The sequence below is a fragment of the Saccostrea echinata genome, unplaced genomic scaffold (assembly GCF_033153115.1).
Source record: "Saccostrea echinata isolate AGI-Se365-2 ecotype Australia unplaced genomic scaffold, CSIRO_AGI_Sech_v1 ptg000009l, whole genome shotgun sequence".
Classification (NCBI taxonomy): Eukaryota; Metazoa; Mollusca; class Bivalvia; order Ostreida; family Ostreidae; genus Saccostrea; species Saccostrea echinata.
Genome location: NW_026889758.1, coordinates 44,459,577 through 44,585,000, shown reverse-complemented (window position 1 = coordinate 44,585,000; position 125,424 = coordinate 44,459,577). Strand labels below are relative to the sequence as shown.

At 33.6% G+C, this 125,424-nt stretch overlaps 6 protein-coding genes across 14 annotated transcripts; 3 read left to right on the top strand and 3 right to left on the bottom strand.

Moving 5' to 3' along the window:
• Positions 1 to 4,388: 4,388 nt before the first annotated feature.
• LOC133182653 (serine palmitoyltransferase 2-like) lies at positions 4,389 to 27,781 on the bottom strand. Its single transcript, XM_061317501.1, has 13 exons — positions 27,603 to 27,781; positions 24,743 to 24,919; positions 24,208 to 24,362; positions 21,361 to 21,506; positions 20,585 to 20,709; positions 20,046 to 20,139; positions 19,530 to 19,635; positions 18,173 to 18,392; positions 16,993 to 17,119; positions 9,825 to 9,960; positions 9,042 to 9,171; positions 7,478 to 7,599; positions 4,389 to 7,277 (listed from the first exon to the last, which is right to left on the bottom strand). The coding sequence occupies exons 1-13, from the start codon at positions 27,726 to 27,728 to the stop codon at positions 7,271 to 7,273; spliced, it is 1,671 nt and encodes a 556-aa protein (XP_061173485.1). The 5' UTR covers positions 27,729 to 27,781; the 3' UTR covers positions 4,389 to 7,270.
• A 138-nt stretch (positions 27,782 to 27,919) lies between these two features.
• Positions 27,920 to 48,965, top strand: LOC133182654 (reticulon-1-A-like). Of its 8 annotated transcripts, none has more exons than XM_061317503.1 (10): positions 27,920 to 28,424; positions 30,262 to 30,285; positions 31,206 to 31,235; positions 36,063 to 36,149; positions 39,077 to 39,284; positions 39,539 to 39,677; positions 41,270 to 41,339; positions 41,440 to 41,486; positions 46,308 to 46,366; positions 46,575 to 48,965. In XM_061317503.1, exons 1-10 carry the CDS (start codon positions 28,010 to 28,012, stop codon positions 46,621 to 46,623), a joined length of 1,128 nt encoding a protein of 375 aa, XP_061173487.1. In that variant the 5' UTR covers positions 27,920 to 28,009; the 3' UTR covers positions 46,624 to 48,965. The 8 variants fall into 8 exon arrangements, with proteins under 8 accessions (XP_061173487.1, XP_061173486.1, XP_061173492.1 ...); XM_061317502.1 differs by having other exon boundaries at positions 30,259 to 30,285; XM_061317508.1 differs by lacking the exon at positions 30,262 to 30,285 and having other exon boundaries at positions 27,920 to 28,184.
• A 2,061-nt stretch (positions 48,966 to 51,026) lies between these two features.
• LOC133182651 (L-asparaginase-like) lies at positions 51,027 to 72,933 on the top strand. 2 transcript variants are annotated; one of them, XM_061317498.1, is made up of 15 exons: positions 51,027 to 51,193; positions 56,402 to 56,519; positions 57,465 to 57,503; positions 63,835 to 63,943; positions 67,525 to 67,650; positions 68,469 to 68,552; positions 69,343 to 69,469; positions 70,256 to 70,368; positions 70,501 to 70,686; positions 70,789 to 70,902; positions 71,081 to 71,197; positions 71,428 to 71,523; positions 71,713 to 71,960; positions 72,045 to 72,144; positions 72,316 to 72,933. In XM_061317498.1, exons 1-15 carry the CDS (start codon positions 51,037 to 51,039, stop codon positions 72,499 to 72,501), a joined length of 1,920 nt encoding a protein of 639 aa, XP_061173482.1. In that variant the 5' UTR covers positions 51,027 to 51,036; the 3' UTR covers positions 72,502 to 72,933. The 2 variants fall into 2 exon arrangements, with proteins under 2 accessions (XP_061173482.1, XP_061173483.1); XM_061317499.1 differs by lacking the exon at positions 57,465 to 57,503.
• A 3,810-nt stretch (positions 72,934 to 76,743) lies between these two features.
• On the bottom strand, positions 76,744 to 79,540 carry LOC133183786 (large ribosomal subunit protein mL49-like). Its single transcript, XM_061318693.1, has 4 exons — positions 79,432 to 79,540; positions 77,906 to 78,074; positions 77,138 to 77,259; positions 76,744 to 76,965 (listed from the first exon to the last, which is right to left on the bottom strand). Exons 1-4 carry the CDS (start codon positions 79,525 to 79,527, stop codon positions 76,816 to 76,818), a joined length of 537 nt encoding a protein of 178 aa, XP_061174677.1. The 5' UTR covers positions 79,528 to 79,540; the 3' UTR covers positions 76,744 to 76,815.
• A 178-nt stretch (positions 79,541 to 79,718) lies between these two features.
• On the top strand, positions 79,719 to 110,044 carry LOC133182643 (mitogen-activated protein kinase kinase kinase 11-like). Its single transcript, XM_061317489.1, has 8 exons — positions 79,719 to 80,747; positions 96,247 to 96,427; positions 98,465 to 98,613; positions 98,858 to 99,033; positions 103,725 to 103,971; positions 104,186 to 104,305; positions 105,409 to 105,582; positions 105,778 to 110,044. Exons 1-8 carry the CDS (start codon positions 80,030 to 80,032, stop codon positions 107,019 to 107,021), a joined length of 3,009 nt encoding a protein of 1,002 aa, XP_061173473.1. The 5' UTR covers positions 79,719 to 80,029; the 3' UTR covers positions 107,022 to 110,044.
• A 3,572-nt stretch (positions 110,045 to 113,616) lies between these two features.
• Positions 113,617 to 115,453, bottom strand: LOC133183785 (uncharacterized). Its single transcript, XM_061318691.1, has 5 exons — positions 115,358 to 115,453; positions 115,074 to 115,170; positions 114,828 to 114,959; positions 114,205 to 114,269; positions 113,617 to 114,082 (listed from the first exon to the last, which is right to left on the bottom strand). The coding sequence occupies exons 1-5, from the start codon at positions 115,451 to 115,453 to the stop codon at positions 113,882 to 113,884; spliced, it is 591 nt and encodes a 196-aa protein (XP_061174675.1). The 3' UTR covers positions 113,617 to 113,881.
• Positions 115,454 to 125,424: the final 9,971 nt, after the last annotated feature.

The window sequence follows — 125,424 nt, the reverse complement described above, 5'->3', positions numbered from 1 at the left end:
ATAGAGTATTAAAATGAAATGAAAGGTGAAGCTTTGTTGCCCAAAAGCATGAAAAATAGGGAGATCAGGATCAACAAAATAATTAGTCTACTATTCATTAACAGTTCATAAATTAGGTTCTAATCTGTTCCCCATTTATCACTATCACCATACAGTATATTAACAAACTATCAGTGCTTTTGTACTATTTTAATTCTTTGTTGACAGTTGCTATCTCTTACATTGGCCTCTCTTGGTCTTTGATGAACATTTAATAAGACAAGTTATTTTTGTCTCATTTTTATTTATCTATTACTTACAAGTCCACATGATCATTAAAACTATGAAAATACTTTTTGCATTATACAATAAAAATTCTTGCATAATTCTCTTATTCTATTAATTTTTCAAGTACATTATTTACAGTGATTAATTATCAAAAGTAAACAGCAAAGGGGAATAACTCCTCTCAGTAGAATGCAAATTAATTGAGCCCTGGCTAGGACCAGAACACTTGACCAAATGGTCCAGATGTTCAAAAATCTGGTAAAAATACCCTTCCTTATTACAACTTTTACACTTTTTGCCTCTGATATGCCCAAGTGCAGAGAAGATTTTTAAAGAAATAATGCATTTTCACTACAGATTCACTATATTATCAATAGACCCCTCCCCCCCCCCCCCTTCACCACCGAGAAACACCAGAGCCTCTCACCCTGGGACCAGAAGTTTCAAGTTTGCTCATCATAAGTAATCACTTTGTTTAACTGCTTAACATTAAGGAGCAGACAGGATTATTTAATAGAATTAATGCATTTTCACTACATTATCAACAGCCCCACCCTTATACCAGCACATCTGACCCAGGGGTCATGCAATTCACTACTCCGGAAGAAGCACACTTGCTCATCATAACTATATACTTAGCTTCTTTGCTTTTTAACAAGAAGCAGAAAAGAATATTTTCAAAGAAATTTTGATTTTTCACTATATAATCAATAGAGCCCCCCCCCCCCTTTTGACCAGAACCCTTGACCCTGGGGCCATGAAATTCACAATTTTAGAAGAGGCATCCTTGCATATCATAACAATGTACTTAGTTTGTTTCAATAGTACCCAGGGGCAGAGAAGAGAATTTTCAAAGAAATTATTCACCTTCACTGTAGGAGCTATATAGCCCCACCCTAGCACCAGAACCCCTGTCCCTGGGGCCATGAATTTCACAATTTTGGAAGAGGTGTCCTTGCTTATCATAACAATGTACTTAGTTTGTTTAAATAATACCCAGAAGCAGAGAAGAAGATTTTTAAAGCATTAATGCATTTTCACTATATAATCAATAGAGCCCTGCCCTAACATCAGAACCCCTGACCCAGGGGCCATGAAATTCACAATTTTGGTAGAGTCGCTCTTGCTTATCATAACTATGTATCTAATTTGTTTAAATAATAACCAGGAGTAGAGAAAAAGATTTTCAAAGAAATAATGTACTTTCACTATATGATCTATATAGCCCCACCCTAGCACCAGAACCCCTGACCCAGGGGCCATGAATTTCACAATTTTGGTAGAGTCACTCTTGCTTTTCATAACTATGTATTCAATTTGTTTCAATAATACCAAGGAGTAGAGAAGAAGATTTTTAAAGAAATAATGCACTTTCACTATATGATCTATATACCCCCCCCCCCCAGCACCAGAACCCCTGACCCTGGGGCCATGAATTTCACAATTTTGGTAGAGTCACCCTTGCTGATCATAACTCTGTATCTAATTTGTTTAAATAATACCCAGGAGTAGAGAAGAAGATTTTTAAAGAAATAATGCACTTTCACTATATGATCTATATACCCCCCCCCCCCCCCCCCAGCACCAGAACCCCTGACCCCGGGGCCATGAATTTCACAATTTTGGTAGAGTCACTCTTGCTTATCATAACTATGTATTCAATTTGTTTCAATAATACCAAGGAGTAGAGAAGAAGATTTTTAAAGAAATAATGCACTTTCACTATATGATCTATATACCCCCCCCCCCCCCCCTAGCACCAGAACCCCTGACCCCGGGGCCATGAATTTCACAATTTTGGTAGAATCACCCTTGCTGATCATAACTCTGTATCTAATTTGTTTAAATAATACCCAGGAGTAGAGAAGATTTTCAAAGAAATAATGCACTTTCATTATACGATCTATATAGCCCCACCCTAGCACCAGAACCCCTGACCCAGGGGCCATGAATTTCACAATTTTGGTAGAGTCACTCTTGCTTATCATAACTATGTATTCAATTTGTTTCAATAATACCAAGGAGTAGAGAAGAAGATTTTTAAAGAAATAATGCACTTTCACTATATGATCTATATACCCCCCCCCCCCCCCCAGCACCAGAACCCCTGACCCCGGGGCCATGAATTTCACAATTTTGGTAGAGTCACCATTGCTGATCATAACTCTGTATCTAATTTGTTTAAATAATACCCAGCAGTAGAGAAGAAGATTTTCAAAGAAATAATGCACTTTCACTATACGATCTATATAGCCCCACCCTAGCACCAGAACCCCTGACCCAGGGGCCATGAATTTCACAATTTTGGTAGAGTCACCCTTGCTTATCATAACTATGTATTCAATTTGTTTCAATAATACCCAGGAGTAGAGAAGAAGATTTTCAAAGAAATAATGCACTTTCACTATATGATCTATATAGCCCCGCCCTAGCACCAGAACCCCTGACCCTGGGGCCATGAATTTCACAATTTAGGTAGACGGCTCAATGCTTATTACAATCATTTCATCAGTTTGACTGCTTGATGTCCAGGAGTAAAGAAGAAGATTTTTAAAGATTGCATTAATTTTGATGGTTTTAGCCCCACCCCTCAGGCCCCAGGGGGGCAGGGACCATGAAATTCACAAATTTTGTTCCCCTTCACACATAGATGCCATATGCAAAAATTGGCTGAAATTGGTTCAGCGGTTTCAGAGAAGAAGCTGAAAATGTTCAAATGTTAACACACGACGCACGACGGACGACGACGGACGAAAACAGATAGCAATAGGTCACCTGAGTGACTCAGGTGACCTAAAAATCTAATTATTTTTATTTTAAAAATTCTATTTTGACATTTAAAAATTTAGAAAGGAAAAAAATCAAACTTTTCCTATACTTTGTATGGGAGAGGGTCAATTTATTTATTCATTCAACAGACATGTTTAGCACTCAACCATATTTATAAATCACTCATCAGGCCCGTAGGAAGGAATTTCAGTTGAATGTCTGGTGGTGATGGTGGGGTAGAAGGCGCAAAACCGAACATTTTCAGTGTGTGGGGGGGGGGGGGGGGGGGGGGGGGGGGGGTATACCAATCCTTGACGTTTTCTATAAGATAAAAGATTTATTGATACCAATTTGGGACCCCTCAGGGCATACATTATACACATAAGAAGAAATTCAAAATTGGTGGCAGCAACAAAGAAACTATTATAAGTAAAGAAGACGATGATGATTATAGCAGTTTTCTATAGTATACTATATATTAACACCCCCCCCCCTTTCCCGTTTCCTATGGCCATGCACATGATAAGAAGTATTAAACTTTTACATTGATAAAGTAGAACCACTTGAATAACTCAACAGATAAAATAAACTTAATAAAAAACTAGAGGTACTGTGAGCTCTGACCTCACAAAATGATACCCCCTCCCCCCCCAATAAAAGTATAGTGACAGAGTCCATTTTTTTTAATATGAAAAAAACCCCCCAAGTATCTGTCCATCAGAGCATTAAGTAGGAGCTGCTCAGTAGTACTATATATTAAAGATTCTGTGAAGGTCTCATAAAATTTTACTCAGTATTATAGGAGGAGTTGTGGATAAGAAATGGGTACCCCCAATGTTATAGAATGGTAGTGTCCAGGTTTTGTTATGGGAAACCTAAAATATCTGTATGCTCAAAATGTTAAACACGAGGTATACAATGGCACTATGTAATAAAGATTCTATGAAAGTCTTGTTAAATCTTATTCAGTAATATAAGAGTTGTTGAAAAGAGATGGGTACCTCCGAGTGTCAGAGACATACACCCTTATCACTGAATACCTATATATATATGTATATAAAAATTTTAAAAATTCAAATTTTAAACAGGTTTATGAAGCCCAATGCTCACAATGCATCTTGCACATAATGAAAATTACACTGCTTATAACCCAAACCTCAATGCTACAGACTGAAACAGTTACATTTTAAGAAATGAACAATCCGTAAATAATTTTGAATTACTTACATATAAATATGGGGAAAAGACAGTCCAATTGTTTTCAAGATAAACATATAATAATGATATCAATTTTATTTTTTATTTACAGATATAGAAGACTTAGACATGTCCAACTAAAACAAAGTCAAAAATAGTAAAAAAAAGATTTATTCTTCTTAACATAAAAACATGATATTTTGGATTTCAACATATTAATTTTACACACAATCACTGTTTCTTATCTTAAAATTTACATCTGTTCAACATATATTATTTTTCAAACCCGTCTCTTCTCAAATGACAATAAGAATCTTATTGCCCCATGGAGAGTCATAGACAAGCAAGTGGCCATTGCTTTGGCTCAGGTGAGCTGAATATAGATTTGGTGGTCACAATGGTTGCAAAAGGCTCATGGGACACACCTCTCACCCAAATTCCTTTTACACTTTGGGCCCCATTTGTGGTCTCAGACTAAAGATAATTATGTACTGGATAAGAAAAATATCCCATAAGGCTGTCTCTTCTGGCCCAAAAAACCCAATGATATTCAAATGCTCATCATATATTACTTCATTTTTAATGTTCCTTAATAGGGAAGAAAGGTCTGTTTTTTGAGCCAACCTGAATCCCATTTACAGATGGACACAGACATCAGACAATCTTCAAACAGTACATAAAAGTTCACTTAAATTAAGCCTTGAGATAAAAATACAAAAAGAAAAGCTATAATGTCACACACAAACAAAAATAATAATTGTAAAAAATAAACGTACAAAAGTATCACTGTTACAAATTAGCAAAAAGTGACTAAATAGCAGTTGATAAATACATATATATCAAAATGGCACATATGCTGGTAAACCATAAGTAAACTGTGAATAAAATCTGCACTCTTGGAGACTGAGAAAAAAATGCTAGTAAGTAAACTAAATAAAGACTGAATGTTGCAGGACATATCCTACAGACATGTACAATTGGAAATAAATCACTGGGTAACCTTTCATCAATTTTGAAGACATTCTAAGTTAAAGAAAAGTCAAATCCCCCCTTACTTCCCTCTTGTTAAATTGCATTACTGAACCCAACAATGGTCAAAAATTTCAGTACATGTATTTATAAACACTTATAAGTCTTAGAATCGTAAAAAAGTTTAATTAACTTTGCAGTAATTTGTCTCTCCTAACTTTCACAAAAAAAGGTGTTTTTTCACTTTTGAAAATTATTATGCATATATGATATTATACACAATAAATACTGTCTACAACGTAAAATTTGCTTACAGTAATTAATTTTCATGTTTTTCTATACCCCCCAAAAAAATCATTTTATTTATTTATTTTTTTCATTTGACTTGTCCGTTTTTCTATTGATTTACTGTGTATGTTAATGTCACTGGGTTAGTTTCATTTATCTTGAGGCAAAAACACTGAAAAACAAAACTGCAGCAAAAATACAAATTTGTACAGTGTGAGATGCATTTAACAGCACAAATAAAATTATTTGTCTTTAACAATCAAAACAAAAAACAAAAAAAAAAAAAAAACAGAAAACTGGGAGAGGTATAGTACTTGGTGAGCAAATGCAATTCTGCTTTGGTAGTTTATGCATTAGTATAAAAATATGTAAAAACCCACAAACTCCTATAACCTTAATGTTGTCAGTGGTCAAATAAACAAAGAGAAAAAAAATATGAACTTATAGAGGGATAGTTAGAACTACCTTAATAGCTGTGGACTTATGAACAATGAAAATAAATAAGGGTGAAATGTGATAAAGGTTTCTAACCATAGTATGAAATAAATATAAATAGCATGTATGTGTCCAAAAATAACCACTTAAATACTTAAAATGTAATGGCAGCAACATCCACTCATTTTTATTCATGTGGGCTTTGTAGATCTCCAATGAAACATACCTAGGTTTTGATTATAATAACTATGATATGTGTTAATCAAATAAAGTAACATCAAATATGAACAATGGAATGACTTGCATCTATGAGTCTATTGCTAAATGTTGTTCATGCATATAAAAGTAATAAACCATAGCACAACCATGAATATAGTAACATTGTGAAAGTACAAACCAACAAGTGTTATAGTTAAATTAATACATTCTTGTAGTGGATATCGCCCATTGAATAAAACAGACCTTACACACCAGGGTCATGCTTTACACCATGGGGTCATGCTTTATACCACAGGGTCAAGCTTTTTTCAACATATTATTTGTTCATGCACTGATAGCAATGTCATAGAAGAAATACACTTAAGATGGCATAAAATGAAAAAAAAAGTCATAAACTCATAAATAATGTCATTAAAATAATAGAAAAAAAAAGAAAATTATGTACAAGAAAAATAAAGCATTAATATATAGTGTGATTTTGTATTAGCATTGTCCAACTAATTTAATGTGAATATATTTGTGAGCCTTTCTTAATAAAATAAATAACAATTTATGTATTCAAAAATATGTTTTATAATTTGTGTGTAAGAATCATCTAGTATGCTAAGTTTAATTTCCAACAATTTTCAGCAACACATACATGTATCTCAACAGAATTCATTCAATATTCAATTATAACCTGCTTTACAATCTTTAAATCTAAATCTACAAAACCCTTGTACACAGTAAGAAATTATATATGATTTGTGATATAAACAGCATCAACTATGCAAAGCCTGCCATTTTAAATATACAGTATCAATAGAAAACTCTTAATAAAAATATACACATGAACAGCACTAATAACTCCAGCATGAAACAAACATTCAGCCAACTTTGACTTGAACGTGTTGGATAATGACAAAATGAATTCAGTTTATAAAGAAAATATAGATGTATGCCATGCATTGCCAGCATCTCTCTCTCTCTCTCTCTAGTCATGTGGCTTGTGAAGCCACTGGTGCATGCTGTCATTGGAAGGAACAGATGTCATAACACTATCATGTAAGACAACATTTGTTGAGGAATGGATGGACTTTGCGATCATGCTTTAAGGAATCCCACTGATCATCCATACACTTTACACCTACTCACTAGAAGAAAAGAAAAGTGTACAGGTATTAGGACTGTTATTATAAAACTTTCTTGAATTCTGCAAGGTAAAACAGTATTAAAACCAAGATGATGATGAGCAAAAAGAAAAAGCTGAATGGCAAAGTTAAGTCCTTGCAATATAAATTTTAAAAATAACTCAAAAATTGGAAATGATATAACACTGTATCAAGGATTATACCTGTGAGATCTGGTACCATTTTTGGGCTCTTTCTCTTCACTTTCTGTTACAGCTTTCTGTGGTTTTAATCTTGAATATTTCAACTTTAATAAATCTCCTACTTCATCCAGAATATTTAAAGCCTGAAAATATTAAGTGTGAAAAAGATAACGGTAAATTACAGTTTGGGAATAACACTTGAAATTACTTGCAGACTGTTTTATACTGACAACTCAGAATTTTTAATTGTATAGCATATTTAAGTATCAATAACTAGAAATATGTCTATAGGACATGAATGCACCTCCCAGGGTTTATTAGTAATGCAACATGGAAAAAAAATGTACCTTGCCTCTTTGTTTAAGATTTGGGTAAATGAGAAATAGAGAGGTCTAGGTCACAGGGAAGTTTGTTTCAGAAAATTTGACAAAGTTAAATAGCTCTCACAATTTGTTTTAATATATGAAGTTTGATGAAAATATCTTGAAGAGTTTCTTTGAAACTGACTTTTATACACAACAAATAGTAAGGTCAAAGGGAATGTCGAGGTAAAAAAAAATTTGGACACAATTGACAAGATCTCACCAATATATATCAGTATATGTGTTTAGATAAAAAAATCTTTTGAATAGTTCCAACACAAACTTAAGAAAAATAACATCAAAAACATACAGAAGGTCAAGTTAAAAAAAATTGATGCAATTCATAGCTCCAAACCAATATGTATCAGCATACAAAGTTTGATAAATATATCTGCCAGGAATACTAGTAGTTTCTTTGAAACTGAGCTATATGCAAATTTCAGAAAATTGAGGTCAAGGTCAAAGGAAAGGTCAAAATCAAAATATTGATGCAGTTGAATAAATCTCATCATTATGTATTAGCATATGAAGTTTGATAAAAATATCTTGAGTAGTTTCTTTGGAACTGAGCTAAACACAAATTTCAGAAAAGTGAGGTTAAGGTCAAAGGAAAGGCAAGGTCTAATTTGTTGATGTTGAATAACTCTCACCAATACGTATCAGCATATCTGAACAAGAACTAGGACAATAAAAATGCAAAGGTAACTTAACTCCCTTTGCCCACATATCTTATATTCAATTCATAACAAATTCTGGTACATAAGTTTTTTTTGGGAAGAAAAAAAAGCAAATACCAGGTAATCATAGCTCATTATTACATACAAAATCTTAAAGATAGAAGAATATTCTTTCTTTTATCCAGGGCAATATTATAGTAATTTGGCCATTACATTCTACATACACTGTACATGTATTATTTTTTAAAATTCTGTATCATTTCAGTAGAAACAATGAAAGAGTTACATGCAATGTTGCTGAAGAACAAATGAAAACAGAGGGCAGAAATATTACAGCATGACTTGACAAAGCTCATGTACTAAGCATTTTATGTCATCCCTAAGATTTCTGAGTAAAGGCCAGTTGGAAGAGTTGGAACTAATTCTATGTACCATACATCAATAAGTATACTATTAACTATATTTCTCTTTTCAAAAAAAAAAAATAAATAAATAAAAATTGAAGACCTTAATAAAATCATAAAAGTAATGATTAAGCAGGCATACCTTGTCTAACATTTCCTTTGTGTGGGCTGCAGACAGGCAGAATCTTGCCCTGGACTCAATAATGGGGGTTGCTGGAAACCCTACCACCACGATTCCCAATCCCCTCTGCAAACACTCTCTACTAAGGCAACTTAAATAAAATACATAAGTAAGAGAGTGAAAGAAGGATTATCTGTATATATACAAAATTAAAATTTTGAGGGTAAACATGGTATCTTAAATTAATTGAATAAATGTAAATATTTACATTTCCAATGTCTTTGTCCGAGATAAAATTACAAATTGTAAAAATACTTTATTTCTACATAAATCTACTGGTTCATCGATAGGCGCGGTTAAAAAAAAACTTGTGCGGGGCGGGACAAATAGAGACAGAAGCAGGGCTATTAGCACGGGAATTTGCAGAATCAGGAGCATGTAAATATAAGGAATAACTGTCAGATTTTTTGGATTCATGACGATGATCAATCGATTGGCTTGCGTGATAATTTTATGCATAAACGCCTTCGGTGTTTATGCAAATTATCACGCAAGCCACTCGATTGATCACATCATGAATCCAAAAAATTAGACAGTTATTCCTTAATTAAAATCAGTAAGCATTTACTCCTGCCCTGGTGTTAGAAATTAGCTCATCATTCAGAATCATCTTGTAAATTAATCTGATTCTCATGAGAAAAGTTTACATTGTTTGTTTTTTTTATTTTAATTTTAATTTTTTTTTTTTTTTGAACTGCTAGAGATAAGTTTAACATGTGCAAAAGAAAACAGTACAATGTTTACCTAATTTTCCCAGGCATAAATAACAGAGTTGGAACAACTGGTGAGTGATCATTTCCATACACAATAAATCCCATCTCTCTCATTCTTGTTCTGAAGTAGGTGGTGTTCCATGCCAAGGTGTCTATTCTTTTCTTCCCTGAAATAACAAGGTACTGATCTAAATAAAAAATATCATAAATATTCCAGGAAGTAATTGAAAGTTTCACTACAAGGCAGATTAATTTGCCCTTATACCAAATTAATCTCATTTAATTGACGGAAGCACATTACAATGTTGTTAAAACTAATAGTGGAACGAATTGGTTATAATCCAAAAGGCAAAAGACTCGTATTGGTACGAGTTGATTAATTGATGGCACTTCCTTTTCCCGCCATCCAGCAACAGGGTGAGGCAGGAGATCCACATCAAAATTATTACATCTCGGGTGAGTGTGACATTTTGCTCCCCACAGTAGATGCCTTAACACACCATACAAACAATAGTGAATTCGGTGGCCCCCCATTTAGCATTGCGGATTACCAACCTGCTCAAACCCCCAGTTCTTTAGATCCCATTAGCGCCCATGTTCCACTAAAAATTAAACAAAAAATTTGGGAGGGAAAATTTGTCGATCTATCCATACTTCTAAAATCGGCGCGGGAAATCTCAGATCACTTAGATACACAAGGCCAAATACAAATACGCAACGGCACAATGTGCCTTGTGAAGCATAAACCCCGCACCTTTTTGTCAATTGAAAAATGGACTTCAGCCTTCATCATCTTCACAAGTATTATGTTAGAAAAATATAGATCTAGAGCCCAAGAATTTTTGAAATATATGAGGGATGTAAGAATGGCAGCAGACAGATCGGGGAATGGTTGGTTCACATATGATGAACAATTTCGGCTTCGCAAAGTGTCAGACCCACACTCGTCCTGGGGAATCATAAACTCTGAACTCTGGTTGATCCATGTCACCAACAATTACACCATGCAGGCCCAAGAAAAGCCCATATCTCCCACACAAAATTTTTTCCCCCAACATAAACAGCCCAATATACCAGCAGCTAAGAAAAATGTAAATTCAGCACCCAATCGTTACTGTTATGATTTTAATTCAGGCAAGTGATGCAAATTCTACCCAAATTGCAGGTTTGTCCACTCGTGCAATTCATGTGGCGGATCACACCCCTCAATCAAATGCAGGAATAGAAATACATGATTCTAACGAGGATATCAACAGTTTAGGAAAAACTCCAATTGATGTCTCCAATTTGTCTACTTATCTACAAGGTTACAGTGCTAAATCTTTTCTCATAAACGGTTTCCTACATGGTTTTCAACTCCAGTACAATGGCCCAAGAATTTACAGGGAATCAAAAAATTTAAAAAGTGCTATAGTAAACCCCAGTATAGTGGAACACAAAATACATAAAGAACTCCTGCTCCAGAGGGTAGGGGGACCATTTGAATACCCACCATTCCCATCCCTTCAAATTTCACCATTAGGACTTGTCCCCAAAAAAGATGGAGATTTTAGACTCATCCATCACCTGTCCTTCCCAGAACATCAATCGATCAATTCCTTTATAGATCCAGCTGCATGTTCAGTACACTACGCATCAGTGGACGACGCAGCAGCCATCATCTCGACACTGGGGGCAGGTACTTTATTGGCTAAATCCGACATAAAATCTGCATTCCGGCTCATTCCTGTGGCCAAAAATGATTTTGATCTATTGGGGTTTAAATTCCAGGGTAAATACTTTTTTGACAAAATGATGCCATTCGGTGCATCCATTAGCTGCGCAATCTGGGAGAAGTTCGCAACTGCATTACATTGGATCATTCAATCTAGCTCACGTAACCCCCATATTCTACACTATTTAGATGATTTTCTCTTCGCGGGACCACCAAATTCTAATCAGTGCCAATCTACCCTCGACCTTTTCAAAAATATCTGTAGCCATATCGGAATACCAATAGCTCTTGACAAAACCACCGAGCCTAGCACAACAATAATTTTTCTAGGAATTGAATTTGACACAATCCACATGGTAATGCTACTTCCGCAAGACAAGTTAGTTTCTCTCCGACAAAGCATTCAAACAGTCATGATAAGTAAAAAGGTCTCCTTAAAGGCCTTACAATCACTGATTGGCTTCCTCAATTTTGCCTGCAAAACAGTAGCACCTGGCAGAGCCTTTTGCAGGCGACTAGTTGATGCCACTATTGGCATCAAAAAATCATATCACATGATAAGAGTTAATCAAGGTATGAAAGCAGACCTTGCAGTATGGCAGCAATTTTTGAAACACTTTAATGGGGTCACAGTCATATGCTCCGGTATTTGGTCATCAGATAACAGTCTACAGCTATTCACAGATAGCGCAGGGGGGTTTAATGGGGGGTTTGGAATCTTTTTTGCTGGCCGCTGGGCTCACTCAAAATGGCCTACCCACTGGGTGTTTTCTGACGTTATTCGTGACATGACATTCTTAGAACTATTTCCAGTATATGTTTCACTCCTGTTATGGCACCCATGGTTATCAAACAAACGCATACTTTTCCACATTGACAACATGGCAGTTGTACAAGTCATTAACACATTGACATCTAAGTCAACAAGGGTAATGAACACTGTCAGAAAACTTGTTCTCCTCACTTTGCAACATAACATTACAATTAAAGCCCAACACATCCCAACAAAAATGAACAAAATAGCTGACAGTATTTCTCGTTCACAGTGGGGAAAGTTTCGCAACCTGGCTCCAGAGGCAGAGATGTGGCCCACACAGCTCCCCAAGCAGATATGGGAAATCTAATTGCTGAGTCCAAACGCCTTATTCATAGCTCCTTGTCACAAAACACCTACAAAGCTTACCGGGCTGCACTGAATAAATTCCAATCATTTTTAAACATTTATGGCTTACAGCAAACCTGGCCCCTGCACAGCAACATATTACTATATTTTATAGCCTACCTATCCATCCAAAAAATGTCAGCCAATTCAGTGTCCCTTTACATTAGTGCATTGTCATACTTCCACAAAATAAACCATCTTCCTGACCCTACCAAGTCCTTCCAAATTAACAAAGCACTTCAAGGCTTAAAGCGCAACAACAGAGTTGTTCCAGACAGCCGCCTCCCAATAACCCTACCAATTTTGGAAAAGCTTGTTATATCACTACAGTCAGTGTGTTGCTCCACTTACGAGGTCAAACTGTTCACATGTGCTTTTTCATTAGCATACTTTGCATTACTTCGCGTAGGGGAATTCACTTTAGTCAACTCAAACACACCGAATTCATCCCATTGCATACAACTCAAACACATTCAAGCACATCCACACAAGCCCTATTTAAGGTTAACCATACCACACTCCAAAACTGACCAGGTGGGTAAGAATACCACCTTTATTATCCATAGCCAGCCACTTGCTACCCTGTGCCCAGTTAAAGCTACCTTGGATTTTATCAAGTGTAGGCCCCATACCCCTGTTAACCACAGTTTTCTAATTCATCTTAATACAAAACCATTGACGAGATATCAATTCAACGCAGTCCTTCAAAAGGCTATTGAAAACATAATACCAACACCAGGCCATTTTGGCACACACAGCTTTCGAATTGGGAGGGCAACAGACCTTGCATTACAGGGCACATCCGATTCTGAAATTCAGAAGTTTGGTAGATGGAAATCAGTAGCTTTTCTTAAATACATAAGGATCATGTAACTTGGTTCACAACAACATTCCCATGCCTACTAGGACTACAGACATCTACCCATCGATGCCGGGGGGGGGGGGGGATATTTGGACATGTGTGTAGTCAATTTAAAATCCAAAACTAACCAACCCAAAGCATTGCAGGTCTAAAAGTATGGATCATAGGATCATCCATTCCTTTTTGGGCAGGGGAAGCAGCCAAACACTGCCCAGGGGGACAAAGCCTGAACCTCCCTGCCACACTGCTATGGAGATCACGCAGGGGGATGCACTGGCAGGAATTAGACCCACAAATCCTACAGCTCATCAAGCATGAAGTACCCCCAAATTACTTAGTAATTCATCTAGGATCCAACGATTTGGTAACTCCAAACTTAACTAGCAAAAAATTCATACAAGAGATTCAATGCAGCTTCCTGCGATATAATGCTCTTCTCCCAAATACTAAACTGGTGTGGTCACACATTCTACCACGCCGTTATTGGCATGGAGCTCCATTGAACAGTGGAAAAAAGATAGACAAGAAACGTAAAAGAATTAACAAAAATATCTCAAAATTTGTCGCAGAAATGGGTGGGGGTGTAATTTCACATGCAAACATATCCGTTGCTAATCCGGAATTGTTTAGATTTGATGGTACACACCTCTCTGAGCTTGGCAACAGAACTTTCTTAAATAACATAAAAAGTGGATTGTGGTCCCTCATTCAAGGGAAGGGAAAAGTATCCCTTAATGTAAAGTAATGGAGGAACATCATATCGATGTCTGTGGCGGGTCCGGAGGGATGAGTGGGAGGGTTGCGAACACATCTGGCTCGTTGTTTCCCTGCCCAGCCATCAGACAAGTTGGTGGGCACATTGTTGGGTAGACAGGTTGTCTACAAAGTATCCAACCTATGGCAATGTGTAATAAAAGTCAAGTAAAAAGTCAAGTAAAAAGTTTTCGATTGGGGTCGTAGCCAAGTCTGCAGGCCTGGGGCCCCCTCCACCTCTTGTAACAGGAGGGGAGGCTTAGTGCTGGAGTACTTGGGTGTAAAAGTACTGCTGACCAGAAGCAATCTCCGGAAGCAGGGTATACAGATGTGCTCGCAAATCTCTCGGTCCCTAATGTCTAGTACCTAAATTTGGGATCTCGGGCATCTGTGACTAACACAGGGCCACTGGTTTTGCCCGGTACTTATTAGTCGGTATGCCAGCTATCCCTCCTGGACCCTATTTTTTGATTGTACATTTATGCAATGCGGCCATTTAATGCCAATTCCCTTATGTCCATCACAGTTATGAGTAATGCAAGATTGTATATGTTTTTGTTCAAGTCTTTAATAAATGTAATGAAAATTATGCAGCTGTTGTCTATTGTAAAGCTGGCAACAAGGAAAGGTCATGATGACCGTATGTGTGAAAAGAATCAAGTAACAAGGCATGTCAGGTCCTGCGGGGCAGTGATTACCTGACTGTTCAATTAAGGCAGATTAATTTGCCCTTATACCAAATTAATCTCATTTAATTGACGGAAGCACATTACAATGTTGTTAAAACTAATAGTGGAACGAATTGGTTATAATCCAAAAGGCAAAAGACTCGTATTGGTACGAGTTGATTAATTGATGGCACTTCCTTTTCCCGCCATCCAGCAACAGGGTGAGGCAGGAGATCCACATCAAAATTATTACCCACCCACCCGTCCCCTTTTTTATATACATGTAATTTCATACTATTTGATTCGTACATTCCTTTATGCCATCTCATATATTCCCTAAAACTTTAAGAAAATTCTACCAAAATATCCAAACCTATCATCAATATGAAAGAGTTATCCGTCATTAGCCAATGCAATCATTGGCTAATGAAAATGTCACCAAATTGCAGTAATCTGCTGTCAGATCTTTTGCTTTTTTCAGATATTCAACAACAAACAGGTACCAGCAGGAAATCCAGCTCATAGGGATTGATGCGGAGAAAGGACAGCCAATCCAATATTGTGCACAAAAACTAGTCCGGAACAGTGATTCAAGACTTGTGATTAAACTAACTTATAGTGACAGTGGTTAACACGTCTGTCTATAGTCTATTTACAATATTATAAGACTTTTTCAAAACACTTGTCGCATTGTATTTAAGGGGGGCGGGTCCGGAGGGATGAGTGGGAGGGTTGCGAACACATCTGGCTCGTTGTTTCCCTGCCCAGCCATCAGACAAGTTGGTGGGCACATTGTTGGGTAGACAGGTTGTCTACAAAGTATCCAACCTATGGCAATGTGTAATAAAAGTCAAGTAAAAAGTCAAGTAAAAAGTTTTCGATTGGGGTCGTAGCCAAGTCTGCAGGCCTGGGGCCCCCTCCACCTCTTGTAACAGGAGGGGAGGCTTAGTGCTGGAGTACTTGGGTGTAAAAGTACTGCTGACCAGAAGCAATCTCCGGAAGCAGGGTATACAGATGTGCTCGCAAATCTCTCGGTCCCTAATGTCTAGTACCTAAATTTGGGATCTCGGGCATCTGTGACTAACACAGGGCCACTGGTTTTGCCCGGTACTTATTAGTCGGTATGCCAGCTATCCCTCCTGGACCCTATTTTTTGATTGTACATTTATGCAATGCGGCCATTTAATGCCAATTCCCTTATGTCCATCACAGTTATGAGTAATGCAAGATTGTATATGTTTTTGTTCAAGTCTTTAATAAATGTAATGAAAATTATGCAGCTGTTGTCTATTGTAAAGCTGGCAACAAGGAAAGGTCATGATGACCGTATGTGTGAAAAGAATCAAGTAACAAGGCATGTCAGGTCCTGCGGGGCAGTGATTACCTGACTGTTCAATTAAAAACAATTGATTTTGTAAAACACAATATCTAGTTCTATGACATAATATGACTTTGATTTTCACATTCAGGAACCAGCTTCTTGAAATATGAGGTCATTATCTTTTATACTTCAAAAGTAATGATCAATGTTAAACTCATGGACAAACAGACAAATGAAAAGCAATACAGATCTCACCTTGAACCCCATTGGCATTGACATTAAAAAACAAACCTTATATATCAAATTCAATACCTTTACCTAAATGACACTAACTTCTCAATTTGCATTCTACAGATACCAGGGCAATTTATACTTTCAACGAGTGTTCAAAGAATGTGCACTGATCTTGGCCATGGGAGTGTAGCTTTAAGATGCCAATAAATATTTTGGACTCCACAAAGATTCTAGTATAACATGATAAAATAAAAATGTGACCTTTTTTTGTACAATTGTGGTTCTTCCTCTGACAGACAGAAAGACAGAGGTGCAGATACTATACAAAATGATCTCCATGTACATGTACCCATCAAACAAGTGACACAAAGGGCAGAATTCACTTTTAATTATCTGTGAATTCCCTTTATTTTGTTTTTTTTTTCCTTTTTCACAGAGGAAGTATATTAGACAAATTTCATCTACCAGGCATGTACATACTGTACCTTCATCTGTGCCGTCTTTGCCAAGCATTATTTTCATAGATGACAGGACCTGCTGAACCACACACACTGGCATAGAACTGGAATAAATTGCTGAGTGAGAGGACACTCTCAGGTGGTTGATCAAATTCTACAACAAGAATGCATTACAATTACCAGATAATCATTGATTTTTCCTCCCTCAAAAGAAAATGTTTCCCTTTTCAATTGTAAAAGTTATCTCCCATGACTATTATATTCTTGATATTCCTGATATTAAGCTGTATTATTTATTCATGAGGCACTGATATTCTGATTAAATCTTTTTATGATGGATATCTATAAATGATATAGGAAATAGCTGAAGTACCACAAACGCAGCAGATTTTTAATGATATTGCAGCATGAGTGTGTTAATTTCAAAGTAATCCATCAAGATTTTTCTTTTAACAAAATCTCTGATGTGTTGTTATATATGACGCAATTTTCAACTTGTTTTGCTACTTCAATGAAGCATTTGTACAATATCCCATCAAAGTGTAAAATATTATGCATAACCTTGTTTATGTACTTGACAGGAAACAAAACTTGTTATTAATACTTGAGATAAATTTCTTTAAAGAAAAAAAAACCTTTCAAGTTAATTTAATACAGTACAAAGGAGGCTTACAGTGTCCCTGTATTCAAGTTTCTATATATACACTGTATAGCCAAAGCAAAAAAAAAAAAATCATTTCTGAATAGGTTGATGTATTGCAAAATCTTGGGAAGATCTTAAATTGCACAGTGTAAAAATTTCTACACATAAGACAAACTTCTACCATAAAACCTAAAATTGAAAATTTACCTTTGAACCCACTTAGAAACTTAACTATGAACTGTAATTAGATATTTACTGCTAAACCTAATGGGACATTTTAATACCTTTCAATTTTACAAGTCACTGATCTTGTAACCTTACTAGACATTGCCCTTTGAAATAAATTACAGTACAACAAGCTTATAATGAACATGTTTATAACGAATTCACACTTACAGCGAAGTGCTCTTCATTCCCTGAGGTTTTAAAATGTATCTTGAAATTTGCAGATATAATGAATTACATTTATAATGAAGCAAAACTGTTCATCCCTGGCACTTTGCTATAAGCATTTTTAACGAGACATTTGACCTGTTATTAAACTTTGACCTTAACTTAATTTACCTTTGTACCTCCCAGGTAACCGCCAGCAGCACCAAAACTTTTTGTAAATGTCCCCATCATGATGTCAATGTCTTTTGGATTAACACCAAAGTAATTGACCACTCCCTTCCCATGAGGCCCCAGGGCTCCAATGCTGTGTGCCTCATCCAGATAGACATATGCTTTGTATTTCTTTTTTAACCGGATTATATCTGGAAGTCTGACTATTGAACCCTCCATACTGTAATAAATAAATTTACTGATTGCTGCAAAACATGCCTTTCCAAATATCTATTCATTTTTTTTTTATTCCTGTAAGTATTTCAGCTAATAATGTAGTTTGTGTCCTTCTAAATTATCTCCCTTACAAAGTTTTCCATGAAACTATTTAAATAACAAAAAATAAAATAAAAACTTATTGCAGATACGATCACATGAAAGTTTTGTATCATGGAAGAAATGAAATGCAAGTTTCTGAAACTAAATGAAATGGTGACACCAGGAAATCATTCTTATTGTGCAAGGAATTATATATTCTTCAGGTTCCATTACAACAACTTCCTTTTGCTGAATTAATTAACAATCCAATTAGTTTTTTTTCCCCGTCTTTTCTCATTTACTCATGCACAGTACAGTGCAAACTTCCCCCTTTTTTCCTCCCCAACAGTTCTGAGGAAATGGATTTGTGTAATAATAAATGAAAAGCAAAAATAATGAAGCAATCATTTTATCATCTGTGTATATATTTATATATATATACCCAGGTACAATTATATACAGTCAAAACTTGTTTTCTTGAACTCAATGGGACCGAGAAAAAACTTCCGAGATATCCGATGATTCGAGGGTAAATTATTAAAGAATAAGGGGATTTTGGACTTCCAAATCACTTTGACATATCCATTGTATTTGAGATATGGAATATCAAAGTTCAAATGTATATATAGATCACAGGGATTTTCCACTCCTTATTGGGAATGGGGCCCAGGCCCTTGGAATTGGGAATTCAACAACTTTTTATCACTTTTTGGGAAATTTCATTGCATGATGTTTTTCAAGAAATAAACACTTATGATGAGTAAAATTGATCTTTTACTCAATTATTCAGAACTATTATTCAGAGAATAGATCAATTATAATAATGATTTATCCAAGTTTCCTAAAATTTCCAAACCTTATCATGTTTCTTTTTCATGAATTTTGATCAAGTTGACTTTGTGGAGTTTTTTTGTGCGTTCAAAAATTGAACAGTGCAGTTCATTTTTGGGAAAAGGGAGGGGTTTTCCAATTGGGAATGGGGCCCATATTTGGCCCTACATGGGGCAGTGGAAAATCCCTGGATCATTCTTTATTCATCATGCTCTTTTGTAAGACTTACCTGTATATACCTTCTACAACAATGAGTATCTTTTTCCATGGTCTGTGTGTCCTTGGCATCCCTTCTGTCACAGCGTAACGTAATTTACTCTCTAAATCTTCCATATCTTAAATGCCAAAGACAATTATCAGTGCACAATATGCTGGAAAAGAGTTAAGTTTTTAATCATTTATCTTCTTGTAAAAATAGAAGGGTTGGAAGTATCATGAATATGCATTTCGATGATCAATCAAATTTCACAAATGAAAAAAAGATACATTTCTGAACTATTGTTAAAACTTTTCCACACCCAATGCTCATAAAAAATATCTACATCACCTTTGTTTAACATGAATATATAGTAAGTAAACAACTTCACATTCTAAACGTAACCCATATATCCCAAATAGGATTGATCAACTAAGGAGACTTTAATAGGTGTTATCTGAGTCTATAAAATATTGCATACAGCAATATTCAGGTGTTATATTTTTGTTCTATTTTATTATATGTACCACATACACCTTTGTAACTCACCATTATGTTTGAATGTTCTAATGGAAGCTCCCGACAAGCGGGAACCCAAAATCAGTGATGCATGATTTAACTCATCACTCAAAATTAGACAACCCTGAAAATACAAAAGAGAAAGATTATGAGGAAAACAATTTTTAAAAACATGCTAACACAATTGTTTAAATGTAAATTGTAGAACATGCATATTTACAAAGTGTGACACATAGACATGTTTAACCTCATCCATTACTGAGAAATGCTCTGTAAATTTTTTCTTTGAAATATTTTTTTTTTTACTTTGCATTTTTTTAGTCTTGAAATTAAACAGATTAGAGAATCAATTGCTGAATTTAATATAAGGTAATGTGACTTCGAATATTTAAATATTAAAATATTTGAAATATTTTTAAAATTTGATTGCTCAATGAACATTGTTCATTTACATAAATGAGGATAGACCATTGATCCATATTATATACCAGTATGAAACCTAACCTTAATTAGGGATTTATAGGTTAGGGAAATAAGCTTCAAAACATACATAAGAATAGCTTTCATACCTTGCCTACTAGGAGAGGCATATTCATAGAATTTGTTGCAAATCCCATGGGGACAGTAATGACATCTTCGACTCCCAAGTACTCTGCCACCAGGGTGTCAAGTTCTCTGTGGAGGTCAAGATAACCTGCAGAAAATTTGAGTCTAGGTCAAGGTCATATCAAATTAAAATAAATTGGATAATATTCTACAAAGGTTTAACATTTCTTTACAAGTCTCAATAAAATTTTATATATATAGCAACTAATATGTACAAGATCTGTGACATTTAATTTTAATGTAAAAATGATTAAATCAAATTTAAAAATCTTTATAGTTTGCTACTTGGCATTCAAAACTATTTTAACATGATTAATTGTATAGTGCTTCTTTTTTTAAACCCCTATTAGCTATATGTTTAATTTTTAAAGTGTTTTTATGATGTCATTGAAAACAGCTCAAATCTAAAGTGATTTTTTTTTCTTTTCATTACATAAGAAAAGATATACATGTAGTAAATGTAATTCAAAACAGTTTTGCAGATTTGACTTCATTCAATTGAATCTTACTCGTGCGTACTAAAATATATTAGCAAAGTGTCCTGACTTTTTACCGACTTTAATTCATATCAATAGAGAAATGAAAATTTAAATGTGCCTATATAATTCCTTCTGACTATCTGGCACAAATTCAAGCATCATATTCATTAACAAATTAATGCATTGAAAAATTGCACTGAATTTTAGCTGACTTTATTATTGTCCATCAGAAGAAGAAGAAGTAAACAAATTAAATGTACCCAATTCCTGGCGACTAGCACACGTCCCAACACCATACTTCTGAACAATCTCTTCCACTGCTTCAGCACATGGTCCCTCGTTCTGTGAAAATCCCAGGTAATTATACGAACCAAGGTTCAATACTCTCTGTTTTTTCCCAGTCAATCTACAAAAAAACACACATGTTGTCAAGGGAATTGTTAGCCACTGCATTATCAATAATGTACATCATACCTTCCTTACTTCACATACACAGATGCAATTTTCCACTACATGTATTATATATCAGTGCATGTGTATACTAGTCTAAAGTATTCATTTCTTTGTTACTTCTATGTTAAATGCTAATTCATGACTTAGTGTCGAGCATTAATTAAATGGTACATACAATGCCACAGCATCAATGTGTGTCCAATCTAACAGAATGCAATATCTATCAATAAAACTTTTGACACAAATTGATCAGTATAATTAAGCTTTGATCTCAGATTAATCTCTGTGAGGTCATGTTTGGGTCACTTGGCTTCAGGATGTGCTATATTTGTTTATGAATAATGAAAAAGTGTTGATGTAGGACACCATACTACTACAGAAAATGTTTGTTCAGGGCAAATATTTTATGTCCAAAAAATGTAGATTTCATTGCATGGGTACACTTTAAGGGTAAAAGAAGTGGGTTAAGTTAAGTTGACTGGTGATAAATCCAGTATGTCAAGTCACAGATCAGTGGTAAATAATATTTATTCATGAAACTTGTAAATATTTGTTTGTGCATCTCACCACCATATGGAAAGAGTTGCAACTTGCAAGCTAAGCCTTTACAAATAAATTACACGCCAAGCATTCAGTCAACTGTTATAATTATCTAATATTCGTGCCACTAATTCCTTGACTAGTTATCCAAACACACATGTGCAGAACATGATCACATATAACCCTTCTGTTCCCCAATATTAGCTAGGATGTACCAGTAAATGTCATAAGAGTAGGAAATGTCTACAGCAGATCTGCATCATGTGTATCTTTGATGCAAAAATTGATGTGAAACCAATAAATAAACATTGGTAGAACACCCTTAAGGTCTCTTGCTTCCATAAACACAAAGGCCTGATTAACCAAAACTGTGTGAGAACACTTAATAATGCTTTATTGGTTTGTGTGTTCATCAAAATAAAATTATTCAAGAATCTCAAATACCTTGGGTCAATGCACTTTGTTCTATAATAACGTACCATATCACAACAGTTCTACCTCAGGCACTTCAGTTCTACTGATCTAATTACTGGGTTCAAGAAAAAGCAATGTTCTAAAATTCATGAATTAATAGTACAATGTAATTGCATGGAGTATTTAATGATTACAAAATTAAAGTACTACTAAGTGTTCCATCCTGTCGCTAGTTTTTAAGTATGTAATTTAATGAATTGTGGACAACAGGTAAAAACCAATAAATACCTCTCCATAAAGTTACAGAGGGCAAAGTAGAAAGAGTGACTCTTTAAATGAGGAAATTAAAAAATGATCGTTAATAACCTCCCCACTTATACCCTTTCAAAATTCAAAAGGGGATACACCAGTCACAGCTGTAATCTACTAGCAGAATCCATTAGTATCAAGAAATCCTACATGACATGAAAATAATTTAAATTATCGGTAAGAGTAAGTTGAGGCATTATGCTTATAAAATTTTATAATTTCATTATCAGTACATACTGTGGTGAAATATCAATTACAATAATTATATGTAGACTTACAACATTGCATTATTTATATCAAACTTTATCATCAATATGTTTAGTTTTTTCTTTTAAATAAAGTTTTAACAGAATAGTGAAGTATGAATATTTAAACATTCATTTCAGCTCCAGGGCTAATGTCCTTGTATAATTTGCATCATGAGATCTTGATAAGGATGTAGAATTACACTTAAATCGGGCATAACCTACAAAAGTGTTTACTAGTGAATCTTTGAAGAATCTCAAGTATGCTACTCTATTCATACTTTAAGAAACATGATGCTGTCACAGGCTATTTCCTGCCAACTGATATTGTTCCAGGCACACCTCTATCAAGTACCGGTATTCCTAACCTGCATCAAGATAGTCACCAAGAAACAGTGATTTTTTAAATATATTTTAAGGAAGTTTTTTCCCCCCCGGAAATTGACAAAATTAATGTATAATTTTGTTGAGTGTAGAAATTAAAGCTTACAATTTGTTAAAATAAGAAATAAAATTCTTGGGCATTAGGAGTGAAACGGTTCACCGCGGAATCGATGCACCGCGGTATTTTTTCTCGGTTTGATACACGGTGCAAAATCTCAAATTTTCGGTTCGGTTCATTTTTCGGTCGGGATCGTTATTCAGTCGGGTTTGGCATAAGGTATAACACGTTACTCAGTATAAATAAGTATAGAAAACGTAAATTTTTGATGACTGATAGCTTGTAAAATAATTTTTGACAGTCAAATAATTTTAATCAATTTCTTCTAGTCAATTTGCAAATAAAATTCGTAAAATATGTGACTAGATTTAGAAAAAGAAAGCATAAAACAACGTAGAATTTGTTTCCTTCTATCAAAATGTATCGTATCGAAAATAACCGAACCGAGACAAAATTATACAATACGTATCGAACCGTGAAGGAGGTGTATCGTTTCACCCCTATTGGGCATTTTAAATTGAACAAATGAACCATATACCATAAATTCCAAAAACAAAAAAAATAATAATAAGTTGTACTTATTCCATTTGCAGATAAAAATTTTATAAGATCATACTATCTGGGGAACTTTTCTTATCATGTAATTAGTATCAGTCTTTTTCTGTGTACATATATATAATCAAGCTTGAGAAAGCATCACTTACTCAAAATTCCATCCATGGTCATGGCTGACCCTTTCCAGAACGTCCATCTCTGCCCCAGCCACACTTCCTATTGGGCGATTCCAACAATCTCGGACTCTTCTGTATAAATTTCTTGTGTAGAAACTTTCCCAGCTTTGAAAAAGTGGTACAAACCCCTGTAGAAAGAAACATTATGAGCAATTATCACTTTTTTTTTTTTTTCAAATAATCAAAATTAAAGAAGAAATTCTTTTTTTTCCCCTTTCAACATCTCATATAAGCAAGTGCTTTTTTTGTCATTCTTACAAGATTTCAATTATCATGAAAATTGGTTATAATTCCATCATCTTAATATTAATAAACACTTTAAATCTCATATGAGTCTTAATTAATTACAAGTACTCTGAAGGGTGACTTCTATGGCTAGCAAAAGTATGTTACAATCAAAATAAAATACACAACAGTATCTCCTTACAGTTATATTCTGTCACCATTCATCACATGAACAGACATCGTTATGTAATTCATTCAGTAAAAGGTGAAAAAAAAATCTTACTGGTAATTTTGGCTCCGTGCATGATTTGATCTTCTCGATTCCAATACTGCGTAGGAAATCTCTAATTTGTCCAATCACAACTAAGATAGCATATCCTAAATATGTCCATATTGCAACACCAAGAGGTGTTTGTTCAAAATGTTCTTTAAATGAAGGAATACTTTTGGTAGACTGTACCTGAAAATTAAATTTCAATTTCATGACTAGTTTAATTTTCCTGTAAAGTATTGTTGTAGGGTAGAAGGTTTTCCCCTTTGTCATTTATTTTGCATAAACATGTTTTATTTACGCCAAGCAATCAATACATATATATTTATCTTAAGTGATGGGCAATATCATTCATTGGTTTCAAGTCAAAAACAACTTCCTAAACATTAACCTCTTACAAGTGTAATAATGGAGGGACAATTTTTAAAATTGCACTTGGGTCTTTCTGTCAATTGAAGACCTTCCCTCAGTTGAGCTGACAGACAATGCTATAAACAAGTCACATATATCAGCTAATAACAAATCAAACTACTTTCTATAGCCCTTAGCTATATTATTACACAATTCTTCACACTTTCATTTGTCAATTATGTTTAAAATGAAGTTATATTATCTATCCTAGGGTTCATCAAACATTCCATAACACCAATTTTTGATTCATTATTGCAATTCATATTTGTTGAATACATTGGTATTTCATACTATATCATTAACATTTTGTTTTAGCAAGAGGAAAGAAAGACATTGAAACATTCAATACATAAAAATGAAGTACATGCAGTAAAACATGCACAATCCAAATGATGTGCATTTTGGCACAATGTGCATTTGTGAAGAATACTTTGGTCCACAAATATTTCTCCGAGATTCTAAAACATTCTCATATCCGGGTATTATCGAACCCAGAAAAAATCTATTTTCATTTTTTTTTCTATAAATGATTCATATTACATTCAGTATAAAACATGACAACAAGCAAATGTGTGAACAATTTGTAAGAAACTGTATGCAAGAAAAGCTACTAGGTAGGTTATTTAATTATGTACAAGTATTAATATATAGCATACCTAAAATGTCAAGACAACCCAATATTTTAAGACATCACATGCAGAGCATTTCATTCTTTTATAATGAAGTTTTACTGTCTAGCAGTAAACAAATCTTAATGATAAAAATCAGATCTTCATAATTATAATGTTTATAATAGTCTTTTCACCTGCTCAATTACATTTCTAGAGACTTCTTATTGAATGAAACATGTTGCTAGCAGATATCCTTAATGATCGTATATTAGGAATTGATTTTATGGCAGCAAATATGTATGTGATAGAAATTGAAAATTGGGTTTCACATTTTGCGAACCATCCAAGAATTGTAAAAGAATCCATCTCTGATATTTTGTGTTTAATAGTCTAGCTACTTCTTTCATCATTTGAGGCAATATTAATAGAGGACTTTAATGTAAATCAGGGAATAAAGGGACTAACCAATGTTGGGATAAATGTTCTGTACCAAACAAAAATATGGTCAGGATGTGAAAACACTTTTTCTTAGACCCATGGGTAAAAATTTTAATGTTGTGTTTGCACTGTAACTGCCATTTAAAGCTTACATAATACTTTTTGAATTAATCAGACATTTTATTCACAAGGCCAATGCATGTTAGACTATGCAGTTCCCTTTAAAGAATTACATTTCAAAATCCTGCAATGACCCAGGTCAGTAAATGTAGAGCAATAAATCCAGAAAACAATGGCCAATTTTACAAGAAGAAAAAAAAAATCAGATAACTTCAGGTTTATACTGGTATTCTATTTTTGTTACAAACAGTACTGGTGATTATTTGTCAGGTCAATATTTTGTCTTTAAAAACAAAAACACTATTATTATACATTATGATGTATTGTCCTTGATAAATGACTGGCATGTTTGTACATACTTCTTCAGTTTATTCTTGGGTTTAAATTCTTGAACAATTCAATATTAAATTTTCTGCAGGTATAGAAAATAACTCATGTATTAATTAAAAAAATAATGGAACAAGTTTACATCTGGTTGACAATTTTATCCAAGAAAAACTTTTCAAACTATTATAAGTCAAAGCAGCGATTCACAAGAAAATCTTTATGCAACCATTTTAATGTATTTATACATACTGATTCTTAAGAATTAAATAGTGCTTAATATCATTCTGTATTTTACAGTTAATTTAAACTGCATGAATGACCTGTTTGTTTAGGCAAATCTACCCATTATTAAATTTCTTATCAAATACTGTCATACATAAAAATCAAAGAAAAGTTTTTGTTTTTTAAAAAAAAGGAGATGCAAACTTAAGTATAAACAAACTTTATTAAATTCATTCTGTCACATGTCAGATTCATTATTAATTCAAAGAGCTCCTTCAATTTATATCTACATACAAATATTTCATATAGTTCACAGTACAATTTAGTCTTCATTTCCTGAAATGGAAACTTGTGAATCTAAAGGTACCAAGTTTATAATTATTGCTTTTTTTTAAATGGGTAAAAAATCAATGCAAGTGTTCTTGATTAAGCAACCACATTTTGACCTGGCTTTGAAAACACATGGTTTTGTTTTGGCAACAGACTCACACTATAAAGGGGAATAACCCAAATAATCAGTTGATAGTGCATGGGTGTGTCTTTCAACATCGAATTAAGAGCACATCACTTAATATGCAATTTACTCAATAATTTAAGACATTCTATTATGTAGAAAATATACCCTAAAGACCTTTATGGAATCAAATTTGGTGCCACTTCACAAGAAACATTAGATACTTATAGTTTTATACTCGTTATTTTTATCTATTTGAATAATTTCATCTCGAAAATAATAGTCTTACTTTATTATAAGTTCCATTCACTTTATGTCCATTTGAATATGCTCTAATGCCATTAGTTTTTCCGTTTGAATGTTTGTAATTATTATTTATTCCGTTCACCGCCACCTCAAATCCATCCCTTGCCATTTTTCGCGTGTTTATACTATCATTCCAGACTTACACTCACGAACTGTTGAGTAACACAAGATCTGATTTGTAAATACTTCAGAAATCGACCAATGAACTGAATTCTCTTTTCATCGGGTGTTTTCAGGCAGTGTGATGAAAAATCCCGAGACAGGAAATTACGTTTCTTGCGCATGCCTGTGAAATTACGTCAAGTTCACTGGCTAACCGACCAGTGTTGAAACCAGAAATCCAGAAGAAATCAAGAATTGACAGTCTGACAAGCATCGTTGCTCAGAAGAATGGACCTTAATAGCGAGCACATGGAACATAAAGATGCGAGCCAAGAAGACTTCGAGAAAGTGGACAGAATCCCGGAGCAAGACGAGGAGGTGACCACCACGTCATTTTCGGGTGAGACGGTGGAGGCAGACCGTTATGAGCCTGGATATTCTTTACCAGCAAAAACAGTAGCTGGTAATGAAAACACTCAAAATCTGTTAGATCTTGATGATAACGAACCATTTGGTCAGAAATCCCAAACAGGTTTCGATTCTATTCCAAGTAATATTGAACCCTTGAAACCCTCTGCACCCCCTGCTTCAGGTTTTGACTTACTGGGTGAATCATTTGAAAACAATCCCATCACTTCATCCTCTGAAAAAGAAACACCAGTAAAAGCTCCAGAAAGAAAAGAAGCAGTTTCAACACCTTCAGGTAAAAGGACGACACTGTCATTCACAATAATGCATCTTGATCCCATGTAAAAATTTGCTTTTGGTTAACTCAAGCAGGACAGCTTATATAATTACTCATCTATTATTAATTAAAAATATAAGTGTCTCTTTAGATGAGGTATTGCAGCTTTTATCCAACAGAAACAGTAAGGAGATTTATTTCCTGAACTTACCAAGGTGCACTGGACTGTCACTTGAAAATGTGATGAATCAGGCCATTATTGATAATTAGTTATTTAAATTTGTGATTTTAAACTTATATATATCAGTAATTTCCTGATTTTTATCACATACTAAAAGATATTGCTCAAAAACAACTTTATTTAAAACAAAACACTGTATAAAATTATTCAACTTACAAGGTCTTTTAAAGAAAAAAAAGTCTGCTATTGTCTTTGTAGTTGTAATCCAAATTTAGACATAAAAAGGAGAGAAAAAATAAAAATATAATAGCCTTAAGAAATATTTTAAAAAGCATATTCAGTGCTTTCAAAAAGATTAGAAACAGGTGGTACTTTTACAAATATAGGAGGTACCTTGTGGAAGCAATGTTAGGCCCAAAAAAATAATAGTCTTGTTTCCTGCTACCAACCTGAAAAAAATAGGGTAGGTAGGTAGGAAAATTATTTTATTTTTTAATTTAATTTAATTTTTTTCCAACAGTATTTTTGGATATGAACTAATATAAAACCAAATTAAACATGTCATAGGTCAATATTATCTTTTAAAATTAAATCAACTAATGCCTTTTGATGCACAACTCTGGTATTTTATGAAAGTCCATATTAGAAACATACAACTTCATGAAATACCACTTGAATATATATTTTTTTCAGTTTAGGAACATGAAATTCCTAAATTTTTTGATTTTTTTTTTTTCAAAACTATTAAAAAAAACTTTAGGGTCGGGTGCAAAAAAATAGGGTCGGTCGGGTAGCAGGAAACAAGACTATTATTTTTTTTAGCTTATCAAATTTTTCTTCAACAAAAATATTCTGGCTGGTACAATCATGATTCCAGTCGGGTAAAAGTAACGGGCATTAGTAGATTTTAAAAGGCTTGCATAATTGAAGATAATTTTAAAACAAAGTCACTATATACTAAAAAGAACCAGTTTAATTGGAGAAAATGGATGTCAGGGAACATAACCCCTTCTTTGTTTACACTGGAAAATACCATTTGCAGCATTGCATGATGGTGCAAAAGACCATTTTGGAGTTCACTAAAATTGTCTGACTAGAATGATCAAGTACACATGATTTCAAATCAATTATCATTTATGCCATATATTCACTGGAAACAACAATTTTAGAGCCCCTCTCCTTTGGCATTGCATTATTAAAGGTTTTGGAGGCAGTTATATTTTGCTGGAATTGTTTTATAAAGAAAACAGGTTAAATTTTACTCATTGGAAAAGATAAAAATATATGCTGCATATTTTCAAACAATGTATGTAAAATATAAGATGCTTTACAATTTAATACCAGAATTGTAGAGCTGCTTACTTTTAATTAAAGCAGAAGTGTCTGCTAAAAATTCATACAAAATTCAAACAATTATCATATTGCAACATGATCCCCATATGCTATATTGCAATATTTAAGGTTTACTTTTCAGTTATTTTTAATTAACAATTTTTAACCAGAAAGTTGAAACATAAGAAAGCTGCATTACCCTTTGGAGAAACTTATCAACTTGATAGTTATGATAATCAACTTTGTCAATAGTATAAATAATGTATGTATTTTAAAACTAATTTTATTACATGATGGTGGCTAACATTTCATTTTGCTTTCAATGTCATATGCTTTTAGTGGAGAAGAAACTCCCTTCTGAGTTTGGTATGTACTCGGTGAACTGTAGTTGGTCCCTTTACATCATGCATGATACAATTATTATATCAGATAGTGGTACTTCTATCTGATATTTCTGGCACTATTTCTTTACATTATAATGAACTCATTCTTGCAAATTTGCATGTACAATTTTACAGAGGAAACGAGTCAGTAATAAATAACACATATGTTATAAATACCATATGGTAAGTAATCCATAACACATTTACATAATTTTGGAAGACTCATATTTGGACTTGGGAGGTCATAAATAACATAACCTCTCATAGAACTTCGTTACTATACCTGGAAAACTTGTTTAATCAAATACTCTTCACCTTGCTGTCCTTTTGGTCACCATTTACTAATTGTGCAGAGGGACTATTGATATGAAGTAATCAAGGACCTTCTCAAAAACTTTGAATCAAAATTGCCTTTCCCATACAAAGCAATGAAAGCATAGCTGTTCATTTATTTTTCTTCTTTATGTAAAAGAATCCAGAAACTGGTGATTTATAATTTTTAGATGCAAGATAAGACAGCAGCTTTTGAGTTATCTGTCCTGTATGTGTAAAGATGTTGTAAAATATTCCAAGATTAGCAGCATGCTTTCAGTATTTTTCAGGAAAGTAATCTCTAAGCATGCTTGCAAAAAATTGCATTAATTTCTTATTTTGTTTACACTTCAACTGACTTCTTGATTAAAGAGTAATTTTCAATGGCAATTTATGTGACACATGTTTCAGACAGACTTTCATTTATCATGTTTATAAGATATAAGCATCTTTAATAATAATATGAAGAATCAGGATCTAAGATTAAAAAGAATTAAAATTGACATGATTCATAAAGTTTTGATAATTAAGTAATCTGAATGTTTTTATTTATTTATTTATTTATTTATTTTTTTTTTTTACATTTTACAGATGCTTGGTTGAAAAATGTTGATCCAAGAGGTAAGTTCTCCACATTATTACTTATTGCATGTGTGTGTAGGGTTTTTAGGGTGATTGAAACTCATCTTAACACCTCTGCAGGTATTTAAATTTTAATATATGGTACTGTTCAGCTTCTTTCGTAAAATATCCTGTCAAGAACTAGTTCCACTGATAGACTGGTAGATTGTTAAAGACATTAGCTCTATAAATTACTATGTTAAAGAAAATTGGTTTAGCTAGCTACTTGAAATTTTGATCAACATGGTCATGTATGTTTGTCAAAGATCTTATTTAATCATCCTTGAATAGTTGGAAGAGAGACATTTTGAGCATGTGCAAATACTGCAGACTTGAAAAAAAAGGGTTTTAGATAAGTTGTTTATATTCCTACTGATAAGACAATAGTCATCAGATATTGAAAGTGAGGTCTGAAAGTGTGAAATTAATACAGTAAAACATACTACGTGTAATAACGAACTGCCAGGGATGGATGATTTTGCTTTGCTATTTAAGTGTAATTTCATTATATCTGTTACGTGTTCAATATATATTTAGGTCACCTGAGTCACTCAGGTGACCTATTGCTATCTGTTCTCGTCCGTCGTCGTGCGGTGTGCGTCGTGCGTCGTGTGTTAACATTTGAACATTTTTAGCTTCTTCTCTGAAACCGTTTAACCAATTTCAACCAAATTTGGCATATAGCATCTATGGGTGAAGGGGAACAATAATTGTGAATTTCATGGTCCCTGTCCCCCTGGGGCCTGAGGGGTGGGGCTAAAACCACTGAAAATAATGCAATCTTTAAAAATCTTCTTCTTTACTCCTGGACATCAAGCAGTCAAACTGTTGGCATCATAGTTATAAGCATTGAGCCCTCTACCAAAATTGTGAAATTCATGGCCCCAGGGTCAGGGGTTCTGGTGCTAGTGTGGGGCTATATAGATCATATAGTGAAAATGCATTATTTCTTTGAAAATCTTCTTCTCTGCTCCTGGGTATTAAATAAACTATTTAAGTACACAGTTATGCAGAGCAAGAGTGCTTCTTCCAAAATTGTGAATTTCATGGCCCCAGGGTCAGGGGTTCTGGTGTTAGGGCAGGGCTCTATTGATTATGTAGTGAAAATGCATTAATTCTTTGAAAATCTTTTTCTCTGCTCCTGGGTATTAAATAAAGTAACTAAGTGCATGGTTATGATAAGGCAGAATGCCTCTTCCAAAATTGTGAATTTCATGGCCCCAGGGTCAGGGGTTCTGGTGTTAGGGCGGGGCTCTATTGATTATATAGTGAAAAGGCATGAATTCTTTGAAAATCTTCTTCTCTGCTCCTGGGTATTAAATAAAGTAACTAAGTACATAGTTATGATGAGCAAGAGTGCCTCTTCCAAAATTGTGAATTTCATGGCCCCAGGGTCAGGGGTTCTGGTGTTAGGGAGGGGCTCTATTGATTATATAGTGAAAAGGCATGAATTCTTTGAAAATCTTTTTCTCTGCTCCTGGGTATTAAATAAAGTAACTTAGTACATAGTTATGATAAGGCAGAATGCCTCTTCCAAAATTGTGAATTTCATGGCCCCAGGGTCAGGGGTTCTGGTGTTAGGGCAGGGCTCTATTGATTATATAGTAGAATTGCAGTTTTTCTTTGAAAATCCTTTTCTCTGCTCCTGGGTATTAAATAAACTAACTTAGTACATAGTTATGAAGAGCAAGAGTGCCTCTTCCAAAATTGTGAAATTCATGGCCCCAGGGTCAGGAGTTCTGGTGTTGGGGGGGGGGGGGGGGCTCTATTAATTATATAGTGAAAATGCATTAATTCTTTGAAAATCTTCTTTTCTGCTCCTGGGTATTGAATAAAGTAACTAAGTACATAGTTATGATGAGCAAGAGTGCCTCTTCCAAAATTGTGAATTTCATGGCCCCAGGGTCAGGGGTTCTGGTGTTAGGGCGGGGCTCTATTGATTATATAGTGAAAAGGCATGAATTCTTTCAAAATCTTCTCTGCTCCTGGGTATATTTCAAACAAAGGAAGTGCATGGTTATGATAAGGCAAAATGCCTCTTCCAAAATTGTGAAATTCATGGCCCCTGGGTCAGGGGTTGTGGTGTGTGTGTGGGGGGGGGGAGCTCTATTGATTACATGTATATAGGGAAAATGCATAATTTCTTTCAAAATTTTTTATCTACTACTGGTTATAAACTAAAGAAACAAGTGTACAGTTATGATGAGAAAGGGTGCTTCTTCCAGAATTGAGACTTCGTGGCCAATGGGTCAGATGTTCTGGTGTAAGGATGGGGCTTTATTTATTTAATAATATGGTGAAAATACATTTCTTTGAAAATATTCTATGCTTCTCTGGATGTTCAAGGCAAACAGAGTAAAAGTTTTAATATGCAAGGGTATTTTTACCAGAATTTTGAACACCTGGACCATTTAGTCAAGTTTTCTGGTCCTGGCCAGGGCTGTATTAACTTGTATTTTACTGAGCAAAGTTATTCCCCTTTGCCATTCACCTTTGATAATTAATCAGTGTACATAATGTATTTGAAAGCTTAATAGAATAAGAGAATTATGCAAGAAAATTTATTTTATAATAAAAAAAGTACTTTCATAGTTTTAATGACTTGGAAATAATAGATGAATAAAAATGAGACAAAAATAACTTATCTTTTTAAATGTTCTTCAAAGGCCAAGGGAGGCCATTGTGAGAAGGAATAATATGGGGTTAAATAATAGACATTTTGTTAATAGTCTGCATGGGAACAGTGATAAATGGGGGAGGGGGGGGGGCAGATAGATACTTGACCAATTATTTTGTTGATGCTAATCATACTAGTTTTCTTGCTGTTGGGCGACAAAGCTTCATTTATCAGTTTATGGATCCTCTAAATTGTTGTATTGTACTCAGGTGACCGTTAAGGCCCTTGGGCCTCTTGTTTAATTAGCTCACCTGAGCTGAAGGCTCAAGTGAGCTTTTCTGATGAAAATTTGTAGTTGTCGTTAACTTTTCACAATTTCATCTTCGCCTCCAGAACCATTGGGCCAATTTTGACCAAACTTGCCACAAATCATCCTTGGGTGAGGGGGATTCAAGTTTGTTCAAATGAAAGGCTATGCCCTCTTTCAAGGGGTGATAATTAAATAGTGAAAATTTGGTGGCATGTTTTAAAAATCTTCTTCTCAAGAACCACTGGGCCAGGAAAGATGAAACTTTTATGGAAACAATTTTAGGTAGTGTAGATTCAAATTTGTTAAAATCATGACCCCAGGGAGTAGGGTGGGGCCATAATGGACGATCAAAGTTTTACATAGGAATACATAGGAAAAATCTTTAAAAATCTTCTTCTCAAGAACAGCAGAGCAATGATTAAACATATTTTATTTAATATGGAAGCATCCTCATGTATGCAGATTTAAGTTTGTTCAAATCATGACCCCCAGGGGTAGGGTGGGGTTACAATAGATGATCAAAGGTTTACATAGATATACATATTAGGAAAAATCTTTTAAAATCTTCTTCTCAAAAACAGCAAAGACATGATTGGTCATATTTATATGGAAGCATCCTTAGGTAGTGTAGATTCAAGTTTCTTCAAATCATGGCCCCCCAGGGGTAGGATGGGGCCAGATGTACATTGGATAATCTTGAAAAATCCCAAGAACAGCAAAGATTATGTCCCCTGGGGGGGTAGGGCATTGACACAATAGAAGATAAAACTTATGGGAAATTTTTTTTAAAAATCTTCTTAAGCCATGATTTGTCAAAGAAATATGGAAGCATCCTGAGTTGTGTAGATTCAAGTTTGTTCAAATCATGCCCCCTCCCCTTAGGGATAGGTAGATACCACTTATAAAATACTGAACTCCGAAATGCTCAGGTGAGCGGTGTGGCCCATTGGCATCTTGTTTAAAGTCAAGGGGAATGAAAATCACTCTCCTATAAGCGTCAGTTCATTATAGGCCTGTTTGCTATAAGTGTGTTTAACTGTACAAGCTTTATTACTTTATTATAAAGCGTAGTTTCATTTCACAGGGTATAATTTTGGGATTGTTTGTTTTCCTGATGTATCAAGTTGACTTTGTGGCCTAATAGAGTTATCATTATAAATACTAAATATGAAAAGATGGGCCCAAGAGAATTGCAAGCAATGCTATTAGCATTTAGATTGAATGACTGTCATGGATTCATTCACCCCATACCTACTATATAAATGTGCTGCTGTAAAATTTTGCTATATACAGGTTTGGTGCAGTGTCTGGTACTTTGTATTGTGATTCAGGTATTGAGTCATAGAGTATTGATTAATTTTTGCTTTTGAGAGCAGAATTAATGCTTGTTAATAAGTTCAAATCAATAAATGAGAAGGTTTTTATTGTTGTCATCTCTTGGTTAAGATATTTTCTTTTTGTCTTGAGAATGTAAGCCCTTAAAAGTGTTTGCTGTAAGAGAATGGCAACAAGTGACTGTTGCTGTATATGTAATGTCAGTAATAATCTGGAGCCGGTATGTGAAGCTTTTAGGACTATATCCAAATCCTGTTGTATCGATCCTGTTGACAAATACTCCAGAATATTACTGAATGTCACTATAGTATTTTGTAGTAGCAAAAGTCATCTATCTCAATCTGTCGTTAGGCTCCAGGGATAAAAATGATACTACTCAAGGGTCCAAACCTGTAGTTGAGAAATGTCATCATAAATGGTATTAACTTATAAAGGACATATAATCATTCAGTTAAGGTTCAGTTATTCATTGCATTGAAACAAGATCCCCCAAAGAAAGACATTTACAAATTTAAGCTCAATAACTAGAGTATTGCTCATCACGCTTTATGTATACCTCTACCAGTAGGACAAAAGAGTAAGTTGGAGGAAAAGGATGAGGGACAAGCAGAAAGTAAAAGTAGCACTGGGGTCACTCCAAATAAGGTTACATGTAAGTGAGGCATGAGAAGGAAAATAGAGACATTTATTCAGTGTACACAACTTGCTTAAAAGTAGGGCTTGAAATACTTAATGTTTGGGGACCATATCCACTGGAAACATTTGCACATCTATGATTTCTTGAAATTTATGAAGCATTTGGCAAAAATAGTTGGCTGCTGATATGTGTATTGTAAGAAATGGGTGTTATTATATATGATTATTACATTGCTTTTTAACAGGGCAGTCTTGTTACATGCATGTAAATATTTACTAATGAAAGTCTACCACAATTTAGAGTAATTGTATACATGTCCTTCAATTCTTCTGGAGTAGCTAGGTCAAGTGAAATGAAAAGAGAGTAAAAGGTACCGTGCATGTTTATTTAAACTGTAGTTGCCAAGTTATTAAAAGCTATCAAGATTATTTAAGTTGTTTAGAATGCAAAGATTGTTAATATACAGAAGTTGACCTGGTTTTGACAATAGAAGGGGGAAAAGTGGTGTGCAAAATCAAAATGAACCTTGACGTAAACATTAGATATATTTGAAGATGGTGCATTATGCAATATTTTGCATGTGTCATGTTATAGGACAAATTTGTATACTTGTGGAAGTCCTTACAAAAGGGAATGGGTCAATCTTTTATTTGAGCATGAGCATCTGTTATTAGTGGTACAGAGGCAGGTTCAAGGGGGTTTGTTTGATTTAGGGATGATCTATAATTCTGGAGTTTACATTATCTCATATCTGTGGTAAAATGTTTGAAGAAGCAGAAAAAAAAGATGAACATGAGTGTACTGACAGTTTAGAATTTCACCCATTTAGAAAACACTCTGCCAGGAAAACAAATGTTTATGCAGTGGTACAAGTATTCATTACTCTATGAATATTATTCACTAAATTACAAGACTAAGTGCTAAGTTCATGGCTTTGCAAAAACAAAAACAGAGACAAAACAATCAATGTTCAGTACCTTTATTCAATGAGAAATCTTTAAACAGAGTGTGCGTAATAAAAGCCTGCTCTGAAGTTTTATCATGAAGTAGGAATTCCAAAGTATTTTATGTGGAAGAAAGTCACTCAATTATCTGGACTAGAAGCCAATGTCAGTCCAGATGGATTTTTGTCAATCCAAAAGATATTCAGTAATCAAAATGAAATGGTCATTGAACATTTTATTAACACATTTTCTTATCAACTCCTACAAGTAAGAGCCCGGTTTAATGTCCCCATGTTTTATGTGTGAGGATTTAACTTTCTTTTTCATAATAAGAAATACTCTAATTCTGGCCAAAAAATATTTATTAATGTTCAAAGCATTGTATTAGTTGCACTCACAATGGCCTTGCTATTTAATCTTTTTGAAGCCTATTTTCAGGTATCATTGTACTAATAATGAATTTATACATTTAATGTCCATTGAATTTAATTTTAGCCCAAAATCTTTTGTTACAATTATATAAAATTAATTATATATAATTATTTATTAATTATATAAAATTAATATTGATTATTTATAACTTTATGTATCTATGAAATGTTTAAAAGAGCAGAATTGAAAATGACAAATCATTTACTATAAGAAAAACTGCCTTCCTTTAAGTTAGCATCACATCCAGTTAGTTTATTGTGTTACCTAAGCACAACAAATCAGATATTAATGAGTGGAGAAAAAAAATCATGTCATGATTATGAGTCAGAGGAAGTGATAATTTGGTGAATTCTGAAGATGAGGCTGTCAGGTAAATAAAACCCAGGTTCCCTTGCAATAAAATGCCATAGATCCCAATCTCAGTGGATAGGGAGATCAGATGGAGGTTGTCGGGATCCAGTGATAAATTCTTGCAATACTGATATTAGCATTGGGTTATCCAGCTGGCAATTCGTGATTGATTTCTTGTATTGTCTCAGTGTGGCTAGGCCATTGCAAAAGTCAACAGATCCCATGTGCACTAGTGAAGTGTGGAATTTCAATGGTGTATGCAAATATTTCATGATATTGTATGCTTCTATTAGCTTCAAACCATGTTGACACAGCCCAGAGCTGATGTGTGGTATGCACAGCTGTGCATTGTGGCATTATTGAATGAAATACTACAGTTCATTGACTAGGAAATGTTTAGTTATCGTAATTATTTTATTTTCCCAGATAAGGAGCATATCTGTACAGACCATAATAAATCATGTCTTGATGTGAAATACTTTTCACTATAAATCACATTATATTAATATTTTATGTCCAATAAAAGATGACATTATCCTTTAAAGATGCTAAATTGATATCTTGAATTTCCTCCCCCCCCCCCCCCCCCCCCCTTATCCTAGTTGTGGTAGAATGAACCGCAAAACCCACTCCATTCAGCTGCAATACAGATTATTAAGTGACATGACACTAGTTTTTTATTGACCCTCTTGTGGAAAAGGGTCCCTGTACCCTTTCAATTTGGAATTTCAAATTGAAAAAAAAGGTGTCAAAAGTTGGAAATTAATGTCATAACAGTAAGATTGTAGGCTTATCCTTTATTCACATCTTTATATACATGTAATCTAAAAATTCAAAACTGTGGAAAAATAGCACTGAAAAAATTCAGTGTACTTGTCTTTTGGAATTCTCACTTAAGGTTTAGGGGTTAATTTTCAGTGGGGTCATTTTACTACCTTATCTGCATGCAATGGATATTAAGCCCTGGATACGATTTATAAAAACAGTTGTAGAATTTGATCCACAATGCAAGTTTTTAATCAGAAACCAAATGAATTTGATTACTGAATGCATCCTTTATGATTTAATTATTAAAAATGGTTGCATTATATATGCTTGAAGATTGCTTTGGTGTTATATTAGGTTTTTGCATACTAGGGGTTATTAAATTGTGTATACAATTTATATAAGAGATAGTGTTTTTAGTTCATAATTTATGTTTTATGATTTTTGTAGTGTTGGAGCTGATTTATTGGTGTGATGTGAAGAAGACTGGTGTGGTGTTTGGATCCATGTTATTCATCCTTCTCTCACTTTCCTGTTTCTCTGTACTGAGTGTCCTGGCATATCTCTCTCTCGCTGTCCTTACTGTCACCCTTAGCTTCAGAATCTACAAAAATGTCCTGCAGGCCGTGCAGAAATCTGGAGAGGGTCATCCTTTCAAGTAAGAAAAAGGGGGAGGGACTCTCTAAATCTTTGGTATTAAGAGAACATTTTATAGATTTAGGAATCTGAGGTAAAATTTTGCTCAGAACACAATTGTTTCTGTAAAAAAGGAACTGGGTAACATTTTTTTGTTTGAAAATTTAAAAAGGGTTCCAAATTTACATAAATGTAAATTGAAATGTGGATTTAGACCAGTTGATCTGCAAAATAATTGGAGAAATGTCTGTTACAAGTCATATGGATATTTAACAGGCAACTTTTGGAGATGGACATTGAATTGCCTGAGGACAAAGCTCGAGATGCTGTGGTCAATATTCTGAAGCACCTGAACTGCACCATTAGAGAGCTCAGACGCCTATTTCTGGTGGAAGATTTAGTAGACTCTATTAAGGTACAAAATCTTACTAGAAAATCTCATATTTAAGAAATAAATAACTTTTGAATGAGAGAAGACTGGGCATTTATATCTGACATGTGCATTACAAGACCTTTCCAAATGTACTACTAAAAAAAGATTTTTAATCCCATTACCTTGATCTTTAGTTTGACCTAATTTTCAACAAAAATTTAATGTTGATAACTTTTGAATGAGAGAAAATTATCTTTTATGTTTGATATGAGCATTACCTGTTTCAAGATCTTTCCAAATGTACTCTGGTTTTTGACCTCATGACCTTAAATTCACAGTCTTTTGCCATTTTTTTTTCATTGGTTATAACTTTTGAATGAGAGAAAATTATCTTTTATGTTTGATATGAGCATTACATGTTTCAAGACCTTTCCAAATGTACTCTGGTTTTTTACCTCATGACCTTTAATTCACAGTCTTTTTCAATTTTTTCTTTACATTGGTTATAACTTTTGAATGAGAGAAAATAGGGCTTTCATATTTTACATGTAGTATGTTACCTATGACAACACCTATATGAAAGAACTATCATTTTTGACTTGACTTTGACCTGAAGTTTGATACCTATGAAACATTTTAACTTTCGCCATGACTTTTCTTTCAGAAAAGACAGGGCTTTCATATTTTTGTTCACGTGCATTACTTGTGACATAACCTTTCAGGTTGTACAGTGGCTCCTGTTTTATCCAGTAGTCAAGTTGTATTATGATATTTGGCCTCATGACCTTGATCTTGATGTTTGATGCAATTTTGAGAAGTTTTAATCTTTGTGGTATCTTTTTTGTGATTTTTATGTCTTTTTTGTATGATGGACGGACAAGACAAGACACACAGACCAGAAATTTACAATATGCCATAAATAATTGTACTCAACCACTAAGACACCAAAAGTGAGAGACCACAATTATTTGAATTTGCTTGCTAACATTGTTATTTATTGCTTATATTTACATTTGAGGAAAATTTTTACACCGACAACCCACTGTATTGTAGTCTGTATGTCCTTCAGGCTTTGACCTACATCATGTCATGACCTCTTGGTCCTTGGGAAAGGTCATACAGAAATGAACATTTTTGCTCTTCACTAATTTCATCCAAGAAACACAAAATCAAATCTAAAAGCTGTATAGTAGCAATAATTCCAATGTATAATATATTTCATGTATAAGCATTAGGTCTAAGGGATATTTATATGGTTATAAATCTGAAACACCTAACACCCATAATGACAGTGTGAGATTTTACTTAGTGTTTTTTGAAGCTCAGGTGAGTTTTTCCGGCTTTCTCTCTGAGGTAAACCTGATTATCTCAGTGCCCAAGTACATCAAGGTGCTGTAGGTCATGAGCTTTAATCCAGACTGGATCTATCATAATCTCGGTACCTAATAGACTTTTTTGTGCTTCAATGTAATACCAGAAATAAATGAATATCTTTAATTTTTGGGATACATATATATGTACTATGTTTTAAATGCAAGTGAATTAAATGCAATATATTTAATTTCTTTGAAAGAAGTTAATAAGGTAGCATTTGAGTACCTCTGTTTTATAATTTATATTTTCATGTTTTCTAGTTTGGACTTCTCCTCTGGGTTCTGACTTATGTTGGATCTTGGTTCAATGGCATGACTTTAATTATATTGGGTAGGTACCTGTGCTTTGAAACTTTCATGTTTGTCAAAATATACATGTATATGGTATAAAAGACATTTAGCATTGTGTAACTGGATTTTCTTTGTTTCAGCTGTAGTTGATATCTTCACCTTGCCTAAAGTATATGAAACTTACAAGGTAAATATTGATACAATTCTTACTTTCTAAATGTTTGACACTGTGTGTGTAAAAAAAAAAATTGTTCATCTGGTCAATTGGTCAGAAGAGCTTATGCAAGGTAAGAAAAGGTACCTATACCTTTTGTCCATTTGTCTGTATCACAGGCACTTGGGGTATGTACCCCCCCCCCCCCTTTCCATTTTTTTCTTTTTAAATCTGGGGTCGAATCACCTTTTTCCTATTTTTGTATTCTAATATGCACTGTATGTTATCAATAATGTAACTCTTTTGTCTCTATAAGCTGTTTTTAAATATATCGTTTTCGACTGATACATAAAAAGAGAGAAGGCTTGCAACTCTTTTCTCATCGTCTGCCTCACCTCGCTTAAACTTCGCCTGATTATTTATCGAAAGAATAAGAAAACATGGAATATGCATACATCAATAAATTCCTAATGCATTCTTCTTTCTTTTCATATTTCCATTTATTTTTTATGTGCCCCCAATTTGTAAATATTTCGATTAAATCACCTGCATCTAGGGTAAATTTTGTTGGTGTGCACCAGCTGGGACGGAAGTGCAATAACGGTAACTCTAACTTTATAAATGTTCTGCATTAAAAACATTCCAGGCTTTGTAATAACAATATTGTGAAATTTGGTTGTCTAGGTCGTCTATTAAAAGTATAATCTTCATCCATTAAAAATTGCTAGATAAAGTTATCTTGTTATTCACAGAACTTACCGTTACATGTTATATGAAGAGAAAATTCGGGATTTATTCCTTCTCGCATTTAATGTTCCGAATGACATTACACGTAATGATGATACCCGATAATACCGGGCACTTCCGTCCCAGCTGGTGCACATCAACAAAATTTACCCTAGATGCAGGTGATTTAATCGAAATATTTACAAATTGGGGGCACATAAAAAATAAATGGAAATATGAAAAGAAAGAAGAATGCATAAGGAATTTATTGATGTATGCATATTCCATGTTTTCTTATTCTTTCGATAAATAATCAGGCGAAGTTTAAGCGAGGTGAGGCAGACGATGAGAAAAGAGTTGCAAGCCTTCTCTCTTTTTATGTATCAGTCGAAAACGATATATTTAAAAACAGCTTATAGAGACAAAAGAGTTACATTATTGATAACATACAGTGCATATTAGAATACAAAAATAGGAAAAAGGTGATTCGACCCCAGATTTAAAAAGAAAAAAATGGAAAAGGAGGGGGGGGGGGGGGTCCATACCCCAAGTGCCTGTGGTCTGTATACAAACATTTTTCAAAAATCTACTGCTCATAGAGTTTTGGTCTGATTTAATTAAATTTTGCAAAGAAATGGCTTTAAATGTACACAGTGGTACAAAATTCTACATACTAATTTAAAATTCAATTGACAATATTGGTATGTTCCTAATATAAAATGGTATAATTTGTGCATTATGCTTCAAATCCTAAAATTTTGGCCTGATTTTAATAGAAAATTGTACACAAGTCTCGGATTTACTGCAAGATACTTAATATTTTTTTGTAAATTTCTAATAATTTTGATAAGCAGGGTTGTCATGGTTACTAAAGATAGAGGAATATAAAAATATTTTTAATGACACTCCACCAACAGATTTAGTTTGATTTCAGCAAAACTGGGTAAAATACATCCAGGAAAATATTTCCTTTCAATTTTAGTGAATGATGTTGCCATGGATACAAAGAGTAGAATGATTCTTTTATCATGTTAATAATGCTTTTCTTAGTAGTTTTCATTTGCTTTGAATGTACAGACGTAGACTACATCAATATGGAAGCAATATATATATAAATAATTCATGTGTTGATAATTTTCATTTCTCCTTATGTCAGACTTAAGAGGTATTTTTGTCAGTTCTCCAATAAAAATGTATAACTTTTAGTACTAAATGCAAGTTTCCATTTATGATAAACCAGTATAGCAACTTTCAATTGAGATTCTGACATTAGCTTACCTGAGCCAGAGGTTTATGATCTATAATTGTCCAGGGTAAATCTGTCTGATGAGTGATGAACATGTAGGTAATCTTCATGTATGTGTACTTTTCACATTTTCATCTTCCTCTACATAACCACTAGTACAATTACAACTAAATTGCCACAAAGTATCAGTGGTTGATAGGAATTAAGTTTGTTCAAATGAAGAGCCATGCCACTTGCCAAGGAGGATAATTTGAAAAATAGAGAAAATTTGGGTGGGGTAACTTAATTCTCAAAAATCATTAGGCCAGAAAACAAGTTATGTGAAAGTGTTTATATTGGGTGTAGATTCAAATTTGTTTAAATTATGGTTCTCGAATGTAGGGTAGGGTCATAAAAGGGTCAAAGTTTTACATGAGAATAAATAGGAAAAATCATAAAAAAAATCTTCTCAAGAACAGCATAACTGTAATCAGTCATATTGATATGCAAGGATCCTCAGGAAAAAAATCTTAGAAAACTATTCTTAATTGCTGGGCAAAATTACATTGTATTCATATTAATATATAAAGATCAGGTTTGTTCAAATCATGGCCCCTGGAGCCCTGGATACAACTGTTAAAAAAGAACAGCAGGGCCAATCAAAATAATTGCATGTTGCAATAGTGTTTTTTTTTTCTAAAGTCATGGCATGAGGGGAAAGGTTAGGACAAAAGTCAAGAAAAAAACCTTTTAAACAAAATCAGGCTCATGATTATAGTCAGATCATAGGTAAAGCATATTCATATGCAGAGCTGCCAACCCTTATGATTTAGGCATAAGACTTATGGTTTGAGCATCTAAAAAATACGTTACAATTTCTCTGTTTCTGCTTTTTATTTCCTTTTTTTTTTCCTTCAAAATTTTGAAATACTGGAATTTTCAAAGCTGTCAACCTTCAGTTTTCACTATGAAAATTTTTGAGAAAGTCACAGTCCTTTCCCATGCTTGTATTGTCTAGGGCTGTGTATTGAGCAAAAAATTTCGATACGATACAATATTTTACAAAGCGATATCCGATATTTTGGATTCTTTAACAAGTCTAACAAAAAGTCTCATAAATCATTTAATGCATGAATTTTATAAAAACTAATTGTTTTATAACTCATTTCAAAGTTCTTGTTTCACTGTCATTACAAATTACACTTGAAATTCAAACTTTAAATGACTGTGAAATCAACATATTAAAAATAAAGTTGCCTAGTATGTATTTTGTAATATTTATCTTAGATGTGCTATCTCTTTAATGATTATATCATTATTGATCAATTTTAATTCATAACAGTGAAAATATAACCTTTGGTGATTGAAATTCCTAAAATTTTCACAGAGTTATAAGAAAATCTGCCTGTCCGATACATATTGGAAGTTATTTTTTCGCTATGATACATTCTTAAATATCGATACATATCGATATATTGATACAGCCCTAGTATTGTCATTGTCCGTTTTTAAGCTAACTTGCAATCTAAATCGTTTTAAAGTAAACAAAATGGGAAAAATCAGCGTCCAGGAACCTAAGCAGTCCCTGGACCCCCTCTTACGAGCTCTGCATGTATATATGCATGTTTGTTCATGGCCTTGAAGTACATGTATTAAGTACATTCATCATTCTACATAGGAATATATAAGAAAAAATATTTGAAAATCTTCATCTCATGAGAACAAAGGACACATTTAGTCATATTTACATGAAGTTTCCTTGTGTGTTTGTTCAGAGAGTTAAAGACTAGGTTGAGGCCATAATTGGGGGGAAGTTATACACAGAAATATATAGATATCTACCAGACTGAGTATGTTACAAGTTGTAAAGTTGACATCAAGCTTAAAATAAAATATACTGCAATTTGTTGAAATCATGCACTTTGATTTGGAGATGATATTTATATTTGAATTTATTTGTCAGAATGGGAAGTTTGACTCAGGTGAACACTAAGCACTGTGGCCTTTGGACCTTTTGTATCTGAAAAAAGACAATCAAAAATGAAAATCAATTCTCTATAAGTGTGAATTCATTATAAGCATACTGTAAATGTTTTTTATTAAGCATGTTCAATATTTGGCAGAAATTAATATTTAGCAACTAATGCCCTGTTCACACGGAGAGTTTAATTCGCAGTACATTAATGCGAAGTAAAATGATGCGAATTGAATTGCCTTCACACGACAGCTAATGCGAAGTAAACTAATGCGAATTATAGTTTTATTTTTACAACAAGGCTATTCAGTGAGGCTATTATGACGTCATTTACAAATCATGTCATATTGTGCAGAGCAGTAAACATTTGACCACTGATTTGACATAATGTCATAGTGTCTGTAGACATTTTAGTGATTAACATAATTTTCCTTTGTTTACCACTCAAAAATAGCACAAGTACCTATATTTGACCATCAACATGTGGCCTGTGACTTAATTCTGCCCTTACACATGTGTCAAAATTTAATTCAAATTAGCTTCGCTTAGCGTTCACACTGTGCTAATGCAAAGTAGTTTAATGCGCAGTACACTAATTTGAATTAAAGTAATTCGAATTAAATTCTCCGAGTGAACGCAGATATCAAATTTAATTTGCAGTAACTTACGTTTAATTCAAATTAAACTCTCCGTGTGAACAGGGCATAAGTGTAGATATAATTTAGGGTATTTCCAAATGCATATCTTATTATCTGTATCTACAGTAAAGTGATGTACTTGATTAAGCTGAAGTTACTCTAAGCCAAAGGCGCTAAATAGATTACACAGCCAAATGTTATTTGTAGACTAAAATATAGAGCAAAGTATGCTTACTCTGACGATTTTCAGGTGAATACTTTTGAAAATAAGTATTTTTCTGTGATTTTAGGTCCAGATTGATCATTACATTGATCTTGCTCGCACACAAAAAGACAACCTCTGGAAACAGTAAGTGAATATAAACTTTTACATGTATTTATTTTTAAATGCATTAAACATGCAAAACATGTCTTTACATATTAAATTGAAGATATTTCAATTCCAATGGCACAATGCACAATTTTTGTATAGAAAAGCTTGATTTAAGATTGGTCTTGTTTTAAAAAACAATTGTATTATGCATATTGAATATCTGAATATTTTATTTTCTCAACAGAGTTCAGGACAAAGTTCCATTTTTGAAGAAAAAGGAGAAGAAGCAATAGATTGTCTTCTAAAACTGATTAGATATTTATAAATAAGGCTTTTTGTGGACTGTAGTTTAATATAGATGTGTGTTGTCAACAGAGACTTGTATACTATTTGTATTATACTGACTATATCAGGCTGGCCGCATACAGTTTTGTTATTAAAGCAAGTTATACATTTATAGTATTAGTTATTAGATTAAAGTGTGTTTAGGGGAAGTTTAAGTATACTTTGAAGTGTGAATGAGATTAGAAGTCCATAAACCCTCATTTTCCCCACCTAGATTTTGCTATTTCAATTGTATATATGAATTCCTTCATATGCCATTTAAAAGTTACTCAGAATTCAAATGTATAATGTTATTTGTTATACTTTTGTTGCCTGGTTGTAGGGGTAAAATTGTTTGATTTATGTCTATTATTTGTTTTCCTAAATGCAGATGTTTCTCTTGATGGCTTCCATTTCCAGAGAAGTGGGGTTATTTTTGTGTGTTGATATCATAAAGTATGGTTACACCATTGTAAGTCGTTGTTATGGATACACATATGTGCCATGATTTAAGCCTTATAACAAGTTTGATTCAAATTCATGTATTATACAGATGCCGAGTAAAATCGAAAACAAAGTGTCTCAAACCAAGCTTGTCCCATAACTCAAAATCCGATAGTGTTTACAATTATCTTTTTACTGCAGATATCATTTAAAAAGTTTTCTTCTTTTCATGTATGATCATTGAAAAGACAACCCTAAGTCCCAAAATAATCCTTAGTTTTGCATTATTAATAGGACTCCTGATCTCAAATAACCACACTTGATAACGAGTATACATATATATATGAAAACAAGGTATTAAGTTTTACACCAATGTACAGACCTGAAATAATTTCATCATTTGGAGCAGGCATGACAGACTGTGCATAATATTTTGATACCAAATTAAAAATGACCTGATTGGTTTTAAGAAGATCCCATGTTTATTTTTACACTTCAGTGCTATTCTTTGCAGCCTTTGCTTAGACATATATAAGAGTATTCCATATAATATGTAATGTCGTAGCTTTGTATTGACTGTGAGTCTTATAATGAAGCGTTATTTATTGTACGTAAGTAATACTGATTTTATTATTATACTATAGGTAGATCAGTTGTTGTGACCATTTTAAATTCAATATTAATTAAACCTTGCACTTGCTAGTCACTAGCAAGATACTGATGATAGGTACAGGGATTTGGAATAGTGCATAAACTGTGGTTATTATATGTATTGAAGTTTTCGTTTCATTTATTAATAAAAGATGAGAATTAAAAGGAAAAATTTTAAATTTTCCCTTTTGAAACTCTCTTAACTGAAATAAAACACTACTTTTGCAGAAAATCTTTCTGAACAATTTATAAACACTGACACTGTATGTATGTAAACAACTTGTACTGAATATATAGTAATGTGTATATTCTAGTCTTATTTCCTGGGTCATGTTTTTGATGATCCCAGAATGTTATGGTGGTGTATGTTATCTAGTAGACAATGAAAGGTCAATCTTGTTTGTCAAAGGATAATTTGACTTTAGTACAAACATGTTTTCTCCCCAGTTTTCCATTAGTAAGGGAAAAAAATAATACTTGAAAATATAATGTGTTTGGATCACTATATACATATTTTCAATGTTGTTAACTGTATGAAATAGAATTGATAAAGGTAAATTTAATTATTTTTTGTGGAGCAAAACCAAGAAATATTCATGTAAAACAGTTTTACAAGTGTATTAATAAGAACAAAAATAAGAAAACAATGTTCATTTTGTAAATACATGTATTGATAGACACAGAGATCTGTGAACTTGTAAAAAAAGAAAAATAAAAAGGAGATGTTAATTATTTGATATGTAAAATGTACTTAAAATAGCAAATGGGATGTGTAAGATATATTGATCTCGCTGTATATATATCATGATTGTGAAGTAGTTCTGTACAGGTATTATTCGCCCTTTCATTATATACCACTGATTTCTAAGAGTCAATGAAAGAGGATGTACATGAGAAGTTTCTACATTTCTTCAAAATGCAGTTCCTTTGTGGAAAGATCAGAAAATTTACCTATGTGAAAAAATAACACTTGTATTTTGATAAATGGTATATGAAGATATATTCTTGAAAACAACTTTATCACAACTCTTCATTAAGTCAACATTGGCCTTGGATACATTGTTTTCACTTGAAATGTGCTGTCTATGGAATACATCTGTACACCTTATGTAAATTGTTTTACCTTGTTAAAGCTTAATGTCTGTAAATTTGTCATCTCTCTGGCTTTTTTGTGACTCAAGATGTTCTTATAACAATAAACTGAATGTTCATTACATGTACTATTTTTGAACTTTTTAACTTCATGAATATCTCACACATTACACAGAGTAGAAGAAATTTGTAAAATTAAAGTGACACTGAATCACTGAAGTTTGGTTATCCACACTAAACAAACAATAGTTTAGCCAGACTAAATGATGTTGGATGAACAAGAATACTTGTCATGAAATTGTGTATCAAAATGATCTGATTAGTTAATGTCGATTTTTCTTCCTTCAAATTTAAATTTCTGCATTGGCGATAATGACGTTACAAATGACACCTCATGATATAAACATGGTTGCAACAATTTCTTCTTAGATCCATGTCGGATACACTTCTTATGCAGAGTGTATACTCCCGGGATGTAAGAAGTCTGATTTTAATTATATTTTGGTTGCAACAGCCGGAGCCATCTGTGTATCTGAGCAGGAAAAACATTAGGCAAGCCTATCGCCGGATTATTATCCAAACACTTCTTAGAGAAGTGATGTCTCACACACTAGGAAAGGAAAGCACAGAAGTTATAACTTGTAATGTGGGCATTTTTAGCTCTACTTGGTCAAACACCAGAAGAGCTTATGCAATAGTAAGGTGTCTGTCCACTGTATAGTACATAGTATAGTATAACAACTATAGTATACTACATAGTATACCATTCACTGCTGGATTTTATTATAGCCTATGATTGAATTATTCCAAGCTCACTGATTGGCTGAGATCCAACATTGTAGAAAAAATACATGTAATACAGTTGAACTTCGATATCTGGAACTCTCATATCTCGAATACCATGGATATGTCGAAGTGATCTGGAAGTCCCAACCACTTAATCTTGAAGTATTTTACCCCTAATATCTGGAATCCTTGGATATATCAAAGTTTTTTCTTGGTCCCATCGCTTTCCTGATAATGAGGTTTGACTGTATGTTGTGAATGTATGGCTGTCTAAATTTAGAATCAATTATGGATCAAATTTTACATGTGTATAGGAAAAATCTTTTCCATACCAGCCTCAGCAAGCATGTAAGTTGATCATACTGAGGCAATCTTTAAAAAATAGCTTGGTTGTCCTCTCCCGTCCAACTGGTTAAAAATTAACCGACTCAGAATTTTTTTAACACCCAGGAAGCAATTATTTTTTTTATGCATTCTGGAAAAAAGATTTTGAAAATTCAGCATTGAAATTGAAATTTTCTGGGGAAAAAAAAATTCTCACCTACCTTCTGACCGGTATTTTTTTCATCCTGACTCGGGAGAGGGCAAATAAACATTATTTTAAAGTTGGTCTGACATTCAGCATCTCTTTATAGTGTGAATTTAAGTTGAAAAAATAATTTAAAACCTTGGGCTTGGATGGGGCAACAACATAGAGTCAAGTTTTAATTTTTTTAAATTCTTTGGAAAATCTTAAGATTTGATGAAATCAAACCCAGGACCCCAGCATTACTAATGTGGTGCTCTAACCTCTGAGCTATCTAGGCCAATATCCATAGTCATTATAGTCTTAACCACTACACTCCTCCCTCCTTAAATTGTCTTCACCTTGAAGACACACATATAATAACCAGAATCTTTTGTTTCATAGAGGAGCTCTCACCTGCACCAAATGTAACAGGAAGAGAGAAAATTAAAAAATGACTGGACACTGGACAGGTAGTCAAACCTGGGAGTCCTTTATTTTTTTCATATTGTAATTGTCAAAATTCAGTCCGTTCCTCAATGTTCGCCAACAATGCTGTTTTGTCTTTTCGGTAACATGTTCACATTCTTATCTTCAAACTTCACACAAAACTAACTCAAGATAGTCAATAGTGATAGTGTTTGACCTTAACCTATAAGTTTAACCTCGACTTTAGTAAAAAAAAAAAAAACATGTTAAAGAGTAACATCTGTCAAAAGAAAACTACCAGTTCATTTTAACCAAGTTTAAGTATTTATTGCATGTTTCTAATACACTATTTATGCTCCAACCAAGAATTGGTATTGATTTGAAATTGCCGCGGCAACATTGCATCATTTTTATGAGCTCTTCCGTAAAAGAGGCGTGGAAGGTTGTTGATTCTATGCTAAACAGAAGATCCGTTATGGCAGACACTGACGGAGTCAACAAGAAACATGTTTCGCAAAAGCACCCGTTACTGGCAAAATCTCTGATAGATTCCTCTGAACCAGAACCAACTTCGAGGGTGTTAGTTATCTATACTGGTGGAACTATTGGGATGAAAACAAATGACAGCGGAGGTTTGCAAAATGAAATATTACTGTTGATGCATTGATCTGTAACGTGTAAGCAAATGTTATAAAAAGTTCATTTAAGTTGTGAGACATTTTGAATATCAAACTGTCTTTAAGAAGCGCGAATTAAAAAAATAATAATGTCTCGAACTCACGTGGTTTGCAACTTCCCTTAAATCACGCTGAGTTATGTAGGGGTGATTTTTGCTCAAATATATTTCGATGTATTTGGGTCTGTTCTAGCCACCAGACACAAATTTATTTGTGTGAATTTAAGTCTGATTGCATATTAGCTAAATTCACTGGTGGAATCGTCCATCCACAATATCCGATTAAAGTTCTCTTATGATTATACCCAGTCATCATGAATGTGCCCTTGCCTGGAAACATTAAAATTTAGATAATATGTTGATGGTGCGACCGTTGGGGCGAGCGCAGTTGTTCACTTAGTTTTAAGATCGGCCTCTTCAAACCGCACAAGACATTTGGAACGTTTGGAACGTCTAGACTGTGATGTCACATGACGTTGTATGTTAGCTGCATTAAACGAAGTTTGATTTATAGGCCTAGTGCAAAATTTAACAAAGAATGTTTAATCTACTATCTGTATACAATATCCATTAAATTAAGGTGATTTTTTTTTTTGGGGGGGTGAATTTTTAGATGTGAAATCGTTACCGGGAGAACAAAGTTAGCAGCGAGAAAAACAAGCATTGCATTGTGGGTCCAGAGTTACTGCAGAAAAAAATTCATTTGGATCAATGTGCAAAGTCTGAATTTTCTCTTTGCCCAGGTGTTGCTTTAAGAGCTCGCAGTGATGAGCGGGGCTTTGCGCTGCTTGCTGCTCTCTCTATTACTTGGCTTTGTAATAATAATAGACTGTTTCACAACAACTACGGTGTTGCTCTTTTGCAGGGCAAAATGATATATTTTAATGAAATGTGACGTAAAGCAATTGTTTAAAATACCTCATTTTAATTATTATCTGTCATCAGAAACTTTACCAAACGTTAATTATGAATTTGCCCTGCAAAAGAGTAGTACCACAGTTATTGTGAAAGGGCTAATTACTTACTTACTTAATTTAATGATAAAATTTTAACTGTGCACTAAACTAAGGAAGTTTTATATCAGGAAAGTATTATCATGCAGCGGTTGTACTTTCAGTTTCAGTTTTACTTATTTTTACTTCTGAAATCACCTCTGCCAATGAAGTAGAGATAAATGTAACTATATTTTAATAAGCTTTTGCTGTACCCCCAGCATCAGCTAAGCCTCACCACCCAAATTGGCTCTTAATGTATTAAGTAAGTCAATTCACAAATAAATATAAGCCCTGCCTGGACGAAACTTGCATGGATGAATGCTTCTCAGGATGTTGCTTCAGATTTTTAGCTCTTCTTAGCCAAAGGCTCAAAGAGCTAATGCTATGGCCATTTGTGGAGTGTGCGTAAACTTTTGAGAATATGGGCCATAACTTGAGAAACCCTTGGCCAATTATTGTCAAATTTTCACAGGGTATCCTTGGCCCAAGGGCTCCTGTTAATACTAAAACTAGGGTTGTGACCCTTAAACAAGGGGAGATAATTAGGTAAATAAAACCAAAAGTACTGGTTGCTAAAATATCTTCTCAAGAACCACTGGGCAGATTATCAACAAACTTACACAAAAGGATGAGGATGTGTTGTAGATTAAAAATTGTTCAAGGCATCATCTTGGGGCAAAGGGCGTGGTCTCAAGGTCACTTCAAAGTTGACCAAAAATTACATTTTATTAAAATGTTCATAATTTTCTTACTATAAGGACTAGGATCATCAAATCTTGTCAGTTGATGCATCTAAGGACCTCATATCTTGTTGACTCAAAAGTAGGTCACGGTGACCTACTTTTTAAATTTTGCGGCCATTCTTTTTCAAAATGATTTAGGGGCATATTTTGAACAATTTAAGGCCTATGATCATCAAACTTTGTCAGTTGATGTATCTTGGGTCCTCAAAGTATGTCAACTAAAAAGTAGGTCACCTTGACCTACTTTTTTAATTTTATGGCTAATCTTGTTCAAAACAATTAAGGTCATTAATTCTAATACTGAGAAGCTTAAAATCATTAAATCTTGTAAGATAATGCATCTTGGGGCCATAAAACATATTTATTAAAAAGTAGGTCACAGTGACCTTTTTGAACTGTGCAGGCATTCAATTGCAAAACATTTTAGAGGCATAATTTGGACATTTTAAGGCCTATGATCATAAAACTTAAAGTTGATGCATCTTGGGTCCTCAAAAAATGTCAACTAAAAGTTGGTCACCGTCACCTACTTTTGAAATTTTATGACTATATTTAATATTTTCGGGTTCTATTTGGCTAAGAATCGTGAAAATTTGTCAGTTGATGTATCATGGGTCCTCGGAGTAGGTCGACTGAAAAGTAGGTCACTGTGACCAACTTTTTCAATTTATATGACTATAATTAAATATTTCGAGTACTAATTGGCTTAGAATCATCAAACTTTGTCAGTTGATGCATCTTGGGTCCTCGGAGTAAGTTGACTGAAATGTAGGTCACCATGACCTACTTTTGAAATTTTATTGCTTTATTTAAATAATTTTAGGTACTAATTGGCTTAGAATCACCAAAATTTGTCACTTGATGCATCTTGGGTCTGCAGAGTTAGTCGACTGAAAAGGAAGTCACTATGACCTATTTTTGAAATTTTATGGCTATATTCAAATATATCAGGTACTAATTGGCTTAGAATCGTCAAACTTTGTCAGTTGATGCATATTAGGTCCTCAAAGTATGTCATCTGAAAAGTAGGTCACTGTGACCTACTTCTGAAATTTTATGGTTATAATTGAATATTTTAGGTATTAATTGGCTTAGAGTCGTCAAACTTACTTAGTTGAAGCATCTTGGGTCCTCAGAGAATGACATGTGATAAGTAGGTCACCATGACCTACTCTTAGATACTAATTGGCTTAGAATCATCTTGGGTTCTCGGAGTGTTTCGTCTAAAATGTAGGTCATGATGACATACATTTGGAATTTCAAGGCTTTATCTAAATATACAGGATACTTAAAGGCTTCAAATAGAAGTGATAGGTTGTACAGTTTATCAGAAGATCAATTCAAGGCCCTTGGACCTCTTGTTGATCTAGCTGAGTTTGACCTTTATGAATTATCAGGTTAACGTTTTTGAAGTAGTCCTATTCCCAAGTAACTTCAAACCTAGCTGTGGTGACCAAATTTGCATGGATGATGCATGTAGGGATGCACACTACCAGACTTGCTTCCAGTGTTCGAAATTCAGAATTATTTTCTATGGGTCCAAAGGACCCACAGATAAAGGGACTACACGAGCCCTTCCAGGGCAGCGTAGGCCCAAAAATAAGACATGTACCATCAAATATTTGGGAAAAATAAACTTTTACGTATTGATGATCTCGGTAAGTTTAACGGTTCATATGAAATACTAGTATGTCAATTAATAAAGGATCTACAACTTGCAAGTATTAACAATATGAAACGGTAAAACATTAATCATCACAAGTCTTACTTGGTCATATATATGTGTTTATATTACTGTAAAGGTACTTTTCCTCAGAATTACAATTTCTGTTTTTAAAATCAGCGGGTAGAAAATTACACAGGTTTCTTAGATTGCCATGCATACATATAGCATAAATTTATATCCATGCAGGAAAAAAATTAAATCTTCAGGATTTATTTAAAATGTACATGAAAAGAAGAATTTATATGATCTTGATAAAAATAACAAGTTTTATCCAACTTAAGTCCAATTTCTTTTAAAGATGCTCATCAGTTAATTTGTTTAATATATCCAATTAAAATGCAGGAAAGATATGAAAGTTAATGTAAATTCATAAACCTATATACGTTAACTTCAATCGCAACTTCTTAGCCTTTCCAACAAAAAAGAAAAACAACGATGTATTTTTCCAAGCTCGACAGAAAGGTCCGGGAAGATGTGATTGACGTTAACTTGTTTCCCGGCAAATCATCGTCTGCCCAAAATTATTTCAAGGACCCATTTAATCATACTATTCGTGAGTCCTTCCATTTGTACGTCGATGCAGGGCCGACGGGCTGATGCTAATTTCGAACACTGCTTGCTTCAGGATATACTTGTCTGATTTTTGGAGGAAGGTCATTCCCAAGTTCATCATAATATGAAGTACTGTAGTTCACCAAATTTTCATGACACTTTATTTTCGCGAGATGGCCATTTGATATTTATAAGTGAGACATAATTTTCACGAACTCTGGTTATTATTCTATTTATTCTCTTGTACTACAAATATACCTGAGAATTAAATTTCCGCGAGCAGGTAGTCTCGCGTATTTATGTGAACATCAAGTTCTTGAAAATAAAAAGTGATCTACAGTACTGTAACTTTAAGCCTTCTGGTGACCAAACTGGCATGGTTAATGCATTTAGGGATGCACACTCTTTAGACCTGCATTAGATGCTGCATCAGATCTACATTTTCCAGATGAATTAATAGTTCAAAATTTTCAAAGCGGGACTTTTCGCAAGTACCAAGACCTAACTTGCATGCATGTTGTTATGTATTTACAGATGCACATTACAAGTGAGCTTATACATGTATTTGATTAACTTTATGTTTTAAGCATATGGGTGTGTTATGACAGCTAGAGTATAATAAGTAAACTAGAAAATGAGTAGTCTAACAGTAAAAGTATTGTTATACTGTAATTTTTTTTTTACTCACATATATTGCTATTCCTTGTCTCCGGTAGGAAGTGCCTTGTAGGAAATGCAGTAACAAGATAAATCTGAGGGATTAAGTTTCATTTGGTACAATGATATTTCTTAAATGCATATTTTTTTCCTAATTTCAATATAATATTATTTAAAGTGCATTCAATATTTAATATGGAGAAATAAATTTTTCTTCTTCTTTTTTTTGATAACCTGTACGTAACACAGGTGGGGATTGGGGGTGGGGGCCATTGAAAATTATTAGGAGTTGGTGTATATACAACTTTATATAGGATCATTGGCACTCTCACAAAAAACAATTGGTTCTTTATTTTACTACTGAAAAAAGAAGAAAAAATAACATTACTTTCTGACTTTTATCAGGATTTTAAAATTCAAAAAAGTTGCATTTTGTCAAGCACAAAAGTAATTCTTGGACATCATGAAATAGATTTATTCATTTCTTCCAGTGTATGAACCAAAAGAAGACTTTCTTGTCAATAAGCTGAGGACACTCCCAATGTTCCATGACAATGCCTATGCTGATGAAAATTTAGGAGAAGATGAAGGAGATTTTCTCATCATGCCGTATGTATATGTATGCAATTCTGCAATATTTACAGTATTCAGAATTATGAAATATGGGACTTGTTTGAAAATTATTGTAATACATTAACTGCATGTTTCCTCTATTACATAAAAATAATAGACCTTATATCAGTGTATGAATTTCCTGCCCCTACATATGCCTGGGTCTAGTAATTACAGGGTATTAATTCAGAAAAGTCAGGCTTTGGGCAGGCACATTTTATAAGGCGTTTGGACACTACTTGTAAAATAATCATTAAAAACAGAAATAGTAAGAATTATTAATTACATATTTAATTGTTGTATAAACGTTTACTGAAACTCAAAAAAAAAATTATTGCAAATCTAACATTTGTAAGAAAATGCTAAGAAGAAGTTCTGACATCAGTCCATGTAAGCTGGTTGTTTTTTGTGTAAACATAATTATAAATTCATGGAAGTCAATAAGAAAAAGGAACTTTCCAGTAAGTGAGCTTATATTAGGCCTAACAAAATGTTAGTTTGAAGAATCTCAAGGCTATTTGAACGTGCTTATGTTGACATTGATTTCCAGTAAATTAAATATATTTAAAAAGTATATAAAAAATTCTTTTTGAAATGAACATGGAACATAGTTTTTAACAACATGTATTCAATCAATGATTTTTATCTCCTTCAGTGTTAATTTTTTTTCTTTAATAATTTGAATTTCTGCCTTTTATGCACAAAGGTTTATATATTTTCAGCAAATTTTTAGTGAAATTGGAGTCAACGAAATAATTTTACATAACTATCCGTAATTCATCTTTGTTAGGAAAACATTAGAAAAAATAATGTTAAACAGTTGTTAGAAAATTTTGCTAAACAGTAGTTAGAAAAAGTAACTCCAAAGCTCATCCAGTCAGTTTGAAGGGAACATTAAGTCCATGACTTATAAAACCCTTTTCACTTATATTTCTTCTGAAGTCATGGACTGATGTATGGAGAAATGGAGGACCTAAATAGGTGGGTATGTACATGTAAACCTTGTTTGTCACTCACAACTGTTTGGAATGGCTACTAGCAAGTTCTCAGTATTGCCCCTTTGTAACTTCAGTATATCTAATGGTAATTTTGGCTGTATTAATTCTCTCACTCATTATAGTATTGAACACACGGTTGTTGATATAAGATGTTTCAATAGGCTTGGCATTCTGCACGAAAATGGTAGGATGAAGACATTTGGCCGTGCTTGTTCTTCACAGAAGGATATATTTAAAGCATGCAATTATGCTTCAATAGATATGTTGTGAATTTATTTTAAAAGAGTGTCACTTTGTTCCCTGGGATAAATGTATATACATTGTTAAGTTTGGAAGAGGAAAAGTTTAGCATATATTTGATGTTGATATGGAGGCCAAAAGATTGAAGGTCAGGCTCTTGGAATCTTAAAGAAAATGCCATTTATTTGACTTCATAAAGGGCATTATTCTTGTACTAATTGATTCTATGAGCCAATAAGTACAGCATGTTTATATTACTGTGAACAAAAAATGTCAGTAGTAAAGTCTATATTCTCAGTTTAGTTTTTTTTCATAGTTATCCACGTACCGGTAATTTCAATAGAAAATGCAGAAAATTGCCTGGTATTTATACAGTGGTATTTTAAGCAAAAGAAATAGACGGAAATTTGAGAAAGCATATATATTTTAGGTTTTACTGGTCACAATTATCAGTGCAAAATGTTTTGGATACTGTATAAGAAGAAGTACTAGTAATAAGTATGTAGTTATTTTGTCTGTCTACTTACAGGGCTTCAAGAAAACAAGAGAAAAAAAAATGTTGATTTGGGGTTAGAAAGACGAAACATAATGATGAGATTAATAGTGTCTTGTTTTCAATGAAAGTATGAAATAGAATAAAGAAGCAGCCAGTTGACAACAGCTGTATAAAAAAAAAAAAAAAAAAAAAAAAAAAAAAAGGTTGCCATAAATGTAGATAGGGTAGTGAATGTTGTCTGAATGTAATCAAAAGAAAGAAAAAAGAAAATTGTTCATTCTTGCTATTACATTTGGAATTGGTGTTTTCCTTCATGGTGTCCTTGTTTATTTTTGAAAATTGTTATTGTAATGTTACCGGTAAATGACTTTTAATATTGAAGACTTTTAAATTGTGAAATTTTCATTTTGGTGATCTGTCCTTCCCTTTGTTTCTTCATATGTTTCATATTTCTCAATCTAATTAAAATTAGATGTTAGATCCGCTCGCATACTAGCTACACTAACATTAGTGTAGCGAGTATCTAACATCTAATTTTAATTAGATTGCATATTTCTAAGTATAGAATTTCCTAATTTTACTGACACTTTATAGTACGTATTTCATGTTGTATAAACCTAGAATACGATAAATATTAGCTTATTTTTCTGCACTCTTGTTAAGAACCCTTTATACACTAATGAAAAATGTTTTTTGGACATTAAGAAAATTATATAAAGGTGTAATTATTGAATCTATCTTTTTCATTTTCAATGTAGGGAACTTGCCACTTACCCTCAGGAAAAAAAAATTCAAAGACAACATGGTATTGTTTAACAGAAATCACTGTTGCTTATTAAAGGCTGATAAACATTATAAAGCTTGTCTTATAAGTCATGGAATTTAAGTTCTAGCCTTACCGTGTGTACACCCCTAATACACATTTTTCGAGCCTTACAAGTCTGAGCTATGAATAAAGCACTACCCTATTTCTTAATACAAGACTTAGCTGACATTTTCTTCTTAGCCAGTGAAAACTATTTGCCCAAGTGTCCATCTATTTTTAGCTCACCTGAGCTGAAAGCTCAAGTGAGCTTTTCTGATTACCCGTTGTCCATCGTCTGTCCATCCATCCGTCTGTCCTTCTGTAAACTTTTCACATTTTCAACTTCAACAAGATAATCAAGAAAAGACAAAAATAGGGTGGGGTCATTAAAAAATCTTCTTCTCAAGAACCACTTGGCTAGAAAAGCTGAAACTTATGTGGAAGCATCCTGGGGTAGTGTAGATTCTAAATTGTTCAAATCATGACCCCCGAGGGTAGGGCGGGGCCACAATAGGGAATCCAAATTTTACATTGAAATATATAAGAAAAATCTTTAAAAATCTTCTTCTCAAGAACCTGACTGGGCCAGAAAAGCTGAAACTTATCTGGAAGCATCCTTGGGTAGTGTAGATTCTAAATTGTTCAAATCATGACCCCTGGGGGTAGGGCGGGACCACAATAGGGAATCCAAGTTTTACATTGAAATATGTAAGGAAAATCTTTAAAATCTTCTTCTCAAGAACCACTGGGCCAAAAAAGCTGAAACTTAAGGCAAAGCATTCTCAGGTAGTGTAGATTTTAAATTGTTGAAATCAGGACCCCCGGGGATAGTGCGGGGCCACAATAGGGAATCCAAGAGCAACTGGATCAGAAAAGCTGAAACTTATGTGGAAGCATCCTGGGGTAGTGTAGATTCTAAATTGTTCAAATCATGACCCCTGGGGGTAGGGCAGGGCCACAATAGGTATTACAAGGGGTGAAATCTGGTATAGAACAGCATGTCCAAAGTTACTCAGGTGAGCGATGTGGCCCATGGGCCTCATGTTTTATCAAACCACACACGTGGGTAGATTGAAGTGAATACAAAGTTGTTTTTTCCAAATGAAATAATGAATGTATCCACAAATGTTTCTGTTCTGCTCTCCCTCTTTTTAAGAAGTGTGAATGCATTGGTCAGTAAAATAATTACAATGGCTTAGTAACATTGTCTTCTATTTTAATGATTGAATGCACTGTTTAGGGCTGAAAAATTTATGGAAATGTTTTTTTATTATCTTGTTAGTCTTTGCCTTAGCGTGTAGACATGTGTAATGGCTTGGGCCATGGATATGGGCCTGGGTAGCACAATTGGTAGAGCACCTAGTGATGCAGGGGTCCCGGGTTTGATTCCCAGTCCAGCCATACATTTTCTCCTTTCCTGTTACAGATTTAGTGTTGTTGACAACCCCTGGACTTCCAGGTGAAAGTTTTGCCAGGGGCAAATAAGAACTTAGGTTGTGTCTTTGAGGGCGAAGACAATTTAAGGAGGGAGGAATGTAATGGTTTGGGCCATGAAGCTCAATTGGTAGAGCACCTGATTAGTGATGCAGGGGTCCCAGGTTCCAACCATATATTTTCTCCTTTCCTGTTACACATGAGAGCATACAACCTGCAAAAATGTCAGGTTTTAGACTTGTAAGGCAAGTTTTATCATGTATACCAGACCTAAAACACATGCAAGTAAAGTGTTCAGTGGCCTAATAAGCTTGAAATAATAACAAATAGAGTAAAATGTTGTAGATTTCAAATATTTCATTTTATATTTAAGGGCAGATCAACTAACTGCAAAAAAATACAATGGAATTAGAAGTCTTGAGTGTGCAATGTATAAGGGGTCCTTAACTGAAAACTACATTACAGTATACTTAGAAATTCTTGATAAAATGACAGTTACTAAAAATAGAATTCATTTTATGTCATATTTTTATAACTTTTTAAATGAAATTCAAATTTGTATATAAATGCATTTTTTTGTGTCAGTTGCAGAGCAGCTGGCAGACATAGGGTTTCTTGTCTGCTATCTGTCTTCAAGTTATTTGTCAGTGTTTCTAACAGAGAGATGAGATCACATAAAGCTCATGATCACCTGCAGGCCAAACATGTGTTTCTTGAACTCTGAACTGAAGGTCATGATCAAACCTTTAAATCAATTTAGGGTCAAGGTCATGAGAAGGGAGCAATATCAGCTTGGAATTTGCCAACTCCCAAAGCATTGTGTTTTACAGATATTCCAGCTTCTAAGTGTGATTATAAATAGTTTTGCCCTAGTGATGTTGTGTTTTGTGTCAATGTGATGTCATGCTAGCATAAAGATACTGATAAATTAATTGCAGTAATTGTACTCTACAAACAGCAAGTCACAGGTACTTTATGTAGACTTTCAGGTTGGGTTAACACTTTTCAAGGAATTTTCATTTTCATTTGCCTGTACATATTAATAATTTTTTTTATTCTAATGACACTGAGAGCCAGAATTTAGAAAAGGTCATGTAAAACTTATATGACTGGGCAAATTTATGTTAGTGAAAATTTCACAGAATTGGTAATACTGTAGTAATCCTCGTGTACATTTATTCCTAACTTACTCAGCACAAATCTTCAATCTGGCCTGCTACAGTAAATATAACTGAAGTAGGTGTGATCGTTAAAACATGTAAATTAATATTATATATATTTTCAAATTATTTAACAATCTACTAAGACATTAATGGGTGTGAGTGTAAAATTTTTCATGCATATTATATAGTTCTGTAGATCTATATGAGATTCCTTCTAAATGAGTGTTGATTATAATAGATACAATAACTGCAGTAAAAGTGTAAGATTTCACTGAACATGCAAAAACTTTGTGGGGTTTAAATTTTTGTCTCTCTCTTTTTTTTTTTTTTTTTTTTTTTTTTTTTGGCCAGTGGGGATTTTGTTGGGGCATATAATTTTGTGTTTTTCAAAAAGTTAGAACAAGTAAACATGCATTTAAAAAATATTCATTTTGAAAAACTAAAATACAAATCGATTTATCAGATGAAATGATTACCGGTGAATTTCCTTAGTATTTATCTGGTATAAGGCTGTCATGGTTTCCCGAAATAATCAAAAACCGTGGTCCAAGTTGTTCGGTTCATTTTCGGTTCCAATTTTCCGAATTTCGGTTCAGCTCTTGTTTATATGTCAATTATTGTAATTGTGTTTGTGCCAATAAATATTTGTATTTGGCAATGTATTTGTATATTAGAATATGTTTTAAACAAAAAATGGCATTGAAATCAAAAGAAAGATGACGATAACAGTGATAAATAAACATGACACTAAAATCTGCTTAATTTCGTGACAAAACACTTGTCACAAAAGGATTAGTTAATTATTATCAATTAGCAAGAATGGTCAGGTTGTAGCTAATAGTCAGCCTAGAAGTGTTAAACACCAATATCAAAATGTTAACATGGTTAGGACTTGTTTTCAAGGTGAACTTAATGTAGCAAATAAAGATTTTTCATGTTAAATTCATGAAATTAAGGTTTAAAATAGATGAAAATAACCAAAACGAAAAACCCGAAACTGAACCGAAAATTTACAGAACTGACCCGACTCAAAAAATTTTGGAACCGTGACAGCCCTAATCTGGTATAATGATTTTTAATACTTTTCCTAAGAGATTGTCCAATTAGCCATTCACAATAACTTTATTTTACTAGACAGTAATTTTTAATAAGGGTACCCTTACTGTTGTGTCTATTGCACGGGTATTAAAGTTATAGATATATATGATTCTAGGTTTTCTTGTCTCCTGTAATTATAATATTAATAATGTTCAAATGTTCTACATATGTTGCACTAAAAATTAAACCCTGAAAAATATATTAAGTTTAATATTATTTAAACAGAACCAACATTAAGTTGAGATATCAGATAATAATGATTACTTTGTGTGTGTAAATGGTTTATTTGATGATGTTCATTGGAACTTCTTGTGTAACCATGATTAATTTGAATACAGACCCAAAGAATATATGGGTGTTAAATCAAGGTAAGTTTTAATTGTTATGTCTTTGCCAAAATTGAAATTGTTTATTTTGTGTTTTGAGTTTATTCCAATGAGAGAGTTCTAAAGGGTTTTGGAAGATCCCAAATTGTTTGCTTGCATGTTAATTTGTTTAAAGGTTCATGCTATAATGAGTATTTATTTATTTTATTTTTTTATAAAAGTAAGAGAATTTTGTCTTCTAACTATTTACTTGTGTTAAATTGCCAGGATGTGATATCATAACAGGTTGATAGAACATTCAGAAATGTTTTATCTTTATTTATCTGCCATTTGAGTACTTCACTGTTTTAAAGCTTTATATTTGCTGCAGTCAGGGAAGTAAGAATTGAACAATAGATCCACATAGTAAAAAATGATAGAAATTGTAAATTCAAAATAGAAAGAGAATTGATTTCTTAGGAAACCTGAAACCATGAATTAAAGCTGTATATAGAATCACATAATTTTTGTGCAATGAATTTGTTTATTAGTCTGGAGAGGGGCCATAAAAGTGTGATAGAGAAATATAGAAAAAAATGTTTTAAGTTTCACTTCATGAGATCAAATTATATAAAAATTATGTGCTTGTCCTATAGAATCGAGGGGAAAGGTCAAGCCTCAATTTAGATAACATTGCATTTCTTCATAAGAAAAATGAAAAGCCAGTGTGAGCTTCAGTATGTCCTACTGGTTTTGTTGTCTGTATTATGTAGTCACCAGAGAGGGAGAAGAGTGATGTACAGAATATTGGAATATAAACCACTACTGGACTCTAGCAACATGATGATGACCGACTGGGGGAAGATTGCCTCAGACATTCATGTGAGTCATACAAAGGCAGCATTACCTCAGACTTATCTGTGAGTCACACTTAGACAGCATTGCCTCATACATATCTGTGAGTCACACTTAGGCAGCATTGCCTCATACATATCTGTGAGTCACACTTAGACAGCATTGCCTCATACATATATGTGAGTCACACTTAGGCAGCATTGCCTCATACATATCTGTGAGTCACACTTAGACAGCATTGCCTCATACATATCTGTGAGTCACACTTAGACAGCATTGCCTCAGACATACATGTGAGTCACACTTAGGCAGCATTGCCTCATACATATCTGTGAGTCACACTTAGGCAGCATTGCCTCAGACATATCTGTGAGTCACACTTAGACAGCATTGCCTCAGACATACCTGTGAGTCACACTTAGACAGCATTGCCTCATACATATCTGTGAGTCACACTTAGGCAGCATTGCCTCAGACATATCTGTGAGTCACACTTAGGCAGCATTGCCTCAGACATATCTGTGAGTCACACTTAGACAGCATTGCCTCATACATATCTGTGAGTCACACTTAGGCAGCATTGCCTCAGACATATCTGTGAGTCACACTTAGACAGCATTGCCTCAGACATACATGTGAGTCACACTTAGGCAGCATTGCCTCAGACATATCTGTGAGTCACACTTAGGCAGCATTGCCTCAGACATATCTGTGAGTCACACTTAGACAGCATTGCCTCATACATATCTGTGAGTCACACTTAGGCAGCATTGCCTCAGACATATCTGTGAGTCACACTTAGACAGCATTGCCTCAGACATACATGTGAGTCACACTTAGGCAGCATTGCCTCATACATATCTGTGAGTCACACTTAGGCAGCATTGCCTCAGACATATCTGTGAGTCACACTTAGACAGCATTGCCTCAGACATATCTGTGAGTCACACTTAGACAGCATTGCCTCATACATATCTGTGAGTCACACTTAGGCAGCATTGCCTCAGACATATCTGTGAGTCACACTTAGGCAGCATTGCCTCAGACATATCTGTGAATCACACTTAGACAGCATTGCCTCAGACATATCTGTGAGTCACACTTAGGCAGCATTGCCTCAGACATATCTGTGAGTCACACTTAGGCAGCATTGCCTCAGACATATCTGTGAATCACACTTAGACAGCATTGCCTCATACATATCTGTGAGTCACACTTAGACAGCATTGCCTTAGACATACATGTGAGTCACACTTAGGCAGCATTACCTCAGACATACCTGTGAGTCACACTTAGACAGCATTGCCTCATACATATCTGTGAGTCACACTTAGGCAGCATTGCCTCACACATACCTGTGAGTCACACTTAGACAGCATTGCCTCATACATATATCTGTGAGTCACACTTAGGCAGCATTGCCTAACACATATCTATGAGTCACACTTAGGCAGCATTGCCTTAGACATATCTGTGAGTCACACTTAGACAGCATTGCCTCATACATATCTGTGAGTCACACATAGACAGCATTGCCGCATACATATCTGTGCATCACACTTAGACAGCATTGCCTCATACATATCTGTGAGTCACACTTAGACAGCATTGCCTCAGACATACCTGTGAGTCACACGTAGACAGCATTGCCTCAGACATACCTGTGAGTCACACTTAGATATCATTGCCTCAGACATACTGTAAATGTACATAAATTAACACACTCAAAATTAAGTACAATCCTTCTTTTACATTGATAGTGCAATCATAAATTAGATGGACAGTATTTGAATTTTGAAAATAAGTATTGTCCTGTAGTTTAAATCGCATATTAGCTACCATGTACATAAATTAGCAGATATGAAGCAGTGTAAAAGGTGCTAAAATATCATCACTGCTAAAATAAGTAATTTACAGTTAGCTGCAATAATATAGCCCTCTCCGATTTTTTTTTTTTTGGGGGGGGGGGGGGGGGAGAGGGCTACAACTCCTTAGGATCTCCGTAATGGTGCAAGTGCAGGAGTGATTCACTCCTGCACTGATTTTGGCTCAAATTTTCAGCAAGTGGCAATTTTATTAATGTATCTTTAGTTACCTGAACTTATAAAATGTAGTTATGCAAGACCTGAATTTATCCAAAAATATACAGAACAATCCATATATAGTTATTTTTCGTGTATGTCAACATCACAACTTGAATTTATCCGCCATGTTTACTGACCTTGATCCATTTTATTTTGGGACTACCAATGAGAATTTGGGATCTAGGGAGCGGATCTATTTAGGATTTTCCTTATTTTAAGCATAAATATCATTGTTCATGGAATGCTTTTATTTATCGATGGTTAGTGATACCATACAACACAAAAATTTATCAATACCGACATTTACTTTATTAAGTGATTCTAAATTTCAAGCGCAAGTCTCAGTTCATCACACAAGAACTGTCATGGCTGCTGAGGAGAATGATCAGTAAACACACAGATTTATTTTACATGGTTTTTGAGTATAAAGGGCTATGTTGTTGACAGTGAATGAAATTTCTGTCTTACTGGAAGTAAGTTGAATGTTAAAATAATTTATTTTGCCTGCAGTCGGCCGTATCTAAAAAATGTATTTGCACCATTACGGAGAAGCAGTGGAATTGTAGCCCTCTCCTGAAAATATCAGATTAAAAAAATCGGAGAGGGCTACATTATTGCAGCTAATTTACTATATATGTGAGAGACTGCAACACAAGCAGTGTTGCCTCCAGACATACATGTGAGTAATGCACACATATGAGTTGCACACTGAGCAATGCCTCAGTAATGTAGCAAGTCATACAGAAGGAGGATTGTCTTGGATTATATCAGTCACACTCAGGCAGCATTGACTCAGACATACATGTAAGACGCACACAGGCAGTATTGCCTCCATACAAAAATGTGCTTCAGACATAATGCACGTCATACACAGGAAGCATTGCCTCAGACATACAAAGTCGTAATTCATACTTAACCAGCATTGCCTCAGACATATACATGTATGTGAATCCCATATTGGAAGCATGTTTGTTAGTCACATACATCCAGCACTACCTGAGATATACATACAGCATTGGCCCATGGAAGTATTCATGTGAGTTATACATAGGAATCATTGCAAGTGCATGCAAGTCATACACAAAGAGCATTGCCTCAAATGTACTATTTGGAACCCACCGAAAACATTTTCTAAGACTTTCATGTGAGTTTCACATTTATAAGCAGCATAGCCATAAACATAACAGTTGATTTGCACAATATTTCCTCAGACATACCAGTACATTTGAGACAAAAGCATATACTTTTCAATCACAGTTTTGCCTCAGACATACTTGTGAGTATGTCACAAACAGTATTGTTTCAGACATATATGCAAGTCAGGCACTGGAAGCATTCTTGTCCAAAAAAAAAAGAACTGTAAAAAAAATTTATTTTTCAAAGCACATTGGACAGTAAATGTTAAGGATTAGAAATTTAGAAAACCTAATTTAATTTGACATGTATTGCTGTTTAACAAGATTCTCCCTGAATGTCTTCAACAATATGTTACATTTGTCAGTGAATGATCTTTCTGTTTTTCAGGAACATTATGACTGTTATGATGGATTTGTTGTGCTACATGGGACTGATACAATGGCATACACAGCCTCAGCTTTGTCTTTCATGTGTGAGAACCTTGGCAAGCCTATCATACTTACAGGATCTCAGGTATATCATCAGATGGTCATTTAGCAGTTTTGAACAAGTATTACCCAGCTGCCAAATAAGTTTCTTTGGGACCAAACAAACAGGTTGTCTGACCAAGGATCAGAAGATATTATGCTCAGTAAAATTGTCAGTAAAAATGCTATCTGAAAGATGTCTTACATCCAGTACAGAATGAATTGTTAGTGATTTTCAATTTTAGTGACCTCAACACACTTGCCAATACTGTACACAGGGTAATTATCACCTTTAGTTATTTTTACCCTATACCCGGTACACTGTACACACATGTCTCATATGACATCAAAAAGTTCGAGCTTTTTAATTAAAGAGATGGACATAAGTATAACAGTGCTTAATTGACCATTTTTGGACCCTGAACACTTTCAGTTGGGAATTTTATATTACAAAAAGTGGCAAAATTTGAAAGTATTGACATTTTATTATAAGTACTGTGGAATAATGACAAATTGTAGGCTTATCTTTATGTGATCTCGTAATTCAAGATTGATTATGAAAAGCACTGAAAAATTTTATCTGCTTGTCATTTGAAAATTTCTCCTAATTTGGGGGAAAAAAAAATCATTTTCAATCGGAACAGGGTTCTTTTACCAGACCTGCATGCGTAACATATTTAGCCCCTAGTTCACTTACCACTAATGAAGCCCTTTGAGACAACTCTAAAATAAATGAATTTCCTTTCATTTGTTTTACTGTAAATGTGTATGTAAATATTACATCTTACAGATTCCCATTTTTGAAGTATTCAAGCAACTTGTTTTACTGTAATCAAATATGTACACAAGTATTATATCTTACAGATTCCCATTTTTGAAGTCAGAAGTGATGGAAGGGACAACTTTTTATCTTCCCTTATATTTGCTGGATTGTACACTATACCAGAGGTAAATATTCAGTGTGCTGAAAATTTTGTACATGCTTATCTTTCTTACAGATTTACAGGATCTACATGTAGGAGCTTCAAATTCAGTGTTATGTGATTTTATATTAGCAGATTTATAACATGTATTTACAAAATGTAAGCTTAGTTTTCACATGAACAGAATTATAGTACATGTATTCTGATGTGGGTTAATCTGGAGGTTTCCCATCTGATATATGTTATGACTGTTTTTATGTACAGTTGTTAGGGATGCATAATTTTATTGGTGTACTGGTATATATATCATGATTTTTTATTGCACGATACTTATCGTGATATGGAGACTAAAATTCCAGTATTATGTATGCAATTATAAATTTGGGAAATATTTAATTTTTTGTGTAAACTTTTGAATTACAATTACCAGAATTGTTAAAAAAAAATGTTTTAAAAAGTTAAAAACAGCATCCTTGCATCCAAATATGCTTTATTGATATATAAATAAAAATGGAAAAGTTGAAGATATGTTATTACACCATATTTGTTCGAAAAATTAAGGGAATTCATGTAAATAAGTAGTAAAATTTGCATGTGAAAATACCATTATATTTTTGGGAAAATTGTGATATATCATGATACAAAAATTTTGGGGATACCCAACCCTCTAATACTTTGTATTGTAATTTAAGACAACATCTTATCAAACTTTCAAATGTTGTTTTTGGATGAGAGGTCGGATTGACATAAAAGGGGCACTGTATGTAATTCTTGATACACTTACTTGTAAAGATTTATTGGAGAATTTGTTTCAGGTTTTGGTGTGTTTTGACAACAAGATCCTGCGAGGAAATAGAACAATAAAAAATGATGCGGGAAGCTTTGCAGCATTTATATCTCCAAATCTGCCGCCTATAGCCACATTAGAGATTCATATTCAAGGTAAAATAGTACTGTAAACTACAGTCATAATTGGCTCTAGCATAAGCTCCTACATACATGACAAATAAGCTGTGCATATTTAGATTTGAATAAAATTTGAATGTGTTGTGTCAGATTTAAACACAATCAGTTCTTAAATAATTGATAAAAACTTAGGAATAAGTAATTGAAAGATCTTTTCCCCTCTTTTGAAGGGCATGTATTGGACTCCAAATCCATTCAAAAAATGTGAATTTTCCTATGCCAAATGATTGGTTTTACTAATTGAAAGTTGTCTAAACAATGGGTCTTTTGGATGGGAGCATAAAACCAAGCCCTTTCCTAATAAGGGTAGGCATTGACATGATAAAGAATCCTCACTATACATATCATAGGTCTGAATAAATCCCAGTTTGGCACTTTACCTTTAGCTGATGATCTCTAGATATGATGGAAAAGTTTTCAATGTATAAAACTACATGCTATCAATCAAACTTTCCTCAACATTGACGATGCCTTTTAAACTGGAGGAGACTTAGACTTCATATTTGATCAAAATAATGTCAAGGTCATGTTTTTATGTCTGGTCAAAGTCTTACTTAGAGGTTAAAAAAAATTCAAGATATTCCACCATAAGAATTTCCTCCCAACTTAGAGAATTTTTGATGACTTTCCTTTAAGCCTTTGTATATAAAAAAATAAGTTATCAATTTTACACAAGAACAAAATGATTTGCTCATACAAGAGAAAGAATTCACCAAGTAAAGATTTGACAGCTTTATAGACATGGGATTAATCTGTTGTTAGTGGATTGGTCTGCAGTGTTCAGAAGTACAGGGACAGAGAAGTTTCGAGTCCACACCAACATGTGTCAGAACGTCGGACTGCTGCGAATGTTTCCCGGCATTACAACTCAAACTGTATGTACTTAGCTGTATTACAAGAAAAGTAGAGTTAATTGCACATCATCTATCTTATTGTCTGTATATCTATTATTTGTTAAAGCATGAGAGGTAGCACTTTGATAGGTGTGTATTTATGCTTTCATTCAGGTCCGTGCATTCCTTCAGCCCCCAATGCAAGGAGTTGTCTTACAGACATATGGAGCAGGAAATGCCCCTGACAATAGACCTGACTTACTCTCAGTCCTAAAAGAGGCCTCCAACATAGGTGTAATAATCCTTAATATAACTCAGTGCACCAAGGGTTGTGTGATGACTTCATATGCTACAGGAAAGGTAAAATTATATGACATGTAATCTTCCTACATTAAGATGTCTGCTTTCTTTAGAACATATAGAAAGAATTATATACATTTTTTCACATTTAACTATATTTAGGCTTTAGAGGATGCTGGTGTTATTTGTGGGGGAGACATGACCCCCGAGGCTGCATTGACCAAACTGAGTTATGTCCTGAGTAAAGAGACATGGACACTAGATAAAAAACGTAAAGTGAGTTAACAGTCTGTTTCTGTTGCGAGACTATTATTTGAAAAGGTTGCCTGACCATGCTTCTTGGTAATTGAACCAAAAACAAAATGGATATTACATTTATCAACAACACATATTCTTAAGCTTGATGATGTAAATAGAAATTTGAGTACTTAGTAGCTTTGTTTCCTAATTTCAGTTTGTAAAGAGGAATCTCCGTGGGGAATTGACAGTTGTAGCCAAAGAGAACATCACTATTCTGGACTTTGAGTTAATTGAGAGTGTGGCCCGGGCACTAAGTGTCAGTAGTACTGAGGTAAAGTAATCTTGTTATCAATCATTTTATATATCATTTGGATTAAAGGAAAAAGAACCAAACAGGGACCACCAAAAACAAATATAAAGTTCTTGTGTTTTGAAGATCATTTATGCTCCTCTTTCAAAAGCACTGAAAGTTCATATCCACCATGATCATGCTTAATCCAATTCAAGAAAATATTTGCATTTAATGAACTACTGGGTAAAGATATATTTTTGTCATTATAGGAAGTGAAGAAATTGAGGGATGCATTATATCCCAGCTTGATGTGTGCAGCTGCCCAAACTGGTGATAATCAGGCTCTTGAAAAATTACGGGAGTTGGTGAGTTTGGAAGTTGTATTTGGCACAGATTCAAATTCTGGAAAAATTCTCATATTTTATCAGAGAAATGAATTTTTAAGTTGCTTATAATTTTCAACATGAATTTTAATGATATTTGTATATTTGATGATAGATTTAGATACTACTCACTGATACTTTTATTAGTATTTAATATTTTAATATGCTAAGGGAGGTAACTTGTCCTCGCACAATCAAGATGGTAGAACAGCCTTGCATGTAGCCAGTCGAGAAGGTCATGTGAGTACTGTTCAGTACTTGCTGCATCAGGGAGCCTCTGTACATCTAAAAGACTCCAATGGTTTCACTCCTCTTCATGACGCCATAATGAGAAAGCACATCAGTATTATTAGACTGCTGGTAAAAACAGGAGCCATATTGACTTTGAAGCCTATAGCTCTAGCCATGGAGCTTTGCTGGTATGATCAAGGATGTAGCATAAATATTAAAATAGATTACTAACCATTTTGCAATGGATGTCTAATCTGATACTATCGTTTTAGTGCTGCTGCATCAGAGGATATAGAAACACTGCAGGCTTATCGAACTGCGGGGGCAAACTTAAACGAATGTGACTATGACAAAAGGACCCCACTCCATGTTGTAAGTAATATATTCAACCAAACCTACAAGTAAAATTTTTTTGAAAAGTGGACCCATGATTATCATTCTGATTGGAAATGGATTCAACATATACAAATTTAATGTTCAGCCATACGGAAAGAAAGGAGAATTATTTGATTAATAAACTCTAAATTCTCACTTTCTTTGTAGGCTGTAGATACTGGATGCGAGCGTTCCGTGCACTTTCTGTTAGATAATGGAGCTAGCTGGAGTTTGGAGGACATATTTGGAAACACAGCTATTGACTGTGCCAAGAAAAGGAATTTTACAGAAATCATTGAACTTATTGAAGCAAAACAACGAGAACTCTCTGTTAATGAAAATGGGACACAATAACAACAGGAGACTGTTTCCTCATTGTTACTTCTTTCCTATTGACCAGTATAATGTTTTTACATGACTTTTAAGTGCTAATTCATACATGTATTAGAATATGCAGTGGTTGTGCATTGAAAATTCCCATCAAAAAGTCCATTTGAATGTGTGTCAGGGTATGTGTAATTATGTCAGTAATATATTGTATGCAAGGAATTGACATCGAATTGAAACTTTTATCTTTCATTAATTCATTATATTTATTTCCATTAACCGGTATATTTTGCAGTTTGTTTATATCTTCAAAAGATGTCCATTTTATTTGTGTTTTTATTTGATGAGTATAGTGCTTTTTGCAATTCTTTTTAAGAGACGGAGGCTTAATCTCATAGTAACCTGTGCCAATTAACCTTTTATTTAGTAGTTTGTATTTACATTTATTTCATTACTCAGTGAATATATATATATATATATATATATATATATATATATATATATATATATATATATATATATATATATATATATATATATATATATATATAGGGTATTACTTGTATCTCAAAGGAGATGTATGTTTATTACTACAAAAAAAAAAAATGTCTCGATCTAATTAAATTATACTGTAGTGTTGCCTGTTATGTTAATAAGATTTACTGTAGCATATTGCCTTATATTTAATCAATATATTGATTTATTTATTAAAATATTAATATATATGTAAATAATTTGAGATAAACATCTACTATTGATTTTGTATCACTAAATACATCTCTGTCTTGAATATGGGATACATGTATTCAGTAAGCTACTGGACTTAGCTTATTGAAAAATGAAAATAAGAATAAAGGGGATGCATTTGTGATATAGTTTTTACAATCCCTTCATATCCAGGGAGTTTAAGTAATGAAGAAAGTCATGTTTATCTACAAATATTTTTCCAGCAAATCAAACTTTAATTGCACTGTTATAAAAATGCTGTCTATCAACTATAACTTTTTTTTTTATCATTTGGAAATTACTTGGCTGCAATGGCATCATGCTTTTCACATTATGTTGGAATAAAGTTCATCTTAATTACATCTTAGTTTCCCAAAGTATTGTCACTGGTTGACGTGTGATGTACATGTAGCAAAGCTTTACGATACAGCTGATATTAACCTGACATAGGTGAAGTGGTCTGTTTGTTTGTATATTTGTCCCATCTCCTCTTCTTTTTCCACCTGTGCTTCAGGGTTTGAAGTGTTGTGACTGCTAATGTCTTTAATTAATAATATTAAACCAATATTTTGTGGTGAAATCAGGGATTTGGGGAAAAGAAATTGGTCTCAGGTTAATGTTCTCAAATTTCACCAAAACATTTGTTAATTTGCACATACAGGGCTGAAAATGATTTTGTCTACAAAGGGCTGCATAAGTTAGTAGTCCCTTGTCAGAATTTGGGATAAGTACAACTATTACAGTCAAAGAACTAAGATAAAGTACATATACACAGAGTTAAGATGAGTACTAGTATTAATAGGGAGAGATAGATAGGTCTGTAGAGAGTCTCCCTTCTCTACATAGTGAACAAATGCAGTGGTGTCTTAAGAGTGTTTTTATGCTGTTTACATTGAATCATTTTTTTTTTATGTGGAAAAGTTTCTAGAATATATCCTATCTTTATCCCAAGTATTTCTGAATTATGTTTGTTCAAGTATATAACTCGGTACTGCCCGGTATATATACTGGTACTTTATTGTTATTTTAAGTAGATATAAATTTTTTCTTCAATCTTTGGTTTGGATGGGGCCATAGCAGGTGTCCCAAGTTGTTGAATATTTAATGGAAACAATATATAGAAAATTTGCTTTGTCCTTTAAGTTTGTTATACTGTAAACAGGGTTATTTTCGCCCTTTCACACTTGCGAACAAATTTGCCCAGTTTTAATTTTGCCAAGTCTTAGTTTTGTTTAAGAAATTATTTTTTTTTTCTTTGAATTCGCCCCATCTTTAATTTTCCCACTCATGCCTAGGGTGAAGGGGCGAAAATAAAAAGGGGGTGAAAATTTCCCTGTATACAGTAGTGAAACATGTTTTTATGTGACACAAAAGTGGATAAAATAAAGAAATCAGAATGTGTCTGTAGATATTTAATTAAATATGTTGATTTTGGATAATTTTTTTTTTTAATAGTTTTTTTTTTCTTTTTTTGGTTTTAATTTTGTTTGAATATGTTTACTAATGCTTATATTCAAATAAATTTGTTAAATCTTGTTTTTTGGTACTTGTTTGTTATAGGCCTACTACATGAACATAGGAATTTATGTCGTTGAATTTTCTTACATGTAAGAGCTTGTTATCTCGAACTCAATGGGACCAAGAAAAAACTTTAGATATCCTAAGGTTTGAGATATTGAGGCTAAAATACAATAAGAAAATAGTGGTTGGGACTTTCAAATCACTTGAACATATCCATTGTAATCGACTGTACATGTTTTGTTTCCCACTCCAGCTAAAAATGCAGTACTTTTATACTTCAATCTTTTTGACAGTTTTAGTACACTTATTATAAGTTTAACTCCCTTTGAATTGAACTCGGATCTTGTTTCATCATAATTATCAGAATTTTATCTTTTGTATAATTTGTCATCAAACCTTGACTGTTGATGTGAAATTAGACAGATGTAACATTTTTCAAAAGTGAGTCACAGATATCAGTTTCTTAGATAACCTTATGGTGCACTTAAAACATTATTATTATATTATTATTTGCAACTTATGAAGTGTATGCCTAATAAGGTTTCATGCAAGATTGTTTTAAGTTGAAAAAACATAGTACTAGGACTGTTAAATTGTAGTAAACATTGCGTTAAATATAGATTTTAATCAAGTTGACTACATACATGTACTTATTAAAATGACATTGTTCTTTTTTTAGCTCACCTCAACAAAGTTGGGGAAGCTTATGTAATACCCTCGGCGTCCCAGGTTAAAGTTTTTGGAGCAGATTTCTTTTCAGGTACTTTTATGCCCTATATCAATCAGAGATGCATGAAGGATGCTTCTAGTGTTTCATTGTACCAATCAAGGTTTCAGATGCTGCAATTTCAGCTAAAGAATGACCAGGTTATTGTTTCTGGAGCAGGTTAAAGGTTTTGGAGCAGATTAAAGTCTCATTTCCAAGTAACTATAAGCCCTATGTTGACCAAACGTGCTTGGATGATACATCTAAGGATGCACACTACTGGACTTGCTTCGGATGCTGGATCTGACCTACATTTTCTGGATGAGTAACCTGATTAAAGTTCTGGGAGCAGGTCTCATTTCCAAGTAGATATAAGCCCTATATTCACCAAACTTGCTTGGATGATACACCTAAGAATGCACACTACCAGGCCTGCTTTGGATGCTAAATCTGACCTACATTTTCCAGATGAGTGACCTGGTTAAAGTTTGGAGCAGATCTTATTTCCAAGTTACTACAATCCCTATATTGACCAAACTTGCATAAATGTTGCATCTAGGGATGCACTCTACTAGATTATTTGTTTAGTGTGGGACTTTGCCTTACTTAAACATTTGTTGAGGTGAGCTCTGTAATCTCTGATTACCTGTTTTTTCTTATGGCAACATGCATTTTGTCATTCACAATTCATTAAAATTTCTTCCCAAATTGTTTTTGAACATTATACACTACATAATCTCTAATTTGTTCAATAAAGTGTGTGATACTCTTTCTTTTCTTTTTTTTTAAAAAGATCTTATATACATTATGCTCCGCTCTCTCTTTCTCTCTTTGGGTGAATTTTTATTGTTCGAAGTTGAGATTTCATAACTTTTACTGTGTTCACTAAAATTGAACACTTGAATATGAAATGTTCTACATTTAACCTGTTTCTATTGCATAGTTGAACAAAAGATTTTTTTGTTTTCAATGAATTAACTCATAGGAGACTGGTCTTTACGATGAGATTGTATAAACCAAGGCCCTAGCTGTTTTGCAGTAGATGTTGACATGAAAAATTTCCCTCATTGCTCAGTGGACATACATGCAGAGTACAGGCTGCGATTCTGGACTGTCCATGGCATATTTCTAAATTTGCAGCCTTCCATCAGCCATTGATGGCATCCATATTTATTTTGCAAAAATTGCTACTTCTGTGTTCTAAATTCATCAAAATCTGACACATTTCGATTTGAGCTGCTAATTTCATTACTTAAAAGAAGAAAATGAAATACAATGTAATGTATATTTATAGACATCTGAGTCACCAAAGACAAAAACATTCATGTTTTTTTTTTTTTCATTATTATATTTCACTGATAATATATACATATTTATGAACAGTCTATTTAAAATCCCTTCTCCTTTAGGAACTCCACAACTTCTCCTACATAATCTCCCCTGACAAGTACTTTGTTGTTGATTTCATTGATATGAAGATAATGTTTCTTGGATGGATGTTTCATTGACAGAAATTTCTTTAAATCTTCAGAAAATAGCTGAAAAAAAAAAGTTAAAATGTGCTTGAATTCTAATATTTCTTAAAAGATTTTAATGAATCAGTGCATCTAAAAACTAGCACAAACTACATGAAGTAAAATATACATGTAATTTCTTTGCAGAAAAGAATAGAAGTTTGTTTATAGAAGGTTTTGTAGAATGATATTTTACCTGTAAGTCTCCATCAACTTTTAAAATTTTTGTCCGTTCAAGTGGTCCTTTTTTTATAAGATAAACAGGCATATTGTGATGTGGAGTTCTGTGAACAAAGTATGGATGCTTTTTGGCTTCTTCTACAAAGAAGATTTATTCTTTAGTCTTTAGATTTATGAAAAAGAGCAATAAGATATCAAGTGATGTCAATTGATGAGACTCAAAATTTTAAAATATATTTTCCAAGCCTCAAAAATCACATAGGTGCATGTTCTTACTCGGTATAGTTAGTTTTATTTACTGTCAACCCTTGTAAATCCAGTGTCAATTGTCTGAATGAAGTGTCTGGATTTTTTGAAACACGTTTTTTAAAAAGGATAGATAAAGATCTAAATTCTGTTTCCCACAAAATTCTTCCAGAAGATGAAGTGACCATATTAATATTGGCATCTTGATTACAGAGGCTCAACTTTATATTTCATATTTTTCTATGATTTCAACAAATCTGAATATAAAGTTAAAAATTTCTCAGATTTGAAGATGATAAAGATCTTTCAATACCAAAACCACACACAAATATATTGGTAAGATGAAATTTGGTACAGAACTTACATGTACCACAAAAGAAAATACATGTACAGTACATGCAACAGTGACATTTAAATTTTTAGCAGTCCATGGATTAGGCTTCATTCCTTTCTATTTTGAGACAAAAAAATAAACTCTGATAACTGCAGGGTAGAGGGAGGAAAAATTTGATTAAATCAATGTAGAAAAATAACCAACCTGTCTGTGGGAACCATCCAGAGGGTGTGGGGTATGCTGCATGCTGGGGAGGCTCTGGTATCAATTTATTGTGTAGTAATTTTTCTACGTATTTAAACTCCTCTGTAGATTCTTCATACTCTACATTTTGTTGAGTTGAACTAGTGTTCTCTTGGGTGCAATATCTTGCCTGTAAAGAAATATTCTTTTAAAATTTGAATGCAGCATTGCACATTTCTATCTATGTCAGATTTTTTTAAATACCATACTAATTAAAACTGATATTTAGGGAATTTCCAAGACAATATACAGATACATCAGTCAAAGTCTAAAATGCTTGGATAAACAGTCACATACTAGAACCAGATATTAGTTAAGCCAAGTCAAATTACAGTTTTTCTGGTTTCCCAAACAACCCCCTTTATTTAACACGCACCTCCACACATCCCTTATTTCACTTTCCCCAAAAATAATTTATAACTTTCCTTCAACCAGGCCTTCAAATATTTCTAGAAAATTAACTTTTAGTTTAGTTTTTGAACACTGGCCCTACCCCAACCAAACTTGCATGGATGTTGCATCTATAGATTCATGCTACCAGATTTGCTTCAGATGCTGGGTCTGACCTATGTTTCCAAATGAGTGAACAGATTAAAGCTATGTAGCATGTGCTATCCCAAGTAACTATATGCCCTATCTAGATCAAACCTGCATGGGTGATGTATCTAAGGGTTCACATTACTCTACTTGCTTCAGATGCTGGATCTGACCTACATTTTCAAGTTGAATGAACAGGTTAAGGTTTTTGGAGTAGGTCTATTCCCAAGTAATGTTTAACTGTTTTAAACCACATGCTGACTTAACAAGCATGGAGGATATAACTTTGTACCACCAGACTTGCCTCGGATGCTGGATCTTGTCTAAATTTTTTAGATGATTCAACAGGATAAAGTTTTTAGAGAAGATCTTTTCCGAAGCAGCCTTCAAGCCATATTGTGATTAAACTTACAAGGATGATGCATCAAAGGATGCACATTACCAAACATGCTTTGGATCAGGGACCTATATACTAAGTATATACTTAGTATATAGGTCCCTGTTTTGGATGCTGGATCTTACCTGCATTTTCCTTTAGAGTGATCAGTTTGAGTTTTTTAAACATATCTATGTCAGCGTAACTAAAAGTCTTCCTTAAACTAACTTGTATAGAAGGACTCACACTACCAGACCTGCTTTGAATGCTGGATTTGACCTTGATTGATGATATGGTAGTGTTCATAGTAGCTAGGTACATACCCAAGTTACTGTAAGTCTTACCCAGACTTTGGTATAAAGTCTATACGGCTATAGCAAATGATGCAGAGCCGTGCCTTCTGTAGGCTTGATCATCCTAGGCTACGTATTTCTGTGGACAGTCAAGTAAATGATTTATTATACCTAAGACCATACTGCTTTAAAAGCTTTCACAAAAATATACATCAAATACGTTGATATAAGAATTTGTCCGTTTTGTTTAAGAATGATAAAAAGAATTAAAATTCATTTACATTCTGATTAAAAAATCTTTTTCGTATATTTTGTAGAAAAACTCTCTGTTTGATAAATGACAATCCTGGGACAATCTTTCTCATGGGCGCAGCCATTTTTATTGTTGAAGTCCCGTGCAATCTCGCAATTACGACATTTCGAAAAAAAAATTACATGGAACAAAAAGAAATGAGATTAATTTTATTAAAATAGTAGAAATGATATAACGTTAGAAGAATAAGTATTTTGCTAGTTTTTTTTACGGAGGTTAATCAAATTAAGAAATATACCGCACCCCTTTTTGGCCCCAAGGTCAAAGTATTATAAGATGGCGGCTTTTCTGGGTCTCGGAAAGACAATGGTGTGATAATGGTAAAGCTGCTACAAAACAGGCGATTGACGCCATGATTTAAGCATTTAGGGAGAAAATCGTATTTAAAATGTGTTTAATTCATTTGGAATTTTATTCTTAGCGTAAGTTGATGGCTAAATTTGGGGTAGTTTTGACTTTCTTATACCTAGCACTTGCTGGATTGGTCTACCCCAAACTTCGCAAAGCACCATCAGTCTTGATGTTTCTTTTCAATGGACATCGTTTAGAGTTAAGACCATGTGCTAATGCCTAGTGCATTTTTGTCACTTTCATCTTCGATGGCATCGAGAAGAACAAATGTATACAACACAAAAGGTAGCAATGAGAAATATTGGACAGCAATATTTGATTATGAAGCCAAAAGAGAGGATGAGTTGACGCTTAGGAAAGGTTGTCAGGTGGAGGTCCTGTCCTACGACTCTCACATCTCTGGAGATGAGGGGTGGTGGACTGGTCGTGTCGGCAACAGTGTCGGCATTTTCCCCAGTAACTTTGTCACCAACAACCTCAATTTTAGCTTTCCTGAGGAAAAAATTATCCCAGATCGACCATTTGAAATTGACTTTAATGAACTACAATTGGAAGAAGTGATTGGCATTGGAGGGTTTGGTAAAGTTTATAGAGGTTTATGGAAAAGAGAAGAGGTTGCTGTCAAAGCAGCCAGACACGACCCTGATGAACCCGTTAGTGCAACCATTGAAAGTGTTAGACAAGAAGCCAAAGTGTTTTGGTTGTTAAATCATGTTAATATTGCTTCTTTAAAAGGAGTGTGCTTGAAAGAACCCAATTTATGTCTTGTGATAGAATATGCTGCTGGTGGATCTTTAAATCGTGTTTTATGTGGTCGGAGAATTCCTCCAGAAATATTGGTGCAGTGGGCCATTCAGATAGCAAGGGGTATGCACTATCTCCACGAAGAATCTCCAATACCTTTGGTGCATCGCGATCTGAAGTCAAGCAATAGTAAGTTTAATTCAGTGCCAGAAATGCAAGTTCTCTATATATTATATTTAAACCATACAAGTTAATATGCTTTGTCAGTTGCAAAAGGTGTAACAGGTCATAACCATATAACATGTATAAGTCATGTGTACAAGATAAAACAGTTAAGTTATCTTTATGCAAAAACACATACTCCAAGACAGTTATCATTTCAGTGTTTATTAATATGAAAAAACAGATCAAGTGATAATTAAAATGTGAAACTACATGTTAATTGTTTATTGATACTATACATCACATCCAGTATACTGGATTTTGAATGGTAATTATTTAAGGACACCTACTGATAAAGTGTAATGATTTTAATGATTTAAAGACTAACTTGAAGCTGAGTTTAAGCTATGTCTTACAAAGTGCATTCAGTACACTTGCAATACACCAAATCTGGGCAAATCATAGACTTAAGTTTTCATTTGTCATATATATTCACTTGAAAAGAATACGTGCATTGAATTTTCTAGCCTACACTGAATGCTTCATGTGTAATACATGTGAATCATTTACCATGTTTACAGACTAGGAAGTAGCAGACCAAAGTTTAATGAATCAGTAGTGAAAGTTTTAATTTGTCATTCAGATATCTCTGTCATTTAATTTTTTTAAAAAATGGTCGGTCATACCTGAAGTCTTTTTTGCTACTGCTGAGGTTTTACCCATTTAAAACAATTATTGTAAGGCCAAAGATAAAATATGTTTGTTGATGTTTATCCAACTGACCCTAATTTTATGCACCGACCCAAATATTTTTTTGTTGTTGTAAAATTTGGAAATTGGATGTCTGTATGTTTTCCTTCAAACTTAATAGCTTATAGGTCAAATAGTCATTTTTTAGTTGCTGTTTTTAGAGCTGTTAGGTAGAGTGTGTAAAAAAATATTATGCCTACAAGAAGAGAGCTACAAATTGTCTTTAAAAATTTGTATTACAAAGTTATGCCTAACTGAAAAAAAGGAATAAAAAATAAAAGCAAAATCCTAATTACTGGCCCTATTTCTTTAGCATGTAAACAAACACACTTTTTTATTCTTAGGCCTAATTGATTGATTGATGAGATCTTTGTACATTTGTTTTATTTCTGGAAACTTCTGCAATGCATGACATGGTCAGAATGTAACAGAATGTAACAGATGCAGACTGTTGCACATCATGACATCAGCAACATACTCAAAATGAATGACAAGAGAGGCTAAAGATGTGCCAAGGTTAATAAATGAAAAAAAAAATAGATTTAATTTGTCATGAATACATGAACTCAGTAGTCAGTACGTATCTATCATATTCATGTACTTTGTAAAGCATTTAAAAAAGACCATGTAGATAAGGGAAAAAATAATATACAGCTTCTGAACATCAGTTATTAAATTTTTAGTACATTATTTCAAAGTTAACCAATTAATTTCAACACGAATTTCCTATTTCCCCCACTCTCTCTGCTTTCTGTTTTAAGGGGGGGAAAAATATGTACAAATAATTCATCATAAAGTTGCCTTTGAAATTTAAGTTGGATTTCTTGGGAATTTTTCCAATTTTTCTCCTGTTTTGTACAGAGCAGGTGTGCATGTTTAACTGAACTCTGATCATTTCAGAGTGGCAAACAACCATTTAACAAGCTAAGTTTAAGAATGTTATCACCCACCATGTAAAAACGAGGAGCTCTTTTCAATGGGATGTATTTGTGTTTTCTACATACAATAAGCTATCTCTACATTTAGATATAGCTATTTGCATTAGGGTGTCACAATCTTAGACTCGGAGATCCTTTTACATGTTAAGCATGTTCAGTTAATTTGCAAAACCTACCAGTAATTATGGGAGAGGCAGGAATAGTTGATTAAATGAAGAGTATTACCAAAGCTCTCCCCCAAATATTTATATGGTACATGTTTTTGTAAAATTATGCAGTTTGGCTATTACTTGTTGGGTATTCATTGGTTTCAAGTAGAGAACTATAGGCTCTAGTAGCAAATGGAAACAAAGAATTAATCATTGATTTAATTTAGACATTACTAAAGTCTATATAGTTTCCTTACCTTACCCCTTGTTATGGAAGATGGTTACATATCAAGTACCGGTAAATGCTAATTCTTTGACATATATATATATATTGACACATATTTTTGTGTAACACTGGTTTGATATAGCAACAACTAATTTGAACAATTACCAACCCAGAAAGTCTTGCTTCAGGACAATAAAGCACTCTCCTACCATCTTATGTTGAACTCTGTGGGTGTGTTTTTAATTTTGGTTCCATACAGAGGTGAAAACGTATAAATACCCCCAGGCTGTGGCATTACCCCTACAAAAGTTTTCTTGGTGAGAACAAATGACATGGTGTTATCAAGTCTGAAACTTCCTATAATTTTTTTGCATGGGAGCAAAGTGATTCTTCAGTGAAGTTCAACGTTTGATTGTGTGTTAAATATTTATAATGTAAACAACTAGAGTAAGACATTCAGTTTTTTGCTCATAAATTAATACAAGATACTGTACTAAGAAATATTTATGAATGACAAGAAATAGAGTCGTAAATACCACATCATGCAGGCAAGTGAATTTTTTAATAAATTGAAGAATGTTAGATTTTGCATGCAGGTACATGCATGTTTGTACACAAACATTGATAAATGCATACTCCAGCAAAAATAATTTTATAACCTCTTTTTCATGTAAACCCGCAAAGAGAATTGAAAGTCTGCCAAGAAAAAAATTATGTTTTGAAGATCGGATGTGAGTTTACTAGATTTCTAGCCTTCCTTTATCACTTGGTGAATTCGGGCTGCCAAGAGTTCAAGAAATGACTACACAATTGTTTTAATGAGGCTTTTTAATTAAACTTATAAATCGAGTGCATTTTACATAGATATGTTTTAGTATTGATGATTTAGAGCCCATCATTTTATATTTCTAATTTTAAAAATAATGTATTACATGTACTTCTTAAATGTTGTATGAAATCTGATGATGTTGGGCATGGACTGGTTAACATTTACTTAGAAATGTTTTTTTTTTAAAAAACATTAATGATTATGATATAATGTACTTAATGCTTAAATTTAGCAGTGTATATCTAACATTATGTACTTTACATTTCTCCGTTCATGATGTGCATATAATCTTGAAGTTGGTTGAGTTTAATTGTGCTGGTACATTAATTAAATGCATAATCTAAAGCAACTGCTGCAAACGAACAGACTGCAAACTTCCTGCACTTTTACCGTTCATTTAAATAGCTCAGAAAATAAGTAGGTCAGTGTCAGTTTCATAGATCGCCTGTCATTTTCACTGACCCACAATGTACCTGATTCTCAGGCTCAGGTTAATTTACCCTAGTGGTGAAAACAGTAGAAATGCACTCAATAAGTACAGTCAGCTAATTTACATCTTACAATGAATATATAAACGAAGTGTTCCAATCTATTTACTTGTCAGAGAATTGTTATGGTAATAAATCATGAGTTCATTGATACATCTGTCAAAATAGACTGCATATAAATATATAATTAAATTTTGTAGGGTTTGATGTCTAATTTGTTTTCATTGGTCTTTTGAATGAAAATGAGAGGGTTAATCTTCAGTTTTAACATTTGTTCTGTATTTCAAAAAAAAAAAAGTTAAATCATTTTAAATTGTATCATAAATTCTTATCACACCTGTTTTAGTTTTGATTTTTCAGGTATATAATTTTTTGTGGGATTACCAAACATAAATTATTAATAATATTTGTTTGATATCTGCTTCACAGTTTGTAGCATCTGCATTTTAAGTCTGTCATTGCTGTCCAGTTATGATTTTTAAATTTTCTTCACATAAAAGTAAATCAGAATAATTTGTTCTGAGTAAGTCTGTCCTGCAGAACCAAACTTCATCACTTACTGCATTATATCTAAAAGTACAGAAATACCATGGCTTTCAGTTTGAAGGCTTCAAACTAGACCTCTTTCTACTTTGAAATGATCCATCCAATTTAACTTGTGTATTGACACTGCAGCAAATTGAAAGTTTACTTGCAAAAATGACCCTCACTTAGGAAAGGGATCCACCATAATTTGTGATTTTCCATTGTCTGCCATTGATAACTTAATGATGTAACTTTTGGAGCAGATTTAGATGCCATACTCATGTAATCTCTCAAAATAATGACAACTCCCTCATGCTTTTAACAGCAATGACCAAAATTAACTCTATTTATTTCGGTAGACTTTGAAAAACTGTGTCATACTTGATTTCAAGTTGTATATATCTATAACCTGACTTGAAATGGTTTGAAAATGTTCAAACTTTTAAAATGTTAAATATTTTCTTTCAAGCCAATTCAAAGTTTATTTGTGGTCATGAAAATTGAGGTTGAAGCACTCATTTTCAGAGTGGGTGATTTATTATATAGTTATCATTTTCTATCTAATAATGTAAATATAAGATTTAACATTGACCTTTGAAAATTATATATATTAGCTCTTGATCTTTTGGTTGACCTATTTTAATTATTAGACTTGCAAATAAATAAATAAAAAAAGAAGAAGATGTTTTAAATACCCATTAAATTTGACCTTGACCTTTCACCTTCAAATTGGCAAGTGATGCACATTTAGCTTTGTTACAGTTGGCTCCTTATAATGATACTTTTATCATTTTACAAGTAAGGAAATTGTAAAGAGATTTTTTTATACAACTATTACGAAACTTTAGAGAACTTGACCTTAATTTGACCTAAACATTTTTAAATGACTCTTTACTGTAGGGGCTAGGCTATGTTGTCACAAATCTTACAGAGCACTGCTATATGTTTCCAAGTCTTTGTAGTATAAACACAGGGTTTGCACATATAATCAAAGAAGCTGGAAAATATAGATTAACTTCATGTACAATTGAGACACTTACAGGTCTATTGTGACCTTGGTAGTGAAGTAGTAGTTTTTTTTATCCTCTTCACAATAACAAGGAAACTGTGTGTTAAACAATCTCAGGAAGGATGGGAGATAAAAATAGTAACAAGAAGAGGCAACAGAAAGAGAAACAGAGAATTGGGAGATTTACACACTGAGCATACAAAATCATTTAAATGTGAAGGAGGGAGAAACTCTGTTCCTCTACCTTGCTCCCCTGGAATTGGAGGAAAAGTGGGCTCTCCATGTCAGACTTAATTATACTTGTGGTTGTTTTCTTGCTGAGGAGGCTTCTTCTACCATGTTTACTGTACAATGTGGTGATGCTTGACCCACCCTTCATCTGAATTTGAATTGATTGTCTTTATTAATAAGTATTGCTTTTAATTTAGAGGAGTGCACTGCATGCATGTACACTATAAATCAGCAATTCTTTTGCCTATCATGTGTAATATGTATATTTTTTTTTTAATCAGTACATAAATAAAAGATATTGTGAACCTCAGATCATTGAAATGTAAAAAATTGAATCATATTTCAAGACAAAAATGATGAATGCCTACAAATTACATGCAGTTTCTATTCCTTTTTATGTCGAAAGTGATAACTCTAATTTTTAAATGGAATGTATGAAGTCATATCAGAAGAAACCCCCCTTCACCAACCCCCCCCCCCCCCTCCCCCAGTAGAAATGACTTTTATGGAGGAAATATAAGGAATGCATTAATATTCATTTGTTCATTCTGTAGTTAATCTAAATTTGAGCTTATGTGACCATGTTGTGTGTGTTATCATCTTGAAAATGTGGTAGCTGTTTGGATGACTGTTGTTTGAATTTGTCATAGAATTGCAAGTTTAGTACAGTAAACAATTTATAAAAAATGAAATTATTTTTCTTTATATGGAGCACAGAGTTAAAGTACTGAATTTATCCCTTTATACCGGTACATATTTTAAAGGCTGTAAAATAAGTGATTATATCAGAGTAGCATGGTGAGATAAGGATCTCTCCCATAACTGCATTAACCAGGTTAATGGAATGCAGTAAAATAAAATATTTTACTATGTATGTCCCTTATCAAGTAATGAAATCTTGATTTGTCTTTCATTTTACAACATTGTTTGTTTTTCTATATCGTTAATTCAGATAGTGAGGCCTCACATTAAATGTGTTATCGTAAGGATCGTGGGGAGTACATGGGAGTACATGTATTTCATGTCAGAATCTCTATCATCTGAGCTCTTGTTCTCTATGTTGTAAGTAGACAGCATCCATGACTCAAAAAGACTCATGCACTGTTTTCTAAGATCATCCCTGCATTACACATCATTTATACACAATGTGCTAACAATTACGTCAAATTATATCAGGGCGTCACGCTGTGACACTGAAAATAAAGATATATTTTGTCTGATATTATAATTGTGAAATGGAGTGGTAAAATTGCAGGTGTCCTGCCTTATACTTTAATGATAAATATACAACCATAGAATCAGAGAATTATCAGGGTTTTTACCTGGGCCTCTCATTAGGTTCAGTGGACCTTGGGTAAGCGTGCAGATCAAGTTTCGGTGGTAGTTCCGGGTCTATTCAACTCTATTGTGGGTGTACCATGTATATCAATTTTAAAGAGAACATGATTGATTCTAATCTGGGCTTTGATTTAGTGGGTCAGATTTGAAGATGGTCTGAAAATCATGTCAGCATGCAGGTATTTTTATCTGTTTTGGAAAATCCGATGGGTAGTGAATGTCTGTACCCCAACACCTTTCAAGTGAGTTCTTATTAGCCGTCCGACTTTTGGACCAATAAAAATAGACTTAATTTAAAGGTGCATTTTGAAGTTTTATATGCACTTTACATGTTGCATATAACAGCTGTGTCAGTCAATGTTTGGTGCAAATCAGTTGATAAAGAGTAGATATAGTACAAATAAGTTGATCAGGGGTATAAATATAATAAAAGTACATGAAGGTTGTGATAAAATTATCTAACAGTTCTGAGTTGTTTACATTTAAATTGAGTAGAAACTAGCATGGAATTTTTTTTTTTGTATTTTAATTTTGAAATCCAATTTTGAATGTGTAGTACAAAAAACAGTTTAGTGAAGTGTAGTGCACTTGACATATTCACAAGGGGTGGGGTTTGAGATGAAATGATGTAACAAAATCTCACCTCCATTTTTATTAGATTAGCTTGTTTGAAAGACCCATAGGTTTAATGTATGGCTTAATATATGGTATTACCTGTGGGTTTTTTTTTTTTTTTGGTAATTGTTTTTTTGATGATTTGTTTATTTTAAAGAGGGGATTTTATTATACATGTACCCCCATCAGGCCATTACATTTGGTTTTATCATGTATACTGTGGAATCTTTAGATTTCGTGGTGGCTCAATTAATATTCGTGGATTTCGTAGGTACCCTGCATTCACGAATTCAAATCCTCAATGAATTAATAATTTGGGTTTTAAGAATCATCCTTCCTTTTGTAGATATGAGTGAATACATGAAATTATGTCCCCTCGAACCTGTAAAATTTAGGCAATCCACGAAAATTGGCCCCCACAAATTTTAGTGATTCCACAGTATATGTTTTACATTTATATCTATAATTATGCTTCAAGTTCACTGTAGCCTGCTCTTGTGTCAACAACTTCTTTGTTAGCTATGGTACATGTATTTGGTATCCCATACATGTATTCTAATATCAATTGTACATATTTAATATTATACACCATAAATTAGAGCTGGGATGATGATACCTATTAACATATTAAATTATTGTGATATGAAGTTCTACAATACACATATCAGTACACTAACTTGTAAATATTTTGATGATTTATGTATTTTTATTATGACTTAGTCAAATATAAATGATATTAAATTTAGATTAAAATTTAAATTAAGGCCAAAAAAAATAATAGTCTTGTTTCCTGCTACCTGACCTACCCTATATTTTTGCATCCGACCCTAAAGTTTTTTTTCAGTTTTGGAAGAAAAAAAATTGGGAGTTTCCGGTATTTCATCGTTTTGTCAACGTAATCGGTTTCCGTGTTAACACAAAACAAGCATTTCATGAAATTCTTGTTTTAAAATATGAACTTTCATAAAATACCACTTCAGTTGTGCATAAAAAAGACATGAAATTTAATTTTAAAAGACAATATTGACCTGTGACATGTTTAATTTGATCTTGTATTAGTTCTTATCCAAAATATGCCATTGGAAAAAAATAAAATAAAATAATTTTCCTACCTACCTACCCTATTTTTTTTTTCAGGCTGGTAGCAGGAAACAAGACTATTATTTTTTTTTTGGCCTAATCCAAAGTTATTTTTACAAATTATTTCTAATAAAATAATTTTTTTAAAAATCATATATAAATTATTATGATGAGCGATGAAAACAGATAAAAACATATACTGTAAAATCACTTATTTTGGTCAAATTTCTTGTGCTTTGAGGGAAGAAAATACTTTAAAAAATCAAATTGGGGATTTCATTTTGTGGTTGGTAGATAAATATGATACCGAGTTTGAAATTCTAAACTTTTTTTGGAGGACTTTGTGGATCTCTTAATACCACAAAAGCAACAAAAATTAAACTCCCATGAAAATTAGTGATTTCACAGTAAGTGACAAAAGTAATCATCCGAGAGACCTTTGAGAGATGTGCTAAAAAGAGATGTCAACTCCAGCACAATTAAGGATTGGCACCCAACTTAATCTTGCCCCAGACATAATAAAAAAAGAGAGCAGCAAATCTCAGTTCTATTGCCAGAATATTGATGTAAAACTATCAGGATGTACCGTGATGGCATATATCTGGAGGTTTTTAGACAAGTGTTGTTTACGGCATGCCAATAAAATTTACAGATGGGAGAATAAAGAAATTTTCAGCATATTTTTCATGTAATAGGTGATCTTTTTTTGCATCTGCAGTGCTGCATATGTAGGTCTAAATGATAAGGAGGCTAATGAAACACAAAAGTTATGCTTTTTTTGTATGGCTATAGCTATGATGTTATTAGATTTATTCTTATGATATTTTACATACACAATTAAAATAAAAAGTTATAAAGAAAAAGGAAAGTCTTCAAAGCTTTCCAAAGAGATTGATACAAAGTGAAACCACAGTAGTTACAGAGTTGTTCCTGAGACCCGGGGGCCGGGGAATTTCCCCACCTATAATAATGTTATCCCCCAGCTACTGTGGTTTTCCTCTTCAACCCCTTGTTAGGGGAGGAACTCCAGATCCCCCTTCTACTTTTTTAAAGTTCCCCTCCTATTTCAATTCTTAGGGACAACCCTGAGTTAATAGTTAAAGTTGAGATATGGACACAATTCTTCTTTGACTACATGCAAAACAGAACATGTGTGTACACGAGCAAGTGCTTGTATTATTTTAGACTCTAGATCTTACTTTGGCTTCAGTTCTTTGTATATATATATATATATATATATATATATATATATATATATATATATATATGCATATAAAACTAAGTTTGACTGTGTAGAATAGATGGTTTTTGTAGAAAATCTTGGGATTCATGTGTTTGACTGTGTCCTTTGATGATAAGATAAACCTTTGCTAGACCCACTTAAGCTTGTTTCACAAACATTGCATTGTGTAATTATGCCTCTAACCCATTGACTGTAAGTCTGAACTAGTATATATATAAGAGCTACATAATATTGTACAAGATGCCCTTGAATAGTGGGATGTTTGTGGATGCAAAGAGATCATCAGTCTTGTCCACTTATCATTTCACAAGCATCAAAACAATTCTCGGCCATTGTTTTCCTCATTGTTAGAGGACCTACCATGTAATATTGCTTGACATCCTTTCTAGTTGCATAATTTTTTTAAATAAATTGACGTAGATGCTGGATTGTGTTTGCAACTAAAGAGGAGCAGATGAACTATAAAAATAATCTGAGACTTTTAATGGCACTGTGTACTTCCTTTAACCTTCTGGAATGTTTACAAGCACTACAACATGTACAATAAGAGCCCAATTTAGAAACTTAAGGAGCACATGTATTTTTATCTTACCAATTTATGGTTAACAGACCTTAAAAAGTAAAATAACACATGCATATGCATGAACAGGTATATTGTTCACATGTGTGCTAAATAGTCTTTTTTTTCCCCTTCTAAATGTGTTTTGAAAGACATTTTAAATATAGATTACATCCAACTGTATATCTCTTTGTATAATGGGGTCACAGTTTGTGAAAATGACACCCCTTGCTGGTGAAATATGTAGTAGATAGAGACAGGTCAGTGGAAATTCAGAAATGTCTGTTTGGGGGGAAAAAAGTTTCTGCTTCAAAACAACAGAGTTGGAGGAAAAAAGCCACAGACTGACAGTAACCAATAGACGATTTGTGAAGAAGATTGTCAACTTGCATATATACATATATTATGTGTATGAATTTCACTTCGGAATTTCAATGAATTTTTTTAAAGGGAATATTTAGATGAAAGTTTATATGTTAACATCTTCTTTGATTCATTTCTGTTTTTTTAAATGAAAGCATGCAGGCAGGGACATTCTGAAAAAAATACATTTCTATGGGACAAAGTGGTGTCTGTACAAAATCTCAGGCAAACTGGTTCTGTGTGTGTGTGTATTGGGCTTAAGTTTATATCCTTCTTGACAAATGTGGGTCAATACCGTGTCAGGATTGGGTTTAAAAAGTAAAGATAGTGGCTGCTTTTCTGTTGGCAAAGACTCTCTGATGTCCGTTGATAAGACTGAAGAAGTTTGTACTCGTTTTCCACTGATCATCCATAATGACTTGGTTATCATGTCAAAGGTGTAAATACTTGGGTCTAATATGATCTATTGACAAAAGAGATAGAGGTGGGGATCAGTTATGAAATGATAAGATTTTGTCTTGTTTTGATTTCATTGTGGAAAACAAACTTTTCTTCTTTTCACTGTTGGGTAAGACTGGTGTGGTTATCCTTACACTGGACAATGGTCAGGTGGTGTTGATTTTGTAAATATTTGCTTTTTAGATGATCTAGATTAAATGAGAATTTGTGCCAGACTTTTGGTGCTGCATATTGATCCAGCTTAGATGGAAGAAGGTTAAACTAAAAAACTCCTCAATTCCCCTCCCCCTTTATTACAAAAAAGGAAAACAAAAGAAACATGTATTGGACTTGTACCAATACTTTGAGGATTTTTCAAACTTTATAGGTGAAATTTGCTGAAGTTGGTTATTTATATTTTGCATCAGATGATGATGAACACACACTAATTTCTTCCCAATTAAAGCTATAAGCAAAGTGAGAGTGTTTTGATTGTTTCTTTTCTTTGGACCATATACTTTTGTCCTTTTATTAATATTGAAAAGGGGAGAGGGGAGGTAGAATTAGTAAACAGTTAATGAACCCCCTTCCTCCCCCCCCCACTCTTTTTGTGATTAATGATGTATTGAAAGTTAACCATTGTTGTGTCATTTTATTAATATTATGCATAATTCCTGTGTATTGAGATTTGTCCATGTATTTGTTATCATTTACTTTGTTGAATTAATATCTACCTCAGTAAACTGTAAACTTTATTTAGTTAGCTTGATTTTTTTCCCCATATTATTTGTTAGTGTTTAATCCAAAGCATAAGTACTGGTATATGGATAAGTTGAACACATTTGTTGCTGATCTTGCACTTTAAGAGGTTCAGTGTAGTATTGTTGCTGTCTGGTACAAGGATTGTCATTAATTTTGGGACTGCTGAGTTTCTTCATTTAGATAGAAAACCCCGTCAAGTTAAACAAGATCCCTACAGATAAAAGGGCATTTGGTTTTTCATCTGTTCTGACAGACCAAACAATGCAGTTCTTTATTATTGTGTGCTAAGGGTCCATACACAGTGATGCAAATGAACTTGGCACACACTGTCATAATGCTTTGGGGTAAATAATGATAAGAGTTCATAAATAAATATATTATTAATAGTTAAAAGATAAATGTTTGGGTTTTCCAGGGTTTTATGCTATATGAATTAGAAATGAATTGATGCATATATTACCGGGACATGACCATGACCTTCTGTACAAAATACATATTATAGTCTATTTGGTTTTCTTTTTGACAAAAATACATACAGGTAAACTTCGTTATCTCGACATCGACGGGACCATCGGAAAATGTCGAGATATCCGAGGTGTCGAGATATCAGAGTTGAGACTTGACATCCAAGATTTCACTGCATAACCAAACACATACATGTGTATAAGCTTATTATACGTACATGACTTCAATATAGACTGTAGGTCAACTTATTTCAGCAATCCCTCTATTTTTATTAAAAATCTAAGAAGTTATTTTTAAAAATCTTAATCTTATTTATAAAGCCTGTTCTTTCTCTTTATCGAAATCGTTCTAAATTTTTGTAGTTTTCCATCCAGCATTCGCGTGTTACTTGCTTTTTGTCAGAACAGGATACGAAATGCGCTCTATAAACTTCGAACCGAACCGTATAAACATGATAAAGTCGACATCCGAGATACTAAAACATATTAAATGCGTAATTTTTTTTTTTCTTATTTCATTCAGGAAGAATGTGCATTAATATTAATTTTTTAAGAGATTTGTGTATCTGAACTAACGTAGTGATATTACAGATGCATGAAATACGGATGATTCGGTTAATCGTGTCGTTAATCGGATTATTTCCTGTTGAATGCATTTTATGTACAAAATATTATTAGAACATCGTTTAATTCTTTAGTTTGAATTTATTCAATATGTTTATTATTCTTTGTAATTTAGTTATCTTTTTCAATTTTAAAAGTTATGTTAGGTTTCGACATAAATAAACACCTGTAAATTTAAGCAGAATCGTGTAGATTTATCAGTGATATTACCCAAACTGAACATTAAGCAATTAATGTTTCAAAGACGCCGAGGGGGCTTTGGATTCACCTACAAACACAGTCTATAGAATAATTAAGCAGCGTGCAGTCATAACATGGGTGTGAAAGGTGTAAATTTTTGACGACGTCGAGATACCCGGAGCCGTCCGTGCGTGACGATCGACCCTATCTGACAAACAGTTAGGTTCAGTGGAGCAGAAAATTGCCGATGTCGACATATACCAGGTAAATTTTGCTTTTGGGACTGTGAATATACGTCCAGATAACCAGGGTTGTCGAGATTACCGAGGTCGACATATCAGAGTTTTTGCAAATCATTTATATAGTAAGTACTGCTGGGACCGCGGACGGACGTCAACATATCCCAGGTTGTCGACACATCCGATGTCGAGATACCGAAGTTAACCTGTATTTTCATTTTGGAAATTGTTTTACAAACACATTATGTTTTTTTTTTCTAATGGATCTTTAAGTTGGGGGGAAGGGGCTAAAAAGTGGTATCAAATCTTACAAAATGCATATATCGATCAGCCTTTGGTTTTCACTACTGTGATTGTTTGGGGAATTTGCCTTTCTAAGCTCACCTGAGCTGAAAGCTCAAGTGAGCTTTTCTGATCACCTGTTGTCCTTCGTCCGTCCAACTCTTTGTCATCTGTCCATCCGTCCATCTGTAAACTTTTCACATTTTCAACTTCTTCGAACCATTGGGCCATCAACCAAAGTCAGTACAAAGCATCCTTGGGTGAAGGGGAGTTTAAATTGTTAAAATGAAGGGCCAACTCCCCTTACAAGGTTAGATAATCAAGAAAAGACAAAAATAGGTTGGGGTCATTAAAAAATCTTCTCAAGAACCACTGGACCAGAAAAGCTGAACCTTATGTGGAAGCATCCTGGAATAGTGTAGATTCTAAATTATTCAATTCATGGCCCCGGGGGGTGGGGCCACAATAGGTATTACAGGGGGGAAATCTAGTGAAGAACAGGAGGGCCAAAGTTACTCAGGTGAGCATTGTGACCCATGGGCCTCTTGTTAAGTAAACAGTCTGTGCCTGATGTGAGGCACTCACACTCACAGTCTATATCTGAAAAGACAGAATCAAATTTGTAGAATTAATAGCACCTTTTTTTTCTTAAGACCAGATCAGATAAGTGATTTTTTAAAAATCTTCATTAGAACAGCAGGGCCAAGGTGACTCAGGTGAGCATTGTGGCCCAAGGACCTCTTGTTTAAATCTGTTGCATTACTTTTCTACAATTAGATTTTTTTTTTTTTTACATGAGATAACACCACAAAAATTTACCTCCCAATTCCATAAAGTTTTACATAGGATTCCCTAAAAAGGTACACAGTTCTTGTTCCAGAAAGGACCATTTGGTCTACAGTGGACTTTTGTCTAGAATCAGATTAAGGTATTCCTAAAGTAAATTTAGCTAAACAAGCATATCAAATGACACTAATTATGCAGCACCAAATCATTGTACAGAAATGTGTGGAATTGAAAAAGAAATGAATGACCATGGAAATTAATTGCTTCAGTGTATCGTGTGTCAAAACTTATATGTGGCCTTTCAATTTTTTTGGTATACAGTTTTAAGGAATGCTGATGATTAGCAGTAATCCTTGCATATTTGTCAAGTGAATAGGAGAAATTTTACTGCTTCAGATCCTTGTGTTTGTACTTATATGGTATGATAGAGGAAAACACTTTGCATTTTAATACGAGAGAAGTTTCATTAATTGAAGATGTTGGTGAGTCATTGGATAGTTGTGAATATATTTAGCTGCAACTTTACGCAAATATGGGTCAGAACCAGACCTGACACTTAATGACGCAATTATTAATTTTCCATCCCATTAAAGTACAATTTTACAAGAAATTTATTGTGGAAAAAAAGGTGGATTATGCACATTATCTGCAGGTGCTATGCTTCATTGTTTTTTTTTGTTTTTTTTTGGATGTTCAATGTAAAGGTTTTAAAGAATTCTGGAAGATATCTAAAGTATTTGAATTATGGGTTCAAGTGTCTCTCTAATTGGCCATGCAATCTCGTATCTCAATCATGGTGATCAGCACCCCATTTCAAACAGATAAATTGGAAGTTCAAACACTATTTTTACGTCAAACTAAGATAGAATAGAAGTAGACACATGTTATTCGTAATTATTCTTTGTCAAATTTCATCAAAATATTTTACCTACATGGAAGAGATTCCTTCTGCCAAATATTTGCTTTATTTGCATTGTGATAGAAATGACAGAATTGCGGTTGAAGTTTTTTTTCATTCAGTGATTTGCATCTATAGCTAAATGATTAAAATTGTTCTTGTGGTTTTTGACAAAAATGTTTAATCAATCATTTGGGTATTTTTTATTTATTTTTTTTTAAATTGCCTATTGCTTTTGAAACTTATGTTTTTTGACATAATTTTGTGGACATGACCTTTGTGAATATAAAGATTTCCATACAGATGTTGAGCATTCCTTCAGTACAATTTACCATATATGCACATATTTAACTAGGAATCCTTAATTTTTGTTTGTGTTGATCCTGAATATATATGATTTAAAAACAGAAGAAAGTAAAAACAGATCAATCATAGAATAACAAATAATAATAGAATTTACAAATGATTTGAGTAAATCAGTGATGATATGTATATAAATATTTTTTACAGTCTTATTAAAGGAGAAGATTGAAAATGATAACCTGCAAAACAAAACCCTCAAGATCACTGACTTTGGCTTGGCACGAGAGGTCTCCAAAACAACCAGGATGAGTGCAGCAGGGACCTATGCGTGGATGGCTCCTGAGGTCATAAAGACCTCCACCTACTCCAAAAGCAGTGATGTTTGGAGGTAAATTCTAGCCAAAATGTATGGATGACCCCCAGAGGTCATAATAGCATCCACTTTCTGCAAAAACACAAAAATTAATGTACATTAACCATCAGCTGGATCCCACACCGTTTCCTAAAACAAAATATGTCAAAGTATATTTTCCACAACTTTCTTAACTACCCCCCCCCCCCCATTCCAAAGTCTATATGATTTTTCTTTTCATTGCATACCAGACCATGCTTTACTACCAAGTATTCTTACATGAAAAAATGAAATGATTCCTGTAATCTATGTGGATAGAGTCAAAGAGATATATGAATATATACTTAAAAAAGATAATTATGATTGATGTTTTAAAGTAGTGGAAATGATCTTGTAAGGCAATTATCACAATTTTCATGTAAAAATAGAAATGGATCATTCATTAGTTTTCCCATGTAAGCATAGTGATATGGATGTTTGATGGTGTATAAGAAAATTTATCATGTCAAAAACCACAAAGCACTTAAAAATACATGTTTATCTGTGCGTTGACGTCATGAAATTTATTATTGTCAGCAATATAAATATAGTAATAGGAATGAATCCTATGAGAATCTTGCAAAGATCAAGATATCATACATTTTTCAACATTGTGACAACTACATGTAGTAATAAGTTGTATGGGTTTTATATCCTCTTTTGCACATCCTATTTCTGTCTGTTTAGAAACACTCTCAGCACAAAAGGCCAGTGTTTGAGAATTGTGAATGTGGGATTTAATCCTGGAGGGCCTCTTTACTAGATACCTGCCTTGTCAGATGATATCACCTGTTTGGTTGGGGTGGAGTGTGGGTCCTGACTATACAAAGAAACTGAAGGGCAAAGATCTCTGCCTTGTTTTGTAACAAGCACTTCATAAAAAGACACCACTTTATTTATTTTATACAAGTCTTTATTGTGCACTCTAAATATAAAAACCCAGCAAATATCAGGTGTTTGAATGCTTGCAATTTCTCGACATTTTACAAGTTTACAGTTATTGAAGGTTATTTACCTACATGGCAAAGCTTTAATGATCTTGTTTTGACAAAATAGAATTAAAGCACATTAATGAACATTATTTTTATATCTTTGATAGCTTTCATAAAAATTTGATTGCTAATTAAAATCACAAGGACAAAAACATTCTGAAGTTAGTAATAAACACCAGTTTATAAAATAAAACATTTATTTGTTTTTATCACACTTGCCTTAAAACCCATTAATGTTTTTATGTTCTTGCCTTGAAAGTGGCTGGGGCAAAATAGTGTTTGTCATGTCCATCCTTCTGGCCTTCCATCTTTGTCATTATGCTTTGCAGTTAGATCAGTTTCTGATCAAAGAAAGATATTTTAATCAAAAATTTTTACACTGACACATCGTGGTGAGAGCTTTATTTTCTGACCTTGACCTCCCCTATGATTATTCCTCAGTTTGCATTTTGCCCAGTCTCAAAGAAACTGTACAAGAAATATTGACCATCCTTTTGACCTTAATTGACTTCATTGTTCGAAAGCACCTTATTATTATGGAGCAAAATTTAAATTTTTTTTTATTTTTGCCCCTTTTGCCCTTGTTGTTAGTGGGGATATTTAAAACGGATTGAATTCAAAAAGGCCAACATAAGATCTTATTAAGCAGAACTTTGTCTAGGTGAATTTAAAGCAGAGCAAAATTGTTTGCAAGCGTCAAAGGGCGAAAATAACCCTGTTTACAGTATAGAAAAGGAAATAGATAATATCAAAGTAATTTGACATCTTAGCAAGTTTTGACTTATTTACAGTCAAACCTCTTTATCTCGAACTTCACGAGACCAAGAAAATACTTCTAGATATCCGAGGATTCGAGAAATCCAGGGTAAAATACTTAAGAAATAAGAGCTTGGGACTTCAAAATCACTTAGACATATCCATGGTATTCGAGATAACCGTGTTCGAGATACTGAAGTTCAACTGTATTTAGTCTTACATTTTGTATTGTGATTTTTATAATAGTGTATGTGTTATGTTAAAACTTCCCCCTCATGTGTTTCAGTTATGGTGTTGTTCTCTGGGAACTGTTGACAGGAGAGACCCCCTATAAGGGGATAGATGCCCTAGGGGTAGCCTATGGAGTTGCTGTCAACAAGCTGACCCTCCCTATTCCTTCCACATGTCCAGGACTTTTTGCACAACTCATGTCAGGTGAGAATTCTTCAATATCAAATTTGCCTTTAATTGGTTCGTCAGTTTGTATCTCAGTTTGTTTTCTGGGCTGTCTCTCATTTCACAATTTTAATTTTCCCCATAAATTATGAATTGCATACAAAGTCAGAGGTAGTTAGCATGCATTCAATTTAACTGCCATCAAAGAGAATATTGTTTGTAAATTTATTCAAATTGTAACACAATAAAGACAATTCATTTTAATATTTTGTTAATTATCTAGATTGCTGGCATCAGGAGTCTCATCAGAGACCCACTTTCGCAGAAATCCTTCGCCGGTTGGATGAAATTTCAACCTCCCCATTTATGACTACCCCTCAAGAAAGTTTCCACACTATGCAAGAGGACTGGAGGCTGGAAATTGAGGAAATGTTCAATGAGCTTAGGAGTAAAGAAAAGGTAACTCAGATTTTGAAAGGGGAGATAATATCCATGTATGAGATTGATTTTGAGTACCAAATATTAAGAACTGGCAGTAAAGCTGATCAGTGCGGTAGTGAAACATCATCAGTATGTCTAACTATATTCTAGCTATTTTATCCTTTTTACGTCATTGGACTAAGTGTAAATTGATCTGACTTTACAAAGATGCATATATCAGAGAAGATTTTGGGAGTCTATATTTTGCATATTAATTTTGATTGGAAACTTCACTCTGACATACTAAAATAATACACTTTAAGTTCATTTCAATAATTTTTAAAACACCTACAAACAAAGATCCAGGATCTGATTGTAGGATAATTTATACTATTACTTTTCATTCTTCATAGGCATCGGAACCGGGGGGTGGGGGGGGGGGGCTTAGCCCCCCCTTTTTTTTTTTTTAAAGATAGACATAATATAGGCATTGAAAATTGGGGCTTACCTTTTTTGTTGGTTTAGCCCCCCACTTTCAATTAGCCCCCCCCTTTCAATTTGCTTCCGACGCCTATGTTCATACTCCAGTATACTGCTTATGATTGAATAAACTACAGAGCAACTCATCATATTGAAAACGGGTTTTAAATTAATATGTATAGAATTTTACTTGATTAAAAGATCATTCTGGTAGTTTTGATATAACTGAGGATGATGAGGTGATTTAGGGCTCTATTTTTAGCCGGAGTGCAGTAGTTATACACTTGAGAATGCTTTAATTGAATCAAATAATCAGCTTCAAATCTGAAGAGTCAAATTCTCGGCTTGTAGATTTGTAAACATCTTAAGGAGGAAAGGTTCAATGAGTTCATTTGAATACCATTGTACTACAAGTACTAGGAAGATCTTACAGATAAACGTTCACTAAATGTCTGTGTAGCAAAGTATGAGGCCTTATATTGTACAAAGAAATAGCTCTGTTTTCAAGATATTGAAGTCTAATTAGTTTGTAACTTTTTTTAAGAAAATGTTTTTTTAAAACTATTAATTGGGGAAAATCAAATAAAGAGAGGTTTTCACTTGCATAGTGTTAATTAACGTTCCCTTTTTGATTCAAATTGATAAACAAGTGTTTTAGCGAATAAGTTCTTCTATGCCAGGTATTTATGATGAAATTTTTATATAAGCTGGGCATAAAATGCTGAAATTTTATTGTTTTTTTTATATAGGTATCCTATATTTTGATCTCACTTCATGATCGTGTTTATAAATCAGGGTTATATGTACTTGCTGTAACATACTGTGGTTTTTGGGCAGTACATTTTATTCTATTATGAAACATGGATTATACAATGAATATACAAGAAAGAAGTTGCTTATACACCATAAGATGTAAAAGATGATAGATCGAATGAACAGTATGCCAAAACCAAATTTAAAATTGATGGTTATAGTAACTAATCTTTATAGAAATAAAAGTAATATACTTATTAGGGAACCAAAGCCATCAAAGGATGATGATACCTAGTAATTAGATAGTATTGTCAATCAATAAATTGTAAGGCTCTTAAAACAATAGGCCATGAATAATGTAAATAGAACATACAGAATTGGGTGTTAGAAGGCAGAGATTTCACAGAGGAAAAACAGACTTAAGACTCTCATTGATTAATCACTGAAAATCCAGGATGTTTTTCAGGATGTAGTCTTCATTTTTGCTGAGACAAACAAATTGAAAAGAAGGACGTTGAAAAGAAGGACGTTTATTACATTTTTTAAAGTTTTCCCTGGTTCAATAAATTATAGGACAGTAGCATTGGAAAGTTCGTTGAAACTTCTTTTTTATATTTATGTAAATAATATTTTTTTAAGTAAGGATGAATCTGTGTGGGCTCTTTGTGCTGAAAAGTAACAAATAAAGTAAATTGATATTTTATTTCTATCTCATGTCAATTTCACTTGATAGAGATAGCAATATATTGCCCCCTCATGTTTACTGTAGACATTTATAACCACATATCAGTGATTCCTATATCAGGGCTCCAAATACAAGTTTCATGCAATTCACTTAGACTTTTTTTTTTGCTTCATCATTCATTATGCTAAGTAAATCATTTAGATTAAGGTCTTTTATGAATTAATTTTGGGCTTCATTCAAATTTGTATGAAGTATATATGGTCAGATTGAACAATATGGTTGCAGTAGGGTTAACCTGCAGTGAATAAGATTATTATTATACATATAATTATTGAACATGTATTAAGTATTTCTCTTCATTCAAAATAGTCCAGTCCAGTGATTGCTATATGAATATTTTAATTGTAAAATGAGGTCAGTAGACAGATTCAGTGCTTTTTATCAGATTTAATTACTTTACTCTAACCATGAACATTTGGAGAAATTATTAAGAAAGTGTTTATTAAGTTTCTGACCAATCTTTGGTTAATTTGAACACCTACTGCTTATTTAAGCCAGGTGTGTTTAATGACAACAGGTATTTGAAACTCTCTCTCATTTCATGACTAGAAATTTAAATGCATTAATTAATTTATTCATATATACCAGTAAGATTATCAATGTCTGTATTATGTTCCTTCAGTTTTTTTTTTCTATAAAGGATATTATTTTAATTAAGATCAGGATTTCCTATGTTAACAGAGTGGGTGTCATTTCTAAACAAATATGATCGTCATTTCCTTTGTCAATATATATGTTACTGATAAAATTATGTCAGGCAAGCAATTTGATGCATGTTTTTTGTCATTCTTTTTTTTTTTTTTTTTTTTTTTTTGGAAGAAATTGTGAAATTTGAATGGCAGTACAATTGTATATTCAATGTGTGAACTTTGAAGTACTAGGTTAATCTTCAGTACCCCCCTTCCCATAAAGAAAAAAAAATAAATGTAAAACCATCAGGCAAACAGGGCAAATCAACATTTGGATTTCCATAATTGTAATGATTTTGAGCAAGTGACAATTTATGTTGAGGTGTTCTTTTTTTATTTTATGAAATTTTTACTTTTAGAGTGGTATCAAACAATTTTTGTATTTAGAGAGTAGAAGCTCTGATTATCTTTTTATCACTGATGTTCCTTTCTTTTAAAATGAATGATTAAGTAGTTTCTCTTTCGTAAAGGAGGATGAATTCATTAGTTCCCTTCAAAAGTCTGCAACTTTGAGTAATTTTTATGCCCCGCCATGAATATGGCCGGGGCATATAGTGATTGTCATGTCCGTCTTCCGTCCTTCCATCCTTCTGTCTGTCTTTCCATCATACTTTGCGTTTAGCTCTGTTCAAAGCTCAGTTTCAAAGAAACTATCCAAGATATTTTTATCAAACTTCATATGCTGATAGATATTGATGGAAGTATGCAACTGCATCAACATTTTTTGACATTGACCTTTCATTTGACCTCACTTTTCTAAAATTAGTGTTTAGCTCAGTTTTAAAGATACCATTCAAGGTAGTGTAATCAAACTTCAAATGTTGATACATACTGATGTAAGCTATTCAACTACATCAACATTTTTGACCTTGACCTTTCATTTGACCTTGACCTCATTTTTCTTAACTTAGTGTTAAGCTCAGTTTTAAAGATACCATCCAAGATAGTGTAATCAAACTTCATATGTTGATACATACTGATGTAAGCTATTCAACTGCATCAACATTTTTTGACCTTGATTATTCCTTTGACCTTGACCTCACTTTTCTTTAATTAGTGTTTAGCTCAGTTTTAATGAAATCATTCAAGATATTTTTATCAAACTTCATATGATGATACATACTGATGAGAGCTTTTCAACTGCATCAATATTTTTTGACCTTGACCTTTCCTTTGACCTTGACCTCACTTTTCTAAATTAGTAGTTTAGCTCAGTTTTAAAGATACCATTCAATACAGTGTTATCAAACTTCATATGTTAATACATACTGATGAGAGCTATACAACTGCATCAACATTTTTTGACCTTGACAATTCCTTTGACCTTGACCTCACTTTTCTTAAATTAGTGTCAAACTTCATATGCTGATACATACTTATGTAAGCTATTCAACTGCATCAATTTTTTTACCTTGACCTTTCCTTTGACCTTGACCTCACTTTTCTCAATTTGTGTTTAACTCAGTTTTAAAGAAAACATTCATAATATTTTTATCAAACTTCATATGCTTATACAAACTGATGTAACCTTTTCAACTGCATCAACATTTTTTGACTTTGACCTTTCCTTTGACCTTAACTTCATTTTATTTTAAATTAGTCTTTAGCTCAGTTTTAAATAAACCATTCAAAATATTTTATCAAACTTAAATATGCTGATACGTATTTGTGAGAAGTATTCAAATGCATCAAAAACATTTGAACTTGAACTTTCCTGTGACCTTGACCTCACTTTTCTTAGATTTGCATTTTGCTTAATTTTAAAGAAACCATTTAAGATATATTTATGTAAGTTTATGCACTTATACATAATTTGGTGAGAATTTATCATCTATATCCAACTTTTTAGATTTCAATTTTTAAGAAACTATTCAAAATATTCTCATCAAATTTAATACACTAATACAAATTTTCATGTTGCATTACTAATATACCCTCGGCGGGGCATTCATGTCCTATGGACATATTTCTAGTTACATTACATTTTCTCCCTTAACCAAAATTTTAGTGTGGAGTTGATATTTAAGTGACAGATTAGCTTACCCTCTGTGGTTGTGTTGTAGGAACTGAGGAGTAGGGAGGAAGAGCTCACAAAGGAAGCCCTCAAACAGAAGAAGGTGGAGGAATTCCTGTATAAAAGAGAACAGGAGTTAAAGGAAAGGGAGATAGAACTTGTAGAAAGAGAACTTAATATCATGATTCTTCAGCAAATCATGGGCAACCCCAAACCCAGGACCAGGAAGGGGAAGTTTAAAAAGAGCCGCCTTAAACTCCTCAAGTCAGGCGGCTCTTCAATCAGTGAACCTTCTGGTAATAGGAATTCAAAAATTTATTTGTTTATTTAAAAATAATTTACTTCAGTGAATGTATCAGATTTTTTGAAATATTATATAGATGGAATCATGGATAGATGTAAGCTGTGCAGTAAATGTTTGTAAACAAAGTAGGGAATATCATTTGTGGTTTTATTTGTACCCGGTATGTAATTTTTGTATTAGTACAATTCTATTGATCTTTGGTACAGATTTTCGACACAACATCACAGTGAAGCATGAAGTTCCTGTAACGAATCATAACCCATCGAGTCCTGACAGCCCACCTCAGTCTCCAACATACACTCCATCCAGACTGAGGGCAATAGCTTGTAAGTATCTGTGTACGGACAGGGCAGGGGGCAATAGCTTGTAAGTATCAGTGTATGGACAGGTCAGGGGGCAATAGCTTGTAAGTATCAGTGTATGGACAGGTCAGGGGGCAATAGCTTGTAAGTATCAGTGTATGGACAGGGCAGGGGACAATAGCTTGTAAGTATCAGTTTATGGGCAGGGCAGGGGGCAATAGCTTCTAGAATTAGTATCGCTTTCTATAAGACTATGGGCAATGTTGTGTTATTGCCTTCCCACAAGACAGAGGGCAATATGATATAAGTGTTTGTGACTACATGGCAGAGGGGCAATAGCTTATATATAAGCTTATAAGTGTTGGGATCTTCAGGCCAGATTGCAGAAAATGTAAGCATTGCTGGTGAGCTTGTAAGTATTTCTATCTACATGCTGTAGAACAATAGCTTAAGTATTGTCTTGTACAAGCTGGAAGGGCAATTTCTGTCTATGTGGTGTAGGACCATAGCTTGTAAATATTTGTGCAGGTTGGAGGGCAATAACTGGAAAAACCATAAAGTAATTTAGTGATGCTCATTCACTGATCATTAAGTAAAACTTGTTTTTGCAGATCTGTAAAAACTACAATTTATAGAGTCAGTTTACCTCCATGTTTACCAAACGATAGGAAACTTGTAAATGAATGAAGGTTTTATGGTCTAGTAAGGAAGCTTGATATGAATGAAATTTAATAATTATTCATGAGATTCCAACCTTATCAATGTATCATAATGTAAATGATGCAACTCAAAGTAGGATAGACATTGAATTAGGTGGCTGATATATTTTTATGTTGAATGAATCTTGAAATTTACTCAAATGTTCAAATTCATTAAGCTCTTTCTCTTTCCTTACTTTCTTTGTAATACACTTTTTCTGTATGAGTTCTGGCCTCAAGCATTTTATACACAAATGTCAGTGATATACTAATAGAGAATGTTTGGTTATATTGGACATACACTGACAGCCAAAATTACTTTATATCCATATTTCATAAAGTATTCCATCATTTTAATCTATCTTTAATAAGCAAATCATATTCAATCTGTTTCTTCATTTGATGCATTTCATCATTTTTACCGTGTAGATCCAGCAGATGGAGTGAAAGGTCGAACATGGGGACCAAGTTCTGTTAAAAATGAACGGCACCAAAGAACATCAGTCATTTTTGCAGATGGACGTTGGTCTAAAAGTGCTCCAAACTTAGAACGATCTCTAAAGAATTTAGGACATTCCAATTCAGGAGCACTTAACTCTCTATGTAAGGCAATGTTTTCTTTTTGTAATATTCAATCTTTATTGCAAAGAAAATTCTGATTGAAAGAGGTATAAATGCACATTATAGCATAATTCTGGAAAGGTATGTGTTCGGGTCTTTTTAGAAAAAAGGTTCTCTGTACAAATTGTTGTCCATGTTCAGAATGATTTGCTGATTAATTTTTCATTGAATTTCTAGATGGTGATGAAAATGAGTGGCCAACAGATTTGTCAGAAATCAAGAATAGGAACATTCCATACTGCAGTGCTGATTTTTCGCGACTTGTGAAAAAATCAGAAAGTAAAACAGAGACGGCTTTGTTCAATATAACAGCCATGATGGTTGGGATTGTGACCGGTTGTGATATTAAAACTCTTGGTCCTCTTGCATCAAAGGAGGAGGCAAAGAATCGTAGAAAGCGAGATTCATATGTCATGAAAGGCAGGGACGCTTACAATGCAGCAGTGCGTGATTCTTTTCTAGACAGTGAGGACTATCTTTCGAGTCATTTCACTTCTCCTTCAGGGTATCCACACCATACGTACCATGGCTATCAAGTTCGTCATAGACCTGCTTTAAATTTGGATGTGCCAATAAGATTTACTGAGGAACAGAATATTCCAAATTATTCTCAGACTTCTTCTACTTTTCAATCTACAAGTACAATAGATTCGGATGTAACAGTTCAACGGAGATCACTATATGATAGCAATGCCAGCACACTAGTGTCAAGCTCCCTAAGTCACACCACACTGAAAAGACAGTCATCTGACAGCAGTACCAGTAATTATGATACCCCACGTACCTCCCGAAACCTGCAAAGACACTCTGTCACTTTTGAAGATGAGTACCCTAGCAACTACAAATCATACAACACTCAGAACAAACAGTCTCCCCCAAATACCTCAAATTTCTATTTGGATTCTGACTCCCAAAGTCATCTCATCCAGCCAGAGATCAATAACCCCTGGGGTAATGGAGCCCCGCCAAGGCCTCCACCATATGTCAGTGATGTACCACCCCCTGTTGTGCCTAGGGACTACCATTCCAGGCAGCAGGAGGATTCAGAACCACCTCCCCCCATACCCCCGAGGAGGAAATTTATCAATCTAAATGGGGATACCCATGCAGAGAGACCAAAGACTCTGGACATTGGGCCCCGTAACAGACCTCGCCTTCCACCTCCTCCCCCAATCCCCACCCCACAACAAAATGACTCTCAAGACTCCCCCTCTCACTGGTTAGAAAAAAGTGAAAGTTTAGACACGCCTTATTATTCCACCCGGTCAAGTTTATCCCCAGGGCATACACCCCCTCATATCACCCACCACACCACCCTCCTGGACATTGATGTGGATGGACAGAGCACTGATAGCACAAGGCCTCTTTTACGACAAAATGCAAAACATATCTTTGAATTTGGTCAGGAAATGTTGTATTAATTTTTATTTTATCAGGACACAAAAATTATGAAGATAAGGATTTTTTTTTTCCATTAAAGCAATAAAAAGACAACCATTTCAACCAGAATCTAAAAAGTGAGAAAGAAAAAAATTTTCTTCTACAGTATTTTAATATTATGTACATTTATTGAGAGAATGTGTAAGGTAAATGTGCTTTATTTAAGTAAAGCATTTACGTGCATTATGAAAAAAATCACTCAAATGAGTGTAAGAGTATGTTCAGAATATTTAGAATTTAGAAATATTTTGTCTCTGTTGTACATTTCTATTTTGTAAATATAAAATAGTTTAAAATATGATATTTTTACCTGTTTTATTTATCAAAAGTGTGTATTCATCTTCCATTTTGTTGTGTTTTGTTTACAGAAAGTTTTATACCCATGAAGTTATATATATCCAGTATGTGTAGAGGTGTAGAATCTATTGTGAAATGTGATACATATTTAAAATCCAAAGTACATGTATAAATAAACATTGTATAGAATTGTCTGATGCATAGATATTACATGTAGGTAAGAATTTATTTCATATCAAATTGACGATATCAGTTCCATAGGCAAAATTGATTTAAAATGCCAATCATATAGAGTATTTTAAAAAGGAAAACATTTTCTTTTAAAGAAAATATTTGGTGAATTATCCATACTATTGTGCCATGGAAAATTTTACGATATTTTTTACATTTTATATCAGAAGTTTGTGTTTAAACTTACAAATCTCTTGGTTATAGGTAGGATTTTTTTTTTATAAACATGGATTTTTATAAGGTTGAATATTAGCATGTCTTTGGAGGAGACAAAAAGCCATATTTTTGAAATGTGCCTGTGTTTTTGGAGAAAAAGACTCATCTTTATTTAGTAAAACCATTAAGATCATTATATGCAAACTTGAAATACGCAGATATGCCAAAAATATATTCTCAGACTACGTAAGCATCTGGTAATGTTGAAAAGCAATATTTCCTTTTTCATCAGAATGTTTGAATGTAACTGTGAGGTTGAAATACAAAACTTGAAGTTAAAAAAATGGGTAGAGTATACGTATAGGGTATAGGATAAAAGAGTGAGACGAAATGTCTAATATCATGATCATATTTCTCAATAATGAAGTGCTATATTTCTTAAAATTTTATTTCAAAGAGTGGAAAATGGGAAAAAACATTTTATTTCATGAAGATGTATGAAGATACTTTGTTTAAGTAATGTATAAATTTTTCTCATGGTGATTTTCATTTTTCTGAACAAAATCTGTTTTTGCTCCATTTCAAAGCTAAAGATTTTCTTTCCCTTCTGTGAATACATAGATTAATTTCACTATTTTATCATTTTCATTGCCATAAATATAGGAAAAAATAAAACCACAAGGAAAAATGAGACATTTCAGTAAAAAAAAAACCAAATTGGTTAGTTTCTTTTTAGCTTGTAATTAGGTGTAATGTAATGACTGTATAAAAGTTTAAAGTAAACCCCTTTATCAGCAGATTTTTTTTTACGTTACCTGCCCCTGTGCTGTATATAGGGTTATTTTCGCCCCTTGTTACGTTCATCCTATCGCACTCGTAAACGATTTTGCCCCATTATAAATTCACCCACACACGGGTTTTCTAAAATGATGGCTCTTTTAAAGTCACCACTTGTGACTGGGGCAAAAGGGCGAAAATAAAAAGGGGACGAAGTTTTCCCTGTATACAGTAGATGCAAACAGAATTTAACATTGACCCTGCATGTGATGGAATCTCTTCAGTTTTCTTTTGTATATAATGGTTAATAGATCATTGTTGAAGATGTATATATATTTATCATTCTATAGTTGTTGAAAAATTACCATCAGACATTTTGTATGGAAAAGAAACTGCTGTGGATAGGTCCGTCAGATTTACCTGCTCTTCTCATTATACGATAAAAATGCTTTTATAGGATGTTGAAAGGCCACAATATTCTGCCTACAACATACATGTTCACATTGAAAAAAAAATGATATTGAACTTGAATCTTAAATCATACCATGTTCATAAAGAAAGAAAAACAATTTTGAGGGATTTTTAAATGTTTGTTGTAAGATGGTATTCAGTATTCAGGCCAGTTATGTGTAGTAGTGTGAATAATTTTGCACTCAGTGTAAATTTATTACAAAGAGCATGTTTAATTGATACACCACCTGGTAATGCTAGGATTAGTGGATACATTATGTTGCATTGTTGATTGATTTTTCTGTTTTACAAATCTACTCTGTTTTATGATTCATCAAATCTGTGCAACCACTGTGATGTATCATCTTAAATAAGTTGGCAATATATGTCATTTTCTTTTGTAGAAAATAATATGCATAGACTCCATATTGTTCAAATCTTTCTTTCTCTTTGTAAATTATATTCATTATCTACCAATATGTTTGTATCAGGACAGTTCCAGATGAGAGATTTGTTTTTCTCTGCTCAGAGTTTCTAAATGTCAACCATTGTCTGATAAACATGAGTACAGATAATTCATACAAAGTAAGAAAAAAACATTTTACTTAGCATCTTAATTTAATTTTCTTTTTTTTTTTTGAATAGTAAATTGTTTTGAATGGCTATTGGCTATTGAAAGAAAAATAACTATGTAGAAAAATTATATGTGAAATCAGTTTATGTCTGTATACATCAAATTTACCTTGCTTTAGGATTTTAATGAAGAAAACTAACAATATCAGGGCTAGATTTCATGTGCAGAGCATGCACAGGGCATTTAATGACTACCTCGTTTATAAAGTTCACTCTTTTTGTCAGACATGTGAAATCAGAAACTTAGAAATTATAGTGCTGAATAAAAAATTGATGAAGATTGAATTCCAAATGGAACTTATCCTGCAATCAAAAGATTGGTAGCTATATAACTGCATCTTGTCAGACCAAATCAATGAAGAATATAATATAGTTTGTCTCAAAACTTGAACAACGTATTGTATAATATATGATACATTATATATTTGAAAAGTAAAAAAAAAATGATATGCAAAACGTATTTTTGTTGCTTCTCAATTTTTAGGTCACCTGTGTCACTTGGATGACCTAGTGTTGTTGCTTTCTGTTTTCATCTATCATGCTTTAACATTTGAACATTTTCATCTTCTTTGGGACCGCTGAACCAATTTCAGCCAATTTTGGCAGAGGACATCTATGAGTGAAGAGGATCTAAAATGGTTAATTGCATGGTCCCTGCATCTCCTGGGGCCTGAGGGGTGGGGCTAAATCTTTCAAAATTAATGCAATCTTTAAAAATCTTCTTTACTCCTGGACGTCAAGCAGTCAAACTGTTGGCATGATTGTAATTGAGCCCTCTACCAGAATTGTGAAATCCATGGCCCCAGGGTCAGGGATTCTGGTGCAAAAGCAGGGATATATAGATCAAAAGATGAAAATGCGTTATTTTTCTCTGCTCCTGTGTATTAAGCAAACACACCAAGTATATAGTTATGATGAGGAAGGGTGCCTCTTCCAAAATTGTGAATTTCATGGCCCTTGGGTCAGGGATTCTGGTGTTAGTGCAAGGCTGTATTGATTTTATACAGTGAAAATGCACTAATTCTTTCAAAATCTTCTCTGCTCTTAGGTATTTAGCAGATGAAGTGCATGGTTATGATGAGCAAGAGTGCTTCTTCCAAAATTGTGAAATTTGTGGCCCCCATGATTGGGGGGGGGGCTGTTGAATATATAGTGAAAATGCATTATTTCTTTGAAAATCTTCTCTGCTTCTGGTTATTTTGCAGATAAACTAAGTGCATAGTTATGATGAATAAGGGTACTTCTTCCAAAATTGTGAATTTCATGTCCTCTGGGTCAGGGAATTTGATGTTTGGGCAGGGCTCTATTGATTAAATACCTCAGTTGTAAAAATGCATGAATTCTTTAAAAATGTTCTCTGCTCCTGGGTGTAAAGTGGATAAACTAAGTGCTCAGTAATGATTATTAAGAGTGCCTCTTCCAAACTGAAATTTGTGGCCCCAGGATTAGTGGAGGGGGGTACTATTGAATATATAGTGGAAGTGCAGAATTTCTTTGAAAATCTCCCCTGCTACTGGGTATTACTTAAACAAATGAAGTGGATGGTTATGATAAGCAAGGGCACTTTTTCCAGAATTGTAAATTTCGTGGACGTCAAGTAAGGGGTTCTGGTGTTAGGGCAGGGCTCTATTAGTTATATAGTGAAAATGCATTATTTCTTTGAAAATCTGCTTCTTTGCCCCTGGCTATTTAGCCGAAAAACTAATTGTATGGGTATGATGAGCAAGGATGCCTTTTAAAAAAGTATGAAATTCATAAACCCTGAGTCAGGCGTTTTAGTGTTAGGGTGGGGCTCTTTTGAATGTATAGTAAAAATGTATTACTTCTCTGAAATCTTTTTTGCCCATGGATAGTTAGCAATCATACTAAGTGCATGGTTATGATGAGCAAGTGTGCCTCTTTCAAAATTATGAATTTTTTTGGTCCCTGGGCTAGGTGCTCTAGTATTAGGATCGGCCTTTGTTGAATCTATAGTGGAGATGTATTATTTTTAGGAAATCTGTTGCTGGGCATCTAGGAGGAAAACAGAGTATATAAATTAGTAATAAGCAAGGGTATTTTTACCAGATTTGAAATTCTGCACCACTTGGTCAATTTATGAATTTGTATTTTACTGAAAGAAGTTATTCCCCTTTGCTATTCACCTATGATAATTAATCACTGTTAATAATGGAATTGAAAGGTCAATTGAATAACAGAATTATACAAGAATATTTTATTATTTAATACAAAAAGTACTTTCATGGTGTAGTTTTTTAATGGTCAAGTAGCTTTTGAATAATAGTAAATAAAAATGTGACAAAAATACCTTACCTGTGTACATAAATGTTCTCCAAAGACTAAGAGAGGCCACTGTGAGAGAGAATCAGATGGGTTTACTAAAAGTGCCCAAGAACTTTGGTTTTGTTTAGTCTGCATGGGGATAGTGACAAATGGGGGCAAATACAGGCAAATAAATAGATCTCCTTTAAGATTTGATATAGAGCTCTGATTAAATCATTTTGCTGATACCTGATCATGCCATTTCTCTTGCTTTAGGGCAATATAGCTTCATTTATCAGCTTATTTTGTTTTATTGTATTTTCAATCTATGGATTTATTATAAGTGTTACATTATACTCAGGTGACCGTTAAGGCCATTGGGCCTCTTGTTTGTTTGAGATACAGAACTTTTAAAATATGCATTATACACATGTACCTCACATCATGCAAGATTCTATAATTTATTTTGGGAATCAAATGCTGTATATCACCAAACTGTTGCGAGATCTTATTTTTGTGAGAGGTCCTTTGGTATTTTGGCAAAATTTGGATATTGTTTTATATAATCTTTAGTAATACAAATATACGAAAGAATTATTTCGTCAGCAGGCAGTGTCGCGTAATTACGGTAAAATAAAGTTCCCACGAATAAAAAGTGACTTACAGTATTTTCCCTTGATTGTGGCTCTCTTTGTATGGAAAATTAATTAGAACTACGGTATTTGTATCTAGTAGCTAGGTGGGGTTATACTTTCAGTAGAGTTAGATATCCAGCACCTAACGGTTAGGTTAGCTGCTATAATCTTCATGAAGCGCCGATATTTTTTCTACATTTTTTTGGTTTAATTATCCTACATAAACAAAAACAAAGTGAGGTTTAGAATTAGTTTTGTTCAATGTTTATAATATTTAACACATAAACAAGAGCCCGTGGGCCACAATACTCACTTGAGACACATTGGCCCTGCTGTTCTTGAGAAGATTTTCCTAATATGCATTCTTGTAAACTTTTTTGACCCCATATTGTGGCTCCATCTGGCACTCTGGGATCATGCTTTGGACAAACTTGAATTTGCACAACCTGCGGATGCTTGCATATTGATATACTATAGTAACTTATAATGTCTCTGTTGTTCTTGGGAAGAAGATTTATGTTTATTTGTTTGTTTGTTTAACGTCCCTTCTAGAATGTTTCACTCTTAATGAGACACTGCCACTTACCGGTGGAAGGTTGCAAATTTAGACCTGATACATGTTTCATATTTGGATATTTTACTAAATAAAAGTTAATGGTAACCTAACAACAAAACATGATGATAAACGTGATGATTTCAACTTTTTCTATCGTCAACTTCCCTTATTCATGTAGCAATATACCCTTATCACCTGCATATGGCGTTTATGTCTCCCAGTTGATTCTACACGCAAGAGCATTAATTTCTAAAACGAGGTAAGCTATTGACAAACAGGGTGATGAAACAAGGATACCAACAGTCTCGTTTGAAGTCAACATTTCGCAAGTTCAATGGTTGATACAATGACCTTATCAGCAAACACAATCTATCATTAAGTCGAATGCTGACTGACATTTTCAACATCTAATTGTTAGGCCCTCATTTTTACACTGAACTGTTTACTGCAATTTTCTTTCAGTAGATATCAGTTCTTAAAAATAAAATGCTAGAATTGCTCAATTATTTGTTACAGAAAACAACATGAAATCAATACTTGGCGTGATATGTTTAATCCGAAATATGAAAATTGTATTGATAGGGTGAATGGTATTTACGAAGCCGGAATGTATGTATGAAATATTTACAACAATAAATGCATGAATGAATAATAAAAAAAAATGATAATGATATTGATAATACAATGATGATAATGAGAATAACGATGATGGCACTGATGATGACGATCGAAGACGATGATGATTACAATAATGATTTTTCCTCGGAAAATGGTCAAGAATGACAGCGCAAGACTTTGAAGTCTCCGTTTTATCAGAATGTCTTGAGAGGCTTGCATCTCTGTTTTAGTTGACATCCTGAAACTTTAGCATAAAAAAGTCATCAGGGTCACGCTGACCAAACAACTTCCTTAAATTCATCGACATCCGCTCAACAAAGCTTGGTTTTCTAAAGCAGAAAGACGAAACCAATTCCTGTGATTTACAATCCTTGTTCTTTGACAAGACAGCTCTGGTCTTCTGTAGTTGGCGTTGAAATCTTTTAATCTGTAATGAAAGAATTGAAAAAAAAACTTTTACCGCGAATCTTTGAATTGAGTAGCAATGAATGGTTCATGACAAATACAGGGAAAACTTACTAACATAATATCCTTGCTGGGTAAACTTACATTGAAAACAGTTTCATCGCTGTCCTCCAGAATTCTGACATAATTCTGAGCAGCCTTTTCTTTTCCTGAACAAAAAAGTACAGTTCCGATTAAAATAATTTAACTGATTAGAATGGTTTTCATATCTCCAAACTGTACTGATTAAGGATTTACTCTATTCAACAATAAAACTACTAGTATGTTCAAGTGACCGGGATACCAATCTAATCAAATAATGAGAATGAGAAAATAATTTTGTTCCAAATAATTATATACATGTACATGTATTTCTTTTTAACTTATCAGAGAGACATTAAACCTGATAAATTCATTGGGGAGTGAACAACTTCCAAAAAATAATGTACCTATATGAATTTTTTTTTAAGGATTTTATCGAATTTCAACAATAAAACTACATATGTATGTTCAAGTGACCGGGATATCAATCCAATCAAATAATGAAAATGAGAAAATAATTTTGTTCCAAATAATTACATATAGTTGAACATGTACTCTTTTTTAACTTATCAGAGAGATATTAAACCTGACAAATTCACTGGGGAGTGAACATCTTCCAAAAAATAATGTACCGAATATGAATTTCAAGTACATGTAATTATTATAAGTAAATACTAGCAACTTACCGTCTTTGACCAAATACAGCAAATGATTTGTCCACATTCTATTTAGAGTACTTAAATCAGTAGCCGTCACAGTTCTGGATTTCAGGGCCTCCATGAATAAGTATGCATATAATACATACTTCTTCTGTTGATCTGGCAATAAACAGAAAAATTTCATTAAAAAGATTCTAATATCTTTCATATACGTGTTTCACAGTACTTAATTAAATCTAGAGATGGTAAGTAAAAAACATGCTTATGTCTTACCAGCAACCTCTTTCTTTTCGGAATATGAAAATCCTGTGCTTTTGTTTGCAGTTTCTTTTCCATACAGGAAAATCAAAATTTGAAGAATGTTTTGTCTCTGGAAAATAAAATAACGGAATAAATAATGCAAAAATAAAATTTATTTCTCTACATATTTTCCTTACTTAGCACGTAATCGGCACATATAGGCACTGAATTAAAATACCCGCTTCCTTTCTCTTAAACCGATTAGAAGACGTTAATATAAACCAATGCTTTATAACATGTAACGTCTAGAAACTCACCACTGGAGTCATTGTCCGTGTGTTTGTAACAGATAAGTACTGTAGTAGATTTGATCTTAAACGCTGCTCAAAGGTTGACTTTCCCAGCTTTTCCATCCTAGAAAAATAGTGTGCTCAAAAGATTTTCAGAGGTGTGTTTACTTTTGTTACAGAACAAGAGTGGTTCGCAACCTCTGTGACATCAGCGTACTGTGACGTGGAATCATTATGGCGTCATCAATAAAAGCTCATAAGGTATAGGTGAATATAGGTGACTCTAGCTTATCGATGTTTCCTCTGGAAAAAGCTGACTTTACAAACTGTAACGCTTCGGATGTTAAACATTCCCGCAAATGCTAGGAATAAAAACCAAGTCGCTAAATAAAGTTTGTAATTTTATTCAGTAAAACAACAGCGAAAATGAATAACAGTGTGTAAAATTGACAAGTCTTAACCCTGGGGACAAAAGACAAAAATCAGTACAACTACCGATACGGACGAATATAAACTGGCACTATTTCCAGTAAATAAGTATAAATTCCCCCAACCAAACTAAAACGGAAAGGCTCTCTATAAATGACTTAATTTACAAATAATAAAGAAAAAAGTGAGCAAGCTCACATACCCCACGCTCCCCCTAAACTTGACAGTGCAACACATAATGAATGGCACGGTGCATTTTAAATACACAGTATAATTCAAAAAGGGACATTACTTGCAAAAAATCATCACGAAAAACTTCTTGCATATAAGGACATTCAAATCTTTGTCTGTTACAAATTTAATTGGGCTGAAGTTTCTAGATAAATATTGGAATCTAGGTAATAAACAAATCTACACATTATGTCTGAAATACCTACAAAGTTTCTGGAAATTCAGTGCAGGGATTATGCTGACAAACTGTTTTTTGAATTCCTGTTAATGACTGTAAGTCCATGTCCAACGTATGAGAATTATTGATGGAAACAAAATTATGATGTAGTCATATAAATTTGTTTATAAACTGTACTTATGAAATTATTTAAGGCAAAACACAAATTTGAGGTGGGGGGGGGGGGGAGAACTTTTTGTGTACTTCTATCCGGTGTGTGTTGAATCATTAATACTTTGATCTCAACATTAATAGGGGTCTTTTAAGGTCATAAAATATTTCACATAAAATATTATAAAAGCTGATTCTAATGGATTTCCTTATCATGTGGTTGAAAAGTTTCTTCAATAATAGGCAAAACTCTAAGGCCAAAAATAATGGAAGCGGAATGTCCTGACAATATGCACAACTACGAGGGGTTATCAAAAAGTTCGTGGACTGATGCGATAAAATTAATACTATGTAGTCTGTGCTTACAAAATTTACGAAAAACATAAATCAACAAATGTTTAAGAAATTTTGAAATTTTGAGCTTGATACGTTGATAATTTGCCAAATTATTCTAAAATAAAAAAGACATTATATGATCACCCGGCGCTGTCGCCGTTTAGTTTCATGACGTCCGACAACGTCATTGTTTCTCAATGTCCACTCCGTCTACCTTATACACTTATCTTGATGTGATTACCTGGAGTTAAGTAAGGGCTTAAGTCCGTCTTGTTTATGTGACTTTACAATGTCATGAACAGCTGCTTTCAATGCCTATAATATTGTAAATGTATCTATACATAAGGAAAGATCCTCACTTGATTATACCTGCAGAATACTTAGCTTGATGGAGTTCAATTTCTACCACACATGATCAACGTCACTTTTCGACGTGACTGATTTTTGACACCCTCACTACAAATTGACTTTAACTGTGCATCTTTCATCTCTCTGAATCTTTTTGGCTATTTTAAAACGAGTACTCTGGATGTGTTTTATTTTTCTGTAGCCCGTTTAAACATTCCCTAGGTCTATACCAGTTTTTCCAGGTGCGAAACTTTAAAAAATGTTGGAAACAGTAACCCCTCCCCCTTTTTGACGTCATTTTTGAACCCTTAATTGTTTGTACACTCCATATAAATTTACGATAAAATTTCATAGAATTTACAGAATGGGGTAAAAATTGCAAATTTTACGGAACAATTGTGTTGTACCACATGCCTGGATTAACCGGATTTTTTGACGACAAATGCTCATCTCAAAAGAGTTTTTCTCAGTTACACTCAGGTAGAAAAAAAAAAAGTCATATTTGAGGTTGCTCCGCTTGGACATACCATTGCTTACAAAAACAATAACAATTTATTAAAAAATAAAACTTATGATTTATGGTTTATTCTATCGATAGAAAAGATGATGCTAACTAAATGTATTAAAATTCATTGATGTACCTAAAGCGGTTTTAATTTTATGGCGCTAGTCCACGAACTTTTTGATAACCCCTCGTACACACTATGTCCTAAATATCTGCAAAGTTTAATGAAATTCTGTGCAGCGGTTTAAGGGGAGTTGCGTTGATAAACTGTTCATATCTCTATATTCAAGATATGGCCAGAAATCTAAGTTGAAAAATGCCGAAATTCCCAGAAAAATAGTGGAATCGGAATTTCCTGGCAAAATGCACAACTGCACACTATGTCCTAAATATCTGCAAAGTTTGACGAAATTCTGTGCAGCGGTTTAAGAGGAGTTGCGCTGACAAAAAAACTGACGGACTGACTGACGGACTGGTCAGAAACATTATACCCCCCGCAACTTGTTGCGTGAGGTATAAATATTTCCGATACTAGTTCAACTACTACTAGTACTAGCACACAGTAGAAATATTCCCTAACTTTTAAAGAAAATAAAAATAACTAGTTCTTAACTAGTAATAATAAATGAAACTAGCACAATGATAGTAATATCAAATTAGCACTACCGGTAAATATATGTTCTTCAGTCACTTAGATACTTAGTTGCAGAACTGTAGCTCTCCGAAAAAAAATCGACAGACCGGAGAGCTACAGTGCCATCCATAGAAAAAAAAACTGTATATTTATTGCACACAAAAAGTTGTGCTCGGTTCTAGATTTATTTCTCCAAATTCTTACCTCAACTACACAAAAGCTCGATTTCAAAAAATCCCTTAGACCTCTATCAACTACTCTCGTAGTTGACATCTTTGCGAAGCGCGTTTGGTCTAGCCACCCCAAATGGCAGTATTAACAAGCGAAATTTTGGATGGTCTTAGTTTCAGGCCCAGGAGGGCTATTAACAACGGTTATAGGAAATGTTTTGATGTGGGAATAGTGCAAAAATGTGTTAGGAACACACGGTCAGTAATATTTAGGGATTGCAGTTTAAAAATACGGAGAAATAAATCGAGAAACAGCGCACTTTTTTGTGCGCAATAAATGTACAGTTTTTTTTCTTTCTGTGGGTGGCACTGTAGCTCTCCGGTCTGTCATTTTTTTTTCGGAGAGCTACAGTTCTGCAGCTATTAGATACTGAAATAGTACACACCTTAATCTGGACCAAAACCGGCGACCTTTCTTCAGGACACAAAGGAAAGGAGAGAGCACCCGATATTCAGCGTCTGTGTATTTTTAGAACTTCCAAAACCCGCAATAATTAATAACCAATCATAATTAATAATTCCATCCATATAATTATCATCCCGTAATGAGTCTCACACTCGTACATCGTATGTAAAATTATTACAATATGTAAATAAATTAATATAAATTTACGCTTTTAAAGCACATTTTTCATTTAAATAAACAGAATCTACAATCAAATCTTCCGCCAATACACCGTGAATTATCATGGGAAAATACACATTTGTCAAGTAAACACACTCGGCACACCTCGGCCAATTCGTACCTCATCAAATGAAGGTGTTTGATGAAGGTGGCGGAATCAGCCGAGGTTTGCCGAATGTTTGATGAAGGTGACGGAATCAGCCGAGGTTTGCGAATGAAGTAAACAAAGTATGGCGGCGGCAGAATTTTCAGAAAAACACGTGCGCTCGAAGACGCTAAAACATCGATCGCACGACAATTAAGGTATTAAATCGTGAGGTAATCATAAATTACAGTGCAACTTTATAACTATGTATTTACAAGTAAGTAAACAACAAATGTATAATTAAATAACTCAACAATGCTCGACATTCAACACATCATAAGACATGAAAAAAAGGGGGTCGTTACAAAAGAAATTATGCAATGGAATAATTACGGTATGGAGTGAAAAATTAACGTAATTGAAGGGATTTTAATTTTTTGAAGATATAGGAAGTTCAATCATTGTGTGTGCAAATATGGAATTGATTCTTTGGAAGTCTTATCGTTGAGGGCGCTCTGTAAACACTGCTCACTGAAGAGTTCTAATTTCATGATAGTTTTATGCAGTAAGAGTGATCTACCCTTTGATATAAAATGGGGGGAAAATGGAAATCTACAGTAAATGACACAATTTGAAAAAGATTAATGAATTCTAAACATTATATTAGACCAAGATAAAGTAATTGAAAACATAATTTGCAGGTATTTTACCAAGAGAAGAAAACAACAATGATTTACTTTCACTTATACTTCAGTGTCTTTGAACATTTTTCCTGGAAAAAATAGCAGGTACCCTATGTTGAAAATGAACTACTAAGTAGATAATTTCAATATGAACACCTTCATATGATAAAAATTTCTCAAAGTCCCCAAAACATTTTTCATTAGTGTTTAGAGCTTCTTTGAGTCGGGGAAACTTGGCGGATTTTTTTTTTTGGGGGGGGGGGGGAGGCTTATGATAATACATATACATGTCAGTTCGATCTAGAAACTCTGCCAACATTTAAAAATACATTTCTTCTTTGGAAATCATCATTAAGTCGTGAGCATATGGCAGATCAATTGTTCTGCATACGATTCTATTAACCTTATCTAAACCTTCTTCCAAAATTCAATTGACGAGTACAAAAATTTATTTGATGTGATCACTTTATTTGTTGATCTCAACAATATGGTGTAATGATTGCTCGCAAATTTGTTGTTCATCTTAAGTTAATTGAAGAAACTTAATTAATATTTAATAAAAATTTGCTTAATGCCCACATGAATTCTTTTACGGTTGTCATGTTGAAAATTGTATATTTACCGCTACCCAGTAAATTTGAAAAAAAAAAAAACAAACGAAAAAAAACAAAAAACAAAACAAAACAAAAAAACAAAAAACATGAGTAGAGTAGCATGGTATTGAAATCCATGTAAAATCTCTTGATCAACCGTCCTTTCGCGAATTATTAGGTCTTCCGTTTTCAACGGAAGACCTATAGTGATTCTACTGTTTCTTATTATTATTATTAAGGTCTTCCGTCTCCACGGAAGACCTTATAGTGATTCTATTGTTTCTTATTATTATTATTCTTTTTTTTTTAGACAAAATTTTGTGCACGCGATTTCTCGAAAACTATTCTATGAATTTCTTTGAAATTTTCAGGGATAAAAGGTCTTTATATGAATTTTATATAAAATTCCGTTTTTTGGTAAATTCGGTTCCAGTGCCAAGTTATGGACAATTTCCTGATTTTAAAATGAAATTTTGTCCTCGAAGGATCTAAGAAACGGCTAAAGATATGAACTGGAGACTTGTTAGAGATGATAGGATACGACTTCTAGATTTGCAAAATTGCCTTTTCGTGCGTCGTCAGTACTTCCGGTCGCTTAAGGAAGTGATCAAAGAAATCGTTAAATTTCAACTTTCCTTTTTTAAATCAATACTTACATCACATTATTGCATCTCTTTTGTAGTTTCGAAATATGTTGGTCCCACCGGACACAAAAACGTCAACTTCCGGTTATAAGAGAAAAACTACGTAATTTGAGTATTTTTCTTTCCCATTAGCTTCTTTTGTAGATAAAGTATTTGGAATGAATTTTAAATATGTTATTCAGACAGCAAATGTCTAGAGTATCATTAAATATTTTTGTAAAATTCACTTCCGGTCGCGTGTTTTTCTGTCCTCAAAATGAGAAGTTGTCTTAGCAAGATCTCGGAAACGGTAAGAGATTAAGACACCAGACTTATATGAGCAACAGACCTTAAGATGTAGCCAAAACCACTTGGGTTCAGAGCGTCAGCCGTCACTTCCGGTCGTCAAAGGAATTGATCAAAGAAATCGAAAATTTCAACTTTTCTTTTTTTAATTAAAAATTGCATCACTTTATTGCATCTTTATCGCAGATTCGAAAGATGTTGGTGCCACCGGAAACAAAAACGACAACTTCCGGTTATAAGAGAAAAACGACATAATTTGAGTATTTTTTCCCTATAAATATTCTTTATAGATGATGTATTTGAAATGAATTTTAAATATGTTATTCAGACTGCAAAGGTCGAGAGTAACCTCAAATATTTTTCAAAAATTCACTTCCGGTTGCGTGTTTTTCTGTCCTCAAAATGAAAAATTGTCTGAGTGAGATCACAAAAACAGGTAAAAGATTAAAACACCAAATTTTTATAAGTAACAGACCTTGAGGAGTAGGCAAAACCATTTTGGTTAAACGCGTCAGTCGTAACTTCCGGTCGTCACAGGAAGTGATCAAAGAAATCAAAAATTTTAACTTTTCTTTTTTAAATTAAAATTTACATCACTTTATTGCATCTCTTTCGCTGTTTTTGAAATATGTTAGATTCTACCGGAAACAAAAACGTCAACTTCCGGTTTTAGGTGATAAACTACGTTAATTCGATATTTAACTTTCTCATAAATATTGCTTATCGATAAAGTACTTGAAATGTTTTTATGCATTTTGTAGATACTGCAAATGTCTAGAGAAACGTCAGAGATTTTTTTTTTTTATAAAATTCACTTCCGGTCGCTTGTTTACCTGTCCTCAAAATTAGAATTTGTTCTCACAATATTACTTGGCAACAGTAAACGACTGAAGTCTAAAACTTTCAGGACTGATAGTCAGTCATCAGTTTATTTGAATCGCGAGGAAATCTTGTATCGCCGTTACTTCTGGTCGTGACAGGAAGTGATGCAAAAAAAGTGAATGGTTAATGGTTAGCACATTGGATTTTCACGCTGGCGACAAGGGTTAAATCTCCAGAGTGTCTGAATTTCTTTTATCACCTTTTCAGCTTGAATTTACGTTTTTATTTTCAAAATCGGACGGAAGACCTCTCATTGCTCGCAATGAGTTTCTAGTTATTATTATTATTATTATTTTTCATTTTTATTTTTTTGACCTTTTCAAATCGCGATATCTCAAAAACTACTCATTCATTTTCAGCCAAATTTTCAGGAATGATGTGTTATCTCATGCCATTTTGAAATATTGAAAAAGTTCGGAAAAAGTTATTTCCGGTCGGGAATTATTACGATTTTTCACTTTTTCCACTAAAAATCTAGTCCGTGAATGTTCTCAGAAACTGTTAAAGGTAGGATTCTGAAACTTTCAGGTATGATAGAATTTGGTTTGTAGATGTGTGATGGAAACATTTCGTGTGTCGTCGTCACTTCCGGTCGTCACAGGAAGTGATTTAAAAAGGGTAATTTTTTGAACTTTTTTGTTTTTGATTATTTTTTTATGATGTTGATAGGCTAAATAAAGAGTCTTACAAGAATGCTAAATATGTAGTTTGTTTGAAAATTGATTAACCCATACTCTAAATATTTATCATTTTTCAATTTTAAGCAATGATGTTTGATAGCGTAATGGTTAGCATGTTGAATTTTCATGTGGGCGATCTGGATTCAATCCAAAGAATGTCCGAATTTTTTCTCACTTTATGGGGCTCAAATATAAGATTTTATCTTTAAGGGGGGGGGGGCGCTATGTCGTTCGACGTCAGAGCAGCGGTGTTTGACGGCACAATATCAGCGTGTCGTTTTACTCCCTCATAAAGAGTTTGCAGTTGAATTCTGCACTAATTAATGTGCAGAGATGCAATTGTGATATGACAAAATGAGGAAAACATGTTGGTACAAATGTATATGTAGCTAGATACCTATGCAATTGTATCATAAATTGGAGAGTTGCCAAATTGTATTTTGAAAGTAGAATTTGTTACTTTCTCATGTTGATCGAATTACATATAGCAATTTCAAATCAGAGAAAAATAAACTTCAATGATATTTTTCTTTGATTTTAGTAGGGCAATATTCCTTTTTAGATGCAAGTTACTGAACATAATAGGTATCAGATTCCTTGAGCATCATATGGCGAAACGTGTTTTGTTGCGAAACATTCCAGTCTTTTCATTAATGTGTTACTAATTGGAATAATCCACTTTGGGGGTAAAGAGGAGTATAAAATGTGTAAGAAAACTTAGCGCTGCATTTATGTCACTTGTCCGTATACGGTATGTTATATGTACAGTGTGATAAATATACATTCTTAGGCTAGAAAATCAGGCTATAGCAATATATCTTTTTAAAAATTTCATTGAAGCTATCACGTACACTTATTCAATTGAAGACACATTCCAAAGAAAAGGCGCGAAGATTTACTCGTGACATTTGGCGCGAAATAATTATCTTGACCCGCCTTTCACAAATGGTCTGAAGCAGTAGTGTAGAAGTACAGAAAAAGATTACACGGACATGTCTGAATTTGGAATTGCATAGAATAGAAAGTTGAATGCATAAAGAATAAAGGAAGTAAACACAATAGGTTTTTTTTTAGTTTTTATCAGTAACAGATTATTTTCTCTGCTATCAGTTATTGTTAAAACTCAAGTAACAAATCCGATGTAAATCTACTAGTACTTGCACAAAATTTAGCTGGCTAGTTTTCATCCTATAATTCCACACTATAAGAAAAAAAAGATTAACCTGCCTGACCCTCGTTACTTCAGGGAATGAGTGCAAGGTAAACATCGGTGATGGCTGGTACATTGCGCTAGTGTAGTGGTTTCAATATTAAAGAACAAGGTTCACTTAGGGCCTTTTTTGGCCCTGTGAATTTCAGAAAAAACTGAAACTGCTTGGTTTTAGTTAATGCATTAAATATCATTTAGACCTTTGATGACTGCGTATCTATCAAAAATGACGCAATTTTCTGGCTAGCCAATGCATTATGACGTCATGTAATGCGTCATTTTCCTCATATCTTGAAAAATTCTACAAAACAGCCCATTTTTAAAGCGATTTTTCGATATTTAATATAGAGCGTAACCTCTGATCTTAAATATGCAACTATAAAATGATAGAACTATTTCTGAGGATTACAAAACCTGTTTTGTTTTTTAGATCAGAGGGTGTGCTCATATTATTTCTCTTCTGTGAAAGTACTCAAATGTACTTATTTTCATTAAAATTCAAGAACATTGAAATTTCAGGAGACCGGTTTTCCAAGACCTTGGCTATAAGGAGAAAATTTTTAATAGGAAATGAAAACACTAAGTCTCTACTTTATCTTGTTGTTTAAAATGGAACATAAAGTGTTAGTCAATAAATTGGTATATCTACAGGGCTATTTTATGCATAAAGTGAACCTAGCTCTTTTCGGGCAGCCGATCTTGGTTTAATCCTGACTATATCTGAATTTTTTGCTTAAATTTACGTTTTCTCTTTATCAATGATGTTGAACTTTGTTTTTCTCTTTGTGAATTCTGTGCTCTTTTTTTTTTTTATAAATAAAAAATCATTTTAAAGACCCATCTTGAATTTTTAGGTGTCTTTACTACGAGCAGATATAAATATAATTTTACGTGCAAAGAATATCACAGTTAAGGATGGTTATTTGGACGGAAGACCTCTCGTTGCTCGCAACGAGTTTCTAGTTATTCTCGCGATTTGACGTTAAAGAGCCATTTCGCGATAATACGCACCCGCGAAAAATAAGGAATCTACGGTATGAATTATATCTTATTTATCACCTCGCATCACAAGAGATACTAATTTGAAATACGGTAATTTTCTCTAATTCTAAGGAATTCAATGTTTTGTTCAGAACATATTTTGTTACAATACTAAGATATGTGTATCTGGCACCTAGCGGGTAGGCTAACGATCTCTTGCTGTTCAGTAGAGCTAGATACCAAGGTTATCCCCTACAATTCCGCTCACTCTATTCCGAAAATTAAATACATGTGCATTACTGATACTGAGATATTGGTACCAAAATTTGACATCTAGGGGTCTCTTCCGTAAAGCTAGATACTTTACATCTAGAGCCTTAGTCAG

Coding starts and splice junctions, on each gene's coding strand:
- LOC133182653 (XM_061317501.1), bottom strand. CDS start 27,728: ATGGCAAGGGATGGATTTGAGGTGGCGGTGAACGGAATAAATAATAAT. Junction 24,920..27,602: donor TGAATGGAACTTATAATAAA/GTAAGACTATTA, acceptor TTTAATTTTCAG/GTACAGTCTACCAAAAGTAT. Junction 21,507..24,207: donor GACCATGGATGGAATTTTGA/GTAAGTGATGCT, acceptor GTTTTTTTGTAG/ATTGACTGGGAAAAAACAGA.
- LOC133182654 (XM_061317502.1), top strand. CDS start 28,010: ATGGACCTTAATAGCGAGCACATGGAACATAAAGATGCGAGCCAAGAA. Junction 31,236..36,062: donor GAAAAATGTTGATCCAAGAG/GTAAGTTCTCCA, acceptor TACCTCTACCAG/TAGGACAAAAGAGTAAGTTG. Junction 46,367..46,574: donor AAAGACAACCTCTGGAAACA/GTAAGTGAATAT, acceptor TTTTCTCAACAG/AGTTCAGGACAAAGTTCCAT.
- LOC133182651 (XM_061317498.1), top strand. CDS start 51,037: ATGGCAGACACTGACGGAGTCAACAAGAAACATGTTTCGCAAAAGCAC. Junction 56,520..57,464: donor GGAGATTTTCTCATCATGCC/GTATGTATATGT, acceptor TTTCTTCTGAAG/TCATGGACTGATGTATGGAG. Junction 69,470..70,255: donor ATTAGAGATTCATATTCAAG/GTAAAATAGTAC, acceptor ATCTGTTGTTAG/TGGATTGGTCTGCAGTGTTC.
- LOC133183786 (XM_061318693.1), bottom strand. CDS start 79,527: ATGGCTGCGCCCATGAGAAAGATTGTCCCAGGATTGTCATTTATCAAA. Junction 78,075..79,431: donor AAAGATTTTTTAATCAGAAT/GTAAATGAATTT, acceptor ATTTCTTTACAG/GCAAGATATTGCACCCAAGA. Junction 77,260..77,905: donor TGGATGGTTCCCACAGACAG/GTTGGTTATTTT, acceptor TCTTCTTTGTAG/AAGAAGCCAAAAAGCATCCA.
- LOC133182643 (XM_061317489.1), top strand. CDS start 80,030: ATGCCTAGTGCATTTTTGTCACTTTCATCTTCGATGGCATCGAGAAGA. Junction 80,748..96,246: donor CGATCTGAAGTCAAGCAATA/GTAAGTTTAATT, acceptor TATTTTTTACAG/TCTTATTAAAGGAGAAGATT. Junction 103,972..104,185: donor TTCAATCAGTGAACCTTCTG/GTAATAGGAATT, acceptor TCTTTGGTACAG/ATTTTCGACACAACATCACA.
- LOC133183785 (XM_061318691.1), bottom strand. CDS start 115,453: ATGGAAAAGCTGGGAAAGTCAACCTTTGAGCAGCGTTTAAGATCAAAT. Junction 114,960..115,073: donor CGAAAAGAAAGAGGTTGCTG/GTAAGACATAAG, acceptor GTTTATTGCCAG/ATCAACAGAAGAAGTATGTA. Junction 114,083..114,204: donor GCGATGAAACTGTTTTCAAT/GTAAGTTTACCC, acceptor CTTTCATTACAG/ATTAAAAGATTTCAACGCCA.